Source organism: Sceloporus occidentalis, unplaced genomic scaffold, assembly GCF_023333645.1.
Source record: "Sceloporus occidentalis isolate IW3139 unplaced genomic scaffold, rSceOcc1.0.p SCAF_183, whole genome shotgun sequence".
Taxonomy (NCBI): domain Eukaryota; kingdom Metazoa; phylum Chordata; class Lepidosauria; order Squamata; family Phrynosomatidae; genus Sceloporus; species Sceloporus occidentalis.
Window position 1 is genome coordinate 826,315 of NW_028317163.1, and position 114,627 is coordinate 940,941.

Below are 114,627 nucleotides of genomic sequence, written 5' to 3' on the forward strand. Positions count from 1 at the left end.
TACTCAAAGACAGCAAACCAGTTTTAAATGATATTAGCAATATTGGCTCCCACTATAAATCAAGTGAGAAATGAAATTGTTCACGTGATGTTTTTGTTTTAAAATTAATGGTGCTCTCCCACATACTTTGCTGAATGTAACGCTTTTGAACCTAAACTGGAATGTTCTTCCTTGTACTGTTGGTTGCTTGACCTTTGCCAGAAATAATACTTTGAACATGGAAAATGATGTTCACAGTTTTTTCTGGGAACGCTTAATGATCATGTGACACAAAAGCAGGCATAGATAGATCGTCATGTATTAACTCAAAAAGTGTGTTGTTTTATGTGATTAAACCTTAAAAAAAGAATAAAATCAGAGATCTTCTATTAAATTATTAAATATCTTGAGTGGGATTGGATAAAAAATAATGATCAGAAGAATTACAAATGTGAAAATAATTTATTTGTTAATAGGTGAACAACAGTAAATTATCAGTGCATATTTAATGTCTAATACAAAAAAAACATGGATAACAATTGAGTAAAAGTGTAGAAGAACGGAGAAAAATACACAGACTCACAGATGTATATAACATTTTGAATATAAGTAGCACCGAAGTTGTAGGAAGAGGTATATGTAGTACAGAATGCTTACAATAGCACATATAAAATGTAGAGCATCTCTGAAATTAATATAATTTATACCAACCCTTATGCGTATATATACAGTGCATGAATAAAATGATATAACTCAAAACAGAAATTAGAAAAAAAAAATGTAAATTTGAGCCAATGCTGAACATTTCATATAAAAATATTGTTAGCAATTTGTATAAAACATTTAGAAAACAATGCAATTTTGCGTATGGTTTCAGGCGTTGGTTTGTGGTCAACTGAAGGTCCATCAGTAGAAGACATCTTTGAGGAACATGACCACCTATCGGAAAACTGACCTAATGCGAATATCGAGGAGGGGAGCTTTCATAAAGTTTCCTGGGGTTCTCAGGAGCAACAAGGAAGACTAACAATGAGCGCAATTTTGGGGTTCACAAAATAAAACAAGAACCGCAAGCGGTGAGAGGTGCATGATAGGCAGAGCTGGGTCGGAACTGCTTGTTATGCTACTCGAGGATCACCAGCCATCGCCTTGCATTGATGTGTGTTTTACTCTTAAACCCTTAAGGACAACAGGCTGTCCTTAAACCCATTAAGGTCAGCCTGTTGTCCTTAAGGGGTTAAAACATAAAAACCCTTTAATTCAATTTTGGCAACAGCTGCTGCGCGGTGAAGGTAAGAGTTCAGGTCTTGCCCACAGGGACGGTTTACAGCATTCATACGGATGGTAACAGTAGATGTTTGTAAAAATCAGTGCAATTACCTTCCTGATTACTGAATATCTTGAACTACAGTAAGCCAGTGATTAATAACTGGATATCATTTTCAAAGCCCCCCCCAAAATAAAGACTTCTGTATGGCACAGAACAGGCAGGGTTTTAAAATTTGGCATTAAATTTTATAATACACATTTAATAAAAAAATCTAGATGGGGATGTGGCATACACAGGATCGTCTCTGCAATCTAAGCCGCATTGTAGCTGTACGTCACTACCAGGGCCGGCCCGACAATGGAGCCGAGTGGGGCAACCGCTCCAGGCGGCACTTTTGAAGGGGCGGCACTTCGCCGCCCCAAGCCCTTTTTTTTTTTTTTTTTTTTAAAGCGAAAGAGAGAGAAAGGGGCGCAGAGTGGTTTTCGCTTACCAAGCTGTCAGTACCCGCTCGGCGCCCCTCTCTCTCTCCTCTGCGGCGAGTCTCCCTGTTCGGTCTCGGTGCCAGCTTGTAATGCTGAGTGCCGGAAGATTTCCTCATAGCCGGCACCGAGACCGAACAGGGAGACTCACCGCAGGACTGCTGAAAGGTAAGTACCATGGGGAGGGGGGGCGGCAGGGACGGAGGGAGAGGAAGGGTAAATAAGGGGGGAGGCGGCATTTTAAAATTCGCCCCAGGCGGCATTTTGCCTTGGGCCGGCCCTGGTCACTACCATGGTTGGACTGGCGATGGCCCTCGTACATTTGTGTCTATCCCACCACTGGCCACACACTACAGCACCTGATCTGCCAATAGAGTGTGTTGTGGTGTCAGCTAGCAGCCCACCAGGTAGTTGCCCAGTGTGCCATATGGGCTGTTCGGGCCTGAATGATACAGTTGTCTTGAGACAACCCTATGAAGCAGGTGACCTATGGGACTCAAGATGGACACATTCACCACACGTTCTTCTCTATACACAGAAAGTGCGGGAAGGGCTGCTATGGTAGACCAATAACGAACAGAAGGCAGTTCTCATGCTGGTGGGAAAATCATCACTGGACACTGGTTGAGGTGGGAAGGGAAGCTGAGCCAAACTGGATCTCTGAGGCAAGGATAAGCCTTAGTAGTCTCACCCACCAGTTTCAGAGGACAGCTGGAAGGAGCCTCAACAACATTGGCATTCACTCTAGCATGCGCGCCTTCATTTTATAACACTGGCTCACGTGGCTCTTGGTGGAAGATAACGCAGGGTTGGTTTTCTAGACACACTTTGCCGATAGCGTTAAGAAATCTAGCATCGACACTTTAACAGTGTGACCTTATTAACACACTTATGACTACACCAGCTGCCTACACAATATCAAGCTTTACAAACCCTGCGTCAGACTCAGCAGATCTCACCGAAAGCTGTGTTTTAATATTATACCCCACGCCAGCTATTTTTTCAATATAAGCAGGATTACCAACTCAGTCTTATCCATATTCAGCCAAATCCCTTTTTTTATTCTCGGTCTCTGCTAGGACTTTGTATTTGTTTCATTGTTTTTTCTATGTAAACAACTGACATGATGGAACAGTTTTCTTACTTTGTTTTCTCTTATGAAAATCTTTCCTTCTTAAGCCTATAAAATGTTCCAAATGTCATGTTTGTAAAAATTCAGCTCTAAGGAGAATTGTGGAATGCGGTCCTTACTTGGCTGATGTTGTATAGATCAAAGCGGAACACATGTTTCATCACGGACAGCAAAGCTCAACCTTAAGTACTAATTACATTTTTCACCGCCTAAAGAAATGCCAACATTTTCAGTGTAATAAAAAATATTAACCATTTCAACTTCTTGCTTTTTTTTCTGATCACTTGACTTACAACTGCTGGGATATTTCAAGCCCAATGGCTTAACCTACGGATCTCTTCGGACCGGTCTAGAACCCTGCTTAGGTTTATATAAAATGTATGGATCACCACCCTTGTAGACCAGCTGATAAGAGGTTAACTTTATCTAGGTTGTAGTATAACTAAGGGAGTAGGTGATCAGAGCCACCGGATCAGTATCCCTACTAGATGCCCCTAACTTGCTTTGAGCATCCGATGTAAAACCCTTTCTTAACCCCTTAAGTACAATGGGCGGCCCCAAAACCCATTGAAAACAATGCATTTTGAGCCCGTACGTGCTTTGTCATTAAGGGGTTAAAAAGTGTTCCTGGTTAATGGAACTCACTGGTACACAAATAAGTAAAATATATGGGGGGCAACGTTCTACCTTTCCGATAGAAACAACTGGGATATTCCTGCAGAATTCTAAAAGAATTCCAAACCCTTTTTCATGTTTAAATATGGCACAATGTAGAGATTTGGAGACTACGGATATGCTTGCAAGCGTTCCATTGCAATCAATATAAAAATACCCAAAACGTGGTTACCCCCTGCAAGTTATCCAAAGAGAAAGCTACATGAATGTAAATCAAGGCAGCTTACATCAGGAACCGCATTACATGTATCCACCACAACATTTGGAATGAACCCTTTTACTCTGTATCTTCAGGAGAGCAAAGTCCACTTTTTGGGGCTTATGCAGGATTTTAAGGTAAATGCAGTATTTCGAGAGAACTCGCACACCATAACATTTAATCTGCTGGAATGAATGTTTCCTATTATTTTTCTAAATGTTTGCCCCATTTAAGAATACACATCATATTTAAATCTTTGTTATAAATTTAATAAATATTCTAGAAATATTTCATTGTCGCTATAGAAAGGCACCATTGTTCACTTGAGAGTTCATAGTGCAATCGATTCCCTTTTTTTTCAGTATAAAATATTACATTAAATTAACACAAACAGGATTCTCAGTGTTATATTACAAGTAGCCCAGCTGTTGTACATAAGATTTGAAAATAATAATAACAAAAAAAAAAGATCGATTTTGGCATTTTCCAAGAAATGTTCGCCATATATAATTCCGAAGTAAAATTTTCCCACAATATACATATTCATCAAGCGGTTGTGTGAAACGTATCCATAGACTCTACATGTATGAAAATTACACCTGTGCATCAGTCTACGAGCCTAAAGACTAATTGGTATCAAGGGACCTGGACACAGAAGAAAGAAGTAGCATACGCGCAGCGGTACACAGCCAGGTGTGATTTTGGGGTTCCTTCTAAGACCTATTCAGTAAAGAACTATGCTGCCTTTCAATACGTCCCGTTCATTTCTGTTACAAAGTTCCAAGAAGGAAACTGATACTGGTGATGATTTATTTTAAGGGGTAACAATAGCCACAGTACTTTCTATAATCATATATTAGACCATAGATGATCTAATGGAATTATGCTCTGTATTATCCCACCTGTGCGCAAGAAGAGGTATCCTTATCACCTGACCTCGCGGTCATCGGTGTTGGGATCTAGTAAGTAATTGTTTCCTTTGCCTTGTGGTGCGTTCAGGCGTTTAGACCAGAGGTCATGTCAGATTGTTTCTTGGTTTCCCAATGCGCATGCCTGATTAGCACCAAAAAATAAAGAATGGCTAGCGCTCATATATTCCCTTTTTTTAATCAACAAAATATCAAGAAGGACGGAAATATGCTTAAAATACCATTTAAATTGCAAATTTGGGGTACTTAATATCGTGTCCCCTTAAATATGCAGAGGGTACAGGGCTCACCTGCCTTTTAAAATCTCATTGATATTCAATTTATATATATATATATTTAAATAACAATTCTATAATGTCTATAAAAATCAGAAGGTTGTGGAAACTATTACCGTAGCACCAAACCAGGATAATTAGCCCGGTAAAACTGGACAGTTTGATGAAAAACACATTATAAGCCATGATAACAACACATCAAATGCTACGCGTGCTGCAGCGCATGGAAATGCCGCGGACGGAACATAAAGAAGAAACCACAAAAAAAATAAATGATCTGCCCCTTGAGGTTGTTGTAAAAACATCCCATGGGGGGGGGGGGGGCACAAAGACATATTTTACAAATAGAAATATTAAGGCAAAATAAATAATTACAAACATAAATATTATATTATACACCATTTGGAATACATATCTATCTACACATGTACAGACGTTGAAGGTAGAGGTATTGCAACACTGTTCGTTATCCATCTGAATACTTCTTTCTGATAAAAGCACCTGGAAACAAAACAGAATAGACTTTTTTTGACATATTTTATTTGCTACATTTACATAAACCACAGAACTTTATCCACAAACCCCAGGCTCTCCCCTGACACTCTAATACCATACGGTGATACACAAACTCACGCTAACACCATACACTGACATACACACACACACACGCCCTTGGCCCTGTCTTATGCTCAGCACGTGTTTACATTTCCAGGTTTTCAGTGATTTTGTGGCTGTGGTATTAACCCTTACCAGTTCTATACGAGTTGAATACTAAGGCCGGTTGTAGAGGACGGGGTACACTTTCCGCAATAGCCGCCACACTTCCCCGTGACTTTGGTACCATCCTAGAAAAATACACATTGGATTTAGAATATTTAGAGCATAAAAGGTGATACTGGGAAGAGTACAAACGTATTCTTGTATCCATAGCAAAAATTGGGATAAAACCACTTATTTTGCTCCGTAATCACATTTTATAGAGAATACTTAGCATGGCTATTAGCCTTCTATCATTTCTGAGTCCTGTCTCGGTACTTGGGCTACAGGCCTGAACCTTCGCACAACCCATGGGGACCACATCTACCCTCATTCTTCTAATATAGGGAGAGGCTGTCCTCATAGTGTGTGCGGAAGGTTCTGCGCTATTGCCGAAGTTCCCGGAAGAGGAGAGAAGAATGCAGATGTAGAAGAGGAGATGGAGCAGCGGAGAAGGAGGAATGGAGAAAGAGGAGCGGAGAAATGGGGAAGGAGAGAAGTGCAGGGGTAGATGTGGAGACAGAGAAGTGGAGACGCTAAAGCGGTTGTCGGAGAAAGTAGGAATAGAGTGAGTGAGGAAAAAAAACAATGAATTTCAAATAAAAATTCAAAGCTTTTCCGTCATTTTCATTTGTTCCTTCTTTTTGAGCATTTCTACAAATTAACAAATGCTAAAATTTAAGTTTGTACTAATCCGTATTTCTTAGCGGTCTGTTAAAATGTGGAACAGCGGCCATCTTCAGGGTGTCTGTCAATCTATCAGTACAGGAGAATTGAAATGGGTTCCTTACCGGTGATTTCGTAATTTCAGTCACCGCGTAGTTCCCTTGAGACATCCATTTGGTTGCTTCAGACACGGAAATACCGGTTCCTTTGAGGTTGATGCTAAAACGACCCTAGAGGAAGAAAAATTAATAATAAACAGCCTTTTGTTAAATGGAGAACAGTAAAATCATCTGGAATACATTGTAAATTGAGTTTTTTTTTCTGGTTTTAATTATTTTTTTTTAAAAATGTCCTTATTTAAGCAAGAATATTATGGGCTCATTCTATGAAACCAGATACAACAAGTGAAACCTTTTACCCGGGAAATGGTGCGACCTATAAACGTCTTCGTAAGCCATAAGGTCGCCCGTCTCATTGACCAGTCTTGATACATTGTATCGAAGGCAGCTAACCAGCCAATACGAGTCTTCTGTAAATGTACCTTAGTATAGATAACTAAACCAACCTTCAATGGTTTCCCAGGCTCACGGTTTAAGGATTTCATCTTATTTATCATTTTCCATCCCACCGTATATTTTAACTTATTATGTTTTGGGTTTCTACGGATCTACTGGTAGAACTGAGCCCATGTTCTAGAAATGTGACTTCAACTTTTGAAGGCATCTGTGGCTCTTAGGGCAGTTACGGTGAAATTGGGCAAAATGTGCGGTCCCCGTATGGTCCCATCAGGACAAAACCACACCTTTCCCCAACTCTCCTTAGCATAGCTTCTGTGTAACTGGGTATTTTAGCCATAATGTAACTAATTGACAAATGTCCAAGGATCTCTGAAGTTCTTCTGATGGGGGGTACAGCAACGTCTCTTTCTTTTTCGAAGTTAATGGTCCCTAATAGGAAACTTGTTAATGGCAGAAAAAGTCCAACCAGGGTTGTTTTTTTTTTTAATGGAACTTGGATGATAAACTCTGTTATAGTCAAATTCCAAATCCAACCATCTGCTTTTATACCTTGAAACAGCACTCCTGTAATAATCTTCCTATAATAATCGTTTCCATAATTTCATACGGAAATGTATGATCTCCCCAGAAAGTCATTTCTTTTTTTTTTATCCATATCCTTTTTTCCCCCCTTAAAGATTATGCCAGCTAATTGAACGCAACATGGCTGGTAAAGCTTGTGTCACGTAAGAAGAATGAGCCTTATTACCTGGGGGCATTTGACCGCGCTGTAACAGTCTCCAGCTGTGGCGAAAGGGACAGGGCGTCCGTCACGAGTGTGCGCAAACTGTAAATCCGTGGCTGCAAAAAATACAAATAAACCAACCCTTAAATTACGTCACTATGTTTAGCTCTCCCGGAGCTGCAAAATTGAGGGTTTTCTCTTAATTGTTTTTCATGTTTAAAGACCTGCGCTCAGTAGGTTTGTGCAGAATATGTAGGTTCAAGGAAATGACATCTTCATGGCTTCAGACATTTAATAATAAGTTCCAGAAATAATTTTTAAAAATCTATTTAGCTCACCCTTTTCTCGTTTTCTATTCCCCATTGCATTTATCTCCCCCCATTCTTCTTAACCCAATTCTTCCCTCTATCTATTTGAGGACCCTGTATAGGCTTTTTGCAGACATACTGAGCTAAGCGTCTTGTAAATTAGCTTGCTGTTGCCCCCCCCTCCCAAATCCCATTCTGACTACAAACAATGACTTCCGTGCTACTTACTTATAATTTGCAGAGAAGCCAGATCCAGCCTCACTTTATGGAAGGTAGTAAAACCAGCTGCCGTGTAATCTTTTCGACACTGGCAGTCTTCTCGTCTGCTTCCATTGTACGGGCATTCCGTAGGATTCTGTAGCCTAAAATGAAACATTATTGGCGCCATACTGTGATCATTTCTTCTAAATAAAACTGGGGCTTGGTGGCTCCTCATTAAGTCAAGTTTACTCCAGCGCCATTTTCCTTAATAGGGGATTTACTGAAACAGACATTATCATGGCATGGGTAGAAACTGGTAGAAGTTCTCCTAACGCAATATCCAGGGGGTTAAGATGGACGGTAATTATTATTATGAAAGGGGTGACCAGCCAAATTGGAGATGTTCATTATGCATCCAGAACACGTAGCCATAAAATGGGGGGGGGGGTGTTACCTGTAGCCGAAAACTTCAGAAAAATTATCTGCCTCATCACTCATCAGAGTCACGTATTCCTTAGGGCTGTCTGACTTCATTCCAGCACAATACACCTGAAAAGAAGAATCAAGACACAAATAAATAACAGAAACCACCTTGAATCACATAAGGAGTATTCTGTGTGCGAAATGACGCCTTACCTTTAATATTTTGCCTTCGATTATCATGTAATGCTCACTGTCTTCATTGATGCCTTTGAGTATTTTAACATCTTGACAATTCCTTGGTAGGTCACCTAAGAATTCCAACGGGAAATAAAAATCGACTCTGCTTTCTTCTAAAGGATCATTGTTTGACTTTCATTTACTGACAATATGGTTCTAGCATATATTTCTATGACGCGTCATTAAGAAGACTAATTCGAGTACCGCATGAATTATTGGTTATTCTTACAATCATGGGGATTGTAGCACGGCCTCTTCTCTTCAGGCTTCATCTCTGAAGAGCACAGGTTGCTGGGAAGGTCATCGTTGGTCAGACATTGCACAGATCGGTGCATAAACCCTGTCCCGCAGGTCACGGAACACTACAAAATAAAGTAGGTGGATTAATAATAATAATTCATAATTAATAATACAGTAAATGTAACAAATATCTATGAACGTCACATTTTGTCACAAAAACACTATTTGTTTTAAGTTAAGAATCTGATCACAATGATGAGGTCACACGCATAACGTTATGTATTGAGGCTGGGGAAGAGGCAGCGTATAATGACTTATATCTTATCGGTTCTTAAAGGTCCATTGAACATTTGAACATCACACATTAGTGAAACATGGAAAGATGTGGGTACAGTTGCTGTAAGTTCCTCCTGGCTTCTATAGTATCCAAAAGTCCCAAAGTAAATCTCATTATCCTAGAAATGGACCTGGTCTTAAACTCAAATGTTTAATGATTTCAACTTCTGAAACTTTATGTTTTATGGTAGAAAAGTCTACAGTCTTGTCAACGACCACCTGCTCCTAGAACAATAACAGGAGCAGAACCATCTCTTGAAGAGTGAGGATCTAAACAAATTTAGAATGGGAATAATTAAAACCACATGGTTTTTACCATAATGAACGAAGCAAGGATTTTCAAGACCCATAAGACACGTATTCTACACAGCAGTGTGATATCTGCACCGGGATTAGCTGTGAGTTTTTACTCCACTTACTTTTCCCCAGTTACCGACTCTCCAAGAAGATGACACTGGACATTCTCCAAGATGGCAGCTCTGGACATTGGGTGGCTGCGTTCCAGGGCAGTTTTCGGAGGCCTGGAATCCGTACTCATAGTGATCCTTCGCCGAGTATACTTCACTGCAAGACACTAACCGCTGCTTGTAGCCCTTTCCGCAAGTCACAGAACACTGGAAAAAAAAAATATAAATGAAATAAATAAACATCAACTAAAATAAAATATAGAAATATCACATTCCATTGAGATAAAACAGAAATGACAATACTGTAAAAACATGGATCAATATTGGTGGTGACGTATATTTCTCTCCATATTATTATGGATCTAACTTGGACCTGAAGCTATATGAAAATATTTTTTTTGTTTGCAATTCTTTGTTTTTTCTTCGCTCTCTCTCCCTACCTTCTCCCACATGGTGTGCGTGGAGGCAGGGAGATGGTTGCTGGAGAAGGTAGGGTAAGAGAGAGTAAGCGTGAGTGTGAGAGAGAGTGAGTGAGACTGAGAGAGATTGATAAAAAAGCACATTTCGATTCAAAATACAAATCCCTTTGAATTTCCTCCAAACCAAAAGGGTAGGAAACAAAATTCATTGTCCGAGAACGAATGGACCAAAAACTAAACAAAAAATGAATCCAAATTGTTTTTGGTCCACGTATAATACCAATACCAAGTATGTCCATTCATAGAGGTTGTGATGTTTTTAACTGAAACTGGTAAAATATTTTTGTCCAGAAACTAATAATAATAAAAAAAATAGCTAAATATAATTTACATCACAGCTAGGGTATTACCTCAGACCACTCTCCGGTTATCCAGACATATTCGCACGAGTGTAAGTTGCATCTTTCGACGTCCAATGGTTTTTTGTTTTCATCACAGTTAACGCTCTGGACTTCTTTTTTATCTTGATTTAGACAAACGACTTTCCGATATCTGAAGCCCCCATCGCAGGTCTTGCTACACTGGTATCAGAAAGAAATGTATCTCGTGTTAGAAGTCAATAATGATTCTTTAAGAAAATGGTAGAAGGCAGCGCTTTTAACTCTACGGACACATTTCTCAAACCAAGATTAATAACAGTAGGGAGAAACAAAAAAGCTCTTTACCCAAAAACGTTATTTCGTATAGAAATCGGAATAAAATAGAAAGCCTTCTGAGGACAATAACTGCTTCTGACCACTAGGAGGCAGTATTGTCCCATTCAGGACTCGAAATAAACTGTTGCAGCGATTCAGGCGATATTCCAAATTAACTGCATATGCCTAGCTGTAAAATAAATATTACCCCCTTTATAGACCCATTACCTACCCTCACATGTCCTGATTATACAACGGAAATTTCAAGCCAACCAAAATTTCACACAGACGTACCCCCCCCCCCCCTTGCCTGTTCAAATTAAAAGCAGATTATGTAATTTATTTCTTTGAGCTCTTGGGAAACTAACAGGCATTTTTAAAACACATGTAAAAGAGAATTATTGTTTTAAAGACTATTAAGCATTTACATAATCTTCAAGCTTGAAGCCCTTGCGAGAATTTGTAACTGACGTATATTGGAGGCTACAGGCTACGTTAAGTACCTAAAACTTGGGGTAGAACTCGGGATCACTTACTAAAAGTATTCACAAAGGATCTCAGAGATTACTGTAGATCTCTTAATTGAGTCCTGTTTGACCTTTTTAGGCTCCCTTATCAGAAATGAAATGAGGTGCCACCGCATAGACTGGTTGGTGGCATTTTCTATTGACCTCAAGAGGGTCCAAGGGGAAGAGTGACCTCACAAAGTTCTATGTACACATTTAGATTTAAAAACACTGATTACAATTCTGACCCACATAATCAATCAACCTAATTACTGCCTGTTTTGTATACTAAATCATTTCATTTTTTTTAATACTATTTAATAAAAAAATAAAAAACAGCAAGAACACTTGGAAACTTCAAGGACTGCAAAGTATATTTATTATTATTTATTGTTTTATATAGCACCAGCAAATCCGTAGCGCTGTACAATATATTTGCAACATATCAGTGTCAACATAAATCCAATTCACAGGGTTGTCCACCTGGTGGCAGATCCTACCTTCTAATCAACATCGAGACACAGAGGGTCGTTACCAATGGGTCATGGATTCCCATCAGACTAAATGACGTACAGTTCAATTATAAAAACACGACAACCAACTCCCAACTTCCCAATACGAAGGAGTGAAATTCCAGTGCCGATAAAAAACATTATTTATGGTGGCAAGAAGTGTAAAACCTGCTAAATCCACATAATTCATGCTGGGTCTCAAAACAGCTAAAGGAAGATTAGAAGTCTTCATCGCTTTGCCTTCCCAGCCCACCCCTTTTGGTCCTCTAATGACCCCAAAATCTCATAAACCAATACTAAACAAATGGTCTCCGTCTGTGATGGATATTTGCTTGAATCTGTAGCAAGAAATCCCATTAATCTTTCGAATAACGTACTTTTACATTTCAGATGATGGAATTAAGACATTGCTCTACAAGGCTGATCTCCTATAGCGCTAAAATGGTAAACAATCTTAAAACACAGAAAAATTTAAACTTCTGTTACGTGAACCCCATACTTACCGGGGTTACCCTAAAAAAGTGGTTAAGAGAAGACTCTGGTGCAGCTAAATTCCAATGTCCACTCTGAAAGCCATGATTTGGTCGTCGGGCTGAGGAGAGAGAGGACACTGGAATTAGCGCACGCTGCAATATATTCTGGGAGTTTAGATTAAAAACACTTTAATCGGGTTCATAAAATGAATCTAGATTATCTTTGCCGTAAAGGTTAAAAAAAACGAAATAAATACTAAGTGTCTTAATTCATTTATCAGAAAACGGGTTTAAAGCGGTCAAAGCGGTCAAGAGTGATCCATGAGTGTAGGGTGGTAGAACCTCAATACCTTTCAGATCTGAAGATCTCATCGAGAAGACACAAAGGACCATTATTTAGCAAAAGAAACTGGATCCATTCAGGTGCCAGTTGGGGGCAAAGACAACCCCGAAAGAACCTGGCTGTCTAATCAACACCAGAGGGCCAGAATCTAACACTAGAGGGTCAAAGTCTTAGATGGAATATAAGGAAGGTTTATTTTACTGAGAGGGTGGTGGATTAATGGAACTGCCTCTCAGAAGAAGAGGTATTTAAGCATGCGTGGGATAGGCATATGGCTCCTGAATCTAAGATAAGACCAACGACTGATTTACAGCAGGAAAAACAGGCGACGAGATGAACCGAATGGGGCAGATCTGCCAGCAAATTCAATGTTCCAGAGTTTCACTTAGTACATTCTGATTAGCCTTCTGCCTCGTCTACTATTCCAAATCTTTTGCTGTCACCAAAAATGTGGATTCTGCTAACAGCAACCGACAGAAAATGTGTGTTTGTTCAGAAAACGACTAGTTTACCACTTATCCCACAGAAATTGTCTCACAGTTACTTTGAAACTGAAACAAAGAAAAATAGTGTGTGTAAATTCTAGAACGCTGTGATTTATTAACAGGGATCAGGACAGAGTCAAACAAGCTGTACTCTTCATTAAGAACCTTCAGAGAGAGCACACGATGTAATGTTTGAAATAATTCGATGGCACCTAATCTTAACCCATTTAGCCCGGAAAGCTATGGGGGGGGGCATCGACCTCATTGCCTGGAAGGTGTTAAACAATTTATCCTGCTGACCATGTGGTTGGAAGCAGTTAATAGATTTTCGTATGTTCCCTAAATTTTCGAGGCAAAATTACTTGGCAGAGGTTTTAAAGATGAGATGTGCAAAAAAACATGAGGATTAATTATCCCCGACAAACCTTAAAGGCACTGTTCTACTTAGACTAAAAATTAAAAATGTTAACCAAATTAATCCTATCATAATTGTTCCTCCAAAGGAAGGAAGAGGGAGCTCTTTCAGCTTCCAAGGCAGCAAGCCTGCTTTTGCGTCACATGACAATTAAGTGTTCCTGGCAAAATTGTTAATGTAAGGAAATGTTTCTTAGAAAGTTTTGTGCCTTCAGTAGTGATAGGAATGATGTTTCTAATGATAACTTGTTGCATTAGGACTTAATTCTTCGCCTTACACGATCTTTCGTGTCTAGCTGAAGTATGGTCTTCTAGCCACTAGGGGGCAGGGTTGTTTGAGGAGTAGAGAGAAGACTTCTCCCCAACAGTGTAGAACATAAGGGAACATGCTATATCCGACCGCTGCTCATGGTCTGTATCTAAGATATATTTAATGAAGTGAAAGTGTTTGTTTTAGAATGTTTAATTCATTTTTGTCTGATGAGACACTTTATCAAACGTTAATTTTACTCAGTTTGCTAAACAGTATAAAGGGCAAGTTGAGTTGTCCAGGTGTTTTGAAGGAACCTGCTGAGATATTGGTAAGGTGGAACCTCCTTTATTAGAATAGTCTTAATAGAATGAACAATATTTCCGCTGCATTCTAAATTGGTGTCTGTTTTAACCATGAAACTCTCGGATCTATCACATCTGCTTTTTGGGTATCAAGCAATGTTGATAAATCCATGAAATATTGATGAAATCTGGGTGTGTTTAGTCACTGCTCTTTATCACTGGTACTAAACCCTTTTTTTTTTTTGTAATTATAAGGAAATGTCTTAACGTTAGCTCTGCGCCTGCTTATCTTCTGCTTTTGACCTATAACTTATGTAAAGGCGAAAAACAAACAAGAAAAATCTGCTTGTATCTTACTTTTTTGAAGATGTCAGATTCTTTGGCAAATCCCCCGTAGATAAGATATATATGCATATGTTCTCAGCGTGTTAACCTTTAACTGTATTGCAACATATCTTTTTGATAATGAATTTGGGAAGCTGAATTTGAGTTTGCCCCGGCATATGGTTAATCCCAAATATCAAGCCAAAAAGTTCCATGAGTTTTGTTTTTTTTTTGTGTGTCTTGTATGTACATTTTGTATTTAATGGGATCGGTTTCCGGAACAATCTCTTCAGCATTGCGAGTTCCAAGATTTAAAGTGGGCAAACAATGACACATACATTTTGATAACAAATTAACTTTTTGTGTTCTTTCCTTTAAGTCAACAGTCTGTTTCATCACCATTTACACACATGCACACACGCTTATGTATCGTACCTACCATTTAAACTTATAGGTGCACAAGTCAACTCAACTCTACATCGCTTGTGTAAAAAGACACCCCCTACACAGTCTATACATTAAAGCACAATTTGTATGTCTCTCCATGCAGCCTTACAATTGCATTGCCAAAAAAAGTTGGATTCCAACAGCTTTAGAAATGGTAAATTATTAGAATTTTTATGTCCTTATCTGGAATGATTGACACTTTAACAACCTTAGACTGCAAAGTAGATTCAGGGAACCTTTAGACATTTTAGATCCGGATGACTTTTGCAGGGGAACTATGATCAGCGGAAGACAAAGTGTCTGCTCAAGGACATTATTGTCTACAACCAAGGTCTTAAAAACCACGCTCTCCGTGTAGAGGAACTTATGACAGGTTTTCCCACCTGCGATCACAAACTTTGTAGAGTAGATGCTATAGCATGGAATGAGGTGAGGTACGGCCAAGACACGACCAGCCCAGATTATTGATGCTCTTTAGGACACGTTAAAACAACCTTAAAATGTAAGGAGAGCAGAAGCTTTTGCTCATAAATCTCCCCTTACGATGAGGTGGGTCAAGCCGGGTCTTGGGTCGACCTCACATCAGCTCACCTGGTTTTAAAGGAACAACAGTAATCCTAACTCTGACTAATTTAAAAACACATAAATTCCATCACTTTTTAAAATTATCCTTTTCTTTTTCAGTATTTCTAAACCTGATCAGCAGAGGCCACAAGAACAGACGAACAACTTAAAATATAAATTGATATCCAGCTTTATGTGTACAGAAAGAATATTGTATCTAAAGGGGACCGTCACATCTTTTAGGATAACATAAATAATTTTATTAAAACTACAGCTTCTGCCTTTAGTTTGCCAATAAAATTGCTTCGGAGAGTTTAGAAGTTATTAATTAACCAAATGGAAGCTGTGATTAAAATATATTAAAGGACATATAAATGGTATTAGAAATGTTCCCATTATTTAAATTCATGTCTCTCCTTTCTCTTCCTACCATTATTAGAACGGCTAATTGGGAAGGATAACTGAATGGGGAGCAAAAATCATTCAAATCCAGGGAACAAGAAGTTAATTAATTAATTAGTTATTTACTTTAAGGTGTAAGATTTGGGTAAAGTGACAATTTTCACTGCAATTTCCTTCAACTCTGCAGAAAAAAAAAGAAGAAATTCTACACAACCCGATTAACCCTTTCATTGACCTTCATCTGTTCTCTTAATGAAGACATTTTTTTAATTATAAGGAATGTATATATTGTGTGGATTTTTATTGCACGAAATAGAATTTTCTACCAAGATTTCATAATCTATAGGCGGCTCGTTGTTTCATGCTCAGGCATGTTTAAAAAAAAAAAAAAAAAAAAAGGGTGGCTTTACTTTGGCAGGCTGTCGGATGGACTTAAAAAAAAAAAATCACCGTCGGTCATCTGATTTGTATCAGGAGCAGACTGCAACCCTGCGGAGAGTAAACTGGCCATCTGACAAAAATCTGCGCACGTACTCAGCCTAGCAGCTCACACCTCACCGGAGTAACGCGATCCCTTCCAGCGTCACGACGAGCGTCTTACTTGTATGTTTTGAATATTATCAGAACTGCCCGCCCCGAATGTCTTCTCCTACTTACGTCTTGCCATTCTTCTGCTTTCCAAGCATAAGCCGGACAATCCGCTGTTTGGCAGTACTGCTCGGATGCTGGTCTCTTGGAAAGATTACACGCGGAGTCTGCGGATGCTTTCTGAGGACCAAGGAGGCAGTGGACATCTCTCTGTTGAGTTCCTCTGCCGCAGGTAACCGAGCACTGAGACGAAGAATGGAAAAGCGTAAGTTTGTTTTCTTTTTCATTTAATTTAAAAAGCCAGTCTCGACATTAAATTGATTATTTTCAGAAAAAAAGTTGGTCGTCAGATCTTAGTCTCAGAATCTAAATTAACTTTTTTTGTCCAATTCATACCAGTTGTCAGTTATTTGAGTTTATCCATTACCACTAAAAATTACCTACCGGGGGATATAAAACTACATTTTAGAAAAAAATCTTCTTCATTCAACTACTCAGGACCTTCATGTCATCATCACGTGGTAACCAAGAGGTTAAAAAAAAAACAACTTGAGAATTTTACATTTTTAAAATGCATTTTGTTTAGTGACACATTTGTTCCAGAAAACAATTATTATATGTTATTGTTTAAGTTATTTTAATTTATTGCTTGGCAAAACACTCTTATTGGAAGAGGGGCCGCGGCGTGACATTTGCGTTTCTTCAACTATAAAAAGATTTCTTGCTATGCTTAGCTCCCTGCAGCACCCAAAGGGTTAACAACAGCCCTATTATAATCCAGTGAAAACTCCAACTGGAGACGTTAACATAAGCAATTATTATGTTACGAATTTGGGGAGACCAAAAAAAAACCCCAAACATAATTCTATAATTCTAAATAATTTTAAATAAAACGAATAGCTAAAAATGTATTTAACTGATGACCCTCTCCCTGTAAAATGCAGTAATATTTTATATTATTATATATTTTTGTTTTATTATTATTATTATTTTTTAATAGTAAATAAAATCCTCACAGGGCGAGACATCAATGTAAAATGCAGTAAAATTATATATTATATATATATATATATATATTTACATTTTTTTGTACAGTAGAAAAAAAAAACAACAGGGAGAAGCACTGATGTACAAATGATGCTCCTGCTATATGCGGGAAATACATTGTCTGTATAAACTAACTATTTGCTCAGATCTGCCCAGTGCCAAAGTGCTCAGAGGTTGCTGTCTAGTCTGTGTTTATCTTGGCAGTGCCACACTGAGGTGCCATCTTTTGTTAAGCACTTTCTGCAACATAAACATTACATGCGCATGGAAACAAGTGGCAAATATCATGTGAAAACCGACAGGGACACAAACCTAGCACAGCAAAAAGCCATGAGTATCCAGTTCAGGCTGTGTTTTCCACAGTATACATATGTATCCAATAGACGACTACAAGTCTAAGTATCCTTACTGGTAGCAGTAGGGTGTAAAGAGCTGGAGAGACGAGAGTAACCAAACTTCCATGACCCAGTGAAACGACATCTCAACTTTGCTATGGGATGCTATCTCTACATAGTTTGTGTCTTTTATACAGGTTCCAGAGACAAAGTTCCTAATAAGTAACTTAAAAACTGTATCCAGAATATATTTGTTTAAAATATTTCTAAGGTATATTATCAATGTCGTAATTATTGTTATTACGTTGCAAGAATGAAGTCCTCTGTCTCACCTGTGTGCCAGGACTTGGGGAAAGGGTAACCTAGTAATTGTACTCAAGGAACTTGTTCATCAATGTTCATAACATGGAGCCATCGTCATGGAAACCAACGAAAATCTTCCTCGACTACATTCTTTTATTAAGCGAGGCTGTTCTCATCAATAAGGCTTGAGTCGCGGATACACTGTGCATATCACAGCCATAATTATCTCTAACTTAAATTAGGTCATAACTTCCCTTTAATTAGAATACCCAAAATGAAATATCTTTATCGCAAATCTTACAGAATGTAACAAAAAATTTATCATCCGACAGATATCATCTGTTTTCTTTTAACGAGGTCCATCTGTAATGGTGATTTCCCTGATAAATTAACTATTGTAACTGAGAACTGAGATATTGTTCCAAATTAAAATGTTTTGTCTGATTAGTTCTACTGTCAACTTTTCACCTTGTAGAAGGGTGGAAAAAATTCTCAAGGGGGCATTTAGACGCAATTGCCAAGAGTTCTGTAAAGTGTGAATAAAGGAAGACGTCTCTAAGATAATACCGCGTCTCAGGACAATTTGTTGCAATTTTGTGCAAAACAAATAAATAAAAAGGTTCAAACATAGAGATCATAGTATGAGATTTCCACTTGAACCAGACGGACGAAGCCGCTTAGTGATGCAAGCTTCAGTGCCCCATTAATGGTACTTTACTGAAAAAAGTGTCCAACATAATATATATCACCAGTCAAGAGCTAAAAATCAGGAATTCTACATACATATATTTAATTGACAGCTTAAAGCCATTGGTTATGGGGATTTGGAAGAACTTCTGCCATAGTTACTTTTCCAGGTCAGATCAAATTAATAACATTGACCCCTTTGCAGAATTAACCCACAGTAGGAGCTCTGAATTCCCCAAGGACCTATCCCACTACCATGTTGTCCTTGGGTTACTTTCTTTTAATGCCTCAATCTAAAATATATTAAATGAATAACAGGGTTAGTTAGAAGAGGTAAGTCTCAAAAAGTTCCCCAAAAAATTAAACTTTTACAGTAAATTTCAAAAAAATATCTGTCAAAAATGCATAAAGTTATCTCTACAAACACAGTGCTGAGAATGAAGCATTAGACGGGAGTCTTACCTTCCCCCACTCTCCGGTTTTCCACTTGGGACACCGGCCGCCCCTGCACTTTTTCTGTATATTTGGTTTGGCAAGATGTTTACAGTATTCATGGCCAATATTGGTTCCATCTTTCGTCACACAATACACAGCCCTTGTTTTAACACCACGTCCGCAAGAGACAGAACACTGTAATGTAATATAATATCATTATTAATTGACCTTGGATGATTTTTTTTAGCAAAAACATTACAGATTATCCCTAGTTTTATATGAGATTAATTAGTTTTTATATTAATTTAAATAGGAATTAATAAACTGAGCTGTGTTATTTTTTGTTACACTGTATACCGCCATCTTGCTGCCCCACCACATGGTTTAAATAACTGCCTCGCCCTAAGATATTTGGGTTACTAGCTTTACAGAGGGCCTGATCAGCCTGAAACAATCTTTGGCACAAGAGGCTCCTGCATACTCTGCGAAAACAATGCAGCTAGAGTACAGGAAGTAAGTAACAACTTCCTGTTTGGGCTGACAGTAGAATTCTACTGTAAAGTTCACCCAGGAATAATGTGAAGTAAAGGTAAATTTGCATGAAATGTTGGCTTTTTGAACTGTAACATACACATTAAAATAACTTAGAACATGAGAATAATAACACACAAGACTTGAGGGATGGATTAAATTATTCCTTTACCTCGGATATATTGATGGGACAAGGTGAAGCTAGCTTCACCTAGATGAAATAATATTTATACACCCAACCAACTTTCTTATTTTACTGGTCATTAAAAAGCATTAATTTTACATTTAAAAAACCACTATATTTTTGTAGCTTAGAGCTAAGGTGATATAACTGAACCTTTCAAAAGAGGTTCAACGAACACTTTCCATTCTGACCCATTCTGGCATGCAGGCATGTAACAAGTTCACTTTGATTCGTGATTAGACTCTTCTAAAAAGGTTTTGGAATCAAAAGAGTTGTGTATCGTGACTGATATTAAACATGACAGCTTACTTGTAGAATAGGCCTCTTGCTCAGCGTGATACATAAACTTTCGACATAAATTTACAATTTGTAACATGAATATGTTAAGCGCCGCTGTTTCCGAAATGTGTTAGCAACTGCAAATGTATTCTAATTAATTTTAAGATTAATACGGTGACATTTTTTCAATTGGAATGTCTTTTTTTTTTTTTTAAGTCTCCTTCTCCGCCCCTCGAAATTGGCGCGCATTCTGACAGCCGGGCCTTTATTACTAAAAGAATGTTATTTTTTATGGTCAGTAAACCCTATCCTTTGATAGACAAATTCAGTGTTTCCCAAAGATTAAAATTAATTGGATATGTCAGAGCAGTCATATGAACACTGTTCTCGGCTTGTCTAAGTATTCATTAAATATATTGTCAAGTGACGCGAAAAGAGACAATTAAAAATCAAACCCAATAAAGATCTCTCATGACTTTGCTGAGAGTGAGATCGGCCCTCTCTGCTCGGATAGTCACAGTTGCAACTTTTCGCGCTGTGTGGTCACATTTTTCACAAGTACAATTTTAGAATTTTATAAAAATACAAATGAACAATTCTAAAACAAATTTGAAAGGTTTGAAATTTGAAAGATTTGCCCAAAAACACAAAAACAATGAACTAAATACAACCAATAAAGTATCACAAATTATCTAAATTGTCGTCCAGCAGTCGTTATGTTTTTTTAAATATTTGATTGAGGTTTAAAACCATTTTGAGGCATCACAAGAAGTAGAGTTCACTTTACGTTTCAAGTCCTTTGTGGCAAAACATGGCGGAAAATGGGACTTTCCACACCAAGGAGTTTTTGAGAACGTTTCCGTGGCCCATTATGACATTGGTGCCCCTAGGCATGCCATGTTACAGTAAATAAATAGAATATTTGGATGTGCAGTGATACTAGCGAGTGAATATTTGTGGTTCCCTTGATGCGTTTGTAGGCATTGGTGGTCCAGTGGTAGTTACGACCAAAATGTTGACAAAATAATGTGATATACTGGTAATTACCAAAAAGGGGCGTTTAAAATGCCACCAGATGTCTTAATTTGAGAAAATAAGAAACTTTTAGTCACTTAAACTTTTGTAGACCATTTTCAATACTCTAATGGTAAATATAAAGTCATTTTGTTATGAAAGATACAAGTAAAACGTATTAATTGCCAATAATATCACAGCAGGTAGACTCAGAACGCCAACTTGTCCAGATACAGTAGTTTGGGGTTCTTTCCAAGGGTACAAGTTCCCATGTTATCTATTGATTGTCTGATACGTTGGTCCTTCCAGCAGTCAAAGAGCTGCTTATTTTAGATCTTCGGTGTGTATTGGGCATTAAACATTTTTAGCATAGTTCATTAACAAGGTTTATTTGAGTCTCAAGCCATATCTAGTGAGGATTACTATCTTCTTCCGGTACAAGATGAATCTAATTGCACATTTTTGTGCCCTGGTCCTTATTTATCCTTTGGCTTAACACAATCTGTTTCTACTCTAACTAATCTGTTACTTCCTTTCTCATCTAGAGCTTAAGTACATATAAACACAAGTGGAAGTGAATACAGGTCAGCGGGGGTGCCAATGCCATTCCACACTTTAAATCCAAAGAACGGCTATGAAGTCATGTTAATGATTGCAAACAGATGGCAAAAGAGCAGCGCATGGTTACTTGCTTAAAGTTGGGCGCAGGCTTTAACTTGAGACCAAATTGACCAGACTCAATACAATTAGGTGTTATAACTTAATAAGGTGTTAACCCAAATTAATGCAACATATCATTATGGTACCCCTAACTCTCATACCTACATAAATTATTGTGAGTGACCTCTCTATGACCACAGAAGGAAAATAAAGGAGATGTTGAGGACCTACACATTTACATTTTTAAAATATGGTGAACCAAAAAGGGATGGCTCAACGTCCGGGGAGACGAAGACAAATTCCAAGACAACTCTTCCACAACTCTTAAACAATACAACTGGAAATTAAATGCTTACTTCCAAATAACAAGACATTTTGTTTTTTTTTCAGGAATGAAGATCTAAATCTTAAACGTAAGTAAGAACAACTTTATGGCGGTTTAGCAACATGGACATTGTGACACACAACTCTTTCTTGCTTGTCATCTAAACATTAATTTAATAGAAGATATTAATAGTCCTTATATTTACACCATCCACGTTGATTGAAACACTAAAGCGTTCTTACGGTAACCATTGTTCCTTAAGTAGATTTTCCTGGAAATTCTATTACTTTCCTACCCCACGCCTGGAAAATATTCAAGTATAATAATCCTCTATGAATTTATAGAAACTACAATCACCATTAACGGCATCCAAAAAGTGGATTCCACAAGTTGTCCCTCTTTTTGTACATTTTTAATAAATATGACACACGGCAAAAACCAACTAAACGTTCATTAGCAGCCAACTTCACCCTAATGCTGTTAATTGTGTATATTGTATAAAGTGATTTATATATTATCTTTTAAATATGGTGTGAAATATTCCAAAATTATCAAAATCCATTATTTGGGTGTTTAAGAGTTTTGGAAATCGTTTTCCCATACTTTAGCGCAGGTAAGCCCGGGGGGGGGTAGCTCTTTAGTAAGTCGCTACAGTATTACCCACAGGAACTGGAAGGTCACCAGCTACTTTAAAAAAAACCTGTGAAGCATGAAGGAACCGAAGATTTTCTTCTTCTTCCCAAAACTTTAAGGAAGCATATCCAATGCCTCAGCAAAAATGGCGAAATAAGTCTAATTATGCATTTGGCTGAACAAACATGCAAAAGTTACGGGATTTATAGATTCTGGCCTTAAATATTTTTTTATGAACTTGCTACAGAGTGTCAAAAGGTGCCTTCTTGGGAAGTATGATTTATGGGATAATTACTTATAGCTATTTGTCACAGATGAAAAAAGTGCGTAAAAAGGGATTTTTTTGTGTGAAAGAGCTGCTTGGTTAAATAAAAATTCTACATCTGCTACCGGTAAAATGAGAAAAGGGAATGTTTGCTTGTAGAATAATAATCAGTTGGTAGTATCTACTTGGATACAAAACTTACATTAAATGTTATGACCTAATGAACTACATAAAAGGATACACATACGGTACAAATGAGAGAAAAATGAGAAAAATCAGCGAATAATATTATTGATATTGTGTTTTAATGAAATTATGTTGTTTTGCTGTTGACATAAACTTAAAATAACTGTTCTGCCTTTTACCCCTTTACAGGCTGCGGATGCACGCTAAGGACTTCTTCCTTGATATGGTCAACTTTTTGTGAAAAGTAAAAACTAGCTGTAATCTGATTTTGGGGCCAAAAATAGCTTACTAGGGGCCAATAAAAACATACAACATAGGTGCTTTGACATGATGGTAAACCAGACTTGGATTTGGGGATCTGATTTGAGTGATTTTATTGGTGCATGTAATTATATGGCTGCTCATTTTTTTGTTTTTCGGTTAAGGAGGATTTATCACCAAATATTCCTGTGCACGATGATAACTATCCGGACTATGTCCTCAATAGCAATAAAGATTCTTCCTATTATAAAATTCTATGTTGAGGGATCTAGGTAACTATGATATCATACTGGAGGGTAACCCAAACACAAAAGCATCCATAGTATCATTCTAGGGCATATACCCAGCTCTTCTCCTTTGCCTGATGTCAACACCAACAACAAACCACACAAGAGAAGACACATTAACAGTCAACCAGGAGAGAAGAACTCCTTCTGTTAGGTTGGGTTTTTTTTTGTTCCAAGCATCTGAGAAGAGTAGTTTAGGTGGAAATGTCTAATTAAATATATGTGAAGAGATTCTTCACTTGTTTAAACTTTATGGATTACTGGTGAATTGAGTAGATGACGCAGACTCTCCATAATGATAGGGGAAAGTTTAGAACAGTCATAAAACAGCTGTTAATTTCCAATAAGACGTCCAAAAGAGGAGAAGACCTCCTCTACACTATGTCTCCTCTAATGGTTACACAAGCAATAATGTGAAAATTATAACTCTCACAGGAAGGAGACTTTTCCATCATAGGAAATTGGAATGGAAGGATACTGATATTATTTTGAAAAGTATTATGTGTTATGAAAGGTAAGTGAATAAAATACTTTACAAATAAACAATATGCATGAAAAAAACATTTTGCTTCACTTATAAGCAAAGTACATTTACTAATTCATGGCACTATGGATAGGCAAGAGTTGATAGGTTTAAAAGGTTAACTACACAAACAAGGGACTAACACAGCGAAACTGGATACAATCAGTGTTTTGGCAACTGTTGCAATTTAACTGACAGGTTCTTGGAAATCCAATATTTCCTACGAGGGCTGCTTTGTATGGTGGACGCCACTATTTTAGGGATGGTTTTCCTTTAATGAAAGGGCCACCTGCGCTTATGAGGGATACTGAAAACCTTCACTGCTGGAGGTCCCAGGAACCACAAAATGTTTTTACTTTAATCAATGTATGGAAAAAAACGTCCCTGTGTTCTCTTATATATGTATCAGTCCGTCTAATGAGATGAGGCCAACAGGACGAGTGAATAAAAATGAAGGACAACAGAGCAAGGAAGAGATGAAGGGGCCAGAAAGGGACAAGCTAAAAACATCTAAAGGGACCGAAGCGATGAGAATGTGAAAATGTCAAGTTGAAAAGAGTGGACTCTTTTGTGACCCTCTTTTCCCTTAATCAGAGGTCTTTCAATAGACCACAATGGTTGGGCTTCATGAAACAGAGATTCAAGCCATCGTGTGATCACCATACAGTGCTATGGGTCACTGCTTCGCGAAGCCTGGGTTGGAGAGGACTTGTGGAGTTACCAACAAAATTAAATCATTAATACTATGCATTTTAAAGGCATTTAAAGAGATATAAGCATCTAAAATCAATAGCATATACAGATCACAACTATTAAACACGTTGGAAGAACAGTCTCGTATTTTTTACCGAAATGTAAACCTAAATGCCTTGGACCACAAGCAGAAAAATGGTAGCCATTAGAATCAACGGACTTAGTGTATGTACTTAAAACAAAAATATGCAAGTCTCCTTCCCTCCTCTATAGCAAACTATTGCTTTATGTGAGGAACAGAATAGTTTGTTGTTAAGTGCCTCCCATATGCTGGTAATGGCACCCTAAATGTGTCACAAGTAGCCGTGTCGGAACCAAAGAAATGGTATCATTGGGTTCCTTGCCCTGGGCAACTTCAATCTTTCTATACATAAACACATGAATCCATGGTGTTAGCACACGTTGTGTGGAGATGACTTTAGAGTTACTGTGCCATTGGCATGGACGGTGTCCCAGTGGGATCAATTCTGAATGCCTGAGAGGCAAAGTGGACATTATTGCCCCTTTAAGTCAGTCAACTTAAATGTTTCATTTCACCTACAAATCAAGCAAAAAAGATCCCACATGTTTTGGACCGTTTATCAATAGACAATCCCGGTGGCTCATGAAGATACGTATTTCCCCAAATAAAGTGTTATCTGATACAGTAAAGAAGGCTAATATTGTACCAGCTTCACGCCAAAACAAAATACCTCAAGCCTAGTCAGGCAGCAACAGTGAAACATGGATTCTTTACGCCTAGTAAAAAGAATCCCGCAGTGTCTACGCCGTGGAAGAAGCACAACTTAGGATCCAGAACACAAATATTTAGGATTTCAATTACGGAACGGAAACCAACCGATGCCACGTACTGAGGTAGGTCCTCTAATGAAAAATCTGTTACATATGCCAGAATTACCTAAATATTAATGGATCAAGAAGAAAAAAACCTTTATTCTGTTCTAAACTGAAAAGCATCCCAGACAACAATCCAACTTGTTATTGGGTGTCGATCTTGACCCTCTCAGCCAATAGGAACAAGTCGAAGTAGCCAGAAACACATAAGAAATCTTATAGGTCATAACGTTACATCGCGCAGAAGTTAGTAAAGCGAAGGTTCACTCAAAATATTCTCTAATTTATTCCCTCTTCGGGAATCCCTCTTCCCTCTTTAAGGGGGAAACCATTTTATACAGAGATGAAGATGAACTCTGCTGCCAAATTTTATTCCTACAACAATCTATCGAGATAACAGGTATACCGAGACAACCAAGCTGCCGAATGGAACGGTATTTATTAGTAAATATTAATAAACCTGTAAAAAGGACCTTAACAGGAAGGGTGAGCTCTGTACATCCAGCAGCATGGATCCCACTTCCTGTTCTACCTCACGGGGTCCTGATATGTACAGATATGACATAATGACCCCATGATCTGCTATGTGAAGAGGCAAAGGAGGCCTGGCCGCCACTAAACCGCCATCCTGGCCTCAGCCATGCAAGCTTTGCTCTACTTCACACGTCAACAGACATTTTCCTAACATTTGCCCAAACGTTTAGTGTCTATTTTTACTCTAACCGTTCAAACACCCTATAATGTCTGTTTCATAGCCAAAATTAACCCTGGCAGCGACTGGTTTCTGCATACATACCCCGTATATATATATATATATATATATATATATATATATATATAATGCTTTACTTCCACATACTCTGTTTAGTGATGTCATTCTACGTGTTCTCATTTTACGTATGAGAGTATGTCGTTTCATGAGTTGTTCATGTAAAGGGTTTGTTTATTTATTTTTTATTTTAAATGAACCTTTTCAATTAACAGTTGGCTCATGTCAGTAAAAAAAAACCCAACAGTTTTTCAAATGGAATATTGGCCAATCACCCAAGAAGGAAAACTTTAACATCTTAATAGTATTCGGCGGTAATGTAGGCTATGTATGGTCATTGAATTGGTTTTTCTGCTTACAAAGACTAATATTATTCCTAAAAAAATCTGTTTTTGTGGACTTTATTCATACCCTTCACTCAACTGAATTTCTAATAACAAATATAAAAAATGTATATTAATAAAAATGCATAAACTATCAATGATACCAGTGTAACTCCTTGACTTCATACATCGTGACCCTTACTAGAGATTCATCACAGATCTAACCAGAATATATCCACAAAAATACCCAATATAATTCACTCAGTAACCTCAAGGAAACAAGTAACAGGTGGCGTTAGAGTCTGCTCCTCTTTAATGGTTACCGCTTAATGCCGAACACTGCAAAGGCAGGGAGTATTTATATAAAATTAAATTACAATACTGGAAAAATAAATACATTTTATTACAATGCATTTTAAACATGGCAGAGATGACTCCATCAATATTGGGTCAATAATATCGATCGACATATCAATTAATATAGTCTGTTTTGCCTTGACGCTGGGATTTGCGGCATATAGATACGATAAATGCATGGGATAGACATACGGCTCCTGAATCTGAGACGAGACCAACGACTGATTAAAGTTTGAGTCTTTAGAGCAGGAAAAACGGGCAGACTAGACGGGGGCCGAATGGGGCCGATCTGCAGGGAACTTTTAGATTTCTGTGATTTTACTAATCTTACTAATTGTGCACCATCGGATATCGCAGAGCACCAGGATATGACATCATACCTTTGAGCTCGGAATTAGGTAGCTGGTGCAACGAGGCTGCATGGGGGCCACAAAGGAGCCCCATTATTATTAAAGAAGGTCCTGATAACTGACAATAAGGATATTGGATGGTTATTATTCACAAAACACCTTTTCGTTTTGTATCTTTTATGTAAGATTAGTATAAAAATTCCCATCGTATTTTGATCGTATGTAACCTTTATTATTTACCGCACATTCATTAAGAGATTCTACAGACTAATAAAACATGACTAAAAATGTCACTAACATAGTTATTATATGAAATATCTAGATAAATATTTCATAAATTAATACTGATGCATTTACAACAACGGTTCATTTTTTAAGGAGGGGAGAGAGAGAGTATCGCTCCCTTTTATCAATTCAATTCTCATTGCTTTTTCAACTTTTACAGTATTTTTATACAGGGAAAAAAAAGTGGAAAAAAGGGTGACATCAGCAACATGATCGAAAACGCAAAAGCCAAATGCAACGGGAATTGTTATATATATATATATATATATATATATATATATATATATATATATATATTTATATATATATATGGCAAAACATGTCAGATGATTCCTAATTGCTATTTTCTACTCTTGGAAAAAAATCTAGAGATTTAATCAGCTACAGTATTTTTAAGAATTTTCATCTTGGGCCAGAAAATTCAGAAAAAAAAAATTTGGAGATGGGGTTGTGTACAAATCTTGTAGTTTTATGAAAAACTGATTCATCAATTTAAACTTTGTATCCAAGTCTAAGCTTTGCCCATTCTATGCTAGAAAAAAAAAATCTTAAAATTGGCCTCTGGATACTTATTTTGGTTAATTAGTTGAGTAATTTCTGGGTTTGACCTTTTTAAGACATATTTTTTTTATTTTTTTTTAAGCTTGTCACACTGTACAATAGAGAAAAGGCTATGTTAAAAGCACCAACAAACAATTTATAAAGTGATCTCCTTCACAATTATATACATAAACCATTCTAAATCGTGATAATGTTGCGCTTAATTCTATAAGGTCGATCCCCTAATTGAGATATATATCAAATTATACAGATTTTAAAAGGCGTCCAAAGTTGATGTTTCCGTAAACTTTCAAGCATACGCAACGCAACAACATTTCTAGTGTTTCCCCAAAATATCATGCATTGATTAGCGAGTTCACATATTCTAATCACATATTCAATGAGGAAAAATGCACCTTGTATTAAACATATATATAAAAAAACAGTCCCTGGTGTGCTATAGCACCACGCTAATCAAAATATGTACAATAAGACTGAGGTACAATCAGGACATTCAAATGGTTTCAGGATGTGATTGGAAGCATTTGCAATATCATTTTTTTAAACCATGTTTAAACAGGAATCCAAATATATTACAAATAACTTTATATATGTATAAAGTGCTTCAAAACCAGATTATATATATATTTATATCTCAAGCTCTGTGCGTCTGAAATATACAAATTAGGTTTGGCACCAAGTTACGACATTTACAGGACATTTACGGAAATTATGTACAATCCCAAAGTTTATTTAAGACCTGGTTGTATTTCACTGTAAAAAACAAAACAAAAAAACCCCACTTTTGAGTGAATGAATGAGGTTAACTTAGCACCGATAGGAAACTGCTAAAAAAAATGTATACAGTTAAAAAAATTCCAAAATAAACACAAATATTTAATGTAAAACGGTCATGATTGATGATCAAGATATTTTCTCCTTACTGACCCTTGAAAGTCTAATCGGGGTGGGGGCAGAAATGTCATCTATAGATATTGTTCTTCTTCAAGGAACAGTTGAAAGATACATAGTTACACTAATAGAAACATGATCCTCTTATAAATAATATGTTTGTGTTTTTGTAACATATAATAAATTATACGTCATACGAAAAGCTTAAATATTTTGTATCGAGGGTTCAAATGAACTTGGTTGCTAACTGGTAACAGGGCGTTCTAATTTTCTTGCGCTGTAGAACCCATTGTATCTCATTGAGGTACAAATATTTATCTGTAATGTGTTTGAAAAGAAGTATTTAACCCCAAAGAAATCAGCAGCTGTAGCCAAATAACTCATGGTAAGTTCCACTAATGAAACCAATGTCCTGAACAATATAAAATAAATATAAAATCTTTTTAGCATGTTTTTTCCCCCAATTTGTTTCACCAGAATTCTATGTATAATGTTATCTTCGGTCATATATCTGCTATAAACTGATCATTGTGGTTAAACCATCACTATATGGTTAAAAAAAAACAAAATAAATAAATTAAATGCTTTTTAAGACCTTGACCCGACCAATTAATAATGGGAAATTTTTCTATCAAGTATCAAGTGTAGAAATATTTATGGTCGTACCGCGCTCCATGGACCAGAATTCCACCCGGAATCTAGAGGGCAGCTATGTATGTTGCATTGTTCTCGGTCTGGGGGTTTCTCGAGGACCTCACAGCTTAGATCATTAAATCTTTCACCATTAGGCCTCTGACACACAACGAGTCTAGTCCTTGTTCCCGTTCCACATTTTTTAGAACACTAGAAGAAGAGGAGAATAAAAAATCATTTACCCATACGGCGATCGGATATGCAACGCTGATGACTATTTGGTAACTGTGTTTTTCCTGATATTATTATAATTATTATGAGTTGATGAGTTATAGTAACAGTGCTTCTCGTTGTAATAAACTAAAAGGATCAAAAAACACGCTCACCTCTCCCCACTGGCCGTAGACCCATTGAGGGCATGGTCCAGATTCACAGGACTGCAGTTCCACCGGTTTACTTCTTTCTTCGCAGTTACTTGAAGGATAGCCATTGTGATCTTGGCACACAACAACACGCCGCTGGAATCCCCCTGCGCACGTGCTAGAACACTGAAAAAAAGGGGCATTCATCTATTATTAAATACAATTTCTTAAATCTCAATAGAAGATGATATCAATAGAACGATGGACCTTAATGAACCTTCTTTGTCCCACAGTATGGCTGCAAATTAAGCATGCCTTTGTTACCCAGTTAGTATTAATTAAATCTGGCTCGTCAATATATTAATCTTATATATTAATCTTAAACAGTCTATCATGGATAGAAAAAAAATAAACTATTATTATGGATCAATGTCTATTCTAATCCAAGTTATTAATAATTATAAGCACTTACCGCTCCCCAAGGTCCAGATCTCCACTGGTTACCGCTGTGTGAAGGACCGTTATTTCTGTTAAGAATGACTGGAGATTGATTTGATCTTACTCTGGGGTCCAAGTTTGGAAAAGGATGAACGGCTTTGCCAAAATCGTGGTTTATATAATGACACGGGGACATGGAGCATTCCTGGTCAGTCGCAGGAATGTCATCTGGGTCACATTCGCTACGGTCAACTGCCTGACCATGGAAATCGACACAGGTGACTTGTCTCATCGCTTTGCCTTGTCCACAAGTTACTGAACACTAAGGGGAACAATAAAAACACATTATTAGATTATATCTCTCACACATGGATCGGTTTCATAATTAAATTATTTAAATGGATAAATCAGCTGTGCACTTACAGAACTCCACTCAAGAGCTTTCCACTGGCCGCAGGGTCTCACTGAGCACATTTCGGTGGCTGATGGCTTAGGAAGATGAGAACAGGCGGCCTCATCAGCCACTGAGCCCTGGTCGTCTCGACAGCTCACATATCTCATCCTGGTCCCTTTACCACAAGTCGCTGAACACTGGAAAACATTGAGAAGATTATGATGATGGAGATGGTGCAGCACTCATGCAGGAACTGTCCCAACGCATTTCTCGGACTGCTATGCCCCCATGCCGCCATCATAGACACCAAAATGGGTGCCAAGAAAGGGTTGTTTTCAAATGCTGGTGAACTTCAAACACAAAATCTTCGAAAAGATAAAAAATGAAGGTATTGTTACCCTGAAGACCCCCTTACGGTTGTATAGTTGTGTCGTTGATATTGTTTCATCATCATCAATATCAATATAGAGCAAACCACATTCAGAAGCTTACAAATGGCCATGATACTGAACGGTTAAAATAAAATAACTTGGAATCTTTATTTCACAAAATCAACTATTCACTAAACGTGAATCAACTAGAAATAGAGTCTTTTGGGTAGTCAGATTGATGAACTCAAAGTTCTAAGTTCCAAAAAAAAGCATTAACAAAATGGAAATGTTAGAGTGAATGGTGAAGGTTTGACTTACAGGTGTCCACGATCCAAATCTCCACTGGGTCCTGCTGTGCACAATTTGTTTTGTTTCGATAACGCCCGGGCACTGAGTTATTTCACAGTCCTGTCAAAAGCAGTTTGGTTTGTTAAGCAGTTTCCTTTCCATAATTAATGACTTTTTGAACTTGTTGCTAAGAAGCACCACTGAGTCTGCTCGAGCTGTATCGCTTTCCGAACTTTTTTTCCTTTGAAGATGAGAAAGGGTATTTTTCACTGTAATCTAGAGAGCTATTTGTCGCTAATGGGGTTTTTGGACCTACAAATCTCACAATTCAATAACGAAAGGAGGATATTGAATGCCCCGATTAAATGCTCAGGACTCATGATAATAATAATAATAAGGGTTATGGTTTACTAACTTCAATTATTGTTAACAAAATGTAATCTACATTATGATCACTGACATACTTAAAAATATTAGATTAGGTAAAAGAAGAGAATGGGACTGTAGGATATTGAAGAACGGAGTTAAAACCTGGGATTGTTCCTGAAATACAGTGGTTAATGGCAGGTGTACGACACCTTTAGGGTTAAATTTAGCAGGACAAGAGAATAGGGAAAGAAACAGAAGAAAGGACACTTGCCTGAGTGTCCGTAGGTCGGGTCGCTGCATTACATTCACTGTCCTCAACCACCGCCCTATAAGCTCCGACGACACATCTCACAGCTCGCATTTGGTAACCGGATCCACACGGCGCGGTACACTAAAAGCGGGAACATTGGGAGAAACATTTGGGATCAGCGCATTATAAAGAAACACAAAGACGGAAAATATTTCTTTTCAGTTCAGGTATTAAAATATATTTCTTTCTACAGCGAAAATCTGGGTCAATGCGCTAACCTACTGGAAAGGACGGAACATGCTTCATTTATTGCGTTCCAGCAAGGAGATAAAAATACTTAAATTAAGGCTTCCAGAAATATTTTTTTGAATTATATTTAACAGCAAAAATAATAACAATGAAAACAGTTTCATCTCAATTAACCAACCTTATGGCGCTTAACTTGATAAACCAACCACCCAATTCAAGGGGTGCGTTGGTTGATTCTCTAATACTTGAATATATCTGTGACCCCCCCAAAGACTCTGGTTTTGACTGTAGACCACAAGAGGTCTGGAGCCGTGACTTATACTATGGACAGAAAGTCATGGAATGTCTTTCTGCCAAACATTCCATACCGTTCCTATTTGTTCCCCTTGAAGCCATGAAGGCTCTGAGATTCGTGCTAATACCCAGTGTTCCTACTGGAGACCAAATAACATAAAAAATGAAGAAGAAGAAGAAAAAGCATGGTGACATGGACTATGATCGAGCCGCTGTTTACCTGCCCCCATGTCCCAATTTCCCATGATGCACAGTCCTGCTGCTGACATGTCTGAACGGATACAGGCTTGGTCTCCGCATTACAGAACCTGTCGCTTAATCGTTCCTCTCCAAACTGGCACCAAGTTTGACGATGTTTGTGTCCCTTTCCACAAGTCACAAGGCACTAGAACAGTAAATAAAGTGCTTAAGAATACCAGTAACTGTATGTTGGGTTAATGTTACCTATTTTTACATACAGCAACATAAATACATCAACATATATGGACTAGACGATATTAACATATATCAGATGAAATGTTATGAACAATACATGTTACATATACGGACTAGAAATATGTTTTTTTGATTATTAAACCACTGCAGCCAATTGACAGTTGATTCTCCGCCATGTTTATTTCTTACTGGCTACATTGTGTTTTCATTTTGAACACAGACATTCGGTTTATACATTTATACTTACATCCGACCAATCACCAGTCTTCCACTGCGGACACAGGAAGTCGCTGCATCGTTGTTCGGTTAGTTTTTCTTGCTGGCTACATTTGCTGTCATCCAAAACATCATTTAATGAGTTGACGCACATGGCTCTTCGTCTTCTGGTGCCGGTGCCACAGCTTTTAGAACACTAAGATCAACAAACAAAACAAGAATGATCTTACAAAGCAAAGTCTGACTCCTTCTAGGGATACTAATCTTTCACATTTACTCCTACACCTTCCAAGACACAGAAGATAAACGGGTTTAACCCTACTGATTGTTATCAATTTGCACTTAGGCACAGTGGGAATAATAGTCGTACGCCATAGACTTATTGCATTTACATTGTAAAATTGCATCATGACTGTTAAATTGTTGATTAGAATCCGAGGGTCTTCTTCTACATAAATGACATGTTAAATACTAACTTCTGACCACGTGGAGTAGCGCCAGCCTCCCGTGTTACAGTCTCCCATACACTTTTCTTTATTGCTCAGCTTTGTCAGAGCGCTACAGAATCTGTCTTCAACCTTTTCCGCCTTTCCTTCTGACCGTATGAACTTGGCGCAGTAGATATCGAGGGTACGGTACCCAATCCCACATTGGGCTGTACATTCGCTCTTTCTGGCGATGTGCCACCTACACGATAAAAAAAAAGTCGTGTTAGTACACTGGCATATTTTGGCACCGTTATTACTCAATCTAGGTTAAAGATATGAAAAAGAAGTAAAAAATCTAAAGGAATACCTAAGTTCGCAGTCAGTGTTACATGGCTCTGTTATTGGTTCAGGTGGAGGAATTCGATCACATCTTTGGTCCGAGACAACTAGTTGGTCTGAATCCCGAGTGCAGAGAGGCTTCTTCTTTTTTTCACCTAGAAAAATGATAATTTTTAAATAAAATCAAACATTCAAAGGGTTTTGAGAAGGTGGTGCGTATGCATGTGAATCTGCGGAATGTTGAGTTGGGTTAAGTCACCAGGAAGATGTTCTCTGGGTTCTTTATCTCGGTCATCTATACAAAGGGGTTCTGTCAACTGCAAACTGCTACATTGGTACAAAATCTTCTGGATTAGCACGTACAGCCTGGCATACGTGTCTTTTAATTATCCCAATATGGAAGTTATTTTGCGGAAAAAATGACACAGCCTTCTCGGGGGAGATGGAACATATGGAGAAGGTTGTTATTGATATGTGATTTGATGGGGGATGATACGTTAGAACACAACTTTGTGGGTCTTTTAGAATGGAAATCATACAAAATTAGTTTTCTTATAGAAGAAGCTTTGATTACAGATCTATTACAGAGCCATTTAGAAATAATGCACTATTTTTGATGATTTGAGGTCCCTGTAGGTTCCTACCTTGGCAAAGTTTATTGCACGCCTGCCAAGGTCCGTATGGGTTCCAGTAGAATTGCTGAGGTTTATCTTCAATAGGAATATTAAAAGTATATCTCACATCAGGGTTGTATAAATTACCGACTGATAAAACCTGGAGGAGAACAATTGTCAGAAGGTCTTTGGTTTTCATCAAGCAATGAATATTGAAAGTGTTTGTTACGTGGTATCCCCATTACCTGAAGTACAATTTCTTGTTCAAGCCGAACGGTACAATTAATTCTTTCAATAGTATGGGACGACCCGCTGTACTCAATGACTGCATTTCCAAGTTTGACTTCCCTTTTAAACATGTTGACCACAAAGTCACCATTCAGTAGAAATTCCCCGTGACTGTTAGACAAGGCTGCAGGAACACAAAAAGAAGGAGATCTTAGATCAGAAGGTCTGATTTAATTGGATTCTTTGACATACGATACACATGGCTTTGTACATTCTGCAATTAGAACTTCTTATTGTCACATTACATCTGTATGCATACAATTCTCACCAAACAACCTTAAACATGTTCTTCATTGGCCATTGGAAGTGTTGGATGTGTTTTAAACGTTTAGAAGGGCCACACAAGAGAACAAACATTCTACTGGCACAGAAAGACTAACACTCACTAAATGTTATTCCAAGAACTATACGGTGAGGAGTAACTCAAGTAAGCTCTTAAGGAAAAAAGTTTCACCTCTGAAAAAGTTTGGCGAGTATTAGAAATGTTGTGTTGTATTAAAAAGACCATTTAGAACATTTTGCTCCCAAAGACAAGTCACTGGCCTTTGGTTGCAGAAATACATTTTTCAGATCGATTACATCTATGCTATTCTGGAACAGTGTTTGAAGAGCAAAGCTTTTGTGCATCGAGAAGCCATGGGTCTTAAAGCGGATCTGAAAGATATATGTCTGTAAGCATAACCTCATCAGTAAGTCATGGAGGTTAGAACATTGGAGAGTAAGGTGAAAGATTTAATTTTATTTACTTTCAAACAGGTTGTAACAATGTTACCGTTCTAGCCACGAAACAAGCATTTCCTGAGACGCATTCTGTTGGAGGTGAACAAAATGACACCCCAACTAAGCAAAAATGAGAATACAAATTCTAATACATCAATTATATCTCACTTATAAGTCTTGACATTAATATCAAGTTTAGAGACCTCCAAAAATGGGTGAAAAAGTAGCACTTTTTGCCTCAGGGCAGTTTGTGGGGAAAAACAATGTTCCTGTTTCCTTACACCAAATATGTGTGAATATCATGACTTTTAATTTTTTTTTTAATTATTATTAATTTTTGTATTATTCTGCATAACTGTAAACAAAAAATGGGAAAAACATTGTTTCCAAAACTATTTTTGTAACAGCATCCAATCCCATTGAAGATTTACAAGACGCCATGACGGAGTGATGGATGAATTCTTTTTTTCGCTTCTTTTCAACCCAAATCTTGTACCATTCGCAGCACATTTTATTATCCAGCCCCAAAAATTCTTTGTAAGTGAACGGTTTCCTGAAACAGCAGTCTGCTGCACAACTTCGCACTAATGCGATTAGTGACCTAATTTCCAGAGTTCCTTTCCTCACCATTTCACCCATCACAAAGTTAGGTTACTTTAAAGCCGTCGGCTGCAGAATCTCTCACAGCTTGTCGGGAATAGGGGGGGGAGGAAGGGGGGGGATTGTTCGGGAACAAACAGACACGGCCACTTTAAAGTTTAACAAATCTATGTTTAGAAAGCAAAGCTTTAATTGCCATTACCACTTAGCAATGTAATGCTAACAAAGATGGGAACCAGATTACTCGCACTGTAAACAGTAACTTAAAAAAAATTTTTCTCCTAAAATTGGGTTGGAAAAGGGCAATAAACAATAAACCAGGTGTTTATGAGAGCAGAGACACAAGCCGCGGTATTACACGTTCATTCCCTTAGTATTACCTAACATATACTTGCATAGCGGCAGCGGCTTCATTAGCGCTGTACAATAGGGGACAAAGACCATTTAAAACTGACAATAACTTTTAAGACATGTTGGTACAGAAGGACAAGAGGGCCCTGCTCCTGTGAGCTTACAATCTATTTTGTGTCCCACACCAATGAGACAATATAATAGACTACAGTCATGAGAAATTGAGGAGGAATCAGGGATTATAAAAAATGTATAATATAAAGATTTATTTTTATAAGAATTGTGATTACTATATTTTAAATAATTTTAAATAAATATATTTTTTTTATTATTTTATTTTATATTTAAAAATAATATCTAATATATAATTGGGCTACTTACTGTAATTGGTAGACAAAAAAGGGTCTTCAAATGTTACTTTTGTTTCACTGTTTCAAACTCACAAAACGCGACAAAAGCACAAAATTCCTAATTAGTAGGTTGTTAGCAATGCATATAAATATTTATATTTTCCTTAACAGGGAATGTCTCCATGGCAAACATTGTGTTTGTGTTTAAGGGACGTTGATATTTTCCCAACGTTCCTTTGTAGTGTTATCTCCGGTAGGTAAACGTTTACACTTAAAACACGACGGCAATGTTACATTGTCAAATAACTGCTACAAGGTTCACACAGAACATTCACACTCCGCGGACTGTGACGTATAGAAAGCAAGGACAAGTCCTTATCTTTCTCAGTGTTCTTCCGAGAACCTAGTTCCAGGTTTCTGAGAAGTTCATTTAAAAGGTCTTAATTAAATTAAAATTGAAAAAAAATGTGAAAAAAATCAGTTTTCAAAAATTGTATAAAAATATTGGGTTAAAATCCAAATTGAATGACAGTACTAAGGTTTTTATTGTACAAAACTATAGATTTTTTAGGTATATTTCTCCACTTGGCCAAGATTGTAATTCTTATCTCTCCGGGCCCCAAAAACTTCAGTTGATTACATGATTAGTAGGACACAATCATCTGCTCACACCCCGGATCATCCACGTAAAACATTATCCTATATATTAACCCATATTTAGCAAACTTACAGAAATTATGCAATTGATCTACCTTGGTTGTTGTCTATTAGCAATTGATATACCTTTTTTTTTTATTTTTTTTAATTAGGTGAAAGATACTTTACATTGTTGAAATACAACAGTCGCCCATTGTTTACAGCTCCATCTCTGGAGCGAAAAGTGCAACTAGAGCATTTAAGTTCAAGTTGAGTCCAACGCCCAAAAGATCCGAAGAAGAAACATTGTCCCCACTGTTTATGCACAAGCAATTGATATACCTTTTAACCACAGAGCCTTCAGTGGTTAAAGAAGGTCAGAAGTATGGCGCCTCAAAACAGGGGCCACAGCCAACGCAGGTAAAGGTCCTTCCTGGACCTTCTAGCCATTATAGTTACTAGTTTGTGATTAGTATTTCACTTAAAATGTTATAATCGTAATAAAAGTTGATCCTTAGTTCAAAATTCCATAGAATAGAATCTTGTCTTAGGGGGAATCAGTAAGTTAACCCCTTGTCTGCCATTAGGGTGTGCAGTTCCCCCACATAAGCCATGCCTTGGCGTTTACCCAGGCACTGAGGTGGGCAAACATCAGACACGCTACGCGTCTCAATGCCAAATTTACAAATGCAAGATCAAAAAAGGAAAAGGCCTTGTAATACCCACTTGGACATGTTTCGATCAGCGCGCGTAATGGTACGGCTGGAACGTTCAATAGGAAAAATGTGGGTGTATACAGCAAAACATAAACAATACTGACGACAGCGAAGATGAATCAACCTTCACTCCCGAGAAGGAGAATAAACAAACGGAAAAAAAAACCGGTACAGATCTGAGAGCTGAAAATTGCTTTAAAGAACATCCGAGACAAAAGAAAAAGGAGCAGATAGATAAACAGATATCAAGCTAGAACCTAGCAAAGGAAGAGACAGTCTGGCACATAATCACAATAATAATGATAAATGTTAAGGCTAATGTAAATTAGCCTGTAGTTGTGGGAGGGGCTATGGTTACTTAACCAACGCCTCTCCTGCTCTAAACTACGTTTCAGCGTCTGACGTTGCCCACCCTTACCCCCCCCCTCGCTATTCATTTCCTTCCTTTTATTTCCTCTTTTTCTCCTCTATCCTTTCTTTCATCTCTTTTACAGGGTGGCCCTCTATAGGCCTACCTGGTACGTCGGTCATGGCACACCTCAGACCGAATAGACCCTCTCTTGGTCTTTGCGTCTCCATTTCACTAATCCCATGCGGTTGCCCCCAACACAATACAGAGGCATTTGTGAACGTGTCCTGGGCTTTTCCCGTTACAATGGGCAGGTCAGCCGCATTCGGTCTTCTAGTCGCCCCTTTTTCCTCCTTTTAAGACTCAAACCTTAATCAGTTGTTGGTCTCGTCTTAGATTCAGGAGCCGTGTGTCTATCCCATGCATGTTTAGATCCCCTCACTGTATTACCCTCTACCACTTCTGCTGGGAGTCTATTCCACTTATATATCACCTTCTCGGTGAAGTAAAACTTCCTACATCTAAACCTCTGACCCTCTAGTTTTAGATTATGGCTTCTTGTTCTAACATTTCTCCTCCTTTGAAATAAACTCCCCTCCTGAACCCCTCTCCAGAACACTTCTAGAGATCAAATCTCCGGCACTGTAAATAATGCTCATCAGTGAGAACCCCCTCCCCCCAGGTGTAATGCCCCTCACTATATCACCCTGCCTTTCCCTGCAGGGTCTTTTTATCAGACACTTCCAGAAGGAACTGGAAATAACTCATACACAACATCAGTTGTGATTTCCCATCAGGCTATGTTCTTCTTTATCGCAATGACACAAACCCTGAGTGTCGTGTGTGTGGCAGTCGCCCACGACGGTATTCTGGAGATGAGTTACCACTTAAGCGCTGCGCATAATCTTCCTCTACAGACTTTACTCCCGGAATTCAGACTGACAATGTCTTGACGAAGAGATCATCTCGGCTCTTGGACAGATCCCAGACCCACATCATTTACAATAACAATTTAGATTTCAGAGCTGTGCCAATGGCTTCACGAGTCTCCAGAGCGTTACAGATTGAAGGCACGGTAACGGGGGAAATATTTTTGGTAATGGAATATTCATAAACCAAAGTAAAAACCTTTTTATATATATATATATATATATATATATATATATATATATATATATATATAGCAGTGAACTGTTTACAGAGGCGGGGGTATATCTTATATTAAATTAACCAACTCATTTCTAGAGCTGAACGTAACACTTAGCTATTTCCAGATATATCAATAGAAAACATCTAGTGTCCCAGTTTCACAGTTAACAGTCCTAACATTGGACTATGATCCTTCTTTGAAAATGCTGGTGCTTGATTATAAAGGAAATATTAATTGGAAAATTAAAACAATGGCAGCTACCAATAAAAAAATATATTCATTAACAATCCCCGCCCCTGAGGAACTCTTTGGGGCCTCTGCTGATGAAATACTTTGTAGAGGGATGGCCACCTTAGGCAGGCCATACGTAAAGGTCATACTTTCATAAGTAAAAGGAATGGAAATCGAAAAATATTTTTCTTAAAAGAGGAATTTATATTGAATTCAATCATCAGCTTTTACTCTTTGTGTAAAAACACAGATTAATAGCTCTGAAAACATATTAGACAGAAGAAATATTTATATATATAATCAGAAGATGGCAAAGCTTGCCAAGCATACTTTACAGACTGTACTTATTGTTACTCTCCGAAAGACAAACAGAATCCATTCTCACCAAGGTAGTTATCATCCTCTGGCTTCCCTGAGTAGCTGTGTTGACGCACGTCAATGTTAGTCGCTCCGGCTGGAATGCGGACCACGGTATTGTAGCCTGAAAAAAGACGGTACAAAGTAACAAACCTAATAACATTGTTGCAGTCGAATTAGAGGAGTAACACAAAGTTCCAAATATTCTTCTGTTCCATCCACTGACGGGGGTAAGAAAAATTCAAAACCTCATAATATAGGGTTTATTGGAAACTATTGAGGGTTAACACATAATAACAAACCTTGTAATTGGCTCAAGGATAAATTGTAACTCTTCACTTTGGTTTATTCCATTGATTGGATATAACCTGAACTTGCATACCCTATTATAATGGTTTGGTCCACTAAGAATGTAACAAGTACAAACCTCATCATATTAGTTCAGTCCATTAAGGGGGGCAGTGGGGATTTAAATCTGTGCTCGGTCATGTGACCATCTGCTCCTTACCATAATGCACTAAGTTAAAAGTCCCGGCGATAGTTTTGCAAGACGAATTGTCTCCACCGCAAACGCCGCATTTATCCCTTCTGGCTTTCGAGTTGAGGACATGGTCACAACCAGCTTGCTTTAAAAAAATAAAGGAAAGAAAAATCCATATATATGAGTATAGAAGAGACCCATCGCTGCTTGTCTCAATTTCCCATCATTAAACATAAATGGTAGTTTAATAACTAATAATCAATAAACTATATTATTAAATGAGCTGAGAAAACTAAATATTGGAATTAATTAATTTTTTTTCTAGAGGCTTTGACTTCAAACACCGGAATGTTCATTCTGCCCTAAAACGACGTATTCTTCACCAGCCTCCACCTGTTTAAACAGCGAGATTAAACAGACGGGGCTGGCAACAACTTCTCAAGTAGGAGGAAAAGATGCCGTTTCAAGGTTGAAAAGAAAAGTAACAATGTATTATTATTTACAGGGCGACTGTTGGTGCCAACGCGGTATTCTTTTTCTCTTTGTTTCTTCTTTACGTCCCCTAACGTTGCCAATTTTCAATATGACCTCGTTGTGCTACAAGACCAGAGGCAATTGGCCTGAACCTGTTGCACTTAAATAGTTCGTTAGCAGACAATTGTTTAAAACAGAAGGTTATAGAGACAATATCATAAGGCGACCAATTAGGATTGAGGACCACGTTCAGAAATATTCTGTTCTAAACACAAGAGCAAGCTGGATAATAATTAAAACTGGTCATATTAACTTTAAAAAAACTTTAAATTGTATCAAAGCAGATTACATTAATACTCAACTATTAATTAAAGTGCCAGTATCGTTTTTTCCCCCAAACACTTCACTTAGCTCAGGGGCATCCAACATGCGGCCCGCGGGCCACACCTTGAGCCCTGCTACAACAAGAGCCCTGATACTTACCTGTGAACCCAGCAGAGTTCATGTGACATCTCATGACTCTGCGCCAGTCCTGCTTCCTCTGTGCAGTACCAGAGAACACAGAGGGAGGCCGCGCCCCCTGCTGAAGTCTGTGAGCGGCATCGAGGAGCTGCAGTGCAGGTAAGGGGGTGGGGGAGGGTGTTTGAATCAGTATGATTGAGGGAATGAATCTGTGAATGAATGAGTATGTGAATGAATGAGTGTGTGTGATAGCATGGATGTGTAAGTGCTGGAACCTAGGCATGATGGGACTGTGATTGCTGTTAGCAATCACACTGCTATCATGCCAAGTCAGCCAGTACATGCTGAAACCTAGCTAGCTGCCTCCCTTGTTTATTGATGCTGCCAGCAGTATGGGGTCTGCACTTACTGCCACCCTGTACCAGCATGTACTGGTTGCCTGGGTATGATATTGCATTTTTTTTTTTGTCCAATTGTGGTGTGTTACCTACTTTTATTAAAAATTTGAGTTTTTATTATTATTTTTAAAGCTGGGGGGTCATTTTTCGTTTTGGCTAAGTGAACCGTGAATGTTTTGGTCCAGAATTTTCATTTTGGTGCATCCCTAGAATAAATAGAACTATTTCACTTTTAATTATCCTGAATCCTGAATTTGTAGTCACAAAACTTTCTAGGCCCAGAAATCAGTGAGAGGAAAAGTAAAGGTTTTGTGTTATTTACTTTATTTTAATCAGCATATTTTATTAAAGGCCATATTTTTTCACAGTGAAAAATGAGTGCGGCCCGCGCACGTATACAATTCTGATGCTTTATGGCAACTCTAATGAAGTCTGTTCCTCCATAGACTTTCATTAGTAGGAGAGTCCGACTGAGACTGAGCCATTCTATTGTTCATGATAAGGAGTCGGGGTTCATCGTCTAGTAGACTGGGCTCTGATAATAGAGCGAGCACTCATACAAATGGCTGATTTGCAGCTGTCTGAAAACATTATATTTAAAAAAAAAAAAAAAAAAAAGGAAATCCGCTCTTTTAATCTGAAACTAGTAATTTGAAAATGATGGGAGATTCACTTTTCTCCTTTAATACCCATAAAAAATATATTTTTTTTCTTAAAGAAAAAATACATGCACCTTTCTGCTTGTCATAAAATACAAGGAGAGTTTTACATAATGGGGGCTGGAGTGTTGAGTCAAATGAACGACGTTTTAATCTATTTTATCCACGATTATGTTTCCGCTAGCTTTTTTTTTTTCTTTTTAGCAAAGATCAACACGATTTCGCCATTTGTTCATAGGTCAGAATAAAAATGCCCATATTATGAACCGTGATTGATGGAATGGGTGGCTCGCCCTTTTGGCTGCCGACGTGAACAATAGTTCTTTTGAGGGTGACACAGAACAATAATGCCAACAAAACGAAAGATCATTTACACAAAAGGCATGAAGCTTTGAGCAAATATATGACATTTCTACAATTTTTTCCACTTCCAAGCATTTTGTTCTGTGCGGCTCGTTTATTTGAACTATAAAAAGTACTCGATTCTAAGAAAGGCTTAGAAGAAAAATATAAGATTTATGAATTAAGTCATTTTGTATAAACCTGCATGTATATTTACTTTGTTAATTTATCTATTATGCTTAACCCCTTAAGGACAATGAGCGGTCCCAAAACCCATTGAAAACAATGCATTTTGAGCCCGTACATGTATGGGCTTTGTCATTAAGGGGTTAATAAAGTCCTTATTTCATTACATTATAATAGATACCAGAATGCAAGAATGCCAGAGGCTTAGTCCTGTATCCAACCAATGATAACAAGAAGTCAACACAATATGGAAGCCACCACAGTAGCAGCACCATAATACATATTAATACATATTCCATGTGTTGATTGATGCCATGATTTATTGCTCCATATACATATGGGGTATTTACCCGGCAAAGCCCTTGTACACAGATATCATTGGTGTCTGGTCCACAAGACGTTCCGTCAAGTACTCGATCCCTGAGCTGGTAATAGGCCGTGCTTCCCGCTACACGGCAAAATAGCTTGCATCGATCCTTCATTAGAACTGCGGAGAGATAGAAAGAATGTGTCAATTAAAGGTGTTGTTCCATCAGTTCTGCCAAATTTAACATTTTTTTTTCCTAAATACGGAAACAAAGAATTTGACGGCAGGTCGGACCCATCTGGTCGTCCGTTTCTCCTGCTGTAAAGACCCAAACTTTAATAAGTCTTTTGCTCATCTTAGATTCAGGAGCCGTATGGAACAACACATAAATGTTACTTCCAACATTGACAATACAGGTGACCAACCTCACCCTGTGATACTTACTCCCACTATATTTAGGTACCCAACGCACGTTTGGAGGTAGACCATTGATATTAAAATGTTTTCCATCAAACTCTGCGCACTGCTCTTCTCTGAAATCTTTCTTTTGCTTGGCACATGGCTCAGTATTACAGGATTTAAATTTCATCCGACGTCCAACACAGTATTTACCACCATTTTTTGGCCTAGGCAAAAAAATTATAATAATCAAAAGTTATTTTTCAAACCTAAATATAATTACTACAATATTAAGAGGAGAAAAAAACATTATTATTTGCAAACCATTCCATGCGTATCAGATTTCAGAAGTGGAGAATTCAGTTCAACCCTCCCAAGCCCATGAGCTTGGCCCATTCTCAAATCCCAACATTTTATTCTGTTACTTTGTATTGTCCCAGGACATTCTGCATATTTGTATCTAAAGGTTAGCCCAGGGCATCATGGGAAGAGAGGTGACCATTAGTTAACCCAGCAAAGACCAGTTACATGAAGACATCCTTTTACTGAATTACATATCTACTCACTCTGGTCTGTTGCATTCTCGGATGGCGGTTTTTATGCCTCCACTGCAGGATCTAGAACAAGCACCAAATGGACTCCAAGACCCCCAAGAACCATCCGTTGTAACAACATCGCGCACTTTCGGGATACAGACGCCATGTTTGCAGTGCTGTTGTAAACAAAGTATAAAAAAAAAGGCCTTGATCTACAATAGTTGGAATAATCCAAGAATTCATTGTTTTCATTTTTCCATTGGGTTGCCAATCAGTCATTATTCACCTAGAATGAACAGGATTCCAATAGCTCAGAAGACACAATGGACATGTGTGGACAATGGAGGAGACAAGACTCCAAGGAAGTCAGACAGGAGCACAAAAGGAGTCTCAATAAATGTAGTGGATGAGACATACAATATCAGTAAGTCGACCTTAAACTTGAACTCTGCAGTCTTGGTCTCACCAGAGTCAAAGTGAATTTACAGAGATACCACGGTCAGGGTTACCTCGCAATACCAAGGTATTGTTTTGGATCAATGACCCTCAAGGATCCAGCTAACGGATTGAATTCTCATCAACCGAGACCAAGCTTGGAAGACAGACTCACAAATGGAAAGCTTGAGAGCTGGTCAAGAACTTTGCCAATGAGTTTTAGAAGTTTAGTACCAGATGCTCTGCTTCAGTGACCCAAGCTGAAGAGGAATTCCAGCAAAAGTGATTAAGATGAAGAGTTAAGCTTAAAATGATTCTAAGCTCCAACTTTAAAAAATCTCAAACAAATCTCGAGGTTCACAAAACATATATTTTGAAAACCAAAAATAAAATGGGCAGACTAGAGGGGGCGAATAGTTCTAATCGATAGTAAAATGCTCCATTTCTATGTAACGGTAAAATCCAGACAACACTCTGAGCTTTTCACAAACAGCTATTTATATTTTAATAATTATTTTTCTTTTAATCCCCCAAATGAATAAAATAGCTTTGAAATAAAATACCATTTGCACAAAATAGCTGAAAATGATATAAAAAATAAACATAAATTAGTAAGAAAATACTCATCTGAGTTTTCTCTGTTTTACAAAAAGTGTTATTTTTGTAGCAAACGGCACAAAAAATATAATTTTCCATTTATATTCTCCCAATGTTATGAAACCCTAGACATTAAAAGGAATATTGAGTTTCTCATACATTCAAGTTTCACCTGAGGGTTAAGAAGAGACAATTATGCTCAGTGTTGTGTGGAACCCAATACTTTCTCACGTGGGCATGAATAGAATTTTTTCCCCTGAGAATTCCGTCCTTATCGACAAGCGGCATTTCGAAATTTATAGCAATAATTACAACCTGGACAGAGATTACTATATTCACGATTATGCGATCGTTGCTGGCTATTTCAGCCCTGGATGTTTTTATCTGGAATTTCTCTCCGAATGGACAATTTATAATTTAATTTATTTTTTTTAAAACACGCTGGTTTAAATAAGAAATTATCATTGTTTCCACGATGGAATCTTAGCTGGATCTCAATTTTATAGACAGCAAATAAAAGAAGAAGAAAAAAATAAATCGTTATAAATCTTTCCATAAATCTCATATGTATGTTGCACAAATGAATATGTATATTATAATAAAAACTAATTTTGTTAATAAAAGTTAAATTACTAATATATATATATATATATAATTTCATTTTATTAATATTTATTTATTATTTATTTATATTATTTATTAATATGATTATTATTCATTAATGTGTGTATATATTTATATATATTATTTATTAATATATAAATATATATATATATATATATATATATGTTAGTAATTTAATATTTTATTTCTTAGTTTCTTAGTTTTATATATATATATATAAACACCAAACAAATAAAAAAATAAATTACAAATAAATAATGTTTGGAATCCGGAATAGCTTGTTTCCGATACAATATAATAAACACAGAAAAGGCTTGCAATCTGACCAAAATCTGGAATTAGGGGTTATATTACATTTTGGCAAGCGTGTGAAGATAACATGGTCTGCTGGAATTTACAGCTATCATTGTCTACATTTCTGAAGTTATTTATTTAATTGTGGATGGGGAGGTGGCGGTGGTGATGGGGGGGGGGCGACGATTTTTAAACCACCCTTCCAGATAAAAGAAACAGCAGGGACATTTCATCACAATGAATCTCTGGGATGTTTCCTTCGGCCTGTGATTGGCCCGTGATTCGGAAGCAGCCATGTGTAACTGTGGGAAAAGTTATGAGACCCAGGAATTCACAGGGTCATTGTGCGTGATTTTTACAGCTACTTCCTGTGGAAGGTAGCCCCAGCGTCTCCGCAGCGCTTCTTCCCAAACTCTATATCGAGGCCAACTATAAAAGCTGTTCTATTTCAATCTATACGAAGTAGTTAAAGAAAGTATTTAATAAAAACTTTAAAGGGGAACTGGTTTTTTTATCACTAGTATCCGATTAAAAATAAGTTTTCACAATTCTTGCACTGTTCTAATAATATATATATTTTGCTTTCAGGCAATCTACTAGACAAATACCCGACTCCATACTATCATACTGCCCGTGAAAACAATAGAGTGGCTCGGTCTTAATCGCTCAGTTGGACACTCTGGCTAATGAGAGTCTATGGAAGAACATAGCATTGCCATGAAGCGTCATGGTGTCTGAGCCAGGAAAGTCACCCAAAATATCACATGACTGACAGCAACGGCGGCTCCAGGTCTGCAGATAAAGGGAGTTTATTGGAATAAAATGAGATAAAACCAGGTTATTGTCACCGACCAACATTACTGTATATAGCGGTGGGGGGTAATTACTGTATACAGCGCTGGGGGGTTATATTACTGTATACAGCGCTGGGGGGTTATATTACTGTATACAGCGCTGGGGGTTATATTACTGTATACAGCACCTGGGGTTATATTACTGTATACAGCGCTGGGGGGTTACATTACTGTATACAGCACTGGGGGTTATATTACTGTATACAGCGCTGGGGGTTATATTACTGTATACAGCGCTGGGGGTTATATTACTGTATACAGCGCTGGGGATATCACTGTATACAGCGCTGCGGGGGATTATTACTGTATACAGCGCTGGGGATTATTAGTTATTCGTGGTTAATATTTTTTATGGGACTTAACCTTTAAAAAATGTGAAAAGCATATTATATTTTGGGGTGACCAAAGGTCACATATAGATGGTTTTATGCCCGTTACATATTAATGGAGTAAATGAGGGTCTGATTTATTATCGACAGACCTTTCCGGGCTCACAGTCCGTCCCGTCGGCCCACGGCGTATGCTGTGTGCGGCAGCCTTTGTGGGGTCCTTCCATATTAATACACCACAGTCTTCTGCACTGCATTTGCTGTAGGTTAAAAACAAACAGTGAGTGAGAAAAAAGTTAATTAAAAAATAATGTAACATAAAACACAATAAGATAAATTCATGCCTTAAGTAATGTACCCCCCCGAGCTTTGCACAGTTTCAAAATATAAGCGTCACGAAAAAAACTTTTAGAAATGTTTGTGGTTAGAATCTGAAACAATGGCAATTATATCTATAAAGTGGTAATTCTGTTACAAAAGTATTGTCACCATGGCAACCAATGGAATTGTCCAATCACATTCCTTTACTTGCTACGTTGATAATAGCGAGTCCGAACTTTGCGCCAAAAACACGTCTGAAGCAACCATTTCTGCACATTAAGAATGTTCGGGAAGATTTTCCTCCCAAAATAAGGATGAATTTTAGTTTTCAATAATTACTAAAGGAATCCATTAATGGACCTCAACCTCCCCCCCCAGCTGTTCGCCCCCCGGTGTCCCAATTTACAGGGGTTAAATTTGGGAGGCATGCGATAACCCAGTCTAACATCAACAGGAAACGCATCATCACAAAACACCCCGCACTCCTGGCGGGACTTTACGGAAGAGGGTTATAATAAAATACTATTTATTTATCGATTTATATAGCGCCATCGTGTTCCGCAGCGATGTACAATGGGTTAACAGGAGAAAACAAATAATGCACAACTTTCTTTTTCTCTCGGTCAGAATACTGACTATAAAACACCTAGATCATTAATATTTAAACCTATAACATAAAGAATAATGATTCAGATTTAGGATTGACCCCAGGATCCCTCCCAGCAATTCTAACATCTGATAACCCCTATGTTTAACCCTTCATTCACCACTGGCCACAATCAGGGCACACCTGTGCTCAAGTAGGAGCCATCTTAAAACTCAGGCCTGAACTGCACACGCACAGCTTAATCGAAATGCAGGGTGCTTTCCCAGACGGACGTTTCGCGGGTTAATGTGGGAAGCATAGAAAATCTACAGATAGAACCAACGTATGGAACAAAAGTATAACAAGAATACACTTAGGAGATAAAAGTACTACTAACCATATAGGGGCACACCTTGGATCCCGGCCCAAATATAAACTCACATTGCTTATTGACATCATATAAGACGCCAGGCAGCTGCTGGGGTAATGTGTATGTCCTGGATACCGGCTCGTCAAGCAGGCATTCGCCATACCCGGTACTAGAACAGAAAGATTCCAGAGTGAGTGTTTGATATTCGGACATTCTATGACATCATCACACAGAACCAACGTAATGGCCAACGAAGAATTAGTCGGTAGAGCTGTGATGTTGTATTATGTTCCATCCATATTACACAAAAGGTTCAGTGATGTCATGTGATGCAGTGATGTCATAACACATGTCATATTTGTGTAGATGCTCGATTGGCGAGCTGTTGGGGCATTGGCCTAGAAATCAGGATGGTCCTAATCCAATCTCGCTCAATGGCAAGTGTGGTTAGGCTGTTCATGCCACGCATATCAACTAATATTACGAGGTGTGCCTTGGAAATTATCTGTGGCCCCGTAGGGCCTGTGCCCGCTGCTATTAATTATATTAACAGCAGAAGACTTTCATTACGGTGCCACATTGCTTACTAGAAAGTGTCGATTTATTTCACGGCCGAGCTTTGCTTACACATAATGCTCACTCTTTTCTTTTAATCGCTAACACATGTATAGTATTATTAATTTGCTGGATTTATTGCATGAGTAATACTACTCAACGTGGATAAAAATTAACTTGGACTCACTATTTAGAAGCTAGCTCTGCTACATTAGAACAATAGGTGTAATACTTCCACATACTGAAACATTGTATCAGCTTGTAGTATAGGACCGTAGGGTACGCTGGGATGCGGTAAATAAATATAGTATGAACATCTTGTCTTCCGTACAAAGACTTAACTTTAAGGAAGACAGTCAAGAGGGTGTACATTGGACTTCTATTCCCACAAATCCCTGGGAACTATTTTTTTGGATCTGAAGTTCACTAACTAGAGGACTGACGATTAGCAAACAGTTTGACGGTGGGTGTTATAGTTTAACCACAGGGCTCCTGCTACGCTGACCCTAAAATGTTCAATGACCGTTGGCAAGTCAGGTCCTCTTCCCTTTTAAAAACCCTTAAGTGAGAAGCGGCACCTTTGGGCAAGCATTTAAAGGGTTAACATAGAATGCTTATGCAATTACATCCCCTGTATGGGGTGCTAAATTTCCTAAGTATCCAAAATTTACGCTTCTGTCTCATCAATAATATGCTCTGCGTTTGCGCAAAACATTGAAATGATTCCGTAAGTCGGAGGAGGCCTGAGTTCGTCACAGGTCCAGGTATCCGCTCGTACCGTCATACAGTACAGAATGTCCAAAAATCGGAGGCCAGCGTGAGACTGCTGGTCTCCATGGTAACCCTGTTTTACTGACAAGGAATGCTAAGGAAAAAAAAAAGAAGGCGCCAAGAGCCAAAGATTACCTTTTTTATTAGAGAAACCAGTGTGTGTGCAACAATCTGTTTGTTCAAGAGGATTGTCTACGTGCATAAAACTCAAAGACATCTAGGGAGCCCACCGTAGTTTGTCGGATATCCTTCACTCAAAATGAATGTCACGATGGAGATTAATTATTAACATCACAGATGTTTGTACATTTCTAAAGATTCCAAACTTTATTTTACGTGGGCTACACTGAAGAAGAAAAAAAAACACTTGACAAGTAGGTTTTAAGGTTTAAAAGGTTTTTTTTAAACTTAAGAAGTTAAGCTATGAGAGAAGGAGTCACATTCGTTGTATAAACCAAATATTAGTTACCTTCCTAATATTATTACTATTTTACATGGAACCACTGTGTTACATTGTTTCTCCTTTCTTTGTCTCTCTAGTTGACCTCTGAATATATTTTTCCATCCAACCCTTTATCTTCACATCTGTCTCCCCTTCTCGCCATACTGTTCTCCAACATCTGACCTTCTTTCTTCTGCCTCTTGAATGCTATTTGCCTTTCTCTCCTCATATATCTCCCAGCCTGGCCCATACCATTCTCTCTTCTCCATCCAACCTCCTCTGTCCTCTCAACATCTATCCTCCAGCCTGTCCCTTGTCCTTCTTTCCTCTCTATCCTGCCTTCTCTCTGGATCCATTCTCCAACGTGTCCCAGTCTATCTCTCCCCTCCTTCTTTGCTCTCCTCCCTGTTCTTCTCTGTATATACGTCCTCCAACCATCCCTGAAACATTTCCACACAACCTCCTCCCCCTGCCTTCCCTACCTAAATATTTAGCCCCTTCCTTGCAATCCCCTAAACTCATTTTTGTGCCCCTCTATCTTCCATCCTGCTACTGACACTGCATAAGCTATCCATGGAACTAGGCAAATACTTTTAGCATTGTTGCTCTGGAGACATCTTGTATATGAGTTTGGCAACAGAACGTGTATTGGATCCAAGTTAAATAATGATGTTTGCTTGATTTACCGTGGACTCTTTAATATACCATGTACAACATATCTTTCTAGAGATAAGGGAGATTTTTTCCTCAGAAGTCTGTCCAAAACAGCGCTGGCTGGAGCTCCCATTAGAGTAATTTATTCCAAATCAGCGCTCATTCCAGGTCTTAAGCAAAACCTTAACCCTTGAAGAAAGTCAGAGTGAAAATAATAGAAGTAAAAACAAACTCACTCTAAAAACTGTGTGATGTATTTCTGGCTGCATTTTGACCACATCCATGGGTTGGTATAAAAATTCAACGTTGGGGCCATAACATTCTGTTGATTCTTGGACCCCTCTTCTCTACACTTGTTACTGTCGTCATGAGGCATGTTGAATCTAAGAACAGACAAAAAATACTTTATATTTGTAATTATATTAATTGAAACATTCTCAGAGTGTTTAAATTATCAGAAAGAATAACCTCAGCAACAAAGGAGAAAGGTCCTATCGTGAACACGGGAGAGAAGATAGAGACATTGGTGATGGCCTCATAAATAAGAAAGGACCCCTGTGTGAGGCTCTTGAGATAACCCTCTCTGAATATTATATTTCCTAAAAGGTATCACAAACCTCTACTAACAAGACAAGACCCAGTATTTTCTAATCACACAGCAAAGTTCTGTAGATGTCTCCCAATTTTTAAAGCAAGGGCTGGTCAACTCCGTGGAACACCAATGTTTGGACTATTTAACCTGTGATCCATTGCCAACCTTTTGGAGTTCATATACAAAAAATATTGAGGCTTCAACAGTAGTTTGGGGGGGGGGCATTGACAGATATCTGTCCAGCTGTCTCTTTGGTTGAAGTCTGCTGTCTAAAAGCATTCAGAAAATCACGAGCCAAGAGGTTCTGTAACACCGGTGAACTTGGCCATCCCAACTGTTAAATAGATTGGATGCACTACTCCTTATAGCCACCCAGTTTTGAGGGGGCCCTATTCTGTGCTGTACACAATAGACCCTCGGAGCCATCAATGCATTATAGAGTATCGCAGCAGCTGTGGGGACTCTCTTTGAAGTGTGATTAGGAGCAAACTGAAAGAGCTGTGCTGTGATCACAAAACACATTAAATAAATGCTTGGGTACTTTAAGCCATAGAGAACACAACTGGTACACCATTAAGCTGTAATCAGAGCGATCGATTAAGTTTATTTCTAAGACAAGAATATTTACATGAAACATACACGTGTCCAAGCTCATGTGCTATAGTGAAAGCCGTGCTTAGTCCATTGTCTTCGCTTATGGAGCAGCTCCGATACGGATCGCACACGGTGCCAAGTTCAGCCAACCCTGCAAAAGGCAGAGTACAAAGCGAAGAACTATTAGAGTATTCAAACCCACGGACGATTTACTCCAGCGTGTTGGAAACTGGAGAGAAGCTGATCTTTTAGGAGACGACAAAAAGCGTCTCTCGGGGGGGGGGGGGGCTTCGTCAAAACAGAAACATACTTAAACATTTTTCCTTAAGTCTCAAGAGCAATTTACATTACAGATACACGGCAGAAGCATAACAGACTTAACAGACATGAGATCTTTTATTTTTTTTTGGATGCTGTCACTCAATAACACGTCAACTCTGATTGTGTCCAGACTTTGGTCTCCCATTAACAAAGTAAAGATGCGTGCGAAGCCGCCAGGCCTGAAAACTAAACATATTTTACTATCTATATATTGTATTTTCTTTTCTTTTTTTAGAAAATGGTTCAGCAGTTTTTAAGAGATTTTTAAATATTTGTGAGCCGACGATCGTAGCTTGAAACAAACCTCATGGCCTCAAAGGTTGCTCGTCCAAAGGTATCACTAATATTTACATACTTCTTTCTTTATGGGACCAACAACACAATACCCTTTTTTTGCGTTCAGGAAATTTCCATTACCCCCGTAATATCATATGTTCTCCATTAAGTTACAGGAAAAGTTTTGCTACAGCTGACCCAAAAACTGCTGTTATGACATTAGAAATAAACGTGCGGAGGACCTAAAGGCGTTTGGAGGACGGATAAATCCACGTTGACATTCCTAAGACCCTCGTCACATGCACCTTTAGTCTTAATGGCAGCCGTGAGCGCATGGATGTTGACCAAGAGCCTTATGGAGTGCGTTTTTTATGCATTAATGGGAAAACGTTGTTGATAAATGCTATGAAAACACAAAGTTTCCTTAATGTGTTTTCTTACCGCAGCACAGCTCTTCACATTTTGTCCAACCGCGCTTAATGCTGTATGGTTCTAATCGTCTTTGCTACATGGAATCTACCCTTCTTGGGGATAAGTGCCTTTACTCTCCTCCCCAGTTTCTTAGTCTCCCTCTATCGAACTTACTCTTCCCTATCCATGATGGACAGCCATTGTTTCTCATTATTCAGACTTCTGTTCGCCTCTGAGTCTCACACCCCTAATCTTCTGTCTCCACTTCTAAATCTCTGTTTGTAAATCTCTGTCTCTCTTGCTCTCCCCCACAACCTTCTCCAGTCTTCTCTGTCTCTCGCCGTTGGAATTTGATGAGGTCACGCACAGAAGCCAAAATGCGGACAGACACAAGGTTTACTCTTTATTCTAGATTTGAAACTCTTTAAACAGCTGTAGAATAAATTACCCGATGCTTTGTCAGCTCAGTACCCCTCATGATATATATGCACTTAGTACCAAATGTTTATTAAACTATATTTTCTACCGGTATACGGCTAAGACGGCGGGGCGGTGTGTAACTCACCTAGTGTATCACATTTCTCCTGGGCTCTACAAATATCCTGTCTGAAAAGAAAACCAGGATGTTTTTAGCCAATGAAGAAGTGTCCGACTCAAATAAAACCAACAGATTTGTTTCCACTTTGTTTTTTTGCGAACGTAGCGTTCCAAGCGGACATTTTAAATGCTAAATCATTCCGTTTCTGGAATGCAGACATATAATATATTAGAATGCTTTCTGTTTTCCTCATTTGCAGAAAAAAAAGCAGTTGACCAGATGGTGAATACAATAGTGACAAGGTATAGGTTTTGTTGAGTAGACTATTTTAACAGACGTGCATTCACGCGCACACACACGCGCACACACACACACGCGCACACACACACATACTATTATATCCCTGAATCAGATTTCTTATTTAAGATAACATTAAATTAGTCTGATATAAGATGCAAATAATGATGACTCCAGGATAGTTTCAAGAACGAGGCGCCTTGAAGAAGTTCTTTTTTTGTATCCTGTGGAACTAAACTCTTGCCGCTAACTAGTTACAGTAACGCAGTTGGCATCGCCAGAAACTGATTCCAATTCTCAACCCAACTGCTCCAAGGACTATGAAGACACAACACAACTCATACATACTTAAGAACCAAAACATCCAAGGCAAATGAGAGTTACAAAGCACGCACCTTGTGATAAGTACGGCGGTATCGTGGTGTGAGTGATGACTGTCATCGGGGGTGTTCTGCGACTGTTGCCATATGCAGAAGTTTTTTAAGGTATTCTGGGCATTAAATGAAATGGCTGGTCCTTCCTAATCAAACAAAACACATAAGTAAGAGAAAGAAAGAAAGAAAGAAAGAAAGAAAGAAAGAAAGAAAGAAAGAAAGAAGGAAAGGAAAGAGGAAGAGGAGAGAAAGAGAGAGCGAGAGAGAGAAAGAAAGAAAGAAAGAAGGAAAGAAAGAAAGAAAGAAAGAAAGGAAAGAGGAAGAAGAGAGAGAGAAAGAAAGAAAGTAATAAATAAGGAAAGAATGAAAGAAAGAAAGAAAGAAAGAAAGAAAGAAAGAGAAAACAAAGAAAAAAAGAAAGAAAGAGGAAAAGGAAAGAAAGAGAAAGAAAGAGGAAGAAAAGAGAGAGAGAGAGAGAGAGAGAGAGAGGAAAGAAAGAAAGAAATATCGAACTGCACCATACCTGCTCGTTGTGAATGACGGCTAATTTCACTATGGCAATATTAATTAAATTTCCAATACTTGGGTCCTTATAAATAGAGGCTACCTGCGTGAAAAGAGAGAAAATGATGCCACACGTCTGACATTTTATAGATAAAGGTCCTCTCTCCCCACGACATCTTCTAACAAACATATAATTCTATACAGAACTATGTTCTAGATGATCGATGTATACACTAATTTCCAAATATTACTAAAAAATAAAAAATTTTCCTAAAACTGATAAAATTCATAATGTTTTCCAAACATCTCAGCTTTGAAGGCGTCTATGTACAGGCTCGATTGCATACTTACGATGGACATGAGCGTTAGAACGTAATGTTGTAGATTCGCCCCGTGATACTGAACCATTCTGCTGTCTGCTACCACCATCACCTCCACATACCGAGGGTAGGACAGAAAGCGTTTTGTTCTTCGGTGTGTTTCTGTTTCATTGATTTTATCGGCATTGTTTATATCTACGGGATCCTGGCTTCCTAAAAGTCCTTTTCTTAAAATCTCCACATCTGACGATATTCTACTTTTCAAGTGTCGACTTCCCCTTTTCTTGTTTTTTTGTTGAATTTTTTGCCCTGTAAAAACATTACAAGAAGAGACATTTACTCTTTCGTTATTTAGAATATCAGTACCATTTGTATGAGACAAAAACCCCAACTCCTTATCATACTGCCTGTGGGAAACAATAGAATGGCTCAGTCTTAATCCCCAGCAGGACTCTATGACTAATGAAAGTCTAAGAAGGAACAGACTTTATTAGAATCAACTCAGCGTGGTGTTGGAGCAGGGAAGGTCACCCAACTTATCACAAGACTGGCAAAAATTGAATAAAACCAGGTTAACATAAAAACATGAATTTTATACTCAAGGGGAAACAAAAGCAGATAATCAATATATTAAAATTAGATTAATCTTAAATAATTCTGTATGATATCACATGTTTTCTATATTTAATTTGAAAATGTGGTTTTATGAGATTTCTATTATAAACAAGTTTATTCTAAATATTATACCTAAATCTAATAAAATCTGAAAATATTCAAAAAATGTATATTTACCTCACTGGATGCTATAACACAAAGAAGCATCACTTTTCTAATTTTAGTTCACTATTTATCGTCTGGCTCCAGTGCGATATTCGTATCTACGTAAAAAATCTGCTTATGACAATATCTGCCTATTTTTAGCTTTCTTTTCGGACTAATTAGGATTTGGAACAGTTTCCTCTATTTGCGATTCTTGGACCCTTTTTTGCTCCTAGTAGTCATAACTCTCAAAAATCCAAAGGGCAATTAGCTCTGAAGCCTTCTAAAAATAATGAGGTTAAAAGCGTAATACATGCCGGTCGCCGCTCGCCGGTTACGTGTGTAGACAATGGTAGCAGTTTTGTGGAGGAAAAATATCCAATCTCTTGTCTTACACAAGAGTTGAGTGTCGTATGTATACATTTAAAGATTTTAAGTCTATAGCCCCATTACCAAGTCACGCTGAATTCGACCATGGCTGATAGACTGGAGAGGACAAGATGAACCTGGCACTTTAAGGCCGGTGGCTGAAGGCTGAGTATGAGAGGCCGCGTGTTTTTCATGCTCACGCAGCGTATTCAGCCGGTAGCCGCACATTGCAGCAGATGTGTGGAGCGAGACGTCGGCCGGGACATTTGTCCGGTGTCCCAGATGGCCAGGCCTGGCTGTCTCTTAAAAAAGCAACAGTGAATTCATGGCTAAGAAGACTCTGCTGCTTCCAGAAGCTGACCAGGTTCCTAAAAACATTCCTACAGATCAAAAGAACATCCAAAAACTATTCATGTGTCAGACGGTTAGTTTATGATTAATCACGTTTCAAGATGCTCTTAATATATTTCTGAAAAATAATACTTTCAGGAACACAAATGTCCATTCTTTTATACCAAGCATGCTTTATGGACATGGCACGCAGATGACATACAGAAGGTTCCCTGTGCTGCACGTGTAGACATGTAGACCGCAGAGTTTGCTTGCATGATTCAAACTGGTGGATATTACGCTTAAAAACCCAGAATCCCCCGGTTCCATCGATGATCATACTAATAGACGTCACATATGCTAATGTTCCCGACATTCTGAACCAATTATAAAACACGGACATTGATACTTTTACTGAGGTGGAGTGAACGCTGGTAATTATTACAGGGGCTGCACAATTCGGAAGACGGGAAAGGCCTTATGAAACACATCTTCCGAACAGATAAAGGTTTTATGAAAAGTACATTTTTTCTAGATTCTTGTTTTTTGGATGATATGCTCCATTTAACTTAACTCACAACTGTTTAAAGATCTTTCTCCGTGCCGTCCCCACTACAAATGATTGTTGACGTCTTGATTTATCCACCAAAAATGAAACGAAAGAAATAAAGAATGATAGCGCTTTCCCACCGGCGTTACCGGCGTAAATATCACACCAGCAAAACAAATAAAAATGGCCACATCGATCATAGAACGTTCGGTGTAGCTTCTGTTGGATGCTGAAGGCCACAAACTAACCTTTTGGCCTCGGATACAAATCGTGAGAAAGGCCCTGAGCGTTCCCTAATCCAGGTCATATAACCGATGCTTCCTGAAGGTTTGAATGCGGATCAACTCAAGTCTCAACGGAACTGGCTCATCCGTCACTTTCACACCATTAGTCCCACTATCACCATATTTAAAGCAGCTGTTGCTGATCTTGACCCCATCAGACGAGATAACAAGCAGAGTCCTGGTGTTGGGGACTAAACGTTTAGGAGGGTGAGGAGCTGAACTGACAGAGAAACATGGAATCTGACAGCCTCTACTCCATCTAGTCCGTTCGTTTCTCCTGCTGTAAAGACTCAAATCTTAATCAGTCGTCGGTCTCGTCTTAAGGAGCCGTATGTCTATCCCATGCATGTTTAAATCCCCTATTAACCTATACCACTTCTGCTGGGAGGCTCTGCAACTTATCTACCACCTAAAGTAAAACATCCTTACATTACATCTAAGTGTCTGAACCTCTACGCTTTCGATTACAACCCCTTGTTCTAACATTTCTCCTCCTTTTAAAATATTTTTAAAAAAAACATTAAAATCTAACCACGTACTCTATGAGCCAGGCAAAAGGCATGTTAAAAAATACACAGAATATTGAATAAATCAAATTATATGCAGCGCAGCGGAATACGACGGCGCTATAAAAAAACAAAAAAACAATAAATAAATAATAATCATGTGAAGGCTCTTGTAGCGAGTTAGTGCTCGGTCGAAAAGTTAATTATTGAGCAGTTATCTGAAGTTTATCGTGTTGCTAACTCGAAATTTAACCCCGTCAGCTTCTAAGGAGTCGGAGTGCTAAATCAATGCGTCGAAGGTCTACCCGAGAAGGAAGGGTTCTGCTAACCACCTGTGACCTTTAGTAAAAAGTCCATCGCAGGACTGAAAGGGAACACTGATATTTCGATGTGCCATATACAGTACACGGAGGGTAGAATTATGTTTTCCAACAAAATCAAAAAATAAGTGGCTTTCAATAACAATCGAATTCCCTAAATAAGATCATTGTGTGACTGCGACCTCCAAGGAGATGACAGGAAACAGAGGCTGTTCCTCCAACACGCCATTAAACAATATGTTCTGAGCCGCAGTCTATAAATATAACGCACAACGTGGCGAACATGTGTACGTTTCTGGATGAAAATATATAAAACAGATCTTCAACGGAAAAGTTTAAACCAGTAGTAGACCTCCTGACGATTTCATGCTATTCAATCAACCCCGACTTTTTCTTTTCTTTTTTCGGCACGTGAGGAAAGACAGATCTTTATTTGCTCGGCGAGAGTCTCTCCTAGCGCCTTATAACGATAGCAGAAGTTGACAGCTTTGAAAAGAGACAGAACAAAGAGATTCAAGAAGCAGCCAGGAGATCCTTGGCCTTCGCTCTACGGATAGTTTCACGTGCTTTCTGTGTAGATTAAAAGTTTGTTTATACAAAAGATCCAAGAAGTGTCCTTCATCGCGAGCCAAGTTGAACCGCATTAGTTACCTGACAAAACTGAGCCTTAATCTCTAGGGCAACAGTAGCCGTTGGGTAGGTCCTGCTGGGTGAAGACCTATCCGTATCTCCTGTGGCAAACGTTTGAACTTCCACGATGGATAATTTATAGCGTTTCTTGTAAGGTAACAATGTATCACCTCCTCGGATATTAACCAACGTACTGTGACTTCATCTTGCATTCCCATCCAGGCGATACCAGCTGGGTGGTTGGAACCTTTAACTAACTTTTGGGTTTTAGATAGATAGACAACACAGAACGTTGGAACAGAAATCCTTATGATGTAATGTATATAAAATACGATGGGCCTTCTACCTGCTGTAAGAGCCAAAACCTTATTCCGGAACCTTATGTTTATTCCCTCACTGGATTAACCTCTACCACTTCTAAAGGGAGGCTGTTCCGCTGATCTACCGCCCTCTTTCACTTGTAAGAATGATAGCTCTGTTTATACGTTTAAACCGCTAATAATATATTCTAGCCGGTGCCACACAATTAAAAGTAACCCGTCATCAGCGTTTTGTAAATTCAGGGGTTTACAAACAGTCCTGATTAAGCTGTTACATAGGTAGCAATTTGCATAAATTATACGTTTTATTTTTGGTAGAAGGTTCTCCGCGTGAAGTTCCGAGACACAAACATTTTGCGTATGTCTTTAAGTAATTAGAAAGTCACGAGTGGCAACGTGAGAAGCATGAGTTCCCACAATGCACTATGATGTCAGATCTTGTACATCATGTCACGTATAAGATGCATGATCCGTCTGTCAATAAGTGTGACTGCTAAAGCGAGGAAAGAATTCCTAATAATATAAAATGATGTCATCGTACTTATAACACGGTTGGGTATTTGGTTCCTTATGTACCTGCAGCCCCGTTTCACCGAAATGCATCCCAGTTGTGCCGACCCGTTATAAAAACCTAATGAAATAACCACATTGCTTTGCACGTGTGGTTTTTTTTTAGAACATGGACCCACTAAATGGTATTCCTGGGGCTTCATCGCCAATTTGAGAACTTTAGTTGAATTCTGTGCCGCCGACTCATCCGGAAACAATGTAACAGAGCGTAAAGTTACCGTTTCCACGTAGGGCTACAATTTGGGGCTGGCCAGAGAGACCACTTAGATGATCAGCAAAAACTAAACATATACAGTAGGGGGGCTACATCACTTCTCGATTTATATTTAAGAAAGCAGGTAATGATTTTCGCAGTCATCCTTTTTTATGATATGATCTCAATGTTTTTGTCATAGACGCGGGAATTACGCTTCCTGTTTCCTGTCTTAAGTCGGTCTAGCTGCGGAGAACTTCCTGAAGATGTGTTGTTTCCAATGTACTTAACAGTTCTGGGTTCCAAGGTAGATTTGTTATTCCCAACAGCTAATGCCACGTTCAGGCACCTTGGATAAGTAATATCCAAGCTGCTATTACCATTTGGTAGACTAATCTGCCATTCACTGGGTATTCCCATTTCCTGCCGTGGGGCAGAAAGAAGCGCAAACCCAGCAAGATGCAGCTCTGTCATTGGCTATGTGCCTCCATGTTCCCCTTAAAGTTGTTCATATTTTTTCAGTACCCTCAAATTTTAAAATTTTGTATTTGCATTATACTAAAAAAAAAAAAAAGAAAAAAAAGTGCATAGAATTTCTGCCGTCATTGGTTTTCATAAGTTACAGCATATCCTAAAATTACAATAGAGTCATTCTCCCTTGGCTTTAAGGGAAATCATTTATTTTGGCAGGGTTGACCAATGCTTTTACCATATGATATGGGCGGTCGCTTCATAATTATGATGGAATGAGGACAGAAGGCCACGGAAACATTTCCAAGTTTTCCAGGTTTTTAATATTGATCATACTATAAACTTCCTTGTATGGCATGTTTTTAAAAATCTTTTTAAGCACAAATAATATTACTTGTTATTACTATTTGAGCCTAAATGACTCGACAGTTGTCAATAATAGACAACTACCTTTGGAATCCTGGGAATCATCAGATAGACCTCTGCCGGTTACGCATGGTTTATCCGCGGGATCCACCACTAAAGACAAGGACTGGGAAACTCATTGAAAGATAATGGCCTCATCCTATCAAACCAGTGAAAAGGGCACGTTGAACAAGGTATGGATACCCAGGACATACAAAGAAGGAATGGGGAAGAGTGAGCTTGGAGCTTGTGTAGGAACTGGCATTGTAAAGAGCGATGGAGTGTGATATAAATCACTAAGTAATAATGAGTGGGAGGGCTTGAAATTATAAGTTGGAAGGGATCATGGTGAGAAGAAGATTCATGTAGGAAGAGAACACAGATCCAGGTGTGATGTGATCTCATGGAGGATATCATGTTATTAATAGGATGGTATCGCCTACAGTGTTAGTAGGGTGAGGATCATCAGGAGATCACAATATGGGATGGAGATCATTGGGAGATCACAATATGAATGGGCTGGAGATCATTGGGAGGTCGCAGTGTGAGTGGAATGGAGACGATTGGGAGGTCACAGTGTGAGTGGGATGGAGATCATTGGGAGATCACAGTGTGAGTGGGATGGAGCTCATTGGGAGATCACAGTGTGAGTGGGATGGAGCTCATTGGGAGGTCACAGTGTGAGTGGGATGGAGATCATTGGGAGATCACAATGTGAGTGGGATGTGGATCACAGCAAGATCATTGAGTGAGTGGGGATCAGATGGAGGAAGTTTATAGCTCAACAGATAACAGATCAAGATGAAAAGATCTGCTGGCAGGACCATGATAATTGTAATTCACCAAAAGCTGGTGAGCTGTGCCTTCCCAACACTTGGCTGAAATGAAAAACTTTTTTAGATTTTGGGGGTAAGTAATAAACTCTAAAAGGGCCTCTTGACATTCATACCACGCTCCCTACTTTAGCCATAAGTGGTTTGTTATTTCAGTGGGGATCTCAACCAAACTCGGCAATGTTTAACACAATGGGAATGAAGGCTGGTTTAATGATTTCTTGATTTTACCTGCGGTTTCGCATGTCCGCTTCTGCCTGGATGTGTTTTTCTGAGGTACGTTGTGCCGGTACACGACATGTGGCTTATTGTGATCCTCATCGAATTCACTAGCGTTGGTGGATAGTAGAGGTTCTACAAAGTAGTCCCCGTCGTTAGACTTAAATGTGCCAAACTGTGGAAAAACAAACAAAAACATTAGTGTGATATTCTATGAGATGAAGATACAATGTAAATAAAATGCTCCGTAGCATTATAGTCTATAAGTAATACTCATGGCTTATAGTAGATCATTCCTACACATGTGTGACTTGTTTAAAAATAAATGGGTATGTGATCAAGTAGAACAACCAGAAAAAGAAGTCATAACACCAGATTAGAGTCAAGCTGTAATATGTGATAAGAAAGTAATTCAACAATAAGAGGGTGTGCGAGAAGCAAATTCTTGGGGTTTGCCTCCAAGTCCCAGGGCTTTTACTCCAGTCTCTGGGTTTTAGGGTGAATAGGCCGGTTCTGTTCTGATTTAACGATATTTGAGCATCCCAATTTGTACTTCTCTCACTGCTATATCACAGCTAGAAAGCCTGCTTGAATACAGGTCATGGCCCTGCTGGCACTTTAAGGACAGCGGCCGATGACATAACTGTAATTACATGGCGTGTGGCCAGGCATATGTAGCCAGTGGCTCCGTGCTGTAGCACACTAGATCGTGTGAAGTGTGTGGGGCTGTCAGCCAGGGACCCATTGGGCATTTGCCCCATGTGCCAGATGGCCAGTCCAGGCCTGATGCAGGTGACTTCGTTAGGTATATCTTTTTTGGGTCATTTAAAGGTTATTCTACAGGGAGCCTTAGGGTCAGCTAATGTATAGCTTCTACAGGTCCGATTATGGAGATCCCTGTAGATAGGAGAAAGCAGACGGACAATAGATAGGACCGTGTACAATACGACTTTCCTTTTCTAATTTCTAGAATTACATTAATTAACTTAAAAAACGTAAGCCATACCCTGTAGGTGTACTGAATACAGATACTAAGTATGTTGGCCTAGCGGTGCCATACTAAGGGGTTGATCTAGAATTACCACCTAGTTGAACGTTTGACCCTGGGTGTAACAGATAATATAATGCTGTAACAAAGTAGCCACCGCATGCCGGCTAGGTGGCAATCGGGTCTGATGATATCCAGAAGATAAACCGGCAACAAGTACCTTCCTGTTATGCTGAACTTTTGGAAGTATATACAACTTCAAAGCACAGTTTACTTCAAGAATAACAGGATGCACACACATTAATTAATAAACATACATGTAATCAAAGCATTGTGTCTATAATGGGTTAAATATACTTTTCAACAATTTATGGGGAAATGGAAATATCAAATATTTACGCATTATGAGACCTTGCTACAATTTTAGTTAAACTCTGTTTTATTCTATTACTTTTCACTCACATAATATATCCCAGCATGCATTGGGATTTCAGCTTCCTGATTGGCTGCTCGTGTGGTATCTTTTTTTTTAAAGCCTTTATAATTTCTTTTAAAACAGGTGCAGAAAACATTTGGAAATAAGGAGTTAGGGAGTAGATTTGTGTCCTAAATACCCCGACCTCGGACCTCGGGGAGAGTTTCATAGAACTTGGAGGCTATGATTTATTGCTAAAAAAAAATAAAAATACCTTAAAACTGCTGAACCGTTTTTTAAGTGGTTTGACACACAAAAAAAATCCCTTTTATTTATACACCTGCAAACCCCGGCCCTCTCTAGCAAAAAGCTTTCTACACCTGTAATCCCCTTATTGGGTTACGAAGCAATAATCGTTCAACTAGCCAGGTGTGTGAGGCTCAATTACAAAAATATATTCTTATATATATATATATATACAGCTGAACTTAATTTATTGTTCATATTGGTCGGCTGACAACTAATCAGGAGTCGTGAAAGCAACGGCCAAGCTTAGAATAATTTCCCCAAGTCTTGGCTTGAATAATGGTGTTCATTTATTTATGATAAGAAATCTTTATAGTCATTGGCTAGGAAAGTGTGGGGCTATCCCCACGAAATCCAAAGGAATGGTCATGGTCGACAAGTATCTACTCACATGATGTCATACATTAAAGGTTCGGAGAAGCTCTTACAAGCTAGAAAATGGAAAAGCTACAAAGATTTTGTAAATTTGTGTGCTGGAACACAAGAAAATGAGGGTTCTAGCTTTGTAATCCATATGAAAAATCACGATTGTCCCGAGGAAAGCAGTCACAGCACGCAATGGTTTTTACTCTTCAGAAAGTGCTTGTCTGTGCTTGAGTTTGAGCTACAGATGATTCATGGAGCAGGACCTTTGACCTACATCTCTTTGTTACAGTTCTGTCAGTTTTCAACATTTTACTTTGGCTGAAGTCTCGAAGGTTACGTTTTAGAACCAAAGATCCATGCGCGCTCGTGTGGGTACGATAGGCTGTGGACGCCTCCTGCTTTCCAGCTGTTTAGGAAATACCATTGCTATGATGCCAAAGGCTGGCACACGATGCCACATACCTGCCATACCTTCTACGTAATGATAAGTACATTAATAGCAACTCTCGCTGTTTGAGTGCTCTCTCAACCCACAGGTTTTCTCAAAAGAGCTAAATTCCTGTAAGATGTCAACTACTTGTAGGGTTCCATTTTTTTGCGAAGGGATAAAAAGACTTTAAGACTAGTTCTTCCAATTTTCCTAGCGTGTGCAAGCAAGGGTAATGTATTTGGTCCAAACGAATGGACATTGCCAACATTTCTGAAGCTCCACATGTATGAACAGGTTTTGTCAGTGACTATCCATTCAATGAGCCCCTGGTATAAGCGAGGGGCAGGAGGAACTTCAGAACTGGGGAAGTCAGTGACCAACATTCCAAATTTACACCTTGGTGCTACCAAAGTATAGCTTCTTTAACCACTCATGACATCAAATGGTGAGCCAAAGGTTTTGGGGCTTCTGGAGCAAACATGATTATTATTACATTTTTCATTTATAGAGGGCCAACAGATTCCATAGAGCTTTTGAGGACATGCAAAGCGAGATATTTTAAGTTCATGTTGTTACTCCTGAAAGTATAAATTCAAATATTAATTTCTGGTTTCCAAGCATGGTCCCTTCTTCGAGCCATGCTCAGGACTTGACATATGCCTTCATCTAAACCATTTTCACATGTTTTAAGGAATTTTGAACTCTGGTCCTCAGTGCTCCCAACAGTTCAGTGTTCTAGGGTATCTTCACACAACCACGTCACCAGAGATTGTACAATGAAATCGTAAAGATCACAACTGTTGGGCGACCTTCAAGACAAGAGTTGGGAGCATTCATCTTACAATCATTCAGCTATAAACATTCTCTCTCTGGCTAGCTATAGTAAATGTTTCTTAATTCTGAAGATCATACGACTGTCCTTATTTAGTCTACGTTCCTATATAAACCATGTTTCCAATCCAGGATTTGATTTTCTTGGAAAACAAAATACTCTATTTTTCGCGCCAAGGATTAAACTACAGTCAATTGAGAAAATAAACATTTTTTTGTCTTAGGGGATCCAACCTACCCCATTGGGGGATTTAAGGTGGAACGTCGAAGAAACATCACCTTGTTTTAAATAACTTAGAATTAAAACACAAACATATAGTTTCTTTTGTTTACGGTCTTCTATTTTTGAACACTTATTCCATAGCGTCAAAACGACTGCATATTTTAAATATTTTTTTTTAATCTTTTCTTGACTCAGTATTTTCCTGGTCCTTAAATCTGTTTTTTATTATTCCTTAGGCCCCGCCTGTTTGAAGAATGAAAACAAGTTTTTGCCCCAGACTGGATTGTGTGCTGCGTAGCTCTTTGTAACAAGAGACGGAACGCTGGGTTCCATGGAAAATCTTACATTTTAAGAAAATTATTGGTTTGTTTCTGTACTATGGATCTTCTTCAGGCTACAAAGACTTCCTGTATATATTTACTTCCCCAAAGTAATCATGGACAGATTTCTTAAAGGAACCTCAGACAGTTAACTCCTGCTGGGTGAGTAGATTGATCTGAAATACTAAATCTATTTCCACATTGACATGCGCTGCAGGGAAAGGGGTACAGGGGTGTATTTTTTACCCAGTCGTTTCGTGGCTCTAATGCCTTTTGGCTCTCCTACCTGCCCAAGTGCTACTGCAGAACACCTTGAGATGATAACATTTTTAAGTCTCAAAATATGGTCCTAACAAGATTAGTTTATTACTAATAATTTATTATCAAAATTTATTCTTTATGTTTCCTCTACACAACAGTAGATCATATCTGGGTTATTAAAACCAAGCTGTACCAAGCAAACAAAAATAGATTTAATGAAGAGAAAGATGTAAAGTAACATATGATTATACTGTATCCAAGGCAGAGACCTCTGAGGTTTTGAAGGCTTTTTTCCATGTCGGCCCAATAAAAGGCATTGACTAAATACTCTGAGGAACCCCCTAGGTAGGGGTTAAAATGGTACGTCAGCCATTAAATGTGTGTACATTTTTTAATTTATTTTTTAAAGGCTCACCTGGCACTCACAGGGTTAAATACATCAATGTTCAGGGTTTGCTACAATGTTATTATTACAAAAAATAAACATATTATAGTTCTCTGGCGCAGGATCCTGGGTGAAGGGGGAATGTCTCTCCACCACCCCACCTAAATTCAGGATTAGCTGCATGTCAGCAAGCTCTGCCCTGATCTTCCCAAATCCATTCCCACCCTCGGCCCCCCCCCAGTCCAGCCCAAAGCTACCTCCCCTGTAACTAATGTCAGCATCACGTCAGCCCCTGAATATTATGCCTGTGTGAGGGCACTGTGTGAAAGTACATACCCCTAGTGGCACCACTGCAGAAAGACCCCCCAACCACCTCCTTTAACTCCTTGCCTGCCAAAAGGGGGGATGAGAAACACATTCCAATGAATTTCTTACCCCTGTACAATGTAAAGGGTTAATGATCCTCTAAATAAAGAAGTCATCAGGGCTTGTACTAAACTTGCTAGTATGGTATATTGATTTATTATTTTTTCTTTATTATTTTTACGTTTTTTAAAAAAATTTTTGTTTTTTTTTATTATTTTGTATTTTTTATTATTTGCCTTTTTCACTGTAGTATGCTAATTCTGATTTGATCCTCACTTGCATAGTCAGGTACAGAATATAATTGCATGTAGAAACCAATTAGCTCACATGAAAACAAAGTAATAATAATAATAATAATAAAACATTTTGTTACCAGGTATTGTAAAAATATTAAAAAGTGTTGAGTTGGCTATTCCCACCAAAGGCAGTTAGTGCCTGTCTCTTGCCCAGATAAAAACTTTAAATGCAGAACTCAGTAAACTGTTGGTTATTAGGTGCTGTGAAAAGAATGAAATTTTTATATAAGCTTTTAGCAGAAAAGTGCGAAACCAGAGGATTAAAGTAGACTTACCATCCCTGAGCAGAGGCTGATGACTGCAGTGTGTTCTATTCTGGTGTTGACATGTCCAGTGTAGAAGCAGTGATCAATGTCAGTATCTTGGTTATAAAGTTTTTTCTGGTCCTCACTGGGTTTTCCATAAACACTGACAGTAAAAACAGGGGCAATAAATCCAGAATTGGCTGTTAGGTTGAATAAAAACTGCTGGCCAAAAGCTGTAAGTCTGTAGTGGGTCCTTGAGGAGGTCCAGGGGTCAGTCTCAGGATTAGGGGAGACACTTCTTTTTTTCCTCTTGAAATGCATATTACTGGGAAAAACTTCTCCAAACTGGTTAACCCTGGTGGGAGTCACTATCTCATATTCTCCTAATCTCTCCAGGAGGTTGGCTGCAACAGTAAAACAAAAAAAAATAAATTGTACAGTTATCTGAATGCAATACACTGTCATTTCACCCAAAATTAAGAAAGCAAGCATTTCTTTCTTTTAAAAAAAAATAACCTTTGTGCACCTGAACTGGATACCCTCATAATACTAAAAAAACGTTCTGCAAGTAGTCTAGAACACTTTGATCTGCACTTAACACCACGTGATTCTTAATGTCATTTGTCACTTTGATGCTGGCCACACAGGTGAAGATGTCAAAACCCTTTATTTGGTTTTGTTTCTGGGGAAAAGAGGGTTAAAATACTTTTTTAAAAAAATTAAAAGAAACCTTTTACCTTGTCTTGGGTGCAGTTTGATCTGTCTCTCTTCTGTTGCTACATTCAAGATGTCTTGAAGAATTATAACTAATCCCAGTAGCCAAAAGGCAAGAGGCATGTTGGTCTGTAAGAAAAATAAAACAGTCTTTTTGCTGGTCTCCCTCTTTGCACTGCACAGATATTCCCAGAAATTCCCAGAGCCTTAAACTTTGCAATCCAAATGTCTTGAGTCTGCTCTACCATTCATCCTAGAAGGAAGGGTCCTCAGTAAGTGCCCAGGTCCTATCAGGCAAACCAGCATAGTGTACTGGGAAGGAGAGGCTGCAAAAGCAGAAGTGCTGGGTGATGATCTCTCTATTTTCCCCTTTGCCTAAGTGGGAGCCTGACTATTGAAGAAGAAGGGAGTGGGAATATCTTGAGACCACACCAGTAGGAGGAGCAGCACTGGTGCAGCTACATTGTAGCACTTAGTATCCGACCAAACTGCTCTTGTTTTCTCAATGAACACCATCCCAGTCTATCCCAGTCTATCCCAGTGCACAGATCTCAATGACTGCTCACACCATTATTCCTAAGAACATTCACTGGCATGCAACTCAAGCCAGCCATGAACTTATAGAATGTTATTATGACATTGTTTATGTTTATAAACAGTCCTTAGAATGTTGTGCAAGCGCATGGATATATTTTGCTACATTAACATTCTTATTAATCATCCCCCTCCCTAAATGTGTTTATTAAAACTACCTATAGCTTGCCTTTTTGTTTTTATTTTTGCATTCTGTGTGTTTGTTTTTAAACATTTTGTGTATGCGTAAACCAAACAACCATTTTAGCTGTGATTTGTGGCACAAGAAGTCGCATATTAGGTATTTTCCTGCCCCGAAGCTCTCCTTTTCACCTCTGCTGCCGTTACAGAGGCAGATAAAGCAGCAAGTAGTTTAGGAAGAGCAGAAGTAATGGGGAGGAATAAGAGGAAAATTATGATGGCCGCACATATGGCGGGCTTTAATGCGGAATATGATGGCGCAAAATAAATTAAGAAATAATAATAATAACTCCCAGTGAACCAAAGTCAGACAGCAGCAGAAAGAGACCTTTGCATGGCAAATGAGTCCTGGGTATGTTCTCTGTCGGTGACTATTCCTTGCATGTACAATAACATTGAAACAAAGTTGTGTCGTTAATTATATCCCCAATTTCACATCGATTTAAGCTTCATATGTATTTAGGACCTTCATTTTAATGCGGATGTAAAAAGAAATATTGGCATACCTCCCAACAAGGCTTTTTTCACAGGACAGTCCTGGTTTTCGGGCACTGTCCCGGGTAGCTGCCCACTGTCTCGGTTTTTCAGGCAGGTGGGGAGCATGGGCCAGCTGGGGCCATCCCCATAATATGCAGGGTTAGGAGAAACGTGCCAGGGTTTGCCCTTCGTAATGCAAACAATGCTTGTTTAGTGTGCGTTAGTTTGTATTGTCCTTTTATTATGTGAAATGAATTTGCTGACACATTATAATAATATAAATTATAAAAGTACCAAACCACTGAACCCCTCTTTTCTCCCCAGATGCCCCTCTATCCTCCCCCTGCGCTCCTTTCCCCCCTGATGCCCCTCTTTCCTACTGTGATACCCCTCTTTTCTAGGAGGTCAGGATGTTTGCTGGGTATGAAGGTATCTCATGGTTCTACAGCCCTAAAAGCCCCAATAATGTGTATAGAAACAGCAGAAAGTAGGTTTATAACATAAATGTCTTCTAAATGCCTCACTTGGTTACAGGGTGGGCTGACCTGGCGGACATTGGGGCCAGCTTCGTTAAACGGGACTGGCCTTGATTGGGGCGACTGCTGTAGGAGACGAGAGGACAGTGGACAACACGTTATTGTGATTTTTGCCGTCCTTGGGTGATACATTTTCAGCATTTTACGGTCTTTGTTAAACACAACGCAAAATGTATTTTGATAGAACTGTAGAAATACATAAAAATAATAATAATTTAAAAATTAATTTCATTGCTCACAAAAAGCGAACTTCACGCTAAGAAAAAACACAATCAGTATTGTCTTTCATGGAGGTTCAAAAATTGTAACGGATATTATTTTTATTCTATAATTTTGTCCCTTTTATTTATATATATATATTTAAGTTGCTTCTGTGGTCAATAATATTACTTTTTAAGTTGGCCGTGGAAATGGTGGAAGTTCAAGGACCTTACATCAGAGGTTTGCCCCAGACGTTCTTTGGTTATTCCGCGCTGTATTATAAGGGTCAACAGTAACTGGTAAGGGAAATGTCATTTTTACTCCTTGGGGATTCTTAGACCCTTTGAACCAAACCCAGTATTCAGGTCGCTCTGGGGGTTAAATGCTTGATCTTTGCTTCTGCTTGGGAAAGGTCCCATCTCTCCTTAGCAAGTTTTCCTGACAGAAGGGATTAATCACTTTGCTTCAGACTTCAGGGAACTGGTTAATCTCTTTTCTTCACGATGGCCGGTCGGAAGACGACATTCTAGAAAAGATATAAAAGGATAAGGAAAAAAAAGTATAAATGCACAAGAAGGCAGATAAAGAGAAAATATATAGTTCAAAATAATTGAATTCCGGAGGACGAACCCAACGAAAACTTGAATTTGGCTTCGGAAGTAGTTTGGAATACTTTGTGATTTATTGATATAAACCCAGGAACCTCAGACACAAAAAGAAAATATCTTTTTTGTTTTGTCTTTTAAAATTCAATAAAAAAAAGGAATTCAAAATATAGTTATACGAGATAAGAGGGTCTTTAGGCCTTTCGCAAGAATTGGCACTTGGGTCTTGGGAATCCAACTGGGTTCTGTGTTGTGCTTTTGGTCCGAAATATGAGAAAATACAAAAGTGGCAGCTAGAGGACAAAGTGTGATTCCGGGGGGGGTTAATCCAACATGTTAAATCTGAATAGTTTTGATAATTGTATGTTTAAATTGTAGAATCACTAGCCGAGCTCTCTTTACCTAATATATCGGCTCATCTTAGTCTCTCAGTCCTAATTAGGCCGACCCTTTGAATTTATGGACTGTAGAAAACACTGCGGGAGTAAATGGCGCCATATAAATAAAAAATAACTATAATAATTTCAATATATTTATTTAGATCAAAGCGCTAAATAATATAGGAACTTGGGATTTCAGGCACAGGAAAGTAAACCTAACATGTATTCATTTTCAGTTACTGGGTGAAGTATTGATGTGACGATTCCGAAGGTTCTACCAAATGAAAATGACATCACCTTCTCATCCACTTCCTGTCAACCTGAACTTCCTGTCTGCTCGACAAATCCAATAAGAACATACCGGGTCAATGACTGTTATTTCCTTTAATTTTCCGAGGTGTGAGCTCCCGTTAGTCAAATAAGTCCGCTTAACCAGCTCTAGAAGTGTCATGGCTGCATGTAACGGCACCAAGCATCGTGAATATATCTGTCAATATTAAGATTGGAATCCACGTAAAATAAACGTAAGAGGTTTATCTTCTTAGAATGTTCAAAAGATTCCGTATTCTAAAGAATCGGCCCAGCTGGTATCCCGGGTTAAAAAGAAACAACTGCTGTGGGATCAAAGAGAAAACGTCTCACGTTATGAACCAACGACGGCTTCCTGATATTTGAGAGCGGCGTAGTTTGCCATCTAGTGGACATAAAGAGAAATGATCGTTTATTAAATTATGAAAAAACTGAATTAATATTTTCTTCTCTCTTAAAAAAAAAAAAAAAGCCAAGGACCAAAATGTTAGTAAAATTGGTCACAGAGAGGTTTGGGGGGTAATTTGTCCCACGGCTTCCTGGACTTGCCGTGACGCTATTTGTAAATTCCTTCTGAAAGTCTGAAGATCTCCCTAGGACAATAAGATCAAATACTACCATAAAGGAGAACGGCACGTCACCCTATGCCTTGTACCAGCTTTTTGTAATGAATAAAAGAAAATTGTATATTTTTTACTTTGCTCAAATTTTGTGTATTTATGATCGATAGGCCTTCTGCATTGTGGTGGCTTCTGTGGCAAAGTTGAATGTTCTGAGATCACCTGCTACTTTCTCCTAAATCCTTTTTCAAGCTGCCAGAACATATTAGTTTCCATCAAAGGGGTAGAGTAAATTATTAGAGGGCACCGAAGGTCAAGATGAATGCTTCCTGTGACGTGAGGCTTTGAGAAGGTGGCAGATTAACTTCCATGGTGCATCTCCCTGCTCCCAGTCGTGTTAGTACTCATTCTATCCAGCTGGGAAACATCAATTACATTTTACTCCATGATTAGTCATAGACTTTTCAATAAAACTAGGTAAATATGTTGTGAGAAATGAAAATGCTCCCAAGTAATTGTCGTTCCTTGAAAATTATTATTTGTTATCTTGAAGGCTGATTTTCGGCAGGATCACACCAGTTTGTTGACTGTTTCTTTAAGAAAACATCACTGTCTTTCTAAGGGTGCTTGTCCCATCTTCTGTGTACATGGGACACCAATGACATCATAAGTACACTTACTGCATGATAAAGCAAATGGGGAATGGAAACCACCCCCACTGAGCGAGAATCAAGTGAACCGTTTGACTTCTTTATCATTTTTATTATTATAAATTTTATTATTTTATTATTATTTTTGTAATATTTTTTAAATCACCTTTATTAATTTAGAAGGCACATGGTTTTTAATAAAATCTCTTGGAAATATCATTTTGTTCAAAAAGCAATGAAATTATTATTTATATTTGATGGATACATTTGTTTAAAAAAATATAGTATTCAATAAAAAAAAAAAAGTTAAATCTAAATGTTTAACCCGAAACAAGTTTTCTTGACCATTTTTATGTACATTTTCTGAATTATTACATTGCAATTATATTATTCGGAAGTTAAAATTGACTTACTAACTTTTAAAAACTATATTTTTTTCTACTACAATTTACAAACTCAATATGAATATGAAAATACCCTATTTCTGGTTCCCATCTTTAGAGAAATCTTGTACATTTGTATTGTTTCCCAATAATTACCGGTATCCACTTTCCTTCTAATTAAATGCGGGCTTTGATGACTCGTGTTTAGGTCTGATCTTTTCTGCAAACACAGAGGAATGAGTCTGCTTTGTCCTGTCTTTCGTGCTTAAGTGTTTCCCCGCAGCTGATAAATGGCTTACAATCAGCCATGTCAAAGATCCCTAAGATAAGTTTTTGATTTTTGAAACGCTACCCACCTTTTCAGCGGACCAAAGAAAGGAGCCAGCTTGGCTGCAGTCCTCCACAACGATCACTGGAGTCCTCTACATTTGTCAACTCAAGAAGAATGCAGAGGTCTCCTTATAACGTTACAGCTGATTTATGTCCTGACTGTAGGGGATTGTTCTGAAAAGGGAAATAAATTACTTTAAGGACATTGAGCTTTGTGGTTGGTAAATTCTCACAGGGCACGGAAACATGTAGGAAAATAAAGACTACGAATATATGTGGTATTAGATTAAGCCAAGATTGGGTCTCGGATTTTTATGTTTATTTTTGTTTAGAAAACATTTTTATTATTTTTTACTATGACGCATTCGTTGAAAACCATGGATGGAGTTGAGTTTCTGTTGCGCAATAAATGGGGGTATCTGGTGTCCTCTATCCCATGGTGGAAACGAGATGGAATCTCCATACCTGTAGCAGCAAAGACCTCTCCTCTACTGCTCATTCACTGGTCAATGTTTACCGGGAACTAGAAACGGAGAAATACTTCGACGGAACTTACCAAGGAAACCTCGGCAGCTTCTACGGTAACTTCTATCAGAGCACGAAGAGCAAAACCAGACAGAAAATACAAGTATCAAGAAATATCAGGTGTGTTGTGTTGCCACAAGTGGTCGTGTGATGCTACTGTCCACCATGCTTGGATATGCCCGGGTGGGCAACTGCCCGACATAGCTAATTATGCAAGTGATCTGCCACTCCAGAGTGCAGCCATCAGCTGGATATGGCCTTCAAGTGTCAGAGCCGCCATGTTTTCCCAGTCTGGCTCTGCTTTCCACCATCTTTCAGAGGTGGTCTTCTAAGACCTCACTATATTATTCCTCCGTGCCCTATTTCTCGACTCGGCTTGTTGGTAACAACCTACTGTCGTATAATAAAATATGTTGAAAACTGGAAAAATCAACTGCATTGGTAATTTAATTAAGACTCGTGAATTTGAAGTAACTTTTAGCCAAATGCGCCAGACCTAAAATGATATTAACGCTACTGAAGGCAGTATTCAAATATAAATCTGATTGGGTAGTATAACTTTGCGATGATCAATGTCCTTACTACACGAGGCAAATGAATACCAGGTATAAATTATTTCTGTGTATAGTCTCAGCTCAACCCTTATCCGCACGTATTGCTCAGACGCGCCCGATATTGAAGGGGAAATTTGACCGCACTAATTATGATATATTTTACCCTAATCTAGTGCGGTACCAATAAAAAAAAACATATTAAATATGAATTTCCTACAGTTCTGAGCCTATATTGGCAAAAGCAAAGCTTGTAATGTTCTGACAGCTGCAGTTCATATACTTTATTAATGTACAAAATAAATTGGATTCCAGGTTCCAGATGGATGGTTATAAATCTCGGAATTTCCCACAACAGACTTGGAATATTTTTCTTCCAATACCCGTGGTAGCAATAGCAAAGAGCATTTTTATTTATTTGTTTATTGTTCTTTTTTTTTACGTTTCCTCCTTATATTTTTCTATATACTCTGTGTAGATAGCTATTATTATTATTCTTTTGTGGCCATTTAAAAAGTATATAATTAAATGAAAAATAACACTTATAAGTGGTGCTATACCTAAGAACTCAAAGAGCTTGGACCCGGAATTTAGAGCCCATGGTGTAAAATGGTGTAAAAAAAACCCTAAAGTAATCTTGTATTTGGGTAAGAGGCACTAATTTAACCCCCAGCGCTGTATACAGTAATGTCCTGGTTTTATCTCATTTATCTGTAGACCTGGAGCCGCCGTTGCTGTCAGTCATGTGATATTTTGGGTGACGTTCCCGGCTCAAACACCACACTGAGCTGCTGCTTTATGGCAATGCTAATGAAGTCCGTTCCTCCATAGACTTGAATTAGTCAGAGGGTCTGGCTGGGTAATTAAGACTCAGCCATTCTATTTACCCACGACAGGCAGTATGATAAGGAGTCGGGGTGTTTGTCTAGTAGATTGGGGCTCAGATAACAGAGCGAGAACTCATGCAAGAGCTAATATCCAGCTGCCTGAAAACTGGGGCAGAAACAATACAATCATTTTGAAAACTTATTTTTTATCTGATACTTTAAAAAAGAAAATAATGGACGTTTCTTTTTAAGTTTAGCTTTGTTATTTTTCATTGGGATTCATCTTCTCATGCTGGTCCTATCAGGGGTTAATTGCATTATATATTTTTCTACTATGAGAATGTATACTCTTGTCGTCCGGTGTAAGGGTGCCAAAACAACCCAAAATAAATAAATAATTATACATTATGTATGAAATGCAACATAAATTCCTTATTTTATCCTTATCGCTATTCTTTTTTCTATTTGTGTAGCAACCTAACCGACCCCCCCCCCCATCCAGTGGCCTCTGATCTAACTAAAGAATATGATCAATGTATTTGGGAGGTACTTTCACATTCCAGTGGGGTCTTTAACATGGGTTCAAGTATGTCTTCATCAGCATGCGCGGGGAGTATTTTAATGGTAAGTGGGAGTTTCACATTTGTTTCGAGTTACAGGAATATTTTCTCCCAGTTACATGATTACCCGGCCGAAAGTTAGATGATCGAGCCGATCGTGTTATTCCAGGTTCAATTGTTACATGCTGTTTGGTAATAATGACGATGTCAGATGGACACGTTGGCTCCTAGGGTTGGCCAAATAACACTCGGAAAGTTTCCTGGTCCATTAATAGATCTCAGATGGGTTGAAGTCTTAAGGAAACACTCCCGACTGATTCTTCAACGAGATACAAACTATCCATGCGTTCCCGACTTGACCTAATCTCGCGTTTCAGCAATTCCTTGTGATGATGTCATTTTCAATAATAGCCATTTACTTCTTATCAGTCAATAATTCTATAATCAAGAGGATTGTGTACATTCATGCCACCTGCGATTAAATTGCTACAACGATCGCAGACACGGCAGGAAACAATGTCATCCAAGTAGTCAGTTTTGTGAAATAGTTTGTTTGTTGGATGTTGTGTATATTCCAAAAATAAATATTTGGGTGAAAATTTTAACAAAGAAAACGATGTCATATTAGCAGAATGACCAATAAGATTGGAGATAGGTTTTTTTGTTTTTCTCCTCTCTCTCTCTCTCTCTCTCTCTCTCTCCCCTGGAAGTTTTCAAGCTCCTAAGAGTTTATGTTAAAGATAACTCGTTCATTAATGATCCTATTATTCTGCCTTCTTGTTCTCTGTTTGTTCTTAGCAGGGGCTGCCAGCACCTGGACGGTCAAGAGGGAAAAAGATTGAGCCGGCCAGCTGGGAAATGCCCATTTAGCCACACGGTATCAGTTTCAGTTAATTAGATGGTCCAGCTCATTATACGCACTTAATCACAAAGGACGGGGATAAAACAGGTAGTGGATATTCGGACTTTCTTTAAGAGTTAAACTATGAGTCTCGTGGGAGTATTCAAGCTTTGGCCGGGGGTCGATCTATACCCCGGGTTAGTCTGATTCTAAAAGAAAACATTAGCTAAAGTGCATGTTTGTGTGGATAAACCCCTATCTCTTAACGCTATGTCCCACGGAGCCCCCTAAACAAATGCCTACAAAAGTGCTCTGGAAGTACTTTCCTATCCAAAGTTCAAAGTTAAAAAAAAAAATATAAAAAGTATACTTAGCTTTGGGAGAAGAAGCAGCTACAGACCCGCAGCTTCTCGCCCCCTTTGCGGTCTGAAGAGTCTTGCCAATGGTTGCCTGCTTTAAGCAGCCAATAACTAGCGATGGGGGTCCCAGCAGACCCTGTCCACAGCATTCACTGAGCCAGCGCTGACTGATGACAGGACTGGTGATGGTAAGGCCTGATGCCTGATGACGTAAGTGTGGCTACTATGTTTTTATGCTCACATAGCGCATGGCCGGGCATATCCAGCTGCACGCTGGGCGCCATCTTCCCGGTGTGCCAGTTGTCCTCACTGGTGGTAAATATATCATGTAAAAAGCGAGGGGCTGCTCACTCTAAATTCATCAGAGAAGCCAAACACAAAGACGTTTCCATAGCAGGGTGGCCTGAATTTTTATAATCATTCATCTTTGACCTTTTCACACGTGAACATTTTAACATTTACTTTTCATTTGGAGGACCACTTTAAAATGCTTTAAAGGAGGCTTCTTAGAACTGCCGATCCCTTTGATGTTAAGGAAAACGAGCTCATTCTGGAACTATCCCTTTTTTTTTTTTTGGGAATCACGTGATGATGAGGTCAGAAGCAACCATGGTGCACCATTGATTCAGCAGAACCGGCATGGCTGATTCACGAAGCCTAGAAAAGACATTTGGCTCTTTTCATCCCTATATCTCTTAATCCTCTCCCTCTTGTTCTCTCTCGTTGCTCATCATTAGCAATAAAGGGGTCAAGCCTGTAGCGATGTTCAAAATGTGGTTTCCTGTGGAACATCAACAATTAATAAACTTGTATCTTTTCTGTTATCGATGTCAGACTTACAGGTCCGTATTTTCAAGGTTTAGATCGTGTTCTTTAATGAGTAACAGTGCTGTGAATTTGCAATAGAAAACTTTGTAGAACATATTTGATGATTGATGGCTTTTCTTAAACTGTCTCTTTGAAAACCTTAACGGACCGAGTGAACTTTTTTTTTTTATTATTATTATTTTCTTTCGTAAACAAAAACACATGTTGACTTCCTGCGGACTCATTGCTTAGTTAACCCCTTCAAACTCAAAGGTATTTACAAGTATGGAAGAAGGATGACCTCATCTATCGATAGTAAAAGCCATATGAAGAAGGGAAGGTCAGCTGGCAGATGTCAGGTTCCTACATCAATGAAAATAAACCGTTGCATTATGTTGGGAAACACTTATAGACAGAGGTACAGAAACATGATGAAAATGGTTTCAATGTTTCCACCCCCCCTTATCTGGATTCTCATATAGAATTAGTTGAAGTCCTGAGAAGATCTCTGGTGGAGTAGGGCAGGCTACTGGATGGTGTCAAAATGGTCTGGAGTAATAATGGAAATGCGCTGTTTATTTTCATGGAAGGTTTAGAACTTGACTCATGGAAGATGTTGAGGATGAGAGACATGTTCTTTTTTCACCTGGGCCAGGGTTGTTGAACTCCAGGCCTTGAGGGCCACAAACAGACCGGTATTTAGGTAAATCTTTGCTTAGAACACAATCAGTTCAAGCCGTTTTGATTGTGCCCATGCTTGGATGTCCAGAACATCTGTCCAGGTTCTGGTGCTCAAGGGTAAGGGTAAGCTTCAAACTGTTACAAGGAAAATCTAGTACCAGCAGAAGCCACAAGATGAGGGGATTCCAAGACCCCAATCAAGAAGTAAAAAGGTGCTACAAAATAAGAAAACAAGAAAAGGAACATTTTAGGTAGAGGAGAAACTGTAGTAGTAGAGAGTCAACTGGGAAGGTGAGGAGCCCACGGCATCTCCAATACACGGCAATACATTTCAAGAGTTCTAATGTCTTCTAAACTTTAAGGTATCTTTTAAAGTCACGGCTTTCTAAGACGTGAAGTACCGGGGTTCCTCCTTAGCTCCAATCATCTTTGATTAACGTTTTCTTCTGTTAAAAGTCACACCTCTGGGATATAAATGATCGTATTCCGTATTATTCTTTTTGGCGCAGTGGTAGAATTTCGTTTATTATTGTAGAACGTGCTTTTTTATTGACTTTTTGTCAGCGTGTGTATGGCTGAATATTAGGTACAGTTAAAATATTGCTTCTAGAACTAAGCAGGCGGGAGACGTATTGTATCGTAAATACTTCATTTTACCCCTTGCTATTTTTTCATCCGTAGGACGAGGTTAGCCGAGGACGTGCAATACCTAAAATTAATCTCAAGCGTGAAAAGTTTCTTAAAGAGCCATTTAACATGAGACGATAGCATTTAAGTAGAGGCAGCTCGTACAATTTAATGTATGAGTTTTTGTCTCCGAGTAACCAATGGTGTACCCTCGGAGATTTTATATGACCCCCCCATGGGTTTACTTACTAAACAGAGCAGATCTAAGAGGTGATCAGATGGAAACCGACCAAAAATAATCTGCCATATTTAAGACAAGTCTGGCTGATGGACAGATTCTGGACCTGATGAAGTCCCTCAACGCCTAGAACACCTAGAACACTATTATTCTATTTGATTCTTTATTATTTGGCAAAAACTAGAAATATTCAGAAATCAACAACCAATGCTTAATTTTATCTCCGCTGATCTTGTTTATAAACAAATATAAAATATTAACCATTTGGTTGCCAGGTGTGTATCCGGTGTTATTAAACGGCTAATATATAAAATAAACATTTCTTTAGCTTTTTTTTTTTGTATTTATTTGGTTTTCAGAAGGCACGCTAAAATATTACAGTTTATCCCATATGTTTATTGCGTTCCAGATACACAAGAAGTAGGATATTATGTATAGAACCGGATTAACAGGAAGCCGTATTTGCACAAGCGTGTCTCTTTAACCTCTAGCAAAGTGCTTTATTCACTGAAAAGAAACAAAGTAGGTCACTTAATTGAAGTGGCAGTTATATACATTTAAAATTCTAACCACTCAACTTATGTTTACCATATGTGTGATTAAAACAAAAAAAAAATCAGCATTGGATTCAACACTTTCATTGCCTCTGAAACCGGAAAAAAAAAATTACTGTGAAAAATGTTAATAATTTCCTTGCTATGGAAATAATTGCGGTGTTTGATTTGATACCAAGAAGAACAGTCGGGTTGATAGCCGAAGCGTGACCCTGGCTGCCAGCTAATTGGGGTCATGGATGCACCGTTAGAAGAAGCGTTGTAAGCAGAGGAGATAAATTTGCCCAATAGGAGCGGGGGAGCGGTGCTCAACGATGTAGCAACGAGTATGGCGTCTCAATTTGGGACATCTAATAGACATACCTGGGAACATTCAGACTCAAGCTACCTTTTAAAGGTTTGGGGTCATTCAGCTGTTTTCATGGAAAACAAGGACATTTCTGGCTGTGACATGATTACAAAAGTGTTTTCCAACCATCAATTAGCCTTTTAAACTTAAACTTGGATCAGCGAACACAACGTGCCATTGGAACACAGGAGTGATGGGAGGAACACAGGAGTGATGGGAGTGATAAAGGCTCATTGGAGCACAGGAGTGATGGGAGTGATAAAGGGCCATTGGAACACAGGAGTGATGGGAGTGATAAAGGGCCATTGGAACACAGGAGTGATGGGAGTGATAAAGGAGTGATGCACACTACAATAGTCATTTACAACATAAATCCCGTCTTCGCTGGATTTCTGATCCATTTTATGATATTTTAATGGAAAAAATCTGCTTTTCTTTGAAAACCAAGGATGTTTCTAAGAGACCCCAAACTTTTGAATTGTAATATGTCCCAGTTAACCCCCCCTCCCGGTGATAGGGAAAGAGGGTCTCCCGTTATCTTGAAATAGTGAATTTTAAAGATATCCAAATTGATGTTTATCTAGACTTTTGGTCAATTTATATTGATGACAGTAAAGAATATTTATTTCGTAAATATTTCTAATTTGTTAGGAATGTGACAGCAGAGAAATAGATACCAGCGGAGCCCCCCCCCCACACGTAGGAACAATCTATAAATCTTATTAATGAAATGTCAGCATCTACAAGTTAAACTTTGTACATAGAGACGGTCTCTATGGATTTGAATGAGTCTGGATAATGTAATCGGCATCACTTTACCAGCAGCTAAAGCTTACATTTTGAATCAATTTAAAAAAAAAATATATTAATTAAACAAGATTCGGCCTTTAAATCTAAAACTTGTGGAATTACAGGGATAATAAGGCCAGTGTCTAACCTGTACTAACGCTGAATCATTAATTCAAGAACGTGAATATTTTATTTTACTTTACAGTTGTAAACTCTTGAGGTTCAGAAGCTTATATTTAATGTAAGGAAATGTTACTTTACTGAGATGTGGTAGATAGGTGGAGCGGCTTCCCAGCAGAAGTGCTAGAAGCTGAAGCTATGGTGGTCCTAGTCATACTAGAAAGATGAAGTGCAGTAAAAAGGAACTTCTTGGCTGGGATCTTCCAGAGTTTAGTTCCAGCTCTTCTCACTCTACGTGTCTAGAATAATATAGACATCAAACTAGACACTTCATAGAACTTTGTAAAATGATTGGTAAATTAACACTTTTTCCAACTTTTGGGGCTAAAACAAGTATTTCTAAAGAGTTTTTTATTATTATTATTATTATTATTGTAGTTATTATTATTGTTATTGTAGTTAATATTATTGTTATTATTATTATTGTTGTTATGATTATTGTTACTATTATTATTATATTTATTATTATTATTATTATTATTATTATTATTATTATTGTTATCATTAAACATTATTATTATACATTATTATTTTTGTAATTATTATTGTTATTCTTATTATTGTTATTATTATTATTCAAGTATTATTATTGTTATTGTAGTTATTATTGTTATTGTAGTTATTATTATTATTGTTATTGTAGTTATTATTATTATTGTTATTATTGTTGTTGTTATTATTGTTACTATAATTATTATCATTAAACATTATTATTATACATTATTATTATTGTAATTATTATTATTATTATTATTGAGAATTAATGGAGACACATACTTACAGCTTGGAATTACTTACAGGTACTTTCTGTCCTTCGATCAAAAATAGGTAAAAAAAGAAAGACTCGAGCTCTTATCCTTTTAATGCCATAATAGCCAAATTACCTGTAGGTGCGTAAAAAACTAAAAGCTCCATGTTTCAAATTTAGGATTAAATTGAAATGTTTTAGGCCAGACCTTGTCATGCTAAAAAGTCTTTAAGACGTTCGTTAGACAGACATGGTGGGAACATAACACAAATCCTGGAGACGCAGTCTGGTTGCAATTTACTATTCATTTTGGGGAGGTCTTTTAGCTTTTACAACATAATCCTCTTCGGGGTTTACAAGACAGACATATCTTGTTTTATGGAAAAAAAAGAAACTGACACATTTCTATGGAATTTTGGAAAAAAGCAAAAAAAAAAATCAGAGGTAACTTTTTTTTTCTTAAGAGGCGGATTTTTTTTTGGAATTTTTATAAATATTCCAAAAAAGTTAGGTGTGAGAAGTAATGTTTTTGAAGCCATGGCAACCACGGTTTATCGCAGCCCTACAGGGAAGAAAGCGATTCTTAAGAGGTAACAAAATTAGGTTTGTTCCAGCAGAGACAAGTACAGATGGAACACTTAATCTCTAAAATAATAACTTTTTTTGCTAATATTTGACCGTTTTCTGCACAATCAGCATTTTATTGCAAGCTCTGTGGTTTTGAGGGGGGGGGGGGGGTTGTAAGAAAATATATAGGTTTAAGATTTATTTATTTTTTTGATTCCAAGAAGTAATTCATGGAAGTCTAAATATGAAGAATTAGTATTTTGTTTGGCAGATCTGGAAAAAGCCGCGTGGTAACATGTGATTCTCTTGGGTAAATTCTAAACTCAAATAATACTATTGTAGCTTTTTTTTTTCTTAAAACGTCACATTATTAAGAAACATTTGGTTTTGTGAAATGTAAATAACCAATTTATTTCCAGATAGTTTATCGTTTCTTTATAAACAAGCTGCTGGTGAAAGAAAGTATATATTTTTTTAATTGGCTACAAAGAATTTTTATTTATTAAAGTGAAGAGTTCCGCAAAGTCCAGTTCCGGTTTATTTCGGAAATGGTTTAGTGATTGTAGCCCTTCTAAGAAATTAATTGTTCCAAATTAGGATTCGGGGCAGGATAAAGATTTTGGGGCAAAGAGAGAATTATTCTGAGTTTAAAAAAAATAAAAAATATGTATTTTACGTAATATTTTATGTAAAATATTGTGACTTCTGTTCTTTTGTTCCTTATTTAATAACGGATAGAAGGGAAGTTTATTTCAAATGAGGAGAAATCTTTAAACAAGAGCCATAATCTAAACAGGCTCGTAGGCTTAAATGGAATGGGAGTAAGTTTTTCTTTAATGATAAGGTGGTAGATAAGTGGAACTGTCTCCCAGCAGAGGTGGTAGAGGGTAATACAGCGAGGGGATTTAAACATGCATGGGATAGACATACGGCTCCTGAACCTAAGACGAGACCAACGGCTGATTAAGGTTTGGGTCTTTACAGCGGGAGAAACGGACAGACTAGATGGGCCGACGGGGGCCGATCTGCCGGCAGGTTCTATGTTTCCTATTGGTTAAAAAACCTACTCTCGAGAATTCAAAGCATCCAATCAGAGAATTAGATAAGGAATGCCGTAGAACAGAGGAGGTAATGCACAAACTCTTTATTCTTATTCAGAGATAGAGAAGGGATGGCACTTTCTAACGGTTGTTTTATTGAAACCATTTTTCCCGTAGCTACACGCTTTCTTTTAAGTAACGTGAAATATCCCCTCGTTGTGTTCTTACGGGGTCAGGTTACGTAATCTCTATGGAAGTCACAGCATATTATGATTATTCCTGTCTGATCTATTGTACTGACATAAAACATGGTCCCAGTCTGTTTAGTTTATACATTGTTCATGCCAACCTAAGCATTCCTCTGTGTTTCCATATTTTAATGAAGTCATAAAGTTACGTGTTTTCTCTGTTCTTTGATGATAAACTCCGAGGGCCGTTGGCACCGAGTCTAATTTGCTTAAAGGGAAATTATAGATAAAAATAAGAAAGAAAAAAACATTTGTTTTTACAAATGTATTATTATTATTATTATTATTATTATTAATATTATTATTAAATTTTTTTATATTTCTGTTTTCTCGAAGACTCGCAGTAATCTGTTAAAAGGACCTTCTATTCTGTGAGTTCTATTTTGGAAGAGATTTGTATGTGAATAAATACAAAATATATCTATACAAAATATAAAATTCACTGAAAAATAAAGAATGGAGCTATGTGAAAATTAATAAAAATGTACAACTAGACAGGGGCCAGATGGGGCCGATCTGCCGGCAGATTCTATGTTTCTATGTTAATGCAAACCAAAATGTAAGCTCTGATTTAGTTTCTAGTCTGGCCTTAAAAAACTTATAGAAAATTTTAGTCCACAGATAAAATAATATTAATATAATAACTCAGTTATGCCAAATGCTAGTAGGGTGGATGGATTCTGTTCTACGATAAATTATTATGTATTTTTTTACGTATGAAATATCCCAGTCAGCACTTAGAGTGGAAAAGAGATATTTTCATAAATAACAATGAGCGTGGCAGACCACCCACATAGATGCTAGCTCCGGTAAAAAAAATTAGTACTTTTCACCCAGATTGGAGTTTAATAAATGCCGCCTAAATGCACAAAAAAGATAAAGACTAAAATACAGTGGAGGGGCAATAAGGCAAAAAAACGTAAAAAAAAATGATAAAAATATTTAGCTTTTTTTTTTTTACATATTACCTGTGAAAAGAGTCTTAATTACGTTACACCTGTTTTGTTTTTGCTTTATTGGTGGAGGGGTTGTGGTAAGTGGGGTTTATGTGTAGAGAAGGACCACTCATGGTCCTTGACTGGTCATCGAATCCCTCATAGGTCTAACTTGGTAAAAGTGTGAGTGCGAATGAGAGTGGTCCATGCATTGATTTCCCTGATTTACATTAGACCACCCAAAAAAACGGGTGCCCTAAAGAGCACGGTATGGATGACCCCCGAAAGCACAATGTCTGGTCATAGCTTAATCAAAGATTTATCTCACTTCCTTTAGGAAAAAGAATGCCTGGGTATCAACTCACCCTAAGGACTCTTGACTAGTGAAGGTTTTAGAATACAAAACCCACCGAATATAATGCTCGGGATCTTTTAAATGACACTTGCCCTTTAAATACAGCCATTGAAATGCGCCACTTACAGGTCTTTGTAGGATATCTCTTAGGCTCCAGTGATAATCATCCACTGCGGTTTAGTATAATTACCCGGACTCAGTATGCATATAACAACAAAGTATTAGGTTTCCCAGACTTGACCTTTTTTTGAAGAAGTAAAGGAAATATAAGACAGCCCTTGGAGGGGCGAAAGTATGGAGTGTGTGTTGGACCAATGACATTAATTAAAAGATTTAACAGTAAAAGCTCCGGGCCCTTTGTACTGAGCAGGTTATTAAAAGTGCAAATGTAAAATAAAACCCCTACGTTGCTCGGAAGAACTATTGGTAAGGTCAGGAGGTCAGCGCTGAGTTCACTCAGCCGAATTCAGGAGGAAAGGGAGGAAAAAAGCTTATATCAGATAATGCGGATTTGCCAAGTGCTCAAATAATTCTCGTAATTCCTACATTAGAACTGCTAGAAAAACTAGGGGGAGATTGTTGGATTCTGGGAGATTCTTCCAGACACTTAAAATAAGTCGGTACTTAAAATGAGGTCCATCTAAAAGGACTTTATTGAATCCTTGGAAAATTCCTAGCTATAGAGAATGGGGCATCTTCATCACCGTGACCAGTGACATTAGCCGTGCTGAATGTATTCATTTGACAGATCTGCAAACATTACCACGTGTCCCATTGGAGCCAAGTCGGATAATAGACACTTTTCTCCAACACGGGCAGACAAGATGGATCGAACGGGTCTGATCTGCCATTAAAATTCTATGTTTCTATGTTTTTATCATCAGATCTCTTCTACAAATCAAGTGTCATCATTGGACGATGGACCTAATGAGCAGATGTGCTGGCAAGTGCAACTCAAAAAAGCATGGGAATGATCGATGGCCAAAGCTTTGATGATGGTCAAATGGTTGCTCTTGGAATCCAAAACCATTCCATAACACCAAAGCTGTCATGTGTCTTCTTGTTAGTATCTGGGTGAGCATGGAAGTCTTTGTAATCAAAGGGTTAATATCCAGGGTCATTTTTAGGCTGTAGAATTAGTAGAATGAGAGTCACAAACGATAACTCAATGTTACAGGCGGCCATTAATTCCGCTGGTCGCTCCGACCTACATCTGCTGCCCCCCCCCATCCTTTACGACAGAGCTGGAAAACAGAATAAAACAAAAAAAAAACACAACAGTTTCATTCTCAACAGGAAGGAATATTGTTGGCATATAGCCAAGATCAAGAGAAACAAAAAAGTAATTATAAAACTGCATTAATATTACCTTCATCGGCAGTTTTGGGCAATGGTTCTGCACAGCCGCATCTGCCGTGACTTAGTTATTCCGCCACGGGGGTTATACGCACCGTTGTCTTGGCAAATGCAGGACAGAGAACAATTATATGTGTTTTTTTGTAAACTATATGATCTCAGAAAATAAATATAAAAATCCAGAGGCTCAGACCTTTATTAAGTATTTATTAAATATTACATTGAATTGTTAATAATTAGTTTCTGTTATTTGGGGCAAATGAGTGCAAGTTGAGTGCAAAAGCATGGCGATCTACAGAGAGTCCGGAATAATGTTTTAGGGCAGACCAATGCGCTAAATAAGTCTACTAACTCATAACGTTAAGTAACTATTTTTACATTAAGTAACGCGAGCAGGAAAGATTTCGCAATATGTACCGGAAGTAATGGCACTTATTGAATTTAAGGTTAAAACCCCCAAACGTGTGAAATTCCGCGTCTGATTTTTACTGGAAGGTGACTCTCGAATGGCCTCACCTCTAAATTAACAAGGAGTTTGACAATTGCTGGAAGTTGGGAAGTGGAAACGCATTCAAACACTCGCTTAACTACTCCGAGATTAATAAAGGTCAAGATTATTGCCATTGTTTTAGCGCCCACTCAGATGGTAGTCAGTGGGTACGGAACACACCTCGGTGTGAGAACCAGAAACAGGAGGCACCTGATATATAACGGTGATGTAACAATCAATCACGCCCGATGACACGCAGAACCAGATCCGGGCAGAAAAATATGAGCAGTGCTTGGATGTATTGTTTCATTTTACATCCATAATTATGTAATTCAGGAGTAATACATCTAAGGTTATCCGTAGCTTTCTTTTAAAGGGGAAACCCCCCATTATTACGGGTTCTTGTTTTTAAACAGTTGTAGTTTGTAATATAAAGTTTTCAGACAGCTGCATATCAGCCATTTGTATGATTCTCGCTCCGTTATCTGATCCCCGATCTACTAAACACCCCGACTCCTTATCATACTGCCTGTGGGAAACAATAGCATACCTCAGTCTTAGTCACCCAGTCGGACACACTAACTCATTAAAGTCTATGAAGGAACGGACTTCATTAGCATTGCCGTAAAGCATCAGCTCAGTGTGGTGCTTGAGCCGGGAAAGTCACCCAAAATATCACATGACTGACAGCAACGGTGGCTCCAGATCTGCAGATAAAGGGAGTTTATTGGAGCAAAATGAGATAAAACCAGGTTTTTGCCACTGACAGACATTATTGTATACAGAGCTGGGGGTTATTACTGTATACAGCACTTGGGGGTTATATTACTGTATACAGCGCTGGGGGTTATATTACTGTACACAGCGCTGGGGGTTATATTACTGTATACAGCGCTGGGGGGTTATACTACTGTATACAGCACTTGGGGGTAATTACTGTATACAGCGCTGGGGGTTATTACTGTATACAGCGGTGGGGGTAATTACTGTATACAGCGCTGGGGGTTATTACTGCATACAGCGCTGGGGGTTATTTCTGTATACAGCGCTGGGGGTTATATTACTGTATACAGAGCTGGGGGTTATTACTGTATACAGCACTTGGGGGTTATATTACTGTATACAGCACTTGGGGGTAATTACTGTATACAGCGCTGGGGGTTATTACTGTATACAGCGCTGGGGGTTATTTCTGTATACAGCTCTGGGGGTTATTAAGTTGAAGGAAAGGCACATTTTAATTTTAGTTTAACCACTGAGCCTCTTAGCGATATTAATCCATGCGATGTTTGCTGGAGTTGTGTTAATTGCTCTCAGCTCTTAGTTCTATGTACATCAGCCATGCCCTGTATAATGTGTAGGAATCGCAGCCTAATTATATACCTCGGGACTAAAAAAAATAGAGTGTTACCCTCCGACACGTGTAATTACACATCAGTATCTCCACCTCAACATCTGCTTTGTTTAGTGTCCAGAAATGGCTAATTATTACAAACAAACAGAATGTGCTTATTTGGCATTGTTTAATTTTATTGAAGCTTCGTTCTTCAAACTTTGGCTAAACTTTGTTTTCTCAAATCCAATTTTCAATTAGCATAAATTGGCTTAATTCCTAAGTAAGATTTGTTTGAAGTTGTGGTATCCTTAAGGGGGTTATTAGTAAAAAAACAAAATATATATAATAATAATATATAATATGCCAAATTTGAAATAATATGATATTTTCCCGAATGGTCAGGGCGTCCTTTATTATGGAAGCCAGACTTCATATTTAATATATTTATGATTTAACGTCAAGAGAACTGCGCCTACATGTACTCTGGTCCGCTTTATGCCGCTCTGCAAATTTGGAATCCAAGTCATGGTTGTTACTATATTACACTTAGGTCGTGCAACATTCATAAATGTCATGTTACGCACAAATTTTACAGATGCAAAGTGTTACATGTAGCTCATCATAGGTCATACAGTATGTTGTGATGTTACGTTTGTAAAAATACGTTTGTTTGTAAAAATAGACACACTTCCATGTTCTAACTGGTAGCTCTTACTGGCCACTAGTGAGGATAGCGATTTCTTTTTAATCCGAGAACACAGACACAATTCATGCGGTGAATGAAGGAACGGTATGAGAGGCAGGTCATGTGATAAAGTAAATCTAGGCTCTATGTGAGATGTTGTCATGCTTGGTTGTCATATATAGCTTCCAAAATAAATGTTAATATGTAACTTAACCCCTTAAGGACAATGGACGGTCCCTAAACCCATTGAAAACAATGCATTTTGAGCCCGTACATGTACGGGCTTTGTCATTAAGGGGTTAATCACACAAGCGGAATTAAAGGCTGCGTTAAGGTGATGAGTATGAACTCCGCTGTAATGAGATGCACAGGGATGCGTTCAGGAGAAATCCATTAGCAAGTCTTAATATGGCACCCCAGCTAAATACTTCTCCAAACACAACATCGCCCATGTGGGTGCAGGCATGACCTAAGCAGCATATGATGTCATCGTGCCACCACGTTCTGTTGGCTGGGTGATGGGTCTTAGTGGCACATTCTTCCCCCAAAACGAACTTTGGTACAGAGGAAACATAAGTCTACAGACACTGAGAAGAAATCACCATGAAGAACGTATCCAGGGACCAAACAGATGAGCCGCCAATCAATAGATAGAATGATAGATAGAGAGAGATATAGATAGATAGATAGATAGATAGAGAGAGAGAGAGAGAGATATGACAGATAGATAGATAGATAGATAGATAGATAGATAGATAGATAGATAGATTGATAGATAGATAGATAGATAGATAGATAGATAGATAATTTATATTTAAAAGGTTCACTGTTGTGTTTTTTCTTTCTTTTATCGGTGAAAGAACTTGAATAGGAATAAGGCAGTGACGAAGCCAACGCTGTATTTACTTATACAACCAACCCACGCATTGGAACAAAACTGACATTTGAGTTCCCTGCCGTTTAACGTCTCTCTCTCTCTTGATCTGCGGTGGGCAAATTAGTGGCTGCAAACAGTTGCCGGATAATCAAAGGTAAAGCAAGGGGATCGTTTGACATTTGGTGATTTGGTGCCCTAAGGATGAAGTCTGTAATCCCAGGCTGAGGTCACTTGCCGGGCACCGAAAGGAAGGAGATTTGTCCCAGATCCAGTAAACCGATACGCGCTTTTCCTCTTCCGTCTGGGGGGGGGGGGGATCCACCTGAATTTATGGCATCAATCCGTTTTACAAGCTGAGACTTGGAAATAAACTTTTATAACAATGGATAATGCGCACGGCACTTTACAAGGTGGGGTTGTAGCGATGACAATTTTATTGAGTTAATTTAATGATTATTCTATAAAGAAATAGTAGATAGTGAGTGATCCTCGATTGGTTCTGGCAGCGAGAAGAGGAACCAGTTAGTTTCCAGTTAATGATCCCATCACAACAGGACTGGGGACCACGAGGACGCTCTGACAGTTTTAAGGCCAATGCCCGTCGATGACGTAAGAGCGGCCGCCGGCTGGATATGAGATTTGATGCTCATGTAGATCACAGCTGAACAAATCCAGCCAGTAGCCGCACATTGTAGCACCAGATTTGCCACCGGAGGGCCACTGGAGGGCCAGATTGGGTGTGTATGGGGTAAAATGGCATTTGCCCGGTGTGCAAGATGACCAGTCCAGGCTCGCACCCCAGCATCATAGACTTTGCTATAATTGAGCTTTGTCTCATTATTACTATTGTTGATCTGTTTTTTATCAGTTTTATGAAAAAGTTTGTTTTCTGGAACACGACCAGGTTGTTCAATTCTGGCAACTTCCTAAATATGATATGCAGAAGAAAAATAAACAGGGGAATATCCTACTTTGTATTTATTTTTAAGGAAATTGTGTCCGTTAATAAAAAAGTTCCATTTTTATTTTTTTATGAAATGTTTGAATTTTCCAGAATCAGTCATTAGAAGTAGTCATAAGATCTAAGAAAGAAATATAATGGGTTTTTTTGTGTTGTTTTGCTGATCCTGTTATATTTATTGTCTTGTTATCAGAGAAAAAGCAGCTGCAAAGGTTTTTTATTAAGCTCAGTGGTTTTTGAACCCATGACTGAGCGATGGTTTGGCTGATGAAATCAGGTCAACGGCTATTTTGGTTTCACTGATCCAAGAGACTTATTGCCCCCTTAGAACCTCTTTAGAAACAGAGACCTTCCAGTAGAGCGCTTCTTGGCATCACTGACCATAGGAAGCTTTGTAGCGAGGCAATCTTTGGGCTTCCTCGTCCCATGCAAGCAGGTTTCACATTTGAGGGCAACTGATGGGCGTCTATGGGCACCAAACCCCGAATTAGAATTCTACGCCTGCGGGGCTCAGCTATTAACCTCTTTTATTTACATTAAAGGCACTTTCAGCTCAGGGCAGCAGACGGACAATAACATTAAACGCACAAAAAGCAGCTAATTTATGCCTCCCTTCCGTGCGATTTCAATATAAAACCTCTAAGCCGGCCGATGCTTCACTTCAATTGCCGGACATTCACGGGAAGAATTAGGTCAATCGTTTTGGTGCTCGAAGCGAACCCCTGTGGAAGAAACAGCCAGCCGTGAATGTGTACATAGATAATTGGTTCCCATGGCCCAAAGCCTATCCAACAATGTAAATTAAGAGATTTAAGGACATTTGTGCGAGGCTTACCGGCCCCATGCAGAGGTAGGATGACATCATACATCTGGACGTATACTTTCAACCTAAAATCTGCCTTTGGTTCTTGTCTCATGCCTATGCATGGGGTAAATGCCCTTAATCCTGCTCAGGAGCTCTGAATATTCAGTATATTCACCTGATCTCCTTTTCTTTCGACCGATGGATTTTATATTTGACATTAAATTTCAGGTTTTTTTGGAAAACCTACAGAAAATTCAACTTGAGAACCTTGGAGTTGACTTCTTTATGATCTATAAGAGAAATGGAATTAAATAATTAAATGGAAGTACATGATTGGTTTGGGGAAAAAAATGACCCCCAAAATGAAAAAGTTTTTTTTATTATTATTATTATTTTTTTTAAGAATGTTTTTTTATTTTTTTTCAAACTGGACAAAATTTTCTACATTCGGTAAGTTCTTTGATTATCTTCCCTGAGCTCTCCTCACGATTCCTCGTTTAGAAAGGGTAGGGACATATCAGACATAAATAAATGGGGAGGAATAATGAATATAAATGGATACCTCTTTTAGGAAGGTGATAAATCCACTCCAATATGGCAGTCCTAGGTACATGTTGGAAAAAAAACAGAATTAATCACATTATGTGAAAATATGAAAGGTAGACCTGGCCGGAAAAAAAAAATAAATGCAAAAATATATAATTTCTGGATAATGTAGAATTTCCCTTGTTGATAACTTTTCAATCATTATCAACGCGAAAGATAATGTCTTTTTTTTTCTCTTCTTTATTTTAATCTCTATAGTCATGAAAAATTCCTAGTTTGATGTTAAAAAAAAGATGTCAAACTAATTAGTTTAAATTAACCCCGTGTAACACTCCGAACGATATTTACTACTAGAATTTAACGTGAGAACCTTTCAAGACCATTTTTGGATCTTAAGGTATCCAGCAGGACTAAAAAGCAAACTTCAAAGGACACCAAAGGATGTATTATTTCGTTTAATGTATAGCCGCATACACCTGGGTTGTTTTCAAAGTGTGGAATGTGTCAACCGTACCAATTTGTTACAAGTGTAAACTGATCGAATTTCAATAAGATTAAAGAAAAAAAAACAACAACATCCAAAACATAATCTCAAGACTTCATAAACTAAATTAAAATGAGAAAAATGCATAAAAACATACTATTTAGGTCATTAAATGATGTGATATACAAGTTTTTGTATTTTTACCTCCTCTCTTACTCTACTAAAAAAAAAAAAAATAGAAAAAAAATACTTTTTTCCCCAAAGAGATCTGATATTTTTCCTACTATCTACTTATCCACTTAGTGATAATTATTGATTCTCCCCTTGAGCTCTCAGGAAATATTGAGCTGTAAATGGGATAAATTAAGAAAAAATCTTTGACGGCATTCCCTGGCAGCGTAAATAATGACTTAGCGCTATAGATGAATTTGTCTGCGTGTTTATTTGGTTTCAAAGAAGAAACAAAAGGACATCAATGTTGGTAAATGTGCTTATTTCTTTAGAAATAATATTTAAAGCAATCTATTCTCCTGACATCTTATTCGGCCAGAGCTGGTTAGGCGAAGACATAAATCGTAACATTTCAGATCACGGCTAAAGCAAATATATAAACACAGCTGTATGGAGATCGAGGAAAGCATTGATCCTAAACAACCTAAAATATACTAAAATCCAGATGTAGGACAGTGTTCTATTAAGAGAACTGCCCATGGTTTTAACCAATTCCACGTCGAAGGACATCTTAATGACTCCACCTAAGATTCCAATCCCAGCCTTTTGACCACTGGTGGTCAAGATAACGGAAAGGAGTTTGATTATGGTTTGTTCAGCATTAATATGGCGCTACTTCCTAAAAATATATATATATAAAAACAGAAATAACAAAAATATAAAAATGCTCAATACTAAATATTCATGTGTCTTGAGTTTGGCGAGGAGATTCGAAGCTTCAGCTCTTCTTCTGAAGGCATCTCTTGTGGGAACTCTAGTTCCTTCGACTTCTACCCAAGAGACCCCCAAGCCTTTACGATGGTCCCCAATTGTTAACCTCTACAAGAATTTCTCGTTTTTGGAGTAAATGTGTGATATGTGCAAAAAATGCACTTTGTTTTTCCTAAAACTATTTCAAAGGTACCTTCAAAGCTATGTCTGCAATAGATGGATGATCTCCATGAACTCAGATGGACCTCACTTTGAAGCCTGCAAAAAAAACAACCCATATATTTTACTGCTTAAACATGTGAAATAAAAATAAAATGACCAAATAAGTAAAATTTGGTATTTCCTTGCTTTGTCACATTCTAGACATTTGTTTGGTCCAAGTTTTTGGTTCTTGAAGAATTCTAGTTGGCCAAATGTCGGTAGGGCAACATACTTACCGATGTTGCTCGTTGGGTCCACAGTCTGATATGCTTAGTTGCATATTGCGTGAGCATAAATGCGTAATGTGTGGCCGCCGACACTTACATCATTTGGCGACTGCTGGCCTTAAAGTGCCAGGGCCCCCTAATCACCCTCAGTCTGGCCCTGCCTGGAAACCTTCTTTTAATGTTTTTTGCACAGCAACCTGATGAAATATTACTGCATTTTGCCAATACCCATGCTCTAAACATGTATAATTTGGACTTAATACATTTTTCCACTACAAATTGAATGGATTACCACCATAGACTGACGGGAAGAGAATCAATACTTGTTAATTATGAATAAATCATCTTTCAATTATTACTTATTGCCAAGATTCTAACACAATATACCAGGTTAGGAAAAACATCTGCCGACAATTGATGTAATTGTTCAAGCAGATTTCTTAATTCCAGGTAATATGAGATCAGCTAAAAAGGGAAAATAAAGTGTTTTGAGATAAAAACGGTGGTTTTAAGTTTTATCTACAGCTGGTTATCGGGTTGCTTTTATAATTTCATCCAAAAAACATGTTATCCCAGCAGTGACAGAAGTCCACGTCTTAGCTTAATGAGGATATTCTTTGAAAAAGCTCTTGATAGATCAAAGCCAGCGTTGTAGATAAGTCAACGCGCTCGGACAGGTATAAGTGCACCTGTATGGCACTGGCCTTGCACTGTATATACATCAATACACATTCCTTAACATACAGTCACTGCCGACTCCATCAAGTCCGGCGAATCCCCGTTTAGAAACTTTCTTAGAGAATATATTGATTTTACAGACTTCTTGAAAGTTGTACAAAATTAGCTGCTGTTTGAAGCAAAAAAAAAAATCACTTTTTTATTATTATTATTATTATTTTTATTTATTTTTTTAAAGATCTTCTTTGGCTTATAATTTTATTTTTTTTAGCGACTCCAAGAAAATTCACTTGTAAATAACATAAGAAAAGAAACTTAAGCAAGTTTGAGACTCGCGGGCATCTTGAACCTTCGTGGCGAATATTTTTTCCTCTTTAGTGTGGTGGGATAGTATATTCTCCAACCGTTCCTGCTCTTCGTCAGGTTCTTATTATCTTACATAATTCTGTTCTTTTTGATCATCTTGGGATGGTACAAAATGCATCTTGAAAACCATTGTTTAAGCCAGGATCTTAAAGTTTGATATCTATAAGAGGGTGATCTGAAGTAGAGTTCTTCTTAATCATCAATGGTTGACAAAGACATTAAGCATGTGATAAAAATATATAAAGCCGGATAATTTGATGGGGATGTTTTAATTAAGTACATATTAAGTGAAGAACACACTCCAAACTCTTAATCGTTAAACCTAGTCTTGGGCCAACGCTTCTTACCTCTATTTAAAGTTAATATAACATGTAATCCTGACATTTAAACCTTTTTCAGCATCATCGAGATTCAGACTTAAAGCTCAGACCAGTCCTGGGTTCACCAAGGAAACATCTCTGAGAGAAGATTCTGAGAAGGTTGTAATTAACATATTTTGTACTAACTGCTCCAGCCTTTTGTAAATGATTCTAGTTGAGGCGTATCTTTTAGAAGGTTCATTCCAGGCTGGTAACCCGGCAACATTCTAAGAAATGTAAAAGATCGGTTGACGTCATTCGACACACATGATGACATCTGGGGAGGAGTACATATATTTCTGGAAAAAACCTAAACACAAAACTGGACAACAGTTTCTGAAAGATACACTTTCAGGTAGGTAATCGATATATGAGATAAGTGCGAGTCGTAGTGTTATGTGGTATCATCAGCAGACTAGGTTTCAGGAGATAGTGGAAGGCAAGTTGTCTACATACATGAACTCATGACATTTAGTATCAAGGTCTCCATGATAACCAAGATGTCTACTGCAGAGTGTCGGGGAGGTCCTGGTCAATGTCAAAGACAGATGTGTATGACATGATCCCTATGGTGTGCTTCTTAATTTGTACCTGCGCAATCCAAACGGCAAAAGGAACCACGTAACAGAGCAATTTGTCAGTGGTTTATCACACATCCGATGTTTAGAACTTCCTAGGAAGGGATGTTATGGAGAAGACATGGTTGTCCCATATCTTCTACACTTCCTGTGCTGACCATGGCCGCCAACCAACACCAGGCCACCAATGTCCTCTTAAAGGGGTAAAGGTTTCTTCCAGCTTAAAGCAGAAAGTTGTTCTAATGAATGTTCTGGTAGCGTCAGCAGAATTCCAGGCTCTCATGTAGGAGAAGCCTCCAGGAATATTAAACAAGATCTCCTTTTATTTAACTCGGCTTCACGTAACTGAAAATGAAGAAAATCCTGTTGTATCGTAACTTTTTACTACATAAAAGAGACCAAGAATAAAAAAAGGAAATGTGTTCTGGCAAAACATGTTTGCAACATCCGCATTTTGAAATTATATAGTATTAAAAAGATATGTTCTGAGACGGTTAGAATGAACGGTTTGGCTGAATTAAGATGTCTTGGACCTGAAGCAGGTCTAATAAAAGAAAAATCCCCAAATATAATAAGAAGAGCCCCAGATGTTCTGCCGGCAGTAAATGGTTGTGTTAGCAAAACAAAACCAGATGGGAATTGCTTACAAATTGTGATGTGTGAATGGAAGTCAGAGGTAATGTGTCACGCGGACGCGAAAACTGTGTGTTACAGCGTTTGAGGAGAATGGGGCAAAATGCGGAAATGCTTTGCTCGCTAAGCTTTTTCGCTAATCTTGAAATCAGACTTGGCCTCTGGTGTCCTCGCGGTTCAGACCAGGTCCGAATTTGGCTGCTTGGTTTGCATTTTCAACAATAGATTTGCAGGGAAAGCGGTCATGTGATGCTATATTTTTAGACAAAACCAACCCTTTTATGGTGGTCTTTCAACGAGTCCTTTTGCACTATTTTCACTCATTAATCGTTCTAAAATATGCTTTCTTCGAGTAAAATACCCTTTTTTTTTCTAACAAAGTGAGGAAATTGTGCGTTTTTCTTTAGTTTGACTTCTGAATGAAAACATGCGTGGGGTCAGAGTGATAGAGGAGAGGTACTTCATGTGGAGGAGCCGGGGAGAAGAGACCTTCGTACATCCATAGACAAAGATCTCTCAATGACTGCTCCCCTGTCAGTCCCTCTGCATAGAGATTCATGGCACTCTTGACGGTCGTAATCTTTACTACTTGCGTTAGCTAAGGTGCAGGTAATTAGACGTCTGATACCCCCTAAAAGGCAACTCCGAGTGTTTTTTCAGGTGAAAATATCAGGTGAAATATGAATTTTTTTAAAATTATGCTTTTTCTTTTTTGAAAACATTATGGAGGTTTATACTGTATACATCACTGGGGTATGTTACCTTTTACAGCAGTGGGGGGTACTATATACAGCGCTGGGCATTATTACTGTATACAGCGCTGGAGGTTGTTACAGCGCTGGGGGGTGTTGTTACTGTATACAGCGCTGGGGGTTGTTACTGTATACAGCGCTGGGGATTGTTACTGTATACAGCGCTGGGGGTTGTTACTGTATACAGCGCTGAAGGTTGTTACTGTATACAGCGCTGGGTATTATTAATGTATACAGGGCTGGGTATTATTAATGTATACAGGGCTGGGTATTATTAATGTATACAGGGCTGGGTATTATTAATGTATACAGCGCTGGGTATTATTATTGTATACAGTGCTGGGTATTATTATTGTATACAGTGAAACTTGGTTTACAGGGCATTCCATTTCCAGATCCATACATATTTAGCAACTATATTGTCTTTTTTTAAAAAGCTTAAATCAGGACTCTAAGGGAAAGTTTACATTGAGAGCGATTCACAGGCTGACGCAATAAACCGAAATTTTTATATCACATTTCACACCAATAAACCTCTTTTTTCGCTGACGGGGTGCAGGGTTTCGGTGCCTCTGTGTTGTCTCTCAGGTCCCGCCGCAAAATGATTTTTGAAGATAGCAAAAAAAAAAAGCATAGGGATAAACACGCGCTTCCATACATTGTTTCTTGTGTTTTTTAATGTGAAAATGTGCTCAGAAAGCAGTTTGGAAGAAATCCTGCTGACTGCTTAGATACAGAGAACTTGGCAGGATCCGGCTGTCAAAATGGCATTTCACAGCAGTCAACTGCGATCACTTAAGAACTCTTACATTTTTTATACAAGTGCTTCAAATTGACGTGCCTATCGCACAACCAAACACAAGAATGGAAAAAAAAGACCCATTTCAGCTATTACTATTTGGAATATTTTGATTAAAAATAAAACATTGTTAGCCCGCGTCGAGTTCCCCGGTGCCAAGTGAACGCACATTGAAACATTTAATGATATGGAACATGATCCAGAATCCGTTGTGTTGACTTCTCAAGGACCTTGTAGGCACATGCTCTGTGGCGCCCATCGCCGTTGGGGTTAGAATGTGTTTGTGAAGCACCCATGGACACCAAAACTCTAAGATTGGTTTGGAGCGCAGAGAAAATTGGTTTAAGCTGTAAAATGTTTTTTTTTTTTTTAAGAAAAACATATTGATTGCAACAGGATATTGTAACCCAGATCTGGAGACTCTGTATCCGTAGGAAGCTTTATGAGATCACGAGTAGCCTTCAATATCTTCAATATTTGGAATATAATGTAGCTGTTTAAGCACTTGGAACTCTTACTAAGTATCCTGCCTCTGTAGAGACTTATTTACATTGGGGTCTTGTCCTTAGCATGTTCCTAGCGTCAGCATGGCTGCCATGATGACCTCATATCTCGGCACTCTGTGACTTAAAGGCCTGCCACGCTTGGCTTAGGTCAACCTTGATGGATGAGAAGATCGGAAATCTTCCTTGTAACTGACCCATTGAGAAGCGGTGCGCCAGGGGGGCTGATCGTACAATGGGGTGAGCTGCCTCCCAATTTTCCATCGGGTCCCCTATTCAGCCTCTGCCATTGCTATACCTTTTCTCAGCGTCTCTGTGTCTCTCTATGACTGCCTGTCTCCCTCGCTCTCTATGAAACAATTAAATTCGCCTCTCTTCTGTGTATCTGTCTATATGTTTTTTTGTATTGGGTTGAAAATCATTTATGTGCTTAAAGTAGTGTCCTTTTAGGAGTTATTAACCATAAGAAAATTTAACTGTGGACTCTACAAAATGAAATATTTTTGAAATATTCATTAAAAGTGCCCTAGATGATAGTAAATCTGATTTATCTCCGGCTCACATACGGCCGGTACTTGGAAACAAGCATTATTTATAGTAGGGAATATCAATAGGCAGGATCCGGCCTGATGTAAGGAGGATATATTTAATAAATCTATTCGGCTTACTCCATGGAAATATGTCCAAGTTCTGTCATCGACTTCTCCGCATTCTAACGTGGCTGTAAAGACAAAAGATGTATTGTCATTTTCCAATGAAAAAGTAAATAAACTAACGGTATATGTCCCAGAATCGACTGAAGTTCACCCAAGTCCATTCCAATCATCGTAGAAGCTGTCACTTGTCGAAGCAGAACCTGACAGTCCTATTCTGCCACATTCTTTCTGATTTATAAAATGTTTATTATCTTTACTTTAATATTCCACGTCTTGGAAAAAAAATAACAGAAGACAGTTCAATCGTTTGACAGTTGCAAATAATAATAATAAGAAAATGGAAGCGTGGCCAAATGTTGACCTCAACGTGCTCGGTTGGTTGTATTACTCGGCGTTGTTTGTGGAAAGTGTGATGTAAGTTTATATTGGAACTTCTTGGGCACGTCTTAACGAGTGGTAACATCACGTTTATCATGCTATGTGCTTTCCTGTGAAATTACTGAGAAAAGGCAACCCGGAAAGAGGAGGTTGGACCACACAATAGGTGGACCAAGGTGGCCACTATGGACATTCAGATGGAAAGCAATTAGAGGAGTTCATTTTTAAGAAATAAAAAGTCTTAATCTATCTTTTCAGCAGTAACTCCAGTGACAAACCACCAATACACATGATTAGGTTCCCGACTTGCCCTCTCATGTTGTCCATGTACCACGGGAATCTCCAAGTTACAGGGAAGGATTTTTATGACCAAGTTGCGCCAAAAGGACCCAAGTCGCCAATCTGGAATGACCCTGCCGGAAAGTAACACATTGTACAAAATGGAAATGATTTGTTAGAAGAAGTCTTATTTATTATCCACAGATTTCCTCCTCTTTAGCAAGCTCTAGCAGGCTATTTTTGAATTTCCTCCATTATACGCATAATCGTTTGCAATCGTTTTAAGGTTTAATGACATAAATTTGCATGTTGTGTGGTTAATGGGAAAAACATTGGCTTAGTTTACTGGAATATTATTTAGTAGCTCGTGGAACGTTTCCTGCATGTTTTTGTTGTTGCGGATACGTATGTTCAAGGTGTTGGCTGTAGCGATTAGAGTCTGACATTCACTGAACCGATGTAGGGGTTTTTTTGTGAAAATTGTGAAGTAGATTAAGGAAATCCAGGTTAGGAAGTGAATGAATGTAAGAGGATGGTCAACGTGTAAGGGAAGTGAAGGATCGCGCACTGATTGTGTTCAACGACGAATGTAAAATATCTTTACTTGTTACATTGTAAGCGTTCTCAGGAAATACATTCAAAATCCTGTGTGTGGTCTATATTACATTTAAAGAAACAATCACCCCGAGTTATCTTAATGGAAAGATTACACGGGCTGTCCAAGGCTTTAAATCAGATTTAGGTGGAATTTGCTGTGAGTTTGGAGGCAAAGTTTGGGGTGTAAAGGGAGCCAGAGTGAGTTGTATAAATGTGGGTACATTTATTGATTTGTTTTTACAATTTCATGTTCTTATATTCGGTGATACCTTTATTGGATAATGGAAGTATAATGGATTGTGAGCTTTTGAGACTATCTAGGTCTCTTCTTTAGGCCCTTAAGTTGGCCAGCATTCCAAATAGATGAGATAATAGAGAGGGCATCAGTATGTTTTAGAATTTTTTGGGGGATATATGGTCTTAATTTACATCAGATTATGTAGTTATGAGCAAATGGGCCAATGGGGTTAATAAGTCTCACATTTATCTATCCAATGGGGTTCTCTCGTTGACATACCAGAATTTTAACCAATGTCTAACTGACAACGTATAGTTAATATTATATTGGAAATGGACAAGTATGTTTTTTCCATGTATAAATAAAATAAACCCACTCCTCTTATCTCATTTCCCGTTGACCTCATAGTGGATTGTAAGCTCCCAAGATCAGTGTCCTTTTCTCTTTCTGTTGGTTTGTAGACGGACATTGAATAAAAGGAGGTTTCATTGTTATAGCGGAAATAATTTATGAAAGACCTCTTTTTTAATTGAAATACATTACATAAATTATGTTTTTTTTCATTTATAACTTTTTTTGAGGCTGAATGTGATGTCTAATTGGGATAAATACACAAAAATCTCCCCGGAGCAGTTCACAGCTAAAGAGAAGTTGCCTCAACAGACATGAGAAAAAAATAACCTGTAAACAGTAACGCTACACTGCCTGTCCACGACCGGGACCCCCATTAGTCATTAACTCCCACTTCAGTAAAGTGCTATGAGATCTTTTCACTGCTCGCACAGGTGAACAAACTTGGCTAACTTTATGATGCGTGCTTTTTTAGCAAAATACAATGGTTCCTTGGTTAAGGATATTTGTTTAAGCCTCGCATACACTTTTTAGGCGATATACAGTCAGGTGGTATGATCGTCTTTATCTTTAAAACTGTTGAAGACTAATTTTCTTATCCTATCGCTCTCCTTCTGCTGCCCCCAGTCCCAGGCCCTCCATTGACCACCTTTAGCCCAAGAAGGAAATATAATCTCCTGAGCTACCAACATTGCACCCCCTATGTGTATCCAATAACCCCCTAACCACCCTCTTCGCTCTGCCCAAGACTTTTGTCTCTTCCATTATCACTTCTTCCCACTCGCATTGTAAGGATTTTACTTGTGCTCCATCTACCCCATTCTGTCAGTCTCTTCTCTATTATTCTTATTTGAAATGCTCACCTGTTCGAAGAAGCTTACATTCTATCCTCCTCCTAAAACCCTCAACCCGTGTCCTGAAGAAACTTTGAGATCTCCAGGCCACTGACTTCTCCACATCGCCCTCGATACGATTGAATGATGCGTGCCAAGCTCTCTGCCATCTTCATTCTCATTCCCCAATGACTTCCTAATAGATTGTAAGCTCATAAGAGCTTAATGTTATTGTCAGCTTTGTATCTATCTATCTATCTATCTATCTATCTATCTATCTATCTATCTATCCATCTATCTATCTATCTATCTATCTATTATTTTCTATGTATCTATCTATCTATCTATCCATCTATCTATCTATTTATTATTTTCTATGTATCTATCTATCCATCTATCTATCTATTATTTTCTATGTATCTATACATTTGTTCTTGGTCACTGCTGCCACACTCTGGACTAATCAAAAATGGCTATTATTTGCTAAAAAAAATACAAATATGTGTTAATAACAATGTATCATTCTTTAGAACACGTTTTGGCTCACGGTTCTGGAGCGCTACCTGCGCACGGCTTGGCTGTATTCTGTAACAGGGATCACTCGACTCGATGTCTTGTTTCAGTATAACCCCTGACATTTGTAAAAAGATCAGGAGATGTTTAGTTTTGCTCTAACTGTTCCGCCCATAATTTAATTTTCTGTTTGGTTGAGGAAACCTGCTTTGCTTTAAATGTGAAATATGACATCTTGCTGAAATCATTCACTCGCCGTACCGGCATGGAACTGAGTTTGTTCAGACATTCGCTGAATTATGGGTTTAATACAATATGGCAAATGTTATTCTATATTTTAAATGAAATTTTCACAGTCTGTATGGGGTTCTCTGCTCTGTCAGCTACTGCTGGAGAGTTATGAATGTATATAAACAGAGTAGGTGACAACTTTTAGTCTGATGACATCAGAATGTCTCCCAGTGTCTGCATTTCATAAACAGGTCATGAATGATGGGGGGGGGCAAACAGCCTTCAATATTTTTCTAATCCACCATTTTAAATCTAAAGTTTGAGCATTGGGGATATCTGAGAACAGTATCATGGGGTTGACTCTATGACATCCAGGACTATGATGCAGGGGCATTTATGCCGTTAAAGATCACTCTCCATGCACACCTATGCATTACATTACATTTATTTATACGTCACCCGCCACTTCACAGTCTCCAGGTGTCCTAAGAAATGCTAGGTTAGTGGTCATGTGATTCTGCATTCTTTGACATTGGAGAGTCTTTCGCTCAACTTTTCTCCCTTCTCTTTTCTCTCCTTCCTTTGTTTTCTCTTGCTTTTTTGTACAGTGTATCTTCTCTTTTCTTCTCTCTCTTCTATTTCTCCTCTCTTCTCTCTCTTCCCCTTTTGTCAACTCTTTTCTTTTTTACTTCTTGCCTCTCATTTCTTTTTTTCTCTTATCGCGTTCTTTCCTCCACTCTCCTTTTCTCTTTCTGTTTTCCATCCTCTCCTTTTCTCCCCGTTCTTGCAAGCTTACATCCACACGTTACATCACATACCTTCTCCACATTCTTATTATTTTATCTTTTATTTTATTATGTCCATGGCATGTAAATAGATGAGGGTTAGGTTCAGCCCTTGTTGATGGCTGAATCTAGTGAATTTGAAATTTACCAAAACTGTCTTGTTGCCAAATCCATATGGTAAAAATCAAAAATGTCTACTGAAATGTACGTTGTGTTTTCAGACTTTTGCTGTGGCTGTGAGCATTTCCCCGTTCATATAATTATGTTGGATTTAATCCAAAGTAGGCTTAGTCAGGCTCCCATTTAGGAAGGGGAAGCTAAAACAGAAACACACATAGAGCACATAGCTGTTCCATATACAACCTGATTACTGTAGGATGTCTTTAAAGGCATCTGTATGGAGAAACGTATCATGGGAATATGATTTCAATTACCGTCTCGAGATGTCCTGCAATCAAATCATTAATCTGGAAACATTTCCAACCTGGTATTTAGGAACAGTTGTAGTTATTTCCTATGTGTTGCAAGTTACTGGAAAACCATCCTTTATGTAACATTTAGAAGAAGAAACAAATGACGTACATTAAGTTATTAGCACAGGTCATCCATGGACAATGAGCCAGCCCTACTTACCTAACCCAGTTTGATTCTTTCCAAGTTTCTAAAACTTCAAGCTTGCCTCAAATTCAAAACAACCTAGTGTGAAAATCCTACAATCTTTTTGATTAAATATTGATCGATTAGCAGAGGCCATGGGGCCAGTCCAAAAGCTCTTGTATATACAGTCAAAATACTGTATGTAAGTCAGCATGAGTGTGCATGGGTAAACCTGTGTGTTTGTGTTAGCATGAATGTGTATGTGTGTAAATATTAGAGTAAATGTGTAGCTGTGTGTTAGCATGAGTGTGTATCTGTAAGTGTGTCAAATAGTGTGTAAACTTAGCATGTGTGTTAGTGGGAGTGTAAATACTGTATGTATGTCAGCATGAGTGTGCATGGGTAAACATGTGTGTTTGTGTTAGCATGAATGTGTATGTGTGTGAATATTAGAGTAAATGTGTAGCTGTGTGTTAGCATGAGTGTGTATCTGTAAGTGTGTGTTTGTAACTATTGAAACTATGTACCATTTTTATGCATAATATGGAAAAAAATATATATTTTTTTCCTTTCCAGTCATGAATGTTTATCACGTGAAACATAATAGAATATAGTTTTGTTAAAGACAAACCATCCTTTGTACCAGGGATTCAAAGTAAGAGCGAGCGTGATCAGCTGTGTACTCTCTTTCATTTACAGAAATGCAAACAGTACCTTAGAACAATAAGAAAACTGGAAACAGAGATTACAAAGAAGAGGAAATAATTCAGAGCAGGCAATCAGGTAGACCCCGTAAGATGTGTTAGAACCGGTGCCCAGATATATAACAGGATGTAGGCGATTATACTTGTTCCAATAGACTTGCATGTTTGCATAACTTCAGAGGCCAAAATCCTTTGCCTCTTAAAAAAGCACAAAAGCAAAAAAAAAAAAAAGGGAGAATTTACTGTAAATGTCGTTCTTCACTGGACTGAAGCGTTTTGTCCACATTTCTTACAAAAAGAAACAAAAATAAAAGAACATTTAATTTTATTTATTTAAATTTATCACATTGTCTTGTAACTGGTTGCGTATTTTGCAACATTTTTGAAACAGTATTATATTGTAAATGTACCTAATGTTCCAGTTTCTCTTAGTCTGTTAATTCATTGAATTTAGGCACTGTAAGAAGCTCTATGGAAAAAGAAGAATATATTGTTATTATTATTATTATTATATTAAAAGTTAGTATAAACTTTAATTTTCATGATTTTAGTATTGTTCAATTCTTTTAGTGGATTCCAACATTGATTTAATGGGGATAATGGGATTTTTCTCCCAGATACGGTGAACAAAACATTACTAATGTAAGAAAAGCCCAAAAAATGAACTATGAATTTAATGGATTATTGAACTAACCACATCAAAAGTTTTGTATGTTCCCAAAAAATGTTGGCTACGTCGATTCTTTTGCATTAGGCGAATTAACTGCCAAATCCAGCAAAAACAAATATTCCTGTTTTAGCCGAGCTAATGCGATGCGATATTTACCCAGCGAGAAATCCCAGAATGTTGTTTAGCGCAAGCCAATAGGAAAATCGGGTGAAGAAAAAGCGAGGAATGTAAAAACGTTTGATTACCTGGCTAATTACCGGCGTGGGGTTCTGATAAAAACCACTAATGGAGCTGTCAGCGGAAAAAAAGGCTAAAACTAATTGCAAACAAAAAGTTTCTTTTTCTGGCACGGCCCAGAGCTCTCTAACCTTGAATAGTTCAGCAAGGAGTATAAAGCTGGCACGATTATAAAGAAACTATAAAATCAGGTGGATGTGTTATACGGTAGATCGGCCCCTTTCGGCCCGTTTCTCCTGCTGTAAAGACTCGAACCTTAATCGGTCGTTGGTCTCGTCTTAGATTCAGGAGCCGTATGTCCATCCCATGCGTGTTTAAATTCCTTCACTGGATTTTTTTGGGGGGGGACTTCCCTTAATAATAAATTATTTTTTATAATAATATTTAATAAATAAAATCAAAATTCCTACGAGCTGCATTATGGCGGTGGCAATGAATACATGCCGGGGCGTGAAAGGGTTAATGTTACTTGGCCATATGTTAGGAATATCTTAAGTGAATGAGAGCTCTCATTACCGTGGCATTCCTCAATAATAGGAATGTTTAGGCTTCCTTATGATGAATTGAGTGGTTTAGTCTGCCTGAGTCTTGGTTACACTGTCCTCATCTCTACTCACATCAATCTTCTACCTACTAATTAGAGCCGTGTGATTTTACAACACAAATACCCAGCCGTGTGTGTGTGTATACAAAAAGGCGCTTGCGTGTGTGTAAAGTTTTTATTATTGTAAACACTTTTTTTTAAAAATGTATCTTGTTTTTCCGTGTATCTCGCAATATTGATACGAACAACAAAAATATTTTTGTTAAATAAAGTGTTTAGTGAAGCGTACATTATCTGTCATTACGCTTCCAAGGAAAGCTCCTGTGCGTTTTAAAGAATATTTCAAAAACAACGTTATTTAGGTCTTCTTCTCCTTCCTCCACCCCAATGAACAGAAAGAAAAGCAATAAGTGGGGTGCTGGACCTTCCTGTGGCAGAGCCTGCGTTATCGAATCAATTTCCAGTCCTTATGTTCTCTCCCTTCTCCTTCCTTCCTTACAAAGGCTGCCTGAGCCAATCAGCAACAATCAGCAACTTCACAATAGGGGAGAGATATTTTAATGGAGAGATCCTTAACCCCTTAAGGACAATGGGCGGTCCTTAAACCCATTGAAAATAATGCATTTTGAGCCCGTACATGTACGGGCTTTATCATTAAGGGGTTAAAAGAGAAAGTTACAATAACTGCTCTACAAGTGTACAAGTAAGGTGGATTCCTGATATATATATATATATATATTGTTTATTTTAATCAATAAACAACATTATTTACGTTTATTTATTGTATAAAACTAAAACACGTAGGATTTGGGTTTATACCTCTTTGCCTGTGTTGCACTCTCATTGTAGTTTTTTCTCTCTCTCCTTCTCCCTCCACGCCTCTATTTTTTTTTCTTTCTTCCTCGTTCTCTTCTCTTTTTTCTTTTTTATTTCTTTCTTCTATGGATCTGCCATTCCAAGAAGCTTTCAAAATAATGTATTAATCAATCTTTTTAAGCAGCATCTTCATATGTAAATACCATATAAATAGCTGATATTAGCTGCAAAACCCTCCGAAATCTTGCTACAGAATAAATTCACCTCCCGCCTACCCCCCCCCGCTCCCAAGCATACCAAATGCAGCCAGCTGTTCCTAACAAAAGAGAAAGCATTGAAATATCTCATTTCCAATAGTGTAATGTGATTTTTACATTATGCCAGGCATTTTACTAAATATTCGGAGGCATATTTGTGAAATATTCATACCGTTTATTTAATACGCAGCTGAATCTTCCGCTGATTATGGAGTCAGCATTGTTCACGTGCAAAGACATACATTATTAATGAGACCCCATGGGAATGGGTAAGAAGGTTCTTTTTATATAATTCATAAATTAATTTTTGTGACTCACATCTTAAAGATTATTCAAATATGGTACAAGATGCACACGTGTTTTTTTGGATAAGACATCTTATCCATGAATAAGAAGAAGACAAGTGGGTATGACCATGCCGTGGCCGCATTTGACTTCTTTACCACCCAATTTTCTGTCAATGCCCTCATACAAAAAATGCAATTTTTACACATATTTAAGCTTCATCTAATTTAGTAGTGTCCATGTTTGAGGATACTTTCCATCAATTGAGCTCATACCATTTAATTTACACATTTTTATTTACCTTAGGTTTAATACATTGAACCACTGTGAAGTGCTAAACCTACTTGAGATCCGGCTGAGCAAAGGATTAAAGTTATACAAGATCACCTTGTCTTAATCTTTATCTGTACAATAAATGGGTAATGGCTCATCGGTGAAGACCTAGAAAATCTTTGGTGCCATGTTGACCATAAGCGAGACTCCATAGCGTGATGTTCCCATCAATGGCTCCAGTGTGGAGCTGAAAGAGAAGAGCCAAGATTGAGTCATGGACTTTTCCCGAGATGATTTTTCCTGGTGGTTGTTGGGTTTAGACCCAAACCATGGAATGGTTGAAGGCATTTTATCCAACTAAGCTCTGGCTCACTCTCTTCCTTTTCTCAACGCAGGCCAGATGTTGGTTGAGCGTAACTCAAGCCATTCATGCTCACCATGATAACATTTTTTTTTTCACCGAGCCTCACAAATATAATTGTTAAGGCACGTGAAATTATCAACTAACTGGAAAAGGAGGGGTTGTGTTCCCAACTAGTCCAACCTAAAATGTCTATAGAGACCAATTCCTCTTATTGAGAAAATGCCACCAAACGTTCGTCCCTCCAAGTCTGAACAACGATGGATCCATGCTTTGTGCTCTTAAAGTTTTAATCCCAGAAAACCAACCTCATGAGTGTTTATGTTCTTAAATGTATTCCCTATAAACTGTGACATTGTAGGTGAGTTGTGTTGAGACGGTACGAGGTAAAAGATTTTGTCTCGTTGGCTTCACAGCAGACCCGGTGTAGTTTGCATTCAAGAAGGGTTGACTTGGCCTTCTTAGTTACAAAAAAAAAGCTAATTTGAAAGCTTTTTCATTTTTAGACTCCATTTTATATTTCCTAATGATTCCAGCCCGATTAGCACATACACTGATTTAGACATGCAAGTACCTGTGAAACTCGCCGTATTATGTAAAGATATAGAAGGTCGTATAAGGATTCGCTATTTTAGTGTTTATTACCATCATTATAGCTGGTTTCGCTATGTAATATTCCAGCATCATTTAATTTCATGTTGCAACAAGTAATTAATATTTAGCTGTTAAAATTTCATTATAATTATATATAATCCAAATTAGTTAATGATATAAGGGTTTCATTAAGATTATATGGGCCTACTTAGACATCGGTGAAACGATAATTTAGAAGTTCTAACCAGAAAAAAAAAAGTAACTATAATTTTAAGGGGGTGTTTATTAAACTCATAAGTATTGGGGAAATTAACTTTGATCGTTATTGGAATTTAATACTTCCTTCTGCAGAGTTTTCTTGAGTAAATCTGATTCACTAAACTGTGCACCCTAATTACACATTTCACAGGGTCAAATATGTTTAAAAATATGTTGTGTTTGTGTAACATGTTAAATCAGTGTCTGGGTTAAGTCTTCCGTATCCTTCATGTGATAGGACCTAAAGTTCAATGAGAAACCTAAGCAGCTCCTAAAGTTGATTCCATGGTGGCGCCACCTGTAGGAAGTGGCGACATGACACCATGACAGGAGCAGGAAGTAGTCATGGCATGTTTTGTGACATCAGGGAGTAGAAAATTAAAGTCCAGTGCAACTTCTACAGGTTTCTCCTCTGTTCATTTTCAGCTTCAAATCCCACAGATCATTATATGTTTATGATTAACCCACGCATAGATGCAAGCGTCCCCGGCTTAACACTCCTAAGCGAATCTCTCCCTCTGGCTCCGGCCTGGAATGACCTCAAGGCAGCCGATCTATTTTGGTATGTAGCGTCCTTGTTAATTTGCACATTGAACTAAAGTGAATTTAATTAATGTTGGTTGGTGCTCAAGAAAAAAACAAAAAACCCAAGGCTCAGTAAAAATTAAACAGTTTTTCAGAATCCAAAAAGCTTAAATCCCCAAATTTCTAGCAGATGATCTCTGCTAGAGACGACAGGAAGTGTTATCATTAAAGCTGTTTACTAGTCCGCTAAATAAATTTTTTATATAAATATAGAACGTGTGAGAACAGCATAGCTTGTGCTAATTGGCTCACTAACTAAACGTAGTCATTTTTAAGGATTATATCTGTTTTTTGGGAGGGGGTCCTCTATATTTTTTAAAAACAAAACCAAATCAAACACAATAATTATGTTTTTGAGTATTTTTTTCCCATTTAAAAAAAAAACAAAAAACTATAAATACATGTACCAGAAAACATGCTTTGATTAGTTGCTTGAGATGTGGCTCCACACTCCAGAAAAGATAACTTTCGTCCATGAAGCTGCTTACGAAAGAAATCACTAAACGAAAACGTCATTTATCTACAGCTTCGAAGCTGAGCATCAGAAAAAAAGCATACCAGCCAAATGTCCCGGAATCAGCAGGACTGTCCTGGGACAGAGAGAACATTTTTCTATAAAGTGATCCCATTAATGGGATTTCGTGGAAACCACGGCATGCTGCTTAGTAGTCATGGCTGCATCTGATACTTAGATCCAACTGTTCCTGTCCCCAAGAAGCCCTAGTTAATGGACCCCATACTAGAGGCAACTGTACCCCAAGATTTTACGGTATACAGGGTCCCTGAGAATCTAGAAATCATTAGGCTTTAGTCTTGATAATCTATTCCAAGCCCTGCTCACAAACAGAACATGTTAGCCACCTTATGACCTAAATTTCATAGCAATTTTGTCACAATCCTCTTTTTCCAAGTATTTATTGAAATATTATTCTGTATTGCTTTAGGGCCATAAATAGCGCAACAATTATGTAAATGCACAGCGTTACTACTGTCTGGGTTTTTATGCTGAGCACATAGAAACGTCCATTTCCCCTAAAATTTAAGAGCCGCAGGGATTCATAAAAAATGAATCATTGTTATTATTGGTTTAACTTAATATATTACGCTGGGCTTTCTCGGCTCCCATAAACGGGACTCACAAACTATCACTGCTTCGAAGCGCGAGGGATTCACAGCTAAAATAGAATCAGCCAAAAGCTTCTAATTATGAGAACAAAATGAAGAATTTGTGTTGCAAATTGTATTTAGGGAATCCCAATAAGAATCTGAACTTTCCTTTTTTAGCGTTTTTTTAATTTAGTTTTTAGATATAAGGAACTTTATAACAGTAGAGGTGGTAGAGGGTGATACAGTGCGAGAATGTAACACATGCATGGGATCGGCATACGGTTCCTGAATCTAAGACGAGACCAACGACTGACTAAGGTTTTTACAGCAGGAGAAACCGGTGGACTTGACGGGCCGAATGGTTCTAATCTGTTCCTTCTCTTCGACCGGCCAATACTTGAGTGAAATACAATCTATACTGGCTTTGTTCATAAGGCTTGAAATTGTAGAAGAAGTTCAGAGGACCTTGAGGTCATCTCTATACTGTCTGTTTCTTCTCTAGAATTTTGTAACAGGCAGAAGTTCAAAATGGCCTACAAAAAAATGTGGAAAAACACCAAAAATCACAATGTCAAACAGAGTTTCATGAAACTCAAATGTAAAATAAGGTCATTCCCCTTGTTCGTTTTTTCCAACTTAAATTTCTTTCTTCAACTATTTGGCAGCGATGAAACATTGACATTTTTTTTTTCAAATAACTTATTTTTTTAGGTTAGGACGCTTGACAATGGCTTGATAAACGTCCCTTGTGATGTTACCACATGGATATCTGTTGTGTTTAAGCTAATACTTTAACCAAGTGGATAGGATTTCAATTAATCCAATTTGGAGGATATCTGGAAAGGACGTGGGAAGACTTTAGCATGCTAAAAAATATCTGGAATAAGACATTTTTGGAGTAGTTTGGTGGTGGGAGCCCCTAAAGAGCTACAAGAAATTAATGCCGTTTCTATGGTGGACTGCACGCCGACCAAAGAATGTGCTTCATTATTCTTAGCTGGGGTTCTTCCTTTCCTTTGTGAATCGGAGAAGTGGGTGTTCTAATTCCGATGCTGCATTCTAGAACGTAGACTGTTCCCATCCTACTCAACAAGACCACAAACCGTAGCTCATATAACTAGAGATGCAGACATAGGAACATAGAGACTCTTCCTTGATTAACCATTGACCAACCCCACTCTGTGATTCATTTTTAAGAAATCTCCGCTCATACAGTTATACTAGGATGGGATTAAAAAGAAACATTTGTTCCGGCATTTGAAGAAACAACTTGGAATGCGAATTTTAATTAAAAGAATTGGTTGAGTTTTTTCTTTCTTATTTTTTTTATTTTGCTTTCTACAGCTGCTTTAGGCCTACACCATAGTGTTGGATAGTTGTGGTTTCCTTCACTTCCTGCACTTCAGTCAAATTGTGTTTCGTGTTTACGCATAGATGTCTTGGCTATAACATCCGCGTATCGACTTCAAAGAATGGTTTCAGTTTATGTTCTTCTAAAAATGCAGGCAATTTTGCTTCAATGGAAAAGGACAAAAATATGCTTTTAAATAAAATTGCGCTCTGGCTTTCAGTGCATCGGTCTAAGTCCTTTTCATTTCTCAATGGGGGTTTAAATGCAACTGGTGAAGAAGTATTCAGGAATAAGAACTATTTGGTAGAGAATTAAGTATGGAAACCTACTTTCAGTTAGAAAGGTGTTTTCATACACTTAAAATAACCTACAAAGACTAATTATAAAGGACTCTCTGCTCTTCTTTACTCATTGACATGGGCCCTACATAATACGTAAAGCAGCCAGATGACAATCGTGATGTCACCGTAATTCACCCATAATTCTTTGTTTACAGCATAAAGGTTAATGCATAGACGTCATATTTTGGACTTAGATGGCCTATAGCGTCTACTCATCCCAACTTACTCATCTACCATAACAAAAAGAAAAAAAACACATACCACCGCCGTTAACTGCCATTATTATGGTCTTATTATTTCTGGAGAGATTTGTGACAGTTAGGAGTTCAGTTATCCCGACAGGTAGTGTTCACAGTGGTCTTCGGAATAAGCTTGGAAAGAGGTGATAAAGAAAATGAAGGTTCAGTTGCAATCTGCCATGGTGAAGAGGAACCCCAAGATAAATATGACTCCATTATGGTCACACGCATCTTCAGGTTAGGGCAAGAACGCATGGACATCAGGTTCCAGCTCTTCTGTGAGCCTTGTTGACTTTTCATTAGTGGCCCAAAGTACTGGGTGGCTATCTTTTGACATATGGTTGCCACCATATTGATGCCCATGGTTGTATGCTAGGATAGTGAGTACTTGGATGCTAGGATCCTATCCATATTGTCGGTGCCAACCTCCTCCTTTAAAAATTGGCGTCTAAGCTTTTAAAGAGGTGAAACTGAGGTTGGAACTACATGTTCCATTTATTATCATTGTATCAGCTGGAATTTATGTCTCTGGATTCATGTGGTTCTCTTTGACAGTTTCTCTTCATCTCGAATGTTCCTCCATCTACGTGTTAGTTGACCTTGTGATCTGTAAGTATGGAAGAATGCAAGCATTTTAGAAAAAAAAAACGCTGGCTGTGGCGACCATTATCAGAATGATTGTAAGTAACTTAATGGTAACGCATTTGTCTCTACATTTAAATAAAATGAGGAATTGTGAGGAAGAGAGAAAAAAAAAAGAAGCTGCCAGAGAATGAGATACCGGGAGC

The 114,627-nt window shown here is 38.2% G+C and overlaps 1 protein-coding gene across 1 annotated transcript; it reads right to left on the minus strand.

Annotated features, from left to right (window-relative positions):
* Window positions 1–5,693: 5,693 nt before the first annotated feature.
* LOC149278704 (A disintegrin and metalloproteinase with thrombospondin motifs 9-like) lies at window positions 5,694–69,318 on the minus strand. Its single transcript, XM_089501864.1, has 39 exons — window positions 69,219–69,318; window positions 68,512–68,885; window positions 63,062–63,224; window positions 56,322–56,599; window positions 55,990–56,073; window positions 55,488–55,612; window positions 54,823–54,863; window positions 53,295–53,400; window positions 52,300–52,446; window positions 49,669–49,810; window positions 48,517–48,624; window positions 45,262–45,407; window positions 44,741–44,922; window positions 44,340–44,476; window positions 41,496–41,613; window positions 41,016–41,111; window positions 35,485–35,651; window positions 35,270–35,399; window positions 34,654–34,780; window positions 34,335–34,545; window positions 33,890–34,054; window positions 33,428–33,592; window positions 32,686–32,805; window positions 32,076–32,165; window positions 31,416–31,583; window positions 31,027–31,314; window positions 30,579–30,740; window positions 30,226–30,402; window positions 19,316–19,483; window positions 16,551–16,724; window positions 10,584–10,754; window positions 9,767–9,961; window positions 9,001–9,133; window positions 8,748–8,842; window positions 8,566–8,660; window positions 8,139–8,272; window positions 7,627–7,718; window positions 6,486–6,590; window positions 5,694–5,783 (listed from the first exon to the last, which is right to left on the minus strand). The coding sequence occupies exons 1-39, from the start codon at window positions 69,316–69,318 to the stop codon at window positions 5,694–5,696; spliced, it is 5,769 nt and encodes a 1,922-aa protein (XP_089357990.1).
* Window positions 69,319–114,627: the final 45,309 nt, after the last annotated feature.

Bases quoted from the DNA above. Each gene is read 5' to 3' on its own strand.
- LOC149278704 (XM_089501864.1), bottom strand. From the start codon at position 69,318: ATGCCTCTTGCCTTTTGGCTACTGGGATTAGTTATAATTCTTCAAGAC. The intron at 30,741-31,026 runs GTAAGTGCTTAT...CCTTTTTTTCAG, and splicing joins GATCTGGACCTTGGGGAGCG to TGTTCTAGCACGTGCGCAGG. The intron at 10,755-16,550 runs GTAAGTAGGAGA...TTCTGATACCAG, and splicing joins AAGCAGAAGAATGGCAAGAC to TGTAGCAAGACCTGCGATGG.